We start from the raw sequence: 144,179 nt of genomic DNA on the forward strand, positions 1-144,179 counted from the left end.
TTTAAAAATAGAAGGGACAACCAAGTTGTAAAGTATGAATACATCCAAGTTTTGGAGTCCCCATATTACTTGTTATTGAAACCAACAGAAAAAGGTTACTTGTGTTTATAGAAAGTTTTAATAACGCAGTTTGGTCAAGCATAGGTAAGTGATATAACTGATAACAAATTTAAGAAAAATATTTTCCTATTTGCTTAATTCCCCTGGACACCTCTACATAATATGAGTAAGAGTTCCCTGTCACAGAACTGCTAGTTAGTATTTAGAGATGCTTGTTCTTTCTCTAACCCCCACTCTCCTGCTCTCTTAGGGCCGATCTACACTACAGTTGGGTCAATATAAGGCAGCTTATGCTGACCTAACTCTGTAGTGTCAATACTAAAACACAGCTCCCACCAATGTAATTTGCCCAGTACACCGACTTAACTCCACCTCTGAGAGAGGCATAGCGCTTAGGTCAATGTAGTTAGTTCGACGCAGTGTCAGTGTAGACACTGCAGTACTTACATCAACTGTTGCTGCCTTTCAGAAGCCATCCCACAATGCCTCACGCTGACAGTTAAACTGGTGCAAGCACTCCCGGTGAAGATTTAATTACTCTGGTTGCTGTATGTCAACATAACTTAGGTTGACTTAATTTTGTCGTGTAGACTTGCCTTTCCATACACAATACTGTGCTAGCACAATCCTTCCAATACCAACAGCTTATATTTGACAGGAATATTCTTCTAAATTCTTCCTTTTCTTAGACAAATGGTATCTGCACTCCAAACAATTGGGCTTTGTTTAAAAAATAAAAAATCTGTTTAAGTAGAACTCCCTTTTGATTTCAATGGGAGTTCTGCTAAAAACTGATGGTAAGATATGACCCAAAGTCACGAATCAAGTATCTATCAGTAGTTAAACAATAAGCTATTTTTCTGAAACTATAAGAACTTTTTACATGTTCTTACTTATCCAATTACTTTTTTTAATATGACACTCACTAAAAAGAGAAAAACTTAAAAATATGGAATGGCAAAATGTATGGAGAAGCAGAGGTTCCAAGATATCAACAGTTCAAAGTGCAGCTAATATTCTTCCATAAAAGAAATGACATGAGGAGACAGACACTTAAGTTATTTACATAGCACTTAATTTGCAAAAATATAAGAAGGAAGCAAAATATTTATAGTCAAGATTGAGTCACAAAAACTGGACTGAGACAAGTACTATAACTTATCAGTCACAAGGAAATGCTGTATCAGATTTCTAAGGAGTTTCACAGTTGCTACAAAAGCACTAGTGGAGGCCAGCCAAAAGTCCTAAGAAGCAGCCAACCCATATATATATATATAGATGCCACTGCTGGAGAGGGTGGTGTGGGGTTGGGGGAATGTTCCATAGCTTGGCATCTGAGTCTAGCAGCTGCCAAGCAACATTCATTAATAGCTGGCTCCAGTGTTAGAACACATCCAGGAGGAGAACAAAGCAAACTGAAGACACTTGGAAATTTCAGTCTAAGAGAAGACTGAAATTGTGCACAGATGCCAATTTCCTTTTTAATACCATTGCTAGAAAACAGATGATGTTGACAGAAGCCTGATCTCTAGATTTATGAATGAAAACTAAACTGATGTTTGTAATTAAGATGAGAGTTTTGCTAGAATTTTGTTCTAATAGCACAGTGTTGGCATTGGCAATGGAAAGGAGGAAAGGTCAGATTGTAACTCAAGGCAATAAATAATGTTGTTATTTTCATTCCCACTGCAGATTGCTTTGTTAAACAAATGACATTTCAGGAGGGTTTGGGACGCTATTAAAATGCCCACACAGTTAAAGCTTTCCAAATTCCACTGCATATTATGGGGTGTGTTTGAAGGGGTGATGTCTAGGGGAAAGAAGAGGACTCAAATAGGACCATAAACTAGTCATTGCTGCTGGTTGTAAACAAAAATTTGAGATATGCATAATAATAGAGAACTTGTGTAGAACAATTTTAACAAAAATAATGAACATCTATATTATGTATGCTAAAATGCTGTATACAATATTTACAGTAGCTGGAAAGAAAAGGATCTGAAATTCAGAAGTGAAAAGGTTGGTTATTCAAGCAGTTTGATAATGATCTGCTTAGGAAGAAAAAGTAGACAATTTGTCATGCATTTAATGTTTACAACTAAACTAAATAGCATTTACTGCACCTTTAAGAAAACTCAATCTACCATAAGTAATATGGGCTTGGAGAAGACTGAATGCCAGACTATACAAATGAAATATTAGTTTAGGCATGAGAGACTTTATTTTGGCACTTTAACAAATATTTTATTTTACAGCAGTGGCACAGCATTTGCCTGAAATTTTCTTTTCTTGGCACAGTTATTTCAAACAGTTATTTTATGAATTGAATTTCACTAAATATTGCACAATGAGATATACCTGTTAAATATTTACCCGGTTTTTAATTGGTTAAGACATATGGCTTCAGAAAATCTGCCAGGAAGTATAAGTAGTTAAAAAGCAACTATTATAGTGCAGAATAATTTTAATTTTTCCTAAATGACCACTGAACTTGGGACAGCAGCAAATATAAGTTATGTGATTCTTTTCTCTGGAGATGTATATACAAAGATATATACTTGTGAGAAGTAGTTCAGTTCAATCTTCTGCCCACCTAGTTTTGAAATTAAGAAATCAGAAAAGAAGAAATTAACAGACCTGAGGACGGAGCCTAACGTAGGCAAGCATGCTGTTGTCATCTCCATATGTCTATCTGTTGCAAAGCTACTTGGATCCTAACCAAAAGAGCCTTTTCTCTTCTACTTGGAATATGTCTGTCTTCTCATATAAAAATATTCCACTTCTCAATTCTCCTTCTGGAGTCTGAGTTGAATCAAGCTGAGGTCCTCCAAAGATGGAATAGAAGAATGAATAAAGAAATTATATCCATAATAAATGAAACTCTGTGTAGTCCTTTGAGTTCTACAACCTGAAATTAAATTTGCAGAAAGTATATGTCTGTGCCAATGCTGCCATTGTATATAATGCAAAGATTGAAATCCTCATAATTAACAGGCAAGTTCCAAGCATGTACACAAAGAAACATTGAGTGTGCCACTTCTAAATCTCTGTTCAAAGCATGAGCCTCATCAATAGCTTTTCTTGGTCTTGGTTTCCAAAGAACATCCTCCAAGATTTATTAGACATAATTTGTGATATTAAACATAACCAAGTAGGAATAAGATGAAAAAAAGTACAAAAGTATAGGACTATGAAATTTCAGTATTAGGCCACATGATTTATTCAGTAGTGTTTATGTTCCCAAATTACAATTTATGTCTATCCATGTAAGACTACAAAAGTTACCACTAGAATTGTCTGTGCTTATAAAATACCAACATTTTCTTTTACTGTTATATATTCATTAACACCAGTCTGCGACGAGTTACATAGAATCATAGGCACTTCAAAGGCTTTAAAAGACGTTTACAACTTAAATGTATTTTTAAGAACAAAAATTGATATTTAAACCCTACTTGTAACTTCAAATTGCAAGAAATTAACAAATACAGTGGCCATAGAAATCTGCAGCAACTTCTCAGAATACTGTTAGAGTCTTTGGGTTTGCTTAGGCTTGTAAGTAGCTTACTTCAAATCTTCCTTAAAGATTTGTTTAGTAAGGATATGACTATACAGTTTGTAGTACTAATCCAATTTTACACATTAATTTGCTGTTACAAATTTCACTGAAGCTACAGTTACATTGAGAAACAATGCAAAGTGTAAAATTGATATTCGGACACAAATTTATACAAAGTGGAGATTAAAGTTTACATAGCTGAAAAATTACATTTACACTAAAAGTTACTGTTATCTGAATTATCCGAAGACAAATTGCACCATGACAACTACAAAAAGGCATTTTTTGGAAACAGATAAATTAATGAAATAAAAACTAACTTGTAAGATCAATCTGAGACATGCTGACAAAAATTAAACAACTTTCATTGAGCCATAGGATAAAACAATCATTTTCATTATTTTATATTTATGCATAAAGTTTTAAAAATGATTCAGTGAACATCAATGGTTTTATAAAATAATGCTTTACCACTGTTATTCACAGAACACGGCAAAAGTTAAGTTTTAATTTTACATTTTTTTAAAGGAATACATGAAAAGTTTTAAATACAATGGGATTTTATCATAAAGGTGCCATAACGGCTCTTTAAAGAAAAAAGATCTTCATTATTCTATGCAAAAGCTTTATTTAAAAGAGTTCAGTGATCTCATAAATAGAGACACTAAGTAGGAATTTTATGCATAAAACTCCTTAGTAGGTGCCTTTTGATAGGCAGCACTGGATGGTTTACGTTCACCAAGGTCGTAGCTGCCTTCATCCTTCTTCCTCATGCGATATACCAACAGCAAGATAAGGAAAATTGCGAAGAGAAAGCCAATAACTCCACCTGCAATAACAGCTGCAATAAAATGAACAAACATTCACAATATGCCAAAATAAGACCCATAGCTCCACATTTGTTTTCCGGTACACAAAATATTTACTAGTTATTTGCTATCCTTTTAAAATTTAAAAAACTGGCTCCAATTAAGTGATTATCTTGATTGGCTTTTTTATGAAATCATTGTAAATAGATTTTTAAACAGAAAAACATTTCAATAAAGAGTTTTGTTTAAAAGTCAAAGACACAATATGGCCCATAGTTCTAAAGAAATTAAAAAGTACAGCTCAAAGTAGTAATAGTTTTAGTTAACAAAAAGTTAATAATGCTCCCAGAGCATAATCAACAACACGATCAAATATAACCATAAAATCTTAACTGCTTCTGAACTTACTTTTAACAAAGGGAAGTAACTTTTCTAACATTAAAATTACATATAATTTACTCTTGATTACTATTCTGTTTTACCAAGGAAGAAATTGATTCATGCCACGTCTCCTTCAGTCTGTTACTCCATGACCTAAGCCTTAAATACATATCCTGATGATAAACCTTGTATCCCTTTCATGTAGCCCAAAAAGGAGGACATTTCATTTGTCATGTATTCGCCAGTGCACACAAGCTAACAATTCCAACGACACTTATAAAATCTGAGTATTTCCACTGGATATGCTATGTCAATGCTAGTTTTCTTTTATCCAAACCCCTTGAGCTTCAGGGAAATTCAGATCCAGAATTTTATGGCTTGAGCTCACTTCTACGGCTCAAGCACACTCTTTTGGGATACGCCACAAAAAATAAATGCACTTCCAGAACAGTTTGGATGCCAAATTTCAATGGATAGGAGGATTTCACAGTTATAAATTCCTGGAATCAGTGCCGATTATAAGAAAAACAGTACAGCTATACTAGTGTGACACTATCTGGTTCTGCTCTGCTATAAGCTACACAAAATGAGGGGCCAGCTTGTGTCTCCCTGGTCCACACATGGAGATGACCCTCCATACACAGACATCCCTGCTTCTCCGTGGAAAGAGAGGTTGCAGCTTCCTCCATGACATCATCTCCCCTGTCCCCAAAACAGCACTCAAGAGGGATAGAGACTGCCAGGAAAAGGGACTGAAGGTCAGGCAGGTTGGGCATAGATCTTTGCCCTACAAGTTATTATGGAAATCCAAGTTCAAATGGCAATTCTCCCTTTCTGGGTTGTGAAAACTAAGAATCCCCAGGAGGAAGCACTGAACTTCTGGAAGATGGAATACCTTGCAAATAATCGGCAAAAGGGCAGGCTGTAGATTAAATAACTCTGGATGAAGCCCATCTAATTCTCCACAAAGGAATAGTGGCTGCTCTGCAGAAATGTATAATCCTCAGGGACCCCATAGCAATGTGGAGGGTAACAACCCAGAGGCAATATGAATTTTGATGTTTATATAATTATTCTGCAGGTAACATCTTTGTATTTTCTACATTTTTTCCTATTACCTTGTAAAATAGTCCTGAACTAGCTGCTCCTTACCTGCAAGTACTTCTGTTCTCTGAAAGAGGTTTTCTGAGTGCTTCTCAGTAAATACATCAGCGTCATCACCTGCGTCATTCTTATTTTTGTTAGCGTTAGAGTTAGTGTTCTGAATTTTCTCTGTCTCATCAATTTCTTCAGGTGACTACAATACATTTAAAAAAGCAATGATCACATTACAAAAATATACATTTCTGCACTTTGAATGATACTTCTTTAACCTAGGTAGTCAGAAAATCATATCTAAACATGCACATTCCAACACAAAAACAAAGTAGGGAAGCAGTAGTAAATTTATATAAAACTGATACAGTCATCATGATGTTGAAACATGAAACCTGTACCTATGAGATCTGTGCAATTATATTTTCCACATCTGTAAAAGTGCATTTAGTTAAGTCACAAGATGAAAAGTCCTAAATGTCCATAGAATTACTAAACATAAAAAACTAAAGTCAATGAAAATGCTACATCTGTTCAGTGGCCACGCCACTGTGAGATCAACATTCAGCATCTATATTGCTTTGATTCTCATACATCATTCCCCTGGATAGGTTATCCCGATGAAACCAATCAAAAAAAATATGCAGTTTCACTGATAAGCCAGTTAGGAGGGACAGCTAACCGCAGGGAAAGTCAAGTAAAAATATAGCAGGATTTACAGACAGTACAGAATTTGGCAGAAATCAATACAGTGTGATTTAATAAAGATAGATGAATGTGTTTTACATGGGGAGAGAATATTATGCACATGTATGAAACAAGAGAATGAAGATTAGCACACAAAAAATGATTATATGCTGATAAACAACTCATGGGTGTGTAATTATCAGTCCCCCAGCATAATAATAGTGATAATGTTGTAACAAAATGTATCAAAGATATGCAAGACCAAAGAATCATTAGTCCTCTTTGTAGAACACCTGTGAAGTTACTTCTGACATTCTACAGGCAGTTTTAGGTTCCACTTTACAGTAAAATTTAAAAGAATCCAAAAAAGGCAACAAGTGATGAAAAGTGTAGAAAACAAGATTTATGAAGAGAGAACAGAGTCTGTACAGTTTAGAGAAAAGACCGCGTCTTTATGATAATTCCTCATGTATTACTTAGGCTAGCAAGAAGGAAGTAGTAGTCAAAGCACATTTTTTAAAAAAGCAGCTAAAGTCTAAAATGAAGCAAAAGGGCAGAATAATTAGTAATCGCTATCACAGTGAGGTCAATGAGACCTCATTAAGAAGATTGTGGAGTCACCATTACTGGAGACTGACACAGCAAACAAGATTGTTATATATTTATTACTTGTATTATCATAGCACCTAAGAGCCCTAGTCATGGACCACTGAGCTAATGTGATTCTACAGAAAGCTATGAGTAATATTCTGCAAGGATATAGGGACACAGACTAGATCATTAAAGAGGACCTTGTTTTTGTAGCATTCAAATAATACTAAGCCTCAACTCCTGATAATTAGTGGTACTGTGCTCTCTGCTGCTTTCAGGGTGAGCCATCCTCTTTTCATTGAGTGATAGGGAGCAAATTAATCTTTCCCTCAGATTTAGAAGTCTGACTGCTAGTCTGTCTTTGGAATGGATCTATAACCGGAAAGATCAGCATATAAAGATCAGTCTTCTCTATTCACATTAATACACCAATAAAGGAAGATCAAGCTTCTGGTCCTCTTCTGAGCCCCTTCACAGAGCCATCTCTCCCTTCCCTGCTTTTCTCTATATCACACAGTCTCCACGTCAATATTTTAATACTAAGTGCAATTATCTCTTTCCAAGAGTATTTTCCACATTGCTTTCAATATTTTTTAAATTTTATTATCCATACACAAAATACCAAGCACAGCAATAAGTTATTAAAACATTAGCAAAAATCTTCTCAATGTACAGAAACTAAGTGAACTGGTTATTTTACTGTTTTCCTAAAAGCTGTATATGTGATCAGCTCTTCTTTTTTGAAAGAAACATTCATACTCAAAGCTTCTGCCCCATAGTTTAATAAGCACTGGATTCAGCATGCCCAAGCATACCTATTAAAAATGGCTTTAATTACCTTATTTTTGCATGCCCTTCTTTATATTTTATTTTACGTTTTTCTCCCTCTATACAAAGAATAATAAATATAGTCCTTATGTAAACTGACAGCCCTCACAACCAAAAGGGAAAGCTGCTCAAAAGTGACTAGACATACCTTGAAAAGGGTCTGAATTACAGAGAGCATGTGCTCTGCAAATCAGACCCTTTTCAAGGTATGTCAAGTTAGGCACCCAAGATTCACTAGCCAGTTTGGAAAATATTGACCAAAGCTGACTCTCCAGCAACAGACCAATAGCATGGGCAGTAACAGCACAAACTTCCCCAGAGTACTCGGCCAACAAGTCTCTGACCTAAAAGACCATCTCTAAGCACAAAGGAGCAGTTCTTGTCATAAGCATTCAATCCTGGCATCTCTGGTACTTGTGTCAGCATGTGTCTCACTTATCACAGTATCAGAGGGGTAGCCGTGTTGGCCGCTTTTACAGATCCAGGCTAAGAGTTCTGTGGCACCTTATAGACTAACAAATGTATTGGAGCATGAGCTTTCGTGGGTGAATACCCACTTCATCAGATGACATGCATCTGACGAAGTGGGTATTCACCCATGAAAGCTCATGCTCCAATACGTTTGTTAGTCTATAACGTGCCACAGAACTCTTTGCCACTTATAATAGTGGTTCTGTGATGTGAATACCTGCCAACCATTCTTTTAAACATTGTCATCTACACTGTTTTCTATCTGTGTGCCAATGGAATCGGAGAACAACATAGTAAGCATCGCAAAATACCATGTTAGAATTTTAAGGATGGTATTTTCCTCAAGAGAAACCTGGAGAAAAGCACAAAGCATACCACAAAAACAAACAAAATTATCCTTTTTTATCAGCGAGTGGGGGGAGGCAGCTTAATACGTGGCTTATTTAGCAACCCTTTTGGAGACATAATGAAGGGTTAAGACTATATTGCATGTTCACATATACCTATGCGTTCATGAGATGATGTGCTGTCCTGGGTTCGATACTCTCTTCTTGGAAGTGAAATCTAGAGTTAGTACACTGGTTCTATACTGGGAATTAGAAGCTCTATGGCCAGCTCTACATTTGATTTAACAGAGTGTAGAAATATTAGATAAGGTTTTTATGATTATTATAGGCATAACCATTCATCAAGTATATTTTCAAATAACCTTTTAAGGCATACATAATTATGTTTGATTAAAACCATGTAAAAAGTATTACTGAGCTGCAGTAAAAAGTAACTGCCCACAAACCTTAGTTTGTGCAGGAATCTTGGTCTGTGTTTTCAGTGTAGTTGTCTCAGCTTTAGGTGCATCACTAGTTGACGGTATCTTTGGAAGTGTTCTAGACGTTGCTATCACTGTATTACCTTCATCATCTTCAGCTCCTAAAACAAAACAATGATGTTCAGGAAATTTCTGCATGAAAATCATTCATACGCATTACATTTTAACTGTAGTAGAGTTCCAACCAAAAAATAAATGTTCTGCCCATGATCATTCATAACAACCTTGCTTTGCCACAAAACCTTTGAGATAAACTGCTACAATCCACTGTAGTTACCAAAATGTTTCTGCCATTCTCTGTGTCAGTTACCAGGCTTTTAGAGTTTAAAACCCTCTGAACATTTTTTTTTAAAAGAAGAGAGCTTTCAGAATACAGCTATAGAATACAGGATGTAAAAGTTTGAATGAGAAGATAGGTCATCCCAGAATGACTTCTTGGCAGATAGATGAACTGACTGATAACCTGAAAGTCATCGGGAAGTTTGGATCCCATGACCAAGGACTATTTGGATTCAGCATTGTAAGGAACGGTTTCACACTGTAATTAAGCACAAGGGTACTGGATTCAAGAAAAGCAAAAGTGAAGGAATTAAAAAAAAATCTAACTTGCAATGTAGTATATTAAAATCCACCACTGTGAAAGAATGTTAAGGGAATTCTAAAACACCCTAATTTAGGCATAGACAATTCCTCTGAAAAAGACTGCATGAAATAAGTTGTCAATATGGGGCTTCATGAAGGACTGGTCAAATATTTGAAAACAATATCCTGTAAAGAAAAAGAAGAGGGGAAAAGCATCCAATAAGAAAAGGTATCCACACTTACCTAAAAATTTCCCTGCTTGAAATAATAAGGTCTATAGATACATTACAATGAGTACTTCAGTCTGCTTGCAGCTTGAGGGCAGAATTAGGCCGTAGCTAAATTAATTCCAATTCTACTTACTTAAATTACAGAATGTGATAAATACACTTTGAGAAATACATTCCTATTACAACTATAGTAAATTCCACCTAATGATAACAAACAAATCCTCGGACATCAATTTCCATCTCTATTCTGGATGATCCATTTGTCTCCAGCATGGGCTGGATATGTGGACCTCATTACTAAAAAGAAAGGAATTTTTCAGGTAAGCATTGATGTATTTTCATAATCTTCTTTGTGCTAAGGTCCACAGATCTGTTATGATGGTATTTTCGTAGTAGTGTGCCTCCAGGGTGGGAAGCAGGATCATCCTTTAAATATGGACACCCAAAACAAGGTAGATTATATAAAAATATCTTCTTCCTCTCTCCCTGGTACTAATGCCCGGAGAAGACTTCTGTCCAGAGAAAGACATTGACTAAGATTGGATGGTCAATATGCACAATTTGGTTACCTAGTTGCTGTCTAGCAGATCTCAATACAGGAAACATGACTCTTTTGCCTTGAGACTGTCAGTGCTCCTAAGGAGTGAACTTTCATGCTTAACTGGAGGAATATTTCCTGATTTTACTTATGGAATGAATGCTAGGATACCTGTGAGGACTACTTGTCTGAATTAACAGTACAATACTGGGTCTCATTAGAGAAAGCTCCCAAATTCAACTACCTCTCCCCTCTTCCATCTGATTGGAAATAGCAGTCATCAGAAGGCCTGCTCTAATGGATAGGAAGTGTGACAACACTGTCTGCCTGTGTTTCATCTGAGTAGTGTGCTAATGGAACAGAATGAAGTTGTTCTCTATGGTGTGATAGGAATGGAATAAGGTTGATGCCCTAAGGAACCTGACAGTGGTCCGGGTATGCTCCCCACTCCAGGAGGAATGTATCAATCACCAGAGTCTTGGAGGGGAGAATTAAGGGAATAGTACTCCTTTCCAGTTCAGTGAGGAAAGGGCTTTGGGAGGAACTTGCATAGATACTTCATACAAGATGATGTCCGCTTGGTAGTTCACCAATTTCAGCCAGTTTTACACACAACGTAGATGTAGTCTGGCATGCTGCATGATGAACATACAAGAAGCCACACATCCAAAGAGACTTGAGTGAATTCTCACCAACATGCGTGGTTGATTCGGCAGCTGGCAGATGAGCATGGTCATGTGTTTAAATCTGTCTGGTGACAGGTAAGCTCCAGCTGTTGTGGAGTTTATAAATTCTAATCTATATGTAGGGTTGTGACCATGGTGCCTGGATGGGCCACGCTGAAAATGCCAACTCAGGGCAGACTGCAAGAAATAGGGCAGACAATTCCCAAGACTGGTGATTTATTCTATAATTAGATTTACCAAGCCAGTAACAAAACAGCTTCTGTAATACCACACTGGTTAACCAGAAGCTAATTACAGTCCCCTTTAGGCAATCCAGCCTTTGGAGCCTATCTAAACATCTAAATAAAATACAGTGAGGGGTTAGTAAAAATTTTATTCGCCATACTTAAATTTCTACCAATCCCAAAGGACCAGATACATTGCGCACCAGGTCAATGAATATTTCAGATCTCATCCAAATACATACTTTCAGCCAATCTTTATTAACTAAATTGAAGATTTATTAATAAAAGAAAAAAAAAGAGTTCTATATGGTTAAGAGATCAATATACATACAAATGTGTGTAAAGTCCTTAGGTCAGTTTCACAGCAGAGATGGTGAGGTTGCTGATTTGTAAAAGTCTTTCTGGAATCAATTCTAAAGTTTAGAATCCAATAGGCAGTCCAGGTATAGAGTTTGTTAAAGTTCTTCCATGAGAATTCCGGGGTACACCTGGAGGCCTCAATTTTAAGGTTTAGACTTTCCTCATTAAAGTTTAAGATGACCTGAGATTAAAAAGGATCAGGCCCGAAGTTTCCTTTACAGTTGAAGCAAGCTGGGTGCTCACAGGTAACCACCACATGGGCTTGGATGAAAGTGAACCGACAGTTTGATCTCTATTAAATGGGTTGTTTCTCAAACAATACAGTTAACAATAGCCATTCAAACTATTAAGACAGTTCACAAGTAGTTTACTATGTGGAATTACAAGCTTCCAGGAGCGATTAGGACAATATTCTGACACCACAAGTTCCATATAAATGATAATATCCCCTTTTGATCTCCGAGTCAATAGTCAGAGGTGGTGTCCAAATCGGGGTTGGGGGGGGAGGAGTGAAGGTTCTGTAGACTGGTAGTAGCACAACTCTCAACCAGCCTGACAAAAGGGGTGCTTGGGAATGGTCACTGATGTAGAGGCCTGAGGTCTTCTCCTTTGAAAGCACTGCCATCTCTTTGGAGGCTCGGTGGACCTCTGGTGGTAGAAAGTACTGTGGGATGGTCTCTGCCTAGAACATGCTTCCTTGCTTCCTTCTAGGAGTTGCTGTAAATTCTCCTTGTGAATGCAGAATAGCCTGTGAGTCCTTCAATAAGTGAAGAGAGTCATCCATCTTTCAGTTAAAAAGAGTTCAGAGCCCTCAAAGGGGAGGTCTTCAATCGGCTACCTGATGCCAAGATGTTCTCCTCAGGACAATGAAGGCTGCCATGGACCACAGTGCATATAAAGAGGCTTGCAGACACATTTTAGCTATCTACTGCCCCTCAGAAATCAGGAACTTGAATTCCTCAGGCTCTTGAGGCAGCCTGTCAGCAAACTCAGCTTTTCTGCCAGTTGAGATACTCATACCTTGCAAAGAGGGCTTGATAGCTAGCAATTCTTAATTTGAAACCAGCTGATGGACCGCTCTTGCTGCCAGGACTTTTGGGCTCTTTATCTTTTGGTGTCAACTTTGTTTCCTTCTTGGGCTGCTTCAAGGGAACCTGGCACAGGGTGGGTTTTACAGCTGGTTGGAAAATGCTGAGTTGTTGTAGTGAAATGTGTTGCCAAATCTATTACAGATGCAATGAAAATTTTGCCAAAATACAAGCAGGATATCCACTGGAAGCCTACCCGCATTTCAGGGTCTGCAGCTCCAGCAGGAAGCCTGCTAGCCCTCTGGACCCCAATCTGCAACCAGGGCTCTATGGGAGCAGGAAGCCTGAGGTCTGTCCATTCTCACCTTGTTCACTACCTTTAATGTTCGGGGCACTGGGAGAAATTTATACAAAAATCCTTTCATCCAAGGTAAGAGGAAGGCATCTTCTAGTGTGTGAAGGCCCCTTCACCCCCTTGAACAAAACTTCTTGTTGGTGATGGTGGTGAAGAGGTCCACCTCTGGAATGAATAATGGTAATGTTATGGTAATGGTTGGGGGTGGCTGAATACAGTGGATGCCTGCACAGATGTTGCAAGAATCCTTCTACCAGTTGAGGGAATCTTTCATATGATGAGAGAATGAAACCTGTCTGTCTAGACTGTTTGTTCGATAGACTGTTTTTGGTCACTCATGGAAACAATAAAGGCATAACCTTGCATGTCTTGTTACAAAGCTGCACGCTGTCATGTACCCCAAATGTTGGGAGACATTTTCTCACGAAGATTTGTGGGCTCATTTGAATCCTAAGGTCAGAACCTGATAGTGTCATGAACCTGTCCATGGGAAGGTAGGCCCTGGCTGTTATAGCATCTAGAGATGCCTCTATGGATTCTATTCTCTGCACAGGAGCCAATATAGACTTCTCAATATGGAGCTTGAGACCTAGCCTGAGGAACAGAGTCACGGCTGCCTGTATAGCTGAAAGAACGTTGTCATAACACTGTTCCTTCATCAGTCAATTGTCAAGGTATGTAAAGACTATCACCACAGGACAAAGAGAAGTGGTGACCACTGCCCAAACTCTCGAAAATACTCTCAGAGCAGAGATAAGCCCAAATGGGAAAACCCAGTACTGGAACTGATCCTGGCCTATCACAAAATGAAGGAATCATATCAGAGATGGGTGAATCAAGATATAGAAATACACGTCCTGCAGATAAAGGGCTGAAAACCAAGCCCCTAGCTCCAATGAAGGGACTATAGCTGCAAGAGCGATCATCCTGAACTTCTGTGCTCTCATAAAGTTATTTAGATCTAAAACAGGTCTCCACCCTCCATTCATCTTTGGGACCAGGAAGTACTTGGAGTAAGATCCCTTTCGCTGTGCTGAGCAGGAACTGGTTCTAAGGCTCCTGTGCACAGAAGTGATTTGATTTCCTGTGTCAACAAGTGATCATAAGAGGGATCCCTGAAGAGGGACAGGGAAATGGGTGGAGTGGACGAAGGGAGGTAAAAAGAATGGAGTAGCCTGATTTTATAATCTCCAAGACCTGTTTGTCAGTAGTAATTTGCCCAAGAAGGAAGGTGGAGAACTGTTGCAACTGGAAGCCCAAGAAGTAAAGACAATTCAGACCCTCAGCCAGCCTGTCAAAACTGGTGTTTTGACAATGATGAAGGCTGTGTGGTTAGGCCAGATATAGCGGTGGTTCTCTCTCTCTGGAATCTAGGTTTTTTCTTCCTTGGAGGCTCTGTACATCTTTGAAACACAGGGAACTGGACAAGGTGGGATCTCTGGGCTGTTTGCGATCTACTATATCTCAGTTTATTTATATCTATGTAGATCCCGAGAGGTCGCAAGGTGGTCCTGGAGTCCTTCAAAGTATATAGAGACTTGTCCACAAAGTTTCAAGCCATCAAAGGGAAGGTCCTCAACTGTATTTTTGGATCTCCCTGGGGAACTCAGAGAGCTGGATTTCCTTGCCCACTGCATGACAACTGGCATGGAGATGGAACAAGTGGCAGTGTCAGCAGCATACATGGAAGCCTGTAAGGCCATTCTAGTTAGCAGCTGACATTCTGCTATAATGTACTGAAAATGCTCATGATGCTCAGTTAGAAGGTGTTCAATAAATGACTGAAACTTAGAGTACTTGGTGGATTATACTAGGCCATTAGAGCCTACTAATTAGCAATCGTAAACTGCAGGGTCACTAAGGAGTAGCTCTTACGTCCAAAAAGGTCAAGGCATTTTTGCTCCTTGTCATACAGCATTGACTTAGTGTGATGCTGCCTTCCAAGTTTATTGACAATTTCAATGACCAGTAAGTTAGGAGAAGGGTGGGAAAATAATTCAGAATCCTTGGTTGGGACACAGTATTTTTTATCAGCCCTCTGACAAGTGGGTGATATTGTTGCTGGAATTTGCCAGATAGTCTTGGCAGGATCCAAAAATGCCTCATTAAATGGGCAGGGTAACTTGAGCAGACAATGCTGCCTGTAAAATATCCAGCAGCTTGTGGTACGACTCCTTGACCTCTTCTGGGGGTATCTGCCACCTGTTTCACAAAGTCTTGAATTGCTTAAAGTCATTAGCCAGGAAGAGTGGGAGATTCACGACAGCCTCTTCAGGAGCAGATGAGACGATATCAGTCTGCAGCCTGACCTCATCTGTTCTAGCCTCCTGCTCCTCGAATGTTTCCTTCTACTGTTCAGGTAACTGAAGAGAAAGAGATAGAAAGGGGACTGTCAGTCTCTACAGTTCCAGCAAGCGAGGCTAGACTCTCTAGAGAATCATTGACAGACAGCCTGTCAAGGGTCACAATATGGCCGTTGAGGGGACCACATGGCATAAGGGGTGGCATCCATGGCTGCTCATACACCGAGGAAGGCCTTCATAATGTCTCCCCCGAGCATCATCTCTTTCTTTGTAGATGTCAGAAAGAGGTGAAGAGGAGAACCCTGCTCAGATATTTCAGAGAGGTCATTATCATCATCCATAGGAGGAGCTTCACTAGAAAATGGTGGTGAATCAGGCAGTACCAGAGAAAGGTGCAGTTCTAGTGATTGTGCAGATCTCAGTACCAAAAAGGGCTTGGTATCCATCAATAGGGGAGACTCCACTTCCTTTGACACAGATAGGTCCTCTCAGAGTACCTACATTCCAGTGGTACCAGATGAACTAATGGTATCACAGTGAAAGTCTATTTAGGTAGGTCTCTGGAAGACGAAGCAGATGGTATGCTTTGAGGCAAAAATAGGCTGAGGTGGCCACTTAGCCCTCTACAGTACCAAGGGCCCCACTATTTTGGGTACCAGAGGCTGGAGTATGTCTATCAGTACTGGCTTGCTGAGAGCAGACTGTCTCTCCCTAATGCCTTGATCATATCCTGACAGTACCAAAGATGTTTTAGCTACTGGAGTGTGGCTGGAGCCATGGCTTTTAGAGGAGCCCAGAGACTTGGCTATGTCATCTGTCCCAGAGGAGCCTGAAGACTCAGTGGTACTGGGCTGAGAACCTAAAGGCTCAGAGATGGTCAACTTATGAGGAGACTTCAGTCTTTTTGGTGAGGGTTCTTTATGAGGAGATCCAGAGTTCCTTTTCTTAGAGCCCCTTTCAGAAATCTCTAAAGTTTTTCCTTTAGAAGGTCTAAGGGAATGTTGAGCTGAGGAAGCTGAGGAAAAAAACCTTTGAACCCTGGTGATCCTGGCATACTTCCCCATGAAGTGGGTGGGGACAGAGAATTGAAAGGACAAAAAATCCCCCAAAACAATGCTCTATAAAAACTAACACTAACTATAAAACACTAAACTAATCTAAACTCTAACGCTAACATACTAGCCCAGGTAAGCTTGACCGACAAAAGCGGTTATGCAGAATGCTCCATCTCAGGCCAAGGTGGCTGAAAAGGAACAGAGGGCAATTCACCCATGCAGCCCTATATAGCCTGAATGCAGTGCACAAGGATGTGTAGAGTGCATGCATGGGCTGAACAGGCACTGACACTGAAAATCTCCAATTAAAGGTGCACGGCATGCATACACACCTGAATGGAGTATCCATAGGGCCACTACTCAAAGAACTTTTCAGCACCTTGGATAGCAACAGCAACTCTGGCTCTGTTGTAATCTGCAGATCCCATGGTACTGTGTATGATCTCAGAACAGAGACAGCGTGCTAAAATAAGTGGTGCAGAGGTCAATGGTGCCCAAGTAGTCAACACCAAATGTGATGGTGCTATGGCACATGGTGACAAATGAGATGTTGATAATGGAGGTAGTTATATTCAGTACCCAAGACAATACTGGAAGTCCAGTATTGTGCTCCTTCAGGCCTCCAGTGATACCCATTTCAGTCCTTGAAGTCCACTCTTCTTGGGTTGATCAGCTGAAAGGGATCTGTCCTTGTGGTTTTCATAGGAGCATGCTGCCCTACCAGAATCCATAGGAGGACAGGTTTAGAAGTAGCAATTCAGGAGCTAGCTGATCTGGAGCTCACTGGGTATTTTCTGGACTTGGTCCTCATTGGCCAGGGAAGGGTCCTGCCCATCCAGTGCTGATGTGGGTTGCATAGATCTGTCCTGTAGGAACTTAAGGGAAGCTTTCCCTGATCTTAGTGTCCTTTCTTTTTAGTATCCAAAAGGCCTCAAAACAGATCTCTCAGTCTGTACCTGCAACTTTATAAGAAAAAATTATCACTAGTAGATTTTAGATGTTTAACTCTCTGATCTGCAGGAGCAATCAAATACTTAGACATCTACATTTTATTTATGCACCCAATTATTTCTGTTGCAATCCGATAAGTTATGGCTTTGGATGGCCAATTGTCGGTCCGCAGCCATCTTGTCCTGTTGAGAGGACAGGACTGCCTCCATCTTGGACTAGGTTCTTGTATATAGGAGAGGGCAGAGACTCAATCCTGCCCAGCAACACTGGTTGTGTATGTTCTCCTGTTTTTTGTTTTTTCTCTCTCCTGCTGGGCCATCTAAAGGTCAGGCTAGTTCTGTGTGTGAAGGCCTGATTCTGCCCGGCAACCCGTTTTTTTTTTTGGGGGCCGGTCGTCTGGAGGTCAGGTTAATCCTGCCCAGCAACTCATTTTCCCGCTCTTTTTGGACTCAGTCATCTAAGGGTCAAGCTTGTTTACTTGTCAACTCCAGTGTGCCGTGTGCAAATCCTGCTCACGTGGGGTGGCAACGGCTCGGAGCCTGGAGGGAGGAGGGACCAGGGAGCCAATCAATCAGATACCGACACGAGGGAGTGAGACCTCTCAATAAAACTAGGTTTCCCCCCAAAATGTGTGTGGAGCATCCGCGTGTTAGCTGAAGGACCTGATCAACCTTTCGGCCAGGGTCTCCTCCCGGTAAAGCGCGCTCATGTCGTATCGTTTGGATTCGTTGTCGTTTGGACCCGATCCCTGTCAGCTCGTCATGCTCCCGGTGTCTGTTCTGCTGGTCAGCTGCGCCTGGAGTGCGGTATGTGTTTTTTGATATCTGACAGTTAGCTTATCTAGCCTCTTATTTTTCCCCTCCCTAACTCGGTACCAAGTATCTACTCAGGATATCAGGATTGTATTAATGAGCTCAGAATTGCACAATTGCTTAGCTGGCTTGTATAGTTGTTAGTGAATTGTTAATTGCAAACTGTTTTATGCGTGTGAATCACTGCTCTGTCTTTGTCCGGAGTGCATGAATCTGGGAGCTGTCTCCGCCTGGAGATTAGCAGACCAAGGGGTTCCCGTCCCCGCGGTCCGAATGAGTGGAATCTGCCCAGCTACAGCCGCACCACACTCTGGGTTACCCTTAGTGTGAAAGCAAGGGTGGCTGAGGCAGTGGCCCGTGGGTCTCTGTTCTGTGTTGCACCGGGTACCGCCCTGACGAACCCGATTCCTATCTTGTAAGATTGGTGTGTCTGCCTATTTGGTGTGGTGTGGTGAGCAGTATAAAAGTGTATTATTACTGTGTTTTGGGGTATGTTTGTACTTTTGATACCATTCCAACCAAATTTGCCTACTCCCCCGGCCCAAGTTGTAATTGTCCCCCAAATAAACGCAGCCACTTGGCTTTTCACTGTTATTCTAGTCCTGCCTGTTTTTCCTCACTCAATACCAAGCTTAACGGACCACTATCTATTTCGGACAATTTCTACTTGCAAAAATGGGCAGAAAAGGAGAGGCAGTTTTTAATACTGTCATGAAGATAGTCACACATATTGAAGCAAACACTGAACAAAATTAGACTTCCTAAAATATTCTTTTTTTAAAAAGTTGCCTGTCCTAGCAACCTGTGAGCATGAAAACCAAAGAAAGAAACTGCAGAAATTTCAAGGTCGACTGGCTACTGCAAGTAGCAAGTGTGCATTAAGCAAAGTTCTTCTTTTAGCTGAGTCTGGATCAGGTACAAAGGGTAAACATCCACTTACTGTATCTATGCTCAGTGCTGTCGAGAAGTATGAAAGCATATAACTAGAGTTGACAGTTCACCCTACAACTCACCAGGACAACAGAAAGATGGGGAAGAAAATCCGTGTAAAAAAATCTGATTTTATTTGTACCTTGAATTAGCAATGGATATTCTCCAGGAAAGTTTACTGCCTAACATGGAATCAAAGTACTTACCATGTACTTCCCTCTCTGCACCACGAATGGTAATATAAGCTGCTCTCACATACCACCAGGTTTACTACTGGGCTGGGCCAAAGTCTGTGTGAGGGGATGCTTCTCCCCAGCCATGTAAGCAGTAGAGCTCTTATCCATGCATACACTTTGGAAAGAGTTCAAGAGGACCAGGTTTTCCGTTAGCTTGCTTGCCAACCATGATCAAGCATGGCCATATGCTACTGCAGTGCTTCAGGAAGAGAGGGAAAGCAGGCATTAAGCGGCTCAACCCCCAAAGCAAGGAAAAAATTTTAGTTCAGGTCCAACTAAATTAACAGATAAAATGTACCACAATGTAACATTTAGGTCTTGTTTCAGTGTGAATCCAACACTTTATTTTCTAAAGATCCTAGAAGCTTTGGATCAGGAAGGCCTGTCTATCTCAACTATAGCTTTGGAAACAGAGCAAGACTAGCAGGCTCTTCAGCAGGAGAGGCACAATTCTTGGTCAGTGCTCAACAAGTACGAGTTCTGACCCTAAAATAGCCAACAGGCTAAGACCCTCTGTCGGATTTGTGGATCTTACTGTGCTGAAGAATATAAATGACATGGGTCCCCAAAACTGATCTCCATAGTACCCCACTTGGATCACCACTCTGTTGCTGGCCTTTCAACCAGTCTCCAATTCATGTGATGAAATTTATATACTTGACACTTAAATCAACTTGTAAAGAAATTGGGTGAGTGTCACTATCTAGAACACCTTAACTGAAATCCAAATATAAATATATTCATTGCATTTCTTCTATCCACTAAATTGATGTAATTACATCAGAAAAAGCTATCAGATTTGTTTGGTAATATCTAGACTTCTATTAAAAAGATGTAAGTAGATTTATTAATATTTATCTGAATGTGTGTGTGTACAAGAAAAATAAGACTGGATTAAACTAGTATCCTGCTACAAACATTTAATATCAAAGATTAGGATATACAATTAGAAATCATATCTGTCCATGGGGGAGAGAATACCTGCCCAAATTTCTACTTTCTACACTCTAGAAAGCTCAGCACACTATAGACGAGATGCAGGGAAATTCAGTAAAATGATACAGCTATTGGACAAACTGAGTAGTAAAAGCATAAGAACATGACGTTAATAGATAGGGGGATAAATCTGGAGAGATGCTCAGCACAATGCATGTATAGAGCCAAGTGCCCTGGACTCCTGACTAAAGCAATAATTTCAAGGTGATGAACAGCTTTCAGGTTTAGATAGACATTCTTATACTTACTGAAGAAGAAAAAAGTTACAATGTAATGAAAAAGTGTAGAGAGACATGTCTTACCTGAGCCGGACCCAGAAGAATAATCGTCATCATCAATTGGATATACACCTGATGCTTCTTCAACAGAGCTATTGTCGAGATACAGGTCTTTATCAGAGGTCAATTCTGCTCTCTGGAAAATAAGTAAGACCGAACCATTAAAAAGGTAGCTATTTATATAATGCAATGTTTTCCTCACTTTTATTCTTATTTCCAAAGCTGATGTTGGTACACCAATTGTATATATTCCCAGAATCATAGAAGTGTAGGACTGGAAGGGACTCCTGTACTCAAGGCAGGACTATGTAATAACTAGACCATTCCTGATAGGTGTCTGTCTAACCTGTTCTTAAAAACTTCCAATGATGGACATTCCACAACCTCCCTAGGTTAGAAAGGTTTCCAGTTAGAACGACAGGTTAAAATCAGCAAGATTAATTGCACCTAGAAATACTGAGTAAGACAGTGTTTTCATGGACCATTATGATCTTTGTGGTTAGACAAGAACTGTGCCTACAGAATTATTCTCAGACAAGAGGCTCCGATTCCTGAAGTACCATGTCTTTCTTAAATACTGATTGCCAATTACAAACTGAAATTACACATCACTGTGAATCACTGGAAAGTATTATGCAAAAAAGGCGTAATGCAAACCTAAGTCATGTAGCTTAATTCCAGAGTCTGTTGCTCCAGTCTGCGCCTGAACATTTTCCTTTGGAGTTTATTTTAGGCTAAAAGATAATTATCTAGCCATTTTAATCCAAAAGTACTTGATTGATCCCTCTTGAACTACTGGGTAACAGAAAGCAAAAAGCAGACACACTGCCATGCTTTTCTCTTCTGCTGGAAGCCAAAAATCTTTTAATAGTCTCATACAAATTTTTTTAGGACTGTTTTTGGAAAACTGTGAAGGATACATTTTGGATTTTGTATTTATTTATTTTAAGGTGACTTTTGGCAACTGATTCCCCTTCCAATCTACCAAGCACACTTTTGGCAGAGTTACCTACTTTGTTACAAATTGATCTTCAGTTTGAGCTAAAATATCAAAATCGGCCTCCTAGAGGAAAGTGCAAAGGCCACCCTGACATGGCACAAGGATCCTTTTAGAGTAGGAGGAATCAAAACCTTAGCCTCTGCCCCTACTCTTTCTTGGATGAAAATGGACCTAAGGCCTTGTCTACACTACAAGACTATTTTGAATCTACTTAAGTCGAATTTGTGGATTCGACCTTATGAAGTCGAATTTGTGTATCCACAGTAAATACACTAATTCGAATTTCTGAGTCCACAGTAATGGGGCTGGCGTCGACTTTGGAAGCGGTGCACTGTGGGAAGCTATCCCACAGTTCCCGCAGTCCCCGCTGCCCATTGGAATGCTGGGTAGAGCTCCCAATGCCTCCTGGGGGAAAAATGTGTCGAGGGTGCTTTTGGGTAACTGTTGTCATTGAACCGTCAATCACGCCCTCCCTCCCTGAAAGCTCCGGCGGGAAATCTGTTCACGCCCTTCTCTTGTCGGTTACAGCACGTACGCCACAGCACTGCGAGCATGGAGCCCGCTGCGATCATCGCTGCACTTATGGCCGTTGTCAACTCCTCGCACCTTATCGTCCACCTCTTCCACAGTCAGCTGCTGAGAAATCGGGCGAGGAGGCTCCGGCAGCGCGGTGAGGACAGGAATTCACAGAGTGGCGCAGACCTCTCACAAAGCAGGGTACGCCGCGCAGTGGAGATCATGGTGGCAATGGGTCAAGTTCATGGTGTGGAACGGCGATTCTGGGCCCGGGAAACAAGCACGGACTGGTGGGACCGCATAGTGCTGCAGGTCTGGGATGAATCACAGTGGCTGCAAAACTTCAGGATGCGTAAGGGCACTTTCCTTGAGCTCTGTGACTTGCTGTCCCCTGCCCTGAAGCGCCAGGACACCCGGATGCGAGCAGCCCTGAGTGTGCAGAAGCGAGTGGCCATAGCCCTCTGGAAACTTGCAACGCCAGACAGCTACCGGTCAGTAGCGAACCACTTTGGCGTGGGCAAATCTACCGTGGGGGTTGCTGTGATTGAAGTAGCCCACCCCATCGTTGAGCATCTTCTCTCAAAGGTAGTGACTCTCAGAAACATCCAGGACATCATAGATGGCTTCGCCGCGATGGGATTCCCAAACTGCGGTGGGGCTATAGATGGGACTCACATCCCTATCCTGGCACCCGCCCACCAGGCCAGCGAGTACATTAACCGAAAGGGCTACTTTTCAATGGTGCTGCAAGCACTGGTAGACCATAGGGGACGTTTTACCAACATCTTCGTTGGGTGGGCGGGCAAGGTTCATGACGCGCGTGTGTTCAGGAACTCTGGTCTGTTTAAACGCCTCCAGGCAGGTACTTTCTTCCCGGACCACAAAATAACGGTTGGGGATGTGCAGATGCCTACAGTGATCCTCGGGGACCCAGCCTACCCGCTAATGCCCTGGCTCATGAAGCCCTATACAGGCGCCTTGGACAGAGAGAAGGAACTCTTCAACTACCGGCTGAGCAAGTGCAGAATGGTGGTGGAGTGTGCTTTCGGACGTCTCAAGGGGAGATGGCGGAGCTTACTGACTCGCTCGGACATCAGCGAAAAGAATATCCCCGTAGGTATTGCTGCTTGCTGTGTGCTACACAATCTCTGTGAGAGCAAGGGCGAGACCTTTTTGTCCGGATGGGAGGTTGAGGCAAATCGCCTGGCTGCAGTTTACGCTCAGCCAGACACCCGTGCCGAGAGAATATCCCAGCGGGAAGCGCTGTGTATCCGGGAGGCTTTGAAAGCAAGTTTCCTCGGAGAGCAGGGTAACCTATGACTCTCCACTTGCTTTCAAGAGAAACTGACCCTGGGCCTGTGTCTGTATGTGTCGATTTCGATCTGCGGTTACATACCCCGTTCTCCAAGTTTCCCCCACTTCCAAAGCACGTTTTAAAGCAAATTAATTGTAACACTCATTATTAATAAATCTTTGTTTTACTTTGCATTTCTGTTCAGGTGTTGAAACATGGACGCATACTGTGCTGGGCACGGTGTGCACTGATGTACAGACCGCTTGTTCCATAGAGGAATGACATCCTCCTGCTCCTACATAGGTCTCTGGGGTGGGGGACGGTTGCAAGTGGTTGTGCATGAAGGGGAGGGTTTGCAGGAAGGGGCGAGTGGTGCCTTCTTTGGATAGGGGTTTGGATGACGGCAGTGGGCTGCGGGTTTGGGCGTAGGAAGGGGTGAGGGGTGTGGGGGAAGGGTGAGTATCTGTCCGTGGATGAGGGCTCTTGTTGGGGCTCAGGGCAGCAGAGAGGCTCGTTGCTACGGTGGAAGTGCATGGTAAGGGCAGCGTGCCTTAACATTAAGGGGGTGGCAGGCGCTAGGACCCTGGACAAGCATACACATCACAGAATGACCCGGGGCAGCATACACCACACAGAGTGACCCTGGTGCCTACTGACTGCAGTGTGTGTGTGCCCTGCAATTGATCATGGCCCCAAATCTGTACCCTGGTAATGTAGGCTATACCGTGCAATTATAAATCCCCTCCCCGCCCCATACACAAAAAAATCCTCTGACACGAAAGACGTGACCGAAACAGTGAATAACAGCAAACAGCTTTTAATAATCTAATACACACTGGGGGGATGAAACTTGGATTTGGGACTGGGTGAGCCTGTAAGGGAAGCACTTCTACAAATTTATAGCGTGAGAGGTGTGTGGTACATTAGCGCTATGCAGTGGTGCAGTGACAGTTCTCACGGCCCCTACCGCCCCGCCGTCTTGTACTTTTGGGTGGGGGGGGGCAGGACTTCCTGGCAGGGGAGGGCGGTTGCAGATGCAGTGCAGGGGGGCTCTCTCCTCCTGCCTGCGGTCCTGCAGAACATCAACAAGGCGCCGGAGCGTGTCCGTTTGCTCCCTCATTAGCCCAAGCAGCGTTTGAGTCGCCTGCTGGTCTTCCTGCCGCCACCTGTCCTCCCGTTCGATGTGTGTGCGATGCTGTTGACATAGGGTCTCCCTCCACTGTCTCTGCTCTGCCGCCTCGGCTCTGGAGCAAGCCATCAGTTCCGCGAACATCTCGTCCCTAGTCTTTTTCTTTCGCCGCCTAATCTGCGCCAGCCTCTGCGAGGGGGATGCCGGGGCAGTCCGGGAAAGAGCCGAAGCTGTGTGATGGGAAAAGTAACTGATTTCCTTGAACAGATACATGTTTGCGAACAGTGAACACAGTCTAGTCAGTTTCTCTGAACAAGACCATACAGGGCAACAAGTCTCACGAGATCTCAGGACAAGTTCGAGATTTCGGAATACGCTCTCATTGGCTGCGGCATTGCACAGGAGAGCGGACAAGTGGGGAGAGACAGCTGAATCCGTCTAGCAGACAGTCCTGGTAAGCCTTACAGTACATTCTGCTTATCAGTTAATGGATAGCTGTGCCCTCCCGCTAAAGGCAATCTGGAAATCATATACTCTGACCCTTTTCCAGCCACTCCCGCCAGTGCACGGGAAAGATCAATGTATGCTTTTCCTATGTGGCCTACAACACGTGGCTGTTAAGCGAGGGTCATTGTTATGCAAAGTAAAAGTCAACCATTCACAACAGTAACAATACACTAATTGCCCTAATTAGATGCAGCATTTCATGAACGAGATCATCCCTGATGCGGGTCCCTCGGAGTCACAAAGAGCGGATGCTAAGGGAAGCCCTGCAGAGACCAGGACCATATGCGGCCATGCTTGTGGAGGCGATGATTCCCATCTACATAAGGATGTCCTGGCGCGGAAGAGTGTGCTTCCACGGAGCACCCAACAAGGCACCTCTCCCCAGGAACCTCCTGCGGAGGCTTTTCGAGGACCTAAATGAGACCTTTCTTGAATTGTCCCTGGAGGATTATTGTTCAATCCCTATATGTGTGGACCTACTTTTCATATAGTTTTTCATTGAAAATTTTATATATAGTATTTCTATTTTTTTATACCTGTTTTATAAAAAATAAATGTTTACATGTTTATAGCACTTACCGCCTGATCCTTCCCCTGATTCAGAGTCCGGGTTAACGGCCGGGGAGGGTTGGTAGGGGATCTCTGTGAGGGTGATGAAGAGATCCTGGCTGTCAGGGAAAGCGGTATTGTGTTGGCTGTCGCCTGCGCCGTCCTCCACAGACCCTTCCTCATCTTCCACATCGGCGAACATCGAGGAGGAACTGTCCAGGTTCACTATGCCATCCACTGAGTCCACGGTCACTGGTGGGGCAGTGGTGGCAGACCCACCTAGAATGGCATGCAGTGCCTCGTAGAAGCGGCATGTCTGGGGCAGGGCTCCGGAGCGTCCGTTTGCCGCTCTGACTTTTTGGTAGCCTTGTCTCAGGTCCTTGATTTTCACGCGGCACTGCATTGCATCCCGGCTGTATCCTTTCTCTATCATTGCTTTGGAGACCTTCTCGAAGGTCTTTGCATTCCGCTTGCTGGAGCGCAGCTCCGACAGCACAGACTCCTCGCCCCACACACCGATCAGATCCAGGACTTCCCGGTCTGTCCATGCTGGGGACCTCTTTCTATTCTTGGATTGGCCGGACTCCTCTGCTGGAGAGCTCTGCATCGTTGCAGGTGCTGCGGAGCTCGCCCCGATGTCCAGCCAGGACGTCAGATTCAAAGTGCCCAGACAGGAAAATGAATTCAAATTTTCCCGGGTCATTTCCTGTGTGGCTGGTCAGAGAATCCAAGCTCCGACTGCTGTCCAGAGCGTCAACAGAGTGGTGCACTGTGGGATAGCTCCCGGAGCTACTAAGTTCGATTTGCATCCACACCTAGCCTAATTCGAGCTAGCCATGTCGAATTTAGCGTTACTCCACCTGTCGGGGTGGAGTACCAAATTCGAACTAAAGAGCCCTCTAGTTCGAATTAAATGGCTTCCTGGTGTGGACGGTTGAGCGGTTAGTTCGAATTAACGCTGCTAAATTCGAATTAAAGTCCTAGTGTAGACCAGGCCTAAGATTTGAGAATGTGACTGAATCTAGCTCTTCTCAGGATTCTTTTTACTGAGGTGGGTTTTTTTAGGTAAACTGTCTACATCAGGGAACATATCCTCTGATGAATGTTCAGAGGCACTAGACCTACCTGACACTTCTTCTGGAGGATCTAGGCTAGAAGAGTGCTATCTTTCCTCTCCCCCTTCCTGGAAGAAAAGTGTCGTACTGGGCTCAAACAAGAACCATGGATTGCAACTTTTATCTGTGGAATTTGCAAATTAATAAGTGCTTAAATATGGCTTGTAGAAGACCTATTCTCAGCAGCCCCTTTCATTAAATGGCATTTGCTTAAAGCTGCATTAGCCAAGTGTATAAGGTGGAGGAAACAGATGTCCTACAACCACAAGAGTTCCTTTGTTGCAAGATGTCTCTGGGAAAGTCACCAGCCTGCCATTATCCTAGATGACAAGGTGTGGGGGGAGTAAGAATCAGTTGAAGCTGCATCTCATATAAAGGAATGAGTCTCTGTCACAAGACAAACATTCTGCTACTGATATGATTGCCAAAGAGGAACAGATCTGTTTTCCTATGCCTTTCTTTTTGATGTTTCAGCCATACCATAGTATGAAATACAAAAACGACTCAGCACAATGTAATGAATGACAACATTTGATTGTGTGAGTAGCAGAATGGAGAATGAGAAATAATGGAAGGTTCAACTCATCAAAGCTCCAAAGCATCTTGAAAAACATCAGCATGTCCTGCCTGTTCTGGCTCCTGCTAGAGACAGCTTGAGTGATAATCCAGCTGTCCATAAACAGAAGCCACCATTCTTCGATGTTAGAGAAAAGTGGCAGCGTATTTCAAGAAAAATTGCTGCCAATGACTATGACTAAGACTAAGCAGCAATTAATCCTGCTGCAGAAAATATACACAGTATTTATAAAAAAAATAATCAGAAAGTGTAAAAATCCAACAGCATCAAATTGAGAATACTTAAAGATTCACCTGTAACTTTATTACATGGCAAATGTTGCCATAGAAATCATTTTCTTCTCAAAACAAACAGGTGAGAAACACAAACACAACACTAGAGAGGATGGGAATTGGTTTGTATAAAATAAGAAACAACCCAAACTTGTGTCCAGAACTTTTAATGTTAGAAAAAGCTTGGGTAACAATTTTCATTTTTTATTCCCCACTTCATTTCCTGGTTCTGGCTGAAATCAGAAGCAAAAATAGTTCAATTCTGCAAGAAAAGCTGTTCTGCTGATACTTCTAGCCTCATTGGAGGCAGGAAATACTGAAAGTCAATCACGAAAGCTTATTCTGATGAGATTTCCTGCCCAATTCTGCAGACCCCATCCAATGTTATATAAAACATCCAAACATTTGAGTGCTTTGCCAACCAAATCTTCTAATTACCATATGGCTTCCCCCACCTCCTGGAATGATATTTTGGCTGCCAATATTTTGAGGACTAGTACAGCTAGAAGCTAAAGCTTTATAACATCTGAATGCAGAGAAGATGGAAAAAAGCAAGATAGTATTCAGCAGCAATTTTAACTTCATTATATTTTATTCTGCTAGTGATAGAAATGCCAGTCTAAAGCACCTTATAAATACTCAGCATTGTGATAGAGTATACAAATCCTACACCAGGCCAGAAGGGGTTAAAGACAGAAGTGGGCCCAGGTAGCCCCACCCCTTCAGCCCTGCCGAGCATGCGCCAACTGGGTTGAAAAAGGAGTAGCCATGCTCAGAAGTGGGGCAGCTGGGGAGGAGGACAGACCTGCCCTGAAGGCTCCTGACATGAGCACCAGAGAAGCCTCCCTGAGGGAGTAAGGCAATTTGCCGAGCACGGCTGTGGCTGACAGTTTGGTTACCTTTTCTTTTTCACCTTCACCTTAGCTGGGACTGAAAGCGAGGAGAGAAAAGCAGCAATGGGTAGTGACCCTGGAAGGTAACTCAGAGGGCACCTTCAGCGGCCAGAGAGGTGAACTGGGTGGGCCTGGGCTCCCCTACCTCTGCCCCCATGACAGGAGGGGCTCAAACCACCTATCCACCTCACCGCACTTCTGAATAGAGGACCAGGACTGTAAGATCAACCCACCGGAAGGAGGTACTAAGTACACTAATCACTGGGCCACCTAACTCACCCAGGACTCGAATATCAAGGTGCTTATAACAAAGTATTTGTGGATGAGCACCAATAACTTCACAACAAGTAAGCTTTTGTAAGTACTGGTTCTAGACCAGATCACTCAAAGAAAAAAATGGGTTTCCCACAATACTACTACACACTATATTAGGTTTCAGGGAGTCCCAACTACTTTACATCAAATTCTGTGATGAATAGGCCTGCAACTTGTTTTGAATGAGGAAAGAGATTCTTGATCCAGCCACTGTTACCCATTCAAACAATTCTTCTCTAATATAAAACTTTGGAAGGACATTACCCTAGTGTCAACTCTGGGGCCCTAGGATCTCAAGTCAAGGAACACAGTGCATTAGATTTTCTAAAAGTGGACTGGCTATTTGTAGGACGAGGCTACAGAGCAGGATAGGGGTCACTTACTAGACCACCATAATATAAATGGTTTCCTCTGATCACATGGCTATCTGTATAGTTATATGCATCATGCTCAGAATTCAAACACAGAAAACATTATTTTTAAATTTCAATACCTAGCAAAAAAGCGTAGCCACTAACATCAAGGTTAGACTTAGTGAAAATAGGACAGCTTTAAAGTTAAAATAATTTTTCCAGGGGCCTATATGCCTTAGATACTTCACGTGACCAAAATAAATGTCAAGTGCAGAAGCAGCAATGATCTCACAGGTTTGTTTCATGCAGTGAAGGCCTCTTATTGCAGAGTTGTACTATCCAAATCTCACTAGTCCTTTAAAAGTTTGTCCGTTGTAACTATTTCCTTGGCTAATATTTGAAACAATTGTTGACCCCTGACCTGATCTTGGAGAGTTTGCAATTTTCAGTAAAATATAATCTCTCTGCTTAGCACACTTACAGAAATAATAATGGAAATTATTGATGCTATAACATGTAGAAGAAAAAAATGTATGTATAGGGGGCTGTGACTTAACTTGATCAGATATGATCCCAGATGTATGTGGGTGGAATGGGAAGAGGTGTATAAAAAGGTTGTCAAGACCAGGTGTGACACCGGGATGGTGACACAGAACCACCAGATAGGAAGCCTGGCCCAGCACCATCCTCTTAGGGTGATCTCCTCTTAAATTTTACTTCCATCTTTGTTTCTAGTGGTCTCCATAAAGTGGTAAGTGTGCACAGTAAGTATGAACAATCCAGAAAACCACTTTATTGTACTTATCTGATTCTTATACTTATCTACATTTTTATTATTTCACTTATATTTGTCTGTATTAAGTTGTTACCACCACTTACGTTTACATTCCAAGGATACATGCTACAAAATCCTGTGGTCTAAATAATTAAACACATTACAAACCAATGATCATTGGAGCCCAGTCTGGTTATTGAATAAACTGGAACACATCTAAAACTAGTGACTGTATCATAGATTAACATCATCTATGTACCAGATCAGTGGTGGGCAACCTGTGGCTTACCAGGGTAATCTGCTGGTGGGCCGTGAGACAGTTTGTCTACATCAACCGTCCACAGAGACGGCCGCCCGCAGCACCCAGGGGCTGCGGTTTGCCGTTCCCAGCCAATGGGAGCTGCAGGTGGTCGATGTAAACAAGCTGTCTCGTGGCCCAACAGCGGATTACCCTGACGGGCCGCATGTGGCCCACGGGCTGCAGGCTGCCCACCACTGTACTAGATCTTCTGTTCCAAATACATGTTGAGTTTGTAAATCTGAAAGTCGTTAGTTCATTATAAATCACTACAAATTATTTTATTGGAATGAATAAATAAATAGAAACATATAAATAATTATATATTATTGGAATCAGATTGTGGCAGATAACTATTTGATAAAAAGCCTCTCCCTGTCCCCGATACAAAGAAGAGAAAGTAAAAACAGGGTTTTCTGGTACATTGTTTCTGTTGTAGAATACTCATTTATCAAAATTAGGGCTGTAAAGTTTGGAAAAAAAGCTCTTCAAAGCAATAGAAAGAGGATGAAAGGAGGATAAAGAGTCATTAGAAATGAAAAACATTTCCTACTTATCCTAATAGACATTCACTTCTACAATATTGTTGTTGCAGACAGTTTTCCCCATGTATTGAAGGTAGGCAACAGCTCTGTTTGATTGCTAGTGTCTTAGAACATTTAAAGCACGTTGGACTTTGAGTGCTATGGCAGTGAGCAAGTATGACGCATGGTGGGAAAAACTGTATTATTTACAGATGCACTCAAATTTCTGTTCTCTTTTTTTGGTATAACTACTTGATATAGAATTTGAAGCTTGTAGCAACATTAATTAATGATTTATTGCTGCTCCTCTTCGCAGACTGAAGTGTTTTATATGTAATCCCATATGACCACAGGCAAAACAGATTTAAGAAATGATGGAGTGTCACCATCTCCAAGTCACACACGCTAGAAAGATGCAGGTATTACAGTCATAGTACAGTTAGAAATATGTCACTGTGTGTGAGAAAAAAATTACAATAGACTTTAGGCCATCTGGGTCTGTCCTCTACATGCTTGTATATAATAAGTAATTTTGTGAAACCAATTAAAACTTAGGTACTGTGCATTGTCTGGTATTTGGGAGAGACACAGAGAACATGCTCATCTGAAAACAAGGACCAATACAGAAAAACCCAAAGCAGGGCTGAAGAGAAACCCACAGAAAGGCTGGCAAAAATATAGTGCATAAGAGAAAACTCTTACCTCTCAGACTGCAGGAGAAAAAGACATGGGTCTGTGGCTGCCAAACTGAACAGTGCCTAAATCCTAGGTCCCTTAATTGTGGATCTCAGGGAATTTGTATGGTTTATCCTTCTGCATAGTTTTCCAGAGCTCCCTCCTCACGGCAGTACAGCTAATTCACTGGCCAGGTTTCAGTCCTCCACCCTCAAGAGTGCACTAACCCCAATCTCCTCTAGGAGGAATAAAAGTCATGGTTTTGACAAAACATTGCAGAGAACAGAATTATTAAGGCCAAGTCTACACTACAAAGTTACATCGGTATAACTATGTCACTCAAGGGTGTGAAAAAAAACACACCCCTGAGCAATGCAGTTATACCAACCTAGCCCCTGGTGCAGACAGCGCTACGTCAACAGGAGAGCTTCAGCTGTCACCATAGTCACCACCTCTCACAGAGGGCATAGCAGTGTCTTCACTAAAGCGCTACAGAAGCACAGCTGCACTGGAGCAGTGCACCTTTTTAAGTGTAGACTATGTTTCACCTCAAAGTGTAGAGCAGTGGTTCTCAAATTTTCGTACTGGTGACCCCTTCCACATAGCAAGTGTCTGAGTATGACCCCTCCCCTCCTTATATAAAACACTTTTTCATATATTTAATACCATTATAAATGCTGGAGGTGAAGCACGGTTTGGGGTGGAGGCTGGCAGCTCGCGACCCCCCCATGTAATAACCTTGCGACCCCCGGAGGGGTCCCGACCCCCAGTTTGAGAACCCCTGGTGTAGAGCTTTCCCAAGCATTCCCTCTAGAAGTACCCTCTCCCTGGCTTTGCCCCACCAAAACTTCCCACATTAGGCACTGTTCTCAGAGACAGGCTTCTGCCGGCTCTAGGGTGACAAACTGTCCCTGCACTTTAAGGAGCTCCCCTTAATGCCTAAAGTTCCACAATCCATATCCAATGAGTAGTTACAAAGCAGCTTTTGATTAGAAAAAAAGTGTTTTGTTTACTAGCCGTATTTAGGCAAATGATTTTACCTTGCATTTGGATCAAATGCATGATTTTGAACCATTAATGAGACGATGTCTGTTAAAAGTAACTTTGTTCTGTCCATATAGATGCCTTTATTTCCTTGATATGTTGATGGCACTGTAGCTGGCTCAGGTACAGGGCCGGTGCTACCATTAAGGCGAACCAGGCGGTTGCCTAGGGTGCCAAGATTTGGGGGCGCCAAAAAGCGGTGCCCCCAATTTTTTTTTTTTTTTTTTTACAGCGGGTCCTCCCGGAGCGCAGTCGCTGCTCCACTTCTCCGGCCTCCCAGGCTTGCAGTGCCAATCAGCTGTTTGGTGCCGCAAGCCTGGGAGGGACAGAATTAGAGCGGGGACAGCGTGCTCGGTGAGGACCCGGAGCAGAGGTGAGCTGGGGTGGGGAGGTGCCGCATGGCTGGGGGGGAGGGGGGAGCTACCATGGGGAGGGGAGCTGCCACAGGGCTTGGGGGGGGGCGTGCAAGGTGGAAGTTTCGCCTAGGGCGCGAAACTTCCTTGCATCGGCCCTGCTCAGGCATAAGGGAGAGGAACACTACAGAAAATGATCTTCTCCTAAGATCTTTGCTCCAGACACAGTGAAATTTATTGAGCATTCACTCCCCTCCACATTGTAGGGCAGAGGAAACAAAGGCCCAGGACATCTGTCTGAAAAATGTCTCTTCTAAAGGGGATGAATTGCCCTTAAAAATTTAATTAGAATTCATTTCTTCATCTTCCAAACATTTTGTGTTACCACTTGAACCTAAAGTATTGACAGACTGTAAGATCCTTAAGACAGGGACATCTTTGAATGTATTGCACTGTGCTTAGCACAATGGGGTCTCGCTCCTGACGGGCGGGGAGGAGAGAGAGGGGGGGAAGAGAAGCATCTTTGGGTTTGTATTGCAATATTTTACTAATACGATAAACAAGGTATTTAAGTATGCCATACTGGAGATTCTACTGTTCTCCCTTGGTCAAACTATTCGCCCTCTCTACATAACTGGCCAAGCACTGGAATAGCTACAAGAAGGCCGCTCTGGGGAACTGCCTGCAGCACTGTGGTCATAGTAAGATATTCTTTCTATAGCAGTGAGCCAAAGATTTGAAAGCTACAGGTATAACAGTAATAGAAATTTGCCCATATCATACAGAAGCTTGCATCTGCACTTACTGTACCCCTGCTGCGGTTATTATCCACCAGTTTTACCTAATAAATGCGTTATAAATTGCCTAATAAAACTTCTCAATTAATTTTCTGTGCCAGTGCTACTACATACACCAGACCCTCGCTAGAACGCATGTCTATATAGCGCAAATTCGCATATAACACGGTCACGGCCATAGATACCAAATTTAATTACTTTAATTGCAATTCATTTTAACGAGGTCCCCACGTTAATACAGTACTGCACATGGATCCCAAATCCCGCGTTCTAGTGAGGGTCCGGTGTATTTCTGTGCAAAGAGTGAAACACTGTCCTGTGATAGGAACTAGTACTGAATTTATTAGGCTGTCTCTCAGTTCTTGTGATTAGACAAGAAGTTTTGACTTAACGACAGAGTGAAGAGCTTATTTTAAAAGTGCTTTAAAATGGAGGCTCTTCCTTAGGTAAGCATGAAACAATAACTACTCAGCATTTGTATGTCCATCAGCCCTAGAACAGTAACTCTGGTATTTGCCTGTGGCAATGAGCGCACAGCCTTAGTGCTGAAACAAGTATTTTGGACTAACGGCTTGTTTGGCTCTCTCGTCCAGAGTTACTATATTGTCCAGAAAATATGCCAGAAAGATTATTCACGCTCTAATGTTTCTAATGTAGAACTTCCTGATGCTGTATAAAAACGATAGCTTCAAGCCCTGAATCTCTCACTGCAGATAAAGAAACAGTATGACTGTCTCTGGCTGCTGAAAAAACCATGGAGCCCAAAATAAAGAGAATTACTGAAAGCCAGTTGCACTCCAGGTGGTAAAAGGAAAAGTCAAAGATATAGGAGTCAGATAGGAAATATAAAAGCTGGACCAAATCTCTCAATCCAGTCTGAATGATCACAAGACAGTGTGTAAACTGGTACTTCCATTTTGTTTTGAAGATATACATAGAAAAAACAATAGAACCAGTTGCCAGATTGTTTTTAGCAACTAGAAGTATAGTTGCTAAAGGCAGAATTAATACAGAACAAAACGTTACTGTCACAGAAGTGTTTTCAGTCTGATGGCTCAAATTAAAAACACAGCAACAAAAGCACCTTGGGCACTTAAGGGGAAATTTTTCAAAGGCACAAAGGGCAGTAGGGTCCTTTGTGCCTTTGAAAATCTCCCCCTAATGTATAAGTACTGTATAGTACCTTATATAATGACAGGTCTTAAAGAGACCATATTTATCCATGATTATATGAAAATTGTTCTTCTAATATGAAAGTTCACAGATCCTGAAAGTAGGTTTTTGACCTGTTTTGGGAGCAGAACTAGATCTGCATCGAAGACAGAAAGGGGCATCCCCTCCAACCACTGACAATCTGCCCAGCATGAGGTAACTTCCATTGTTAAAGCTACTGTATTCCACTGCAGCAAGAAACCGAAACAGCTAGAAGTGAAGCTGTGTGTCACTCAGGGCATGGCTACACTTGCAAATGAAGAGCACTGCGAGTTAAACCCGCCTTTGTAAAGCACAGTAGGGAAAGCACTGCAGTCCGTCCATACTGACGGCCGCAAGCGCACTAGCATGGCCACATTTGCAGCACTTGCAGTGGCATTAGGAGCAGTGCATTATGGGCAGCTATCCCAGCATGCAAGTGGCTGCAACATGCTTTTCAAATGGGGGGTGGGGTGGGGTGGGGTAGAGTGTGACAGGGAGTGTGGGGGGGGAGTGGGTTTTTGGGGTGCTGAGAGTGTGTGTCAGCATGCTGTCTTGTAAGTTCAGACCCCCCTCTCCTGCCCCCGCCTCTCTCTCACTCACTCAAAGCAATCAGTAAATGTTTGCTTTTTCCTTGGAGCTGATAAGCAGCCGGCTTCTCCAAAAGGGCATTTCCGCATTCCTGCAGCTGATTTCACAATGACAAGAGTGGCCACTTGACTTAAGGGGATTATGGGATGTTTCCAGAGGTTGATCACAGTGCAGTAACGCAACACCTCGTTCATACTGGTGCCGTAGTGCTCCAGTGGGGGCGCAGCAAACATTATTCCACTTGCCGAGGTGGAGTACCAGCAGCGCTGTAGCTGCGGAGTCAGAGCGCTCTACGTGCCTTGCCAGTGTGGGCAGGGAGTGAGCTAGGGCACCCGGGGCTGCTTTATTGCGCTGTAATTCGCACATGTAGCCAAGGCTTTAGATTTAGGGCATGTCTACACTTGCCATTTAAAGCGGAAAAAGTCTCTTTTTTTTTGCACAAAAACCATGGGCGCTTGTAAGGTTACTCCCTTCTCTTCAAGTGCCAATATATATTTATGCCAGTATCTGTAATTTTCACTCCACGCATCTGAAGAAGTGGGTTTTTTACCCACAAAAGCTTATGCCCAAATGAATCTGTTAGTCTTTAAGGTGCCACCGGACTCCTTGTTACACTTGCCAATGACTTTTTCTGGTAAAACTCAGAAGTTTCACTGCAAAAAGAAAACCACCTCCACGAGAGATGTACAGCTCTTACCAGTGATGCTTTTGCAGTGATGTGCAAGTGAAGACACATTCTTCCTGTTTACACAGCTTTAAGCCTCCAGAGGATATCCCACAGTGCCTAGGTGACCACTCTGGCCAGCAGCTCTGCTGCCAGGTAAACAGACATCCACCCCTCCCCCTGTAAAGCCCCCAGAACTTTGAAACTCTTCTTCCTGTTTTCTTGGCAAGTGCTCACTTATCTGACCAGGTGACAATACCTGTTCCACGGAGCAAGTGACCCCCTGCTTGGGACAATGGTGAGCTACTGGAGCTGATCAGTGTTTGAGGAGAGGAGGCTGTGCAGGGACCCAGGATGCCCCGTGATCACACACACACACCCCCTTCCTACAAGACCCATCATCAAAATGGAGAGAGCAGCACTTTGGGATAGCTGCCTTCAGTGCACTGCTCTCATCGGCAATGGAAGTGCTGCAAATGTGAACATTCTCCGACGTCTGCGGAAGTAAGTGAGTACACAAACCAGCGCCTTTCTTTCACTGGTTCACTATCACCATTGAAACGGTCAGCGTAAAAACTCTGCAAGTGTAGACATAGCCTAAGTTGCTGAAGAGAATGCAAACAGGCTCTCCTTCTGTTGAGGAATCTGATCTCTTGTTCTAAAGCCAATTTGCCCAGGATGGATGAGATCCTAGGGCCTTCCTATTAAAAGGAAGGAAGCAATCAGGTCAGAATGGACAAGTTTTTCTGTTCTCCTGCACAGATCCTAGCAATGGGATTTGTCATCACCATGACTTCAAGAACAGACAGTGTCCTTCTCTAAGGCCATGTCTCCATGGGAATACTCAGGAAATTTAAGGCAAATCAGCTAAAGACGTGAAACCAATGCACCTAAAGATAAAGCATGTTAAACCCCCAAGGGATGCTCTCATTCAGGAATAGAGTGGACTTAATTCTCTGTAACAGATTATACACGGTTTGATGGCTGTTCTCATCTTTGTTCTTTTCTGGCAGTTGCTGAAGATAAGATATTCAATAGCTGATCAAATTTGTCTTTCTGGTGTCTATGCCCAATTTGGTGTTTGCCTAGCTGACAATCACTGACTGGCTGGCCTGAGAACCTGTATATGAATCTGCCTGTGTGTTCCAGAAAATGCTCCATAGACACATTCAATTATGTGGAATTTGCAACAGGAGCAAACCTTTGCCTCCCCATTTTTTCTGTGCTTGTCTGCCATTATTACCCACCACAAAATGCTGTTGCACCTCAGGGAAAGAGGTGCATCTCCCAGCAGGGGAACCTCTAGGAAAAAGTCCCAAAGTCTAGCTACACAACTAGGCAAATAAAAACTGATTGGATTATAGGATTCAGAATATTTTTTAAAATTTTATTATTATTGTAAACAATTACGTTTTTCAACATTCTGCAGTGGGAGATCTTGAAAAGCCTGCATACAGCTAAGGAGGCAGAAATAAATTGATTTGCTTGGGCATGGGGTGTGTGTGTGTCACTTTTTCCCTTTATTAGCTAGGTATATAAACCCACAGGTTAAGGTCAATTAGCCTTCCTAAGCAAAATAAAAATAACCTGTGTGTGCTAGAGGGAAACAGCAATGCAATATAGTAACTGAAACAGATCACGTTGTTGAGCTGTTGATGTAAAATACGTGTTAATGCATTTCTTCATACCTAGAAGTATTCTGCACTGACAGATTTTTTTTTTAAATCACAAACAGAACCTAGAATTGAGTACTATAGCTTAGCTGTCTCCTTTACCTTGGAAATGCCAAGGTTGCTTTTCAGCCAAGCATACAACACAACGATTGTAGCATTCCATGTAAAAGCATAACTTTAACATTAAGTTTCCCTGACAATCCTGGAATTAAAATGCTCAGAGCCCTTGCAGTACTTTCATGCAAAGCCATCATCAATCAGTGTTGAGAAAAGTTTATTCTTCATCTCCGCCTTTGACATGGCTGGAGTATGAGCAGTCGTCTTTGAAGAAGCTAGAGCACGGAAGCTACTTTACAGAGACTAAATGTAATTCAGTTTCCAAAATGTTACTCCAGTCTGAAATTTTAAAGGACAAGTTGCACTCTGAACGGCATTAGCAGCCAGCTACTCAGACGATAATATGCATCAGATTGATTTGCCTTACTTAGCATAGCAATTTTCTGCACATTTTCCAAAAAGTACTGATGAGTTTCACCCAAAAATAGAATGAAACACACCATGCAAATTGTTGTCACAGATCAAAAATGCTAATCAGATTTTAAAATGTAGATCAGCCCTTGTGCACACAGGATAAATCGAAGGTGCAGATGTGACACAGACACTAATTTAATACCTTTTAAAGTACTTAATGTAGATGCTAACATCTCTTTATAGCACCAAGGTGCCCATTGGAAACTGGTGAGAAGGGCAGGCTATATATATATATATAATAATAATATAATAAAAACTCAAATGCACATACCTGCTTTCAGTTAGTGGTTTTGAATGTAATGTACATCAGTTTTTCCACCCTCCTCTGGCTTTGCTGTCCCATTTTATATCATTCAGAAGAACACTTATATTTCCTTACTGCTCTAGAGAATGTGGCTGAATGATTAAAGCTGCTAGGGTAACTCTTTGGCATGCATGCCAATAACTCCTCACCTAATAGCCTTTCCTCTGCCTCACCGCCCTGGTCCACTGGTGATTACTACAATCCTTTGGAGTGGTCAAATTACAAGGCAGCCCCCATGGAAACCTATTTGGAACTGCTGAAGCTCATACCAAAGAATGATGTTTTTAATACAGATTGTTCTTTTTAAAGCCGTACAAAAGCAGCTGTAATCAATCGTACTGGGACACTGCAAAAATCTACCATTTTCAAAGCCCTGTATTGATTCTTTTCCAGTTCATGGTTTTCAAGAAAATAACCCCATGCTAAGAACCACGAATCAATTTTCCAGACTACGCTAACGTGAAACAATCTAAATTAAAAGATATTTTTGTAAACAGAAATAACAGAAAAACCCACATATCAGCTACAAAAATCCCACTTACATCCCTTAATGCAAGTGGGAAAAAAATAAATAAAACCAGAGTAGCTGAATAAATTCACAAATTAAATACTGATTAAATCTCAGTGGTCATTGTAAAAACTATGTATTGTCAAAGGATATGCCAGATTCAGCTTTGAAAGTTTGCATCTCTAATTCTTAATTTGCAGTGCAATAGGAAAATTTGCTCACCTGAAAGTCTCCTTTAAGTAGTAAGATCCACAGATCCATTACAATGGGTACTTAAATCTGCTTGCAGTTTGTGGCAGTATCAGGACTGGCATGCACCAACAACAGGGAAGTCCATTCCCTGAAGTTCCCCTCACTCAAGAAAATGTTCACAACCAGATTAAATTACACTTTCTTTTCCTACATTAAAGTTAGCTAACTCAACCTGTAAAGAAAAAACAGTTTATCCTACTGCAGAGCATGGGATAATTTCCCCTAATTAAATAAAATTGAATCTTTGGATACAACTGGATAGTTGTATTCTTGATGATCCATTTTTCTATAGGGTAGACTGGACCCTGTGGACCTTATTACTCGAATAACCGTCTAAATACAAAAAGACAAAAGTCCCTTGTCTTTTAAGAAAAGCTGCCAATGTGGATAGACATTCTGTAAAGATTTGGTGCACAGCAATGAGGCCAAAGGGGAGGACCACGTATCAGAAATGGTCGTACCCTATGATTACACAAAGATACTTCCCGTGTGATCTTGTCAAAATAAGAAAGTAAGTTTCCTTCAGACTGAGATGAGCAAGCCAATCTAGATAGGAAAGGGAGGGGTAATGGATCCTAGGGTAAACTTCCAGATATACAGCTTCCCCAGATGTAGGACTGGACAAAGACCTCCATCTTTCTTTTGAATTAGGAAACAGCAGGAGCAGAAACCCCAATTTCTGAGTTTTTCTGGAACCTCCTCTTCTACTGCTCTCTCCTTAAGCAGATAATTTATTTCCATTCTGAACACAAACACGTGAAAGGAGACCCTGAATAGGGCAGAAGAGGGAGGTCAGTTTGGAGGGAGGCTTTCAAACTCAGTGGTATATCCATCTTTTATAGTGCCCAAAATCTTTCTGTATGTGGTGATCTTTTGCCACTCTCTGTAAACATAGTAAAAATGATCTTGAATATTACACAGAATTCAAAGTTGGTTTGTTACTCTCAAATGTCACAACAAAACTGAGGCCTAAGTGCTGGTAAAGAAGTAGTGGAAAATGAATTCGTGTGTCTTATCTTGGATGTAAAGGGACATTGTTGCTGAAAAGCAGTGGATTGATGTGGACATTGACATTGCTGCCAGTAGTGTTGTCTGCCTTTGTTGAAATCCGAAGCTAAAGAATAAGGTGGATAATATTGCCATTGATACCTGAAGGGCTGGTATAAGAATTCTCTTCTTAAAAGGCTGCAATCGACCCAAAGATCTAGCTGTTGCTTGTATCTCATTTTCTCTAAGACTTCATCCATTTTAGAACTAAGAAGTCCATCCCCTTCAAAACAGAAGGTCTTCAGTCTTTGACCTTGTTTCAGGGGGAAGAGAGGAGGAGCATAGCCATGCGTGTCTTCTGAGAGTTCTCTCTGCAGCTATCTATCTTGAAGATGCATCAGATACACTTAAGGTGCTCTCACCATGCGCTTAGCAACATTCTGCCCTCTATAATATTTCAAGTCAGAGGTCACTCTGCAGCACCCCTCTTCAGGGCCCTCTAAGAATTCACGGTTCAAAGGTGGTTCAAACAATTTCCACAAGGGGTCCCATTTAATCAGTCCTCTGATACATACTCTGGCCCTCTAGGCCCAAGTAGTTCAGTCTCTCTCTCTTGATTAACCCAAAACTTCACAGAACCCAAACTCAGAGTCTTCATCCCAGCTAGCCTTGACAGTCTCTCCCCTGCTTGGACAGGGTCTCTCCCAAGCCTCCGCACTTGGAGAACTCTCTCCTGCTTCTTCAGTCTTCCCCTCCCCCCCGACCCGGTTAGCTCTGGAAGCTGCAGGAGCTTCTTGCTCCCTTTGGTGTCTACAGACCTGGCTGCAGTTCCCTGCTCTTTTTACACTGGGATCACCTGATTGAACCCAAGTGTAGCTTGTCCTGTAATCAGGGTTAGAATCATAGAACCACAGGGTAAGAAGGAGCCGCAAGGGTCATCCAGTCTAAACCAGTGGATCTCAACCAGGGGTACGTGCATCTCCGAGGGTACACAGAGGTCTTCCAGGGGGTACATCAACTCATAGATATTTGCCTAGTTTTACAAAAGGCTACATAAAAAGCACTAGCAAAGTCAGTACAAACCCAAATTTCATACGACTCATTTATACTGCTCTATATACTATAGTATTTATATTTCAGTGCATATTTATATTCAAATTGATTTATTTTATAATTATATGGTAAAAATGAGAAAGTGAGCAATTTTGCAGTAATAGTGTGCTATGGCATTTTTGTATTTTTATGTCTGATTTTGTAGGCAAGTAGTTTTTAAATGAGGTGTAACTTGAGGGTACGCAAGACAAATCAGACTCTTGAAAGGGGTACAGTAGTCTAAAAAGGTTGAGAGCGACTGGTCTAAACCATCCAAGACAGACGCTATCCAGTCTCTTTTTGAAAATCTCCAGTGAAGGAGCTTCCACAACTTTCCTAGGCAGTTTGTTCTATTGTCCTTTTGTTCTTACGTTATGAAGTTTTTCCTGACATTTAATCTCCAACTGCTATGCTGTAGTCTTAACTCAGTGCCTCTTGTCCTGCCCTCTGTGGCAAAAGAGAACAACTTTTCTCCATTTTTTTTTATGGCAGCCTTTCAAGTATCCGAAGACCAATATCATGTCCCCCCCTTAATCTCCTCTTTCCCAAACTAAACATACCCAGTTCCTCCCAGCCTTTGCTCATATGGTTTGCATTCCATCCCTTTGATCGTCTTCGTCACTCGCCTCTGGATCCTTTCCAGATTCTCTACATTCTTTTTATACAGAGGTGACCATAATTGGACACAGTACTCCAGCTAAGGCCAAACCAGCGCTGAGTAAAGAGGTACTATCACCTCCCATGACTTGCATGCTATGCCTCTGTTAATGCAATCCAAAACTGCATTTGCCTTTTTTTGCAACAGCATCACATTGCTGACTCACGTTGAGGTTGTGATCCACCACAACTCCCAGATCCTTCTCAGCAGTGCTGCCACCAAGCCAGTTTTCCCCTATTCTATATTTGTGCATTTGGTTTTCTTCTCTAAGTGCAGCATTTTACATTTGTCTTTGTTGAATTTCATTTTGTTGTCTATAGCCCAGTTCTCCAATTTATCAAGATACCTCTGAATTTTAGTTCTATCCTCTACACCCCAGCTTTGTGTCATCTCCAAATTCAATCAGTACACGCTCTATTCCTACATCCAGATCATTAATAAAGATGTTAAACAACACCTGACCCAGAACAGATCCCTGTGGAACTCCACTTGAGACCTCCCTCCAATCCGACATTATTCTATTAACAGATACTCTTTGTTTGTGGTTGTTTAACCAGTTATGGTAGTTCTACTGAGCCCACATTTCTCCAGCTTACTTATGAGAATATCATGTGGGATGTGTCAAAAGCCTCACTAAAGTCCAGGTATATTATGTCTACTGCATTCAAACTGGTATCCACCAAACCAGTTGCCTTGTCAAAGAAGGAAATCAAGCTGGTTTGGCATGATTTGTTCTTGGTAAATCCATGCTGGCTGCTAGTGATCCTCCAGCTATTTGCTAACTGAATGTTTTATACACAATGGCTTGCCCTTTGGGCTGGAGAGCCATCATGTAACAGCCTCCTTAATAATGGCATTAATTAGTCTGCCGCGTTGATCAGGAAGATTCTTGGTAGAAAGTGAAATCTTGTCCCACAGGTGGAACTGCCATGAAGTCTAGGTAATTAGCTAGCCTCACATTTAAAGAAGATGAAGAAATTAATTTTCCTCCCCAAAAATCTAATCCTCCCTCCTACCCTTGCCACTGGGAGTAGAACATAAATATTCCAGTCTTGGTTGATGGATTATTACAACCACTATTAGAAAATTAGAGGGAGGAAGTATGTGGACACAAGAAGACTCCTCATATGGAAGCTGATAAAGCTTATCCACCGTTTTAGCCGTTGGTTGACAGGAAGATGGATTATTCCCTCCGATTCTTCTGGCTTCCAGAGACCCTCCCGAACTGGCCAAGAAATGTTAAGGTATTTCCAAGGGTGCCAGAGACAGAATGAGGAGTTTTCTCCAGTGAAACAGAAGGTAGTTTTAAAGTAGAAACTATTCTGCTGAGTAAGTGTATCCTATGGATTGCATCCATGTTTTAATTGGGAGAGAAACCCCCTATGGATTCCTTGTCCTGATGCAAGATGTCTAGTATCAGCACAAGGAACTCATCTTTTGGTATCAGGTCTGTTGGCATAGGAATCTGAGTGCCGCAGATCTACAGAAACAACCCTGCCTCGATGCAGAGCAGAGGTTGTAGCTTTTGAAGGAGGTTGATACGGAAACCTTGGAATTGTCCAGTTTGGCTGCTCTTGCCAATTTTCCTAGACAATGTCAGTTAGGAGGATACGTGTATTTAGGATAGCCCATCTCAAAAGAAAAGCCCTGAGGAAGTTGAGGCTCTGGATAAATGGGTGGATCCAGCTCCTCCTCTGAATGCAGCTCTGAGCTGGGATCTGACAAGGAAATAACTGGGGATACTGCTGAGGTAAGGATCCACAACAGCAACAAGGGGATACAGTTCTCCTAGGGGTCCTGGGAGGTGGAGATAATGTCACCGAGGACTGATGGTGAGGAATCAGCTTCATGTTTCTTTTGCAAGGAAGAGAACATTGTGACAGATCCTTATCCAATCACTTTTTTCTGGTCTTGGTGAAGAACCGAGAAGATTCGAGGGATGCGGTTCCATATGTACTTGGGCGTAACCACATTATATGGTATCTGTGGCAAAAGAATACTGTACTCAGATCTGCCAATTTCTCATGAACCTCCCAGAGTGGATGATCCTCTGATAGTTTTGGGGTAGGGAATTATTTATTTATTTTAAGATCTCTGATCTGCATGTTCACAATTCAAAGGATCTGATGAGTCACCAGAATGGGAAACAATCCCAAGCACCAAAAGATGTTTAGTCTTTGCCTTCTTTTTTTCTTGGGACTGAACGTTCCAGTTCTGCAGAGGCCACAGGCATAGACTGACCTGTTGTCCAAGCTTGTTTCATTTATCATTGGTACCTTCCGGGAACTGGGCCCAAGGGTTTTGCTACTGAATACTCAGTCTTTTTGGATCCGGAGTTCAGTGCCAAGGCCAATAGTTTGGAAGCAGAAGGCTCAGGAACCAGAATGTCCCAGAGCCAATTCAGGCCTTTATCTCTCTCTTTTCAGAAGCCTCAGAAACCTTGCATCTGAAGATTTTAAGTGATGAGACTTCTTGCAGAAGGAGGTCTGGAGTCCAGCAGATAGTGCAACAAGAAGAGGAGTGCTTCTCGCCTAAGAATTTTAGGTGCTAAGCATGGGCATCTGTTGTGGGGTGTATAAACCCCACACTGGAACTGCAGGGGTTAAAGAGCAACTCTGGGTCCAGGTGACACCACCCATCCCCACCTGCAGAGCATTTTCCAGCTGGAGGTGGAGCTTAAAATGGAGCCAGACAGCTCAGAAAAGGGCTGATAGGACAGGGACAGAGACCTAGCCTGAGAGCTGCTGGAGAAGGATGCTGCAAAAGCCTTTCCCCAGGGAGGAAGAGCTTGCCTGCTGAGCCCAGATGGGCTGAAGGTTCAATTACTCTCATTTTCTTTATTACTTTGTGTCGCACTGAGAGACTTTAGCAGGGGAGAGAGTCATAGGAAGTAGCCCAAGGAGGCAGCCTTAAGCGTGCCTGGGTGCTGGACAGTGTTGCCTCTGGACAGTTGCTGCCTGGTGGAGTGGGAGGGCCTGGGCTCCCCTACAAACTGCCCATTACAAAAGAACTCAACCTCCCCCACCCCATTTCCAGACCCCTTGCGCCTGTGGGGAAGTAAGGTGAGGGTAAAGAATTTTTAAACTCCGCAACTGGGACCGGAGACCCACAGATGTCAATAGACGGATAAAAGTTCGGACCTCCTCCCCCCATAGTCCCAATGTGAGGGCAGAAGAGCCAATATCTTCCTTGAGATTCTGTTACCCCAGAAAGGGATAAAGCTAATTGGTGACCTGACTGGAGGGTCAAGTCAACATCCCAAAAAAGCAGACCGCCATGGGGCAGGACAGTGTGCAAGAGAGACAGACGAGGGGAAAGTGCAGCCCTAATGCCCTAACCACTGGATAATACCACCAGCAAACACGGTCCATCACAGCATCCGATGCTGGAAAAACTATGTGACATGACACCGTCTTTTAAAACCATGTTTCTTGATCTTCAGATCCACCATCGCTAACTTACTAATTGTAAAACTCAGCACTAACTCTATTAACAACTAACTATTAAAAGAGTAAGGGTACGTCTACACTACTTGCCGGATTGGTGGGTAGCGATCGATCTATCGGGGATCGATATATCGCATGTAGTGTAGACGCAATAATTCGATCCCCGATCACTCTCCTGTCGACTGCTGAACTCCAGCTCGGTGAGACAGAAGTAACGTCGACGGGGGAGCCGCGGCGTGCTGCGAGGATGCAAAGTACGTAATTTTAAGTTTATCTAAGATACGTCGACTTCAGCTATGCCATTCTCGTAGCTGAAGTTGCGTATCTTAGATCGAGCCCCCCCAGTGTAGACCAGGCCTAAGGCACTTATCTAACTTGATGAGGCTCTTGAATCCAAAGGCAGCTCATATTCATTTGTGGTCAGCAGTTTGAAGGAACTGAGGCAACTGCTGCTGTGCCCCCTTCATAGTCCCGCCCTCAGAATGTGCTTGAATGCTGAAGGAAAGGATGCGGGGGGAGGGGAGAGGTTCCAAGGTGGAGCTCTATAACCTTGTGGGGATGGAATCAGGATAGTTGCCCTATGGAAGCATTCAATGTTGAGATTTGTCCAAGCAAAAAGGTCAAGTCACCCGTAGTATAATGTTCTTGGCATGTTCAAGAAAAGCAAGTTTTGTACGATCTCATAAACTTACATTAGAGCCTTCCTGGAGGAATTCAAGGCTGTGCTTCATTTGTTTAATGTGTTAGTTGAACCTTGGACTTTGCTTCAGCCAGCAGAATTAGTTCTATTTGTTGACTTCTTTCTTGACTCCCTTAGAGTGATAATCACTTCATCCACGTATCTTATTTTGAACCTGTCTAGTGCTGGATGGAAGACTGGTTTTCACAATAGCAGACCTCCTTTGTTAAGTAGAGACACTGAAAGGTCCAGTGCGAGGTGTAACCAGCCCTTGAACTGCAGACGAATCCTAGGCCTATGTTTGACTTCCCTGGCACTATATGCATGTCTTTACCATGAGTCCAAGATACTCCAGGAATCCCATCACTATGCATTCCAGCTTGTGCTCTCTATTCAGAATCCTGATCAGCAGAATTTTCCAGGAGTGAATTTCCATTTTCTTTAAACCCAATATTAATATTACCACAATCCAGGAAGAGTCCCAAAGTGATAGCTGGGGACAACAGGCCACTAGGTGGGGCATAGCAGTCTACAGTGGTAACTGGGGAAACAGCCCAATACTGAGCTTTAAGTATGTCAGGAAATCCCTATTCTTCTATCATGATATCTTCCCAAGAAACATGAGGAGGTTTAAACAGCTATTAGCTTATCTAGGGCCGCTGCAGACCTCCCGAACTTAGTTTCACTCAGCCTGAAAGAGCCTATCCTCTCCTGGTTTTTTGTTTTTGTTTTGTTTTAGTGTTGTGTGAGAGAGCGCAGATACACACACACACACACACACACAAGCCCATGCTGTTGCACGACTGTAATTCATAAAGTCAAAATGGCTGAGAACTTAAAAACTGAATGGTAACAGACCACAAATACCAGTGATAACTGAACCCAGTGAAATTCTAAACAAAGATCTCTCAATCATGCTTGTGGCCATTTCCATCACTTCATGCTAGCTCAACAGACGGTATATGCTTCAGAGTGAGGTCTGGTGTTATTGTGTGTGCTAATTGTGTTGCTGGAGTGTGTTCATTTGTGGGTAGGAAGGGGTGTACTGAGATAGTTGTGTCAATTTGTGCGGATGGCAAATGAGGGTGTGCGCACTGTGGTAAGGGGCTGTGTGTGTTTGGTTACTGTGTATGCCGGTTGTGTTGTTGTAAGGGTGGCTGTATTGATGCGTGTATGGTTGGGTTGTGCAAGGAAATCTATGTTGATTTGTGCAGGTTAGCACATGGGTATAGCAGATGGGCCAAGTAATCTACAATCTGTGCAGTCTTCCTCACACAACTAATGACACTGTTGCATGAAAATTAGCTACAGTGGAATGATGGTGATTGGCTGAGTTACTTCTAATATAACAATGGTCAGAGAGCATAGACACTTGCCTTACTGCAACTGTACATCACACAGGTGTAATTTTGTAAGTCAAAATAGCTAAGAACTTAAAAATTGGACAGTAACAGCCCACAAAATCCAGTGATGATTCAACGCAGTGATATTCTGAACAAAAAGATCCCTCAACCACGCTTTTGGAGCAGTTCCATCACTTCACACTTGCACATAATAGGCTTCAGAGTGACTATCCTGGAATCTTCTTATATCCAGATCCAAGTTATCTGAAAATTCTTCACACAAGGTGTTTCAGCACAGCCAGTCAACGCTAACTGATTGAGGGACTAAATCTTCTTAAAGCCTAGATGTCTACAACCCTCCTGGAGCTGTTACACACTGAGGATTTCACGGCATTATTGACCTGGGCAGCCTTTTTATCCTCAGTAAGTTATTTTAGGCAACTTTCTGTGAGCAAGGAAATCTCTTTGTTAGGCTTTGTCTGGATCACTGCACAAGCCCTGCTTACAATACAACACAAAACAGGTAACTATTAAGTGGCAACAAGAAAGAGGTCTGTCAGCTTTCATTTTTTGCCTACCTCATTTTTTGCCTACTCATTTTCAATCCTTCTCTTCTCTACAGATCATTGCAAAATAGTGCTTAGAAATACGGCTGAATATCAAAGCTACCTATCCTGTCTAACTTCTGTGTGGCTGAATGTTCTGTGTAAACAATAAATTACACAGAATATTCAGTTAGAAATTATATGACTAAATCAACATATTGCCTTCTCTATCGCTCTGCACATTTTTGTCTTTTAGGCAATTCTTACACTGAAGAGAAGCAAAGCATTATCTGGTACTTGCACTACCAGAATGGTAAGAAAAAAATGCACTGTCTCTCACACTTAAAACAATTATTCTTTGTTTTGTTTTAAAATCTTTTATAATATAAGATCTTCAGTTTGAGGAATGTGACTGGTATTAAAAAAAAACAACCCTCACACCCAACATATGTTGCACAGCAACCTTCCTAGATTTGTGTAGCTCCATCATGAAACTAGAGGCAAACTGCTGGTGTATGATTCTAGCCTCAGGTTACTTACAAACTGAGGCCTTGTCTATACTACAAAATTAAGTCAATCTAAGTTAGGTTGACTTACAGCCACTGCAGTAATTACTGCAATAATTCAGGTCCATACTGCCCCCTCTGTCAGTGGTGCGCGTCCCCATTAGGAGTGCTTCCACTGACTTAACTGTGTGAGGCATTGTGGGACCCTGACAGCTGGAGGACAACCCCCCACACTTCCAAGGCCGACAGCCCAAGCTGTCAGCCATGCACAGGGACTCACAGCTGGCACCCTACCCACCCCTGGGCTGACTGCCAAGTTGTGAGCCAGGTGCAGGGCTCAATTTCAGAGGAGGAAGCCTATCAATAGTGAAACTGATTCTTATCAGTTTCATGGGTGCTATTATTTCACATTTGATCTCCAGCTCTGGCTCTCAGGCAGGGCTCACAGCTGGAGTTCTCCCCCACCCACCCAGTGGAGCTGGAGATCAAATGTGAAATAACAGCAGCTGTGAAACTGACAAGAATGTCAATTTCACTGCTGGTAGGCTCCTTGTTGTGAAATTGAGTCCAGTGCTGGGCTTATAGCTGGGGCTGTCAGAACCTGGGGTGGGGGGAGTTCCAGCTGTAAGCCCTGAGGCTGTCAGCCCCGGGGTGTGGGACTCCTGCTGTAAGCCCGGCACCCAGCTGACAGCTTGGGCTGTCAGTGCTGGTGATAGGGAAGGGTTCCAGCTATAGTCCTGGCACCCGACTGACAGTCTGACTCGGGCTATCAGTGCCAGGGGAGAGGGTGGCTGACTGTCAACAGGTGATGTAAGTAATAGAGTGTCTACAAGGCACTGCATCGCCCTAATTACACTACACCTGTCATGGAAGTGGAGTTATTAAGACAATGTAGTGGGCAACTTACATCAATGGGAGCACCATTGTAGTACAGACACTGACAGTTACGTCAACATAAGCTGCTTTACCTGGATCTAGCTCTGTAGTGTAGACCAGGCCTGACAATCAATTAGCTTAGGCCCCTCATTTTGCAGCCTGTAAAAAGTTACATATTTTGTTTTCAGAACAAATACTAAAACTGTACTTTTACTCAGAAAAATAGCTATGTTCAAATGATACCCTCTTACCAAAAAGAGGGTATTAAGTTGCCTCTGTGGAGTAAGAAAAATACCCAATTTTGGTGACAAAAGTAAGTTTATACTACTTGTTACTCTGTTAATAGAGTTAACCTGTATTCTAGTCTGACTTCTGTATCAGACTTGTTAACCAAGCTCTAACTACAAGATCAAATTATGCCTTCAGCTCCACCTGTGCAACTCCCAACAGAATAGGGTTACATAAACGTAACAGAAGGCTGAAATGTCCCTGAAGAATTACTACTACTGGTAATGACCCACAATTCAGAAATAATACATTATCTTCCAGCTTTCCAGGTTAAATCTGCAGCACTTTCAGTCTGGGAGAGAGGGGTAGACGCCATCTCCCTACTCAAACTTCTCAAATTTGATACAATAAGGCACTGAAAGATCAAAAGAACATTTTTGCAGTAATTTTTCAAGGAAAGAACCATGCTTCAACATTGGGCTCTTCAAAACAGAATTGGGACTACTCACTTCAGTGACCCTTTTTGTGATCACTTTATTGATTTTCATAAAGACCGACCATAAAACTTATAAAAAGAATAAACGTAAGTGCTCCTTAGCATACATAAATGTTGCAGAATTAGGTCCTAAATAAATAGTTGCAGGGTTTCCTGTCCATAGGGTTAAAACAAAATAGCAATACTCTTGCCATGTTTGAGAGAGAGAGAGAGACACACACACACACACACACACACACACACACCCCGAGTGTTTTGATTATCCTATGTCCTCTTTTTCTCCCCTAGCTCTGCTTCATAAATCTGGCAGGTAATTTACATTTGTTAGCTTTCAAACAAAGCTTTCAAACAAAACACAGGATTATTTACTGTACTGCTTTTGTCCAAAGCAATTGCAATGCATATTAAAATGCTATCCTTAAATGAATATCAATTAGGAATTTAGCACATAGCATTCCAGAGGGAAAAACAAATTGTACACTGAAGGCATTAGAAAGCTGTTTTATGTCCTGCCTCTATTGCTTGAATAATATGATCATTTACATTTTTCAAAGCGTAACTAGTTGAAATGGAATGAGCAATCACTGTTTCACCAGCCTAAGCATCAAGAATCTAAACTATTAAATAGACCATCACAAACAGAAAACGACAGTTACCTTTTCCGTAACTGGTGTTCTTCGAGACATGTCCATTCCATATTAGGTGTGTGTGCTCGCCACATGCACGGTTGCTGGAAGATTTCCCCTCAGTGGTATCTATAGAGGACCGGCTCTGGCGCCCCCTGGAGAGCGCGCACAGAAGGGGCGCCACCAGCTTCTTCCCCCGCCTCCCCGCCCCCCAGTTCCTTCTTGCCAGAAACTCCAACAGTGGGAAAGGAGGGCGGGTCATGGAATGTACATGAGCAACACATCTAGAAGAATACCAATTACGGAAAAGGTACAATGACACCAGAAGGCACTTCATCCTGTCCGCTGTCGCAATGAAGAGCTGGGTCAATCTTCGGAAGGGCTTGGTATGTGCCAGGTAAAACGCCAAAGCATATCTGACATCTAAGGTGTGCAGCCTTCTTTCCTCCCCAGTGGTGCGCGGCTTAGGACAAAACACCGGGAGGAAGATGTCCTGGTTAACATGGAAGGAAGACACTACCTTCAGCAGAAAGGCTGGATGGGGTCATTGTTGAACTTTATCCTTGTAGAACACCATATACGGTTGGTGTATGCCTGGGATCCTGCGAGAGCAGATCCGGTCGGTCAGGAATGTGCCAGAGAGCAGCCACTGCCAGGTCCAACATGCTGAACCAATGTTGGCACGGTCACGCCGGGGCGACCATGATGATTTGAGCCTTGTCTCTCTTGACCTTTGACAGGGCTCTGCTGATGAGCGGGTTCGGCAGTAATGTGTACATCAGATGCCCCGACCATGACAGGAGGAAAATGTCTGAGAGGGGATCTTTGCCCAGGCCTCGTGGGGAACAGAAGCGATGACATTTCCTGTTCTATCTGGTGATGAACAGGTCCACTTGGAGAGTTCCCCACCTCTGAAAGAGGGTCCAGGCTACCTTCGGATGGAGCAACCACTCGTGGTGAGAGGAAAAGGATCTGCTGAGGCAATCCGACAGCGTGTTTCTGATGCCAGGGAGGTGACGGGCCTTCAGTTGGATCATGTGATCAATGCAGAAATCCCACAGGTGGAGTGCCTCTTGGCAGAGGGCCGACAAGCGTGCTCCCTGTTGATTAGAACATCAAGGCCATATTGTCCGTCAACACACTCTCCACCTTTCCTGCCAAGTTTGGTGGAAAGACTCCGCAGGCCAAACGTACTGCTCTGAGCTCCTTGATGTTTATGCGCAACATCATCTCCTCCAAGGACCACATGCCCTGGGTCTGGAGGCCACCAAGATGCACTCCCCAGCCAAGGTCCAAGGTGTCTGATATCAACTCAATCAAGTGATGAGGGCTGTTGAATGGAACTCTTTCTAGGATCGCCTTGGGATTGGTCTACCATTGTAGCGAGGTAAGTATCATCGGTGGGATAGTAACAACCTTTTCCAGGTGATCTCTGGACTGGGAATAGACCATCGCCAGCCACTGCTAAGCCTGGCATGGCGGACGATGTACGTCCATGCTGCCATGTGGCCCAGTCGGTGCAGCCAAACCCTGGCCATGGTCAAGGGGAATGCGGAAACTCCCGCAATGAGGTCCACTGTCATCTGGAACCTCTCCTGTGGTAGGAATGCTCTGGCACAGGTGGAGTTGAGCACCACTCCGATGAACTTTATCATGTGCACTGGAACTAATGACAACTTTTTGTCTTTTACCATCAAGCCCAAGGATCAGCACATGGCCTGCAGCACCGCAACATCCCGCTGAACTTGGGACCTGGAGTGGCCTTTGACGAGCCATTTGTCAAAGTACCAGTAGATCTGGATACCTCGACATCTGACGTAAGTGGCTACTACCGACATGCACTGAATGAACACTGCTGGCGTTGTCACAAGGCCAAACTGGAGGACTGTAGTCAGGTCCTACCATGAAACACTGGAAGCTTGTGATCTTGAAAGATCGCTACATGGAAATATGCGTCCTTCAAGTTGAGGGCAGCCTACCAGTCTCCCAGATCCAGGGAGGGGATGATGGAGACTAGGGAGATCATGTGGAACTTCAGCTTCTTTAGGTATTTGTTGAGGTCTCACAGGTCCAGGCTGGGCCATAAACTGCCCTTGGCCTTCAGGATTAAAAAGTACTGGGAATAGAACCTCTTGTTCCTGTATTCGCGAGGAACCTTTTCCACCGCACCCAGCTGCAGCAACTCTTCTACCACCTGTGTGAGAAGACTCTCGTGAGAGGGGTCCCTGAAGACGGATGGGGAAGGGGGATGGCAGCGGGGGTAGAAAGAAACTGGAGGGTGTAACCCTGTGCTGCAGTATTGAGAACCCAGCAATCCAAAGATACCGTGGTCCATGCGGGGAGGAAAAAAGAAAGGCAGTTGGAAAACAGTGGGAAAGACGGATCCGGGCTATAGTCTGGTAGGTCGCCCTCAAGCGCACCCTCAAAACGCTCACTTGCCCCTCTGCTTATTGCGGGTCGAGCCCGATTGGGCAGAGGGTGGAGGTGGGTGGCTCGGGCAGCACTTGTAGCCCCTATTCTTCTTATGGGGTGGCTCCTCCCGGGGTTGGCTCCCTTGACCCTGAGATGGCCACGGTTTGAACCACTTACGGGCTGGACCGGCAACATACAGCCCTAGAGTTTTCAGTGCGGGAGTCTTTCAGTCTATGCAACTTACTGTCCATCTGCTCTGCGAACAGGGCCTAGCCGTCGAAGGGGAGGTCCTGCATCGACTGCTGAGCCTCAGTTGACAGACCCGAGAGAAGCAGCCAGGATGCCCTCCGCATGAAAATGGTTGAAATCATTGTGTGAACCATGGCGTCTGCTGCATCCGAAGCGGCCTGGAGGACCACTCTGACCGCTGCCATGCCCTCTTCGAGGATCGCCCGGATCACCACTGTGCCTCAATGTCGACCTGTTTGATCGAGACGAGTCCCTCGCTCGGGCCCTCTGGGATCTTCAGCGATCAGCACTGGTAGACCAGTGATCTATGCCTCACGCTGCTTGACCAGTGCCAGGACCTAGAGCCGGATCGGGAGCCGGAGCGGCCGGTCATCAGGAGGATCTCCCCGACCACGGGGATTTGCGTCTCGGCGACAAGTGCCGGCAGGCAGGTGACCAGTGGCTCCGTTTAACCAATCGGTTGTGTGAGATCGGTGCCGAGGCACTGGAGATATGAAGGATCGGTCTGGAGGCTCATGCCAGGAGGCACATGCCTCCACAGGTCTGCACCAAGGTACCGGCGAGCTTTGCCTCAAATCCCGCTGCTGCTGCCTAGTGTCCGGAGCCTGAAGAGGGCTTCTCTGAACCTGCCTCCCTACTTCTGAGGCATAATGGCTCCATGAGGACAAGACATCCCCCGTGATGGGAAACGGTGCCGCTGAGGCAGGAACGGAACCAGCGGGAAGCAGCGGCCAGTAACTAAAACCCTTAACCAGTTTCTATTTCATTCTTTTAAAATTAGTTTGAGAAAAAAAGAATTATCAGGAAAAACTACGTGAACAATTTATTTGAATCCAAGAATAATGCAACCAAGCTGCAGTACATAACTTTAATTTGTCAACAATCCCATCTGCTCAGAAGCTACTATAAATATTCAAAAGAAAGAACTTGCTCTTTAACTTTTACCCAAATAATTTTTCATTAGATTATTTATATCTTTAAAAGTGAAAGCAACATTCTTAAGTCTAACATTCTTCCCAGCTTGGAATCCAGTATGAAAGTCATTTCAACTTCCAAAATACTGTGCAGCAGTAGGGAAAAGGTTAGATATATTGAATCTCCTATGGAGTCTAATGCAGCAGAAGCCACCTGTCACTCTCACAGCAACTGCTGAGAGAGTGGCACAATGTAATGCACAATAGGCCAGCAGAGTCTAGATCTAAAAATGGAATAGAATGGCAATGGGGTGCTAACCAAGGTATTATGGGCAAGCCACTGACTGACTTTAAAACAAGTATGAACAATTTTCTCTCCACATTAACTCGTCCGATAAAGCTGGTTAAACAAAAACAAACCAAAACACACACACACACACACACACACACACAAAACCACTCAAAATGAAAGTCACATTTGTCATAGAAAGTTTTCCAACCAACTCTACTTTCTATGGAGCACCTACAAATTGGAGGTTAACTTGTCCTAACTCACTCAGTTTCCAATGGCTCTGCAGTAGGAAGAAAAAAAAAAAAAGTCAATTGCTAACCTGTTCCATAACTGTTGTTCAAGATGTGCAGCACATATCCATTCCACTTCGGGTGTGTGCAGGTGCTGTTGCACTGGTCACACATACATCTGAAGTGGAATGGACATGTGCAATCACTCAAAGAAGATATCCCACTTAAAAAAAACCAAACAGATCCTATTTTGCATACTGCATCTGAGCATGGAGATAGAGGACAGAACTATTTAATTTTTGCCTCCTATTACACATGTAAGTCGGTTGAAGTAAAGATGAAATAAATTTCACCTTGCACCCAGCTACAAAATGCTGTCTGTTTCACAATTACACAAGTGCCACCATATTTCTTCAAAGTAGTAAAAACTACTTATGGATCTTTGTGTTGCTTTACAGTTTGTGAGGCAGCAAGAGGATAGAGATTATATGGACTTTGTCAGTATTTGCTCTTGGGAAGAAATATAATCCTCCCCGAGCCAGAAACATGTCCAAAAGCCCAGATCTAAAAGTGATGGGGAATGGGATTTCTCCATCCAGTTCAAAAGTAAATTCCATTCATATTGCTCCCTGCCATTCTGAGACTTCACAGAGGAAAAGGCATTTGCTACCAAGACTAAACTGCATTTTAAAGTTTTTACTACTACTAATATATGAGACTTTACAAATGATTAATTTGAAGTAGAAAAGTAAGTGGCAGTATTCCTATTTAAATGACAGGGAAACTAAGAGCCAAATTCAAATGAGAGTCCACATGACTAAACTGGCATAACTTATACCTTCTTCCAGTTCCCTTTGTGTTAGACTCAGCTTGCTGGGAATTTGAGTCTAAGTGCATGTAATTTATATGCAGAGGTGCCAAAACTGAGCAATATAGCAAGAAAAGCAACACAAAAAACAGTTTATAAATGTACAAATTAAAAGTAGGCTATCCCCTTGTTTAAAACTTACATCCTTTTCTAGCCCTGCAGTGTTGAAAAATCAATATAGACTCCCTTACTGATCTGATCCATAACTAGCACCACCTTGCATATCACCTCTGAACTTGGCCTACAGAGGGAAATGACTTGTCCAACTTCATAAAATGGATCAGTGACAGATCTAGGAGTAGAACTCAAGTCTCCTGACTCATTCCCACACTTAATGTCCTGTGACTACTAGACCAGGCTGCTGGAGGCCGTCATCTTGCTGAAATGGGATATAATTTGTGCCACTATGCAACAGTCGTGTGGGAGCCGAATGATCGAAACCGTACAAGCTGCCTTTCCACCAGTCTAGTAGAAAAGTGTTTAATACTTAAAATAAAATATCTGCAATTGCTGATTTATAACCAGGAAGTATTCAGTCCTAGTGCTGAACTTCCTATTGCTTCCCTGCCAACACCTGGTAAAGTTTCAAGAACATATATTTCTCTTTTTCTGAAGGCTCTTAGCATTACTTAGAGGAAAGTCAAGACAGATGCAATTTTCTCATTTACACTAAGGCTGACACATATCAACTCTTGGGGTCATGTTTTCCAAGCAGGATGAAGTAGTAGATGCACCACAAAACCCCTCATTTATGCAGGCAATAGCCCATGTAACTACCCATTTTGTGCAAAATGACTCAAATGCATACATCTGGGTTTATAAGAATGCTATAGGTACACATTTTTATGGTGCACCATTATGCCATGCTTTGAAAAAGTGATCATTTAGAAGATAGATGAAAATTTGGGAATTATGTTGTGATCTTGTGCTGTCTATGCAATGGTAGTTTTTAGACTTGAAACAGTACCATGAAATGCTATGGCATTTAGAAGCTTCTCCAGACTTCTTACTCAAAGTTGTAATCCCAGAGTCATTACAACTGTCATCTTCTAGATTTAAGGGCTTACTCATTATTTCTCTTTTATTTTGACACTTATACTTGTGAGACACTAACATTTCAACAAAAATGTATCTGCAGTATAGTATGAAATAATTTTTACAGTTTACTCCTGAATAGATACTTACTCTGTGGACTTCCACATCACTGGGCCAAGCAATACAGAGCCAGTTTTCTTTAAATGGGTTAATGCTAAGAAGCAGATGTCAATGTTCTAGTCACGTCATGGGACTCAGCGCTCAGGACAGCTTGCTTCCAAAGGAGCCATGGCACCATATTATGAGAGGTCAGACTCAGCTAAACTTCTGCCAGCTAAACTATAACACTGCGTAAATCATCTTCCCCTTCTATACACGGGATGGGTTCCAGAGCAGAATAATACTAAAACTTTAATAGGTTGTCGACTGTCTACTAGGTATCTGAAGTTATAATATAGTGGTGGCTATGCACTTAGAATCTGATAATGTATTTTGTGAGCAACATATGCAAGAGTCCCCATAACCTAGAGTCCTACTGAAAAAAAAATCAGTGGCAAAGCCACCATTCACTTCAATGTAGCCGGTCCTTAGTGCTAATGTGCAACACGTAAAAATCCAGCCAAAAGGCTTAAGTGAAATCCAGTTTCTATGCTCCTAGGGCTGTTTACAGTTCATATGATGTACTTCCTCCTTTCAGCAGAAGTGGAAAACAGATCTAAGAATGTATTTTAAGACATCGCTGAATAAACATATGATCTACTGCTGAATATCAGCAACTTCCATTTCAATTACACAGTACTGGTTAAAATTTAACCCTGTGGGGAAAGAGGGGGAAATTAGGTCACAGAAACAAAACCCTTGCAGTACTGTTACTATGCTCTTCACCTGACTCATTCTCATTCATTATCCTTGAGAGCGCTCTGAATATCAGGGTCTGCTTAAGGATTTTGTGTTGCTTTTAATATTTAGAAACCTCACTTGGTTTATAATTTTAAAGATAAATTAAACTTAAAAATTAATTAACTTTAAAATTGCAATGAATAACCTCTGCCTGATGTATGAGGAAGGCCTGTAAATGAATGGTGTGGTCACCCTATTGTCTGATCAGCATGGGGACCATTTATCATGGAGACCGACAACACACTATATAGCTGCCCCCAAAATGGCACTTTCCTTGCAACATAACCACACATTCGTGTAAACACTTTATACATATTTTTTACCTGCCATTCTAAACCTGACACTCCAGGCACAGTCTGAGCTTTTACAAACTCCCACCATTAATCCAAATAAAATACTGTATAGTCTTTGCTGAACCTCATGTCTACAGAAGACTAGAACTGTAGGGAATGGCAAACATCACACACACTGCTGGCCTTTTACTACATATGAACCAATGGTTAATGAATTGAATAGTCAGTCAAATTTTAAGCAAAAGAATCAAGTACAGAAATACAGATTAAGATGCTGAGTGAAAACTGTAAAGACAAATTCCGTCAGGTCTCATATGAGGGTTGAAATATTGTGGCATATGTACACTTCAGACATCCAACTACGCTTGACATCTGAAACGGAGCAATTACTGTGGCCACACAAAAGAAATCTCAGCATCCTAGTGCTGACATAAGCTGTACTTTAATAAAAAAAAAAGCTTCAGAATACAGCCCCACATTTTTGTAATTGATGGTTACACAGTAAATGACCCCCGTTCGTCTGTAATGACATATTATATGTAACCAGACTATAGTTGGATCATCACTGAACTTGGAAAGTGGCACTCATTTCTCTGGCAGCTTTTTAAGTATGAAAAGATGTAGTTATGGTATAATTCCTAACTATTACCTTCAAAAACAGAAGGTGGTAACACTTGTGGTTGTGTGAGCACATATGACCATTGCAACTAATTCAGCAATGTAGTGTGCAAGCACTCAGATACCACTGTGATGACTGCATTGCAAGTACTCACACGGAGATGTCCAATTCAATCTGTTAACAATTAGTGGTAAAGCACTGTCCAGAAAAAAGAAGTTTCCTACACCTAAAAACACTTTTTACCTACCACTTTGCTACTTACATACTCTTTGGTGGTTGCATGGTAATGTTCTGAGCAAGTACAATGTACCCTCCAATTGCTATATCCAGTATAGCTATTCAATGAATTACTAAGAATACTACTCTGAGCACACAAAAGAATGCCCCAAACAAATCATTAGGAAGGTCAAGACGTGGCCGCCTAGAGGAAATAAAATTCTCATGCACTGTTTTAAAAGTAAATAAAGAATGCATGCAGGAAGGCAAGAGGAAGTAGCTGCATTATAAAGCCCACACTGCAATTTAATCTACATTAAAATCCACAAGATGCAAGACTATTTAGGTTTATACCAAATAGGAAAGGATGTTATGTTATGTAATCCCTGAGGGCTTTGCTAAACAAATTTAGCATTCTAGTATGTAAAGAGCTTGAAGTATAATCAAAGGATTAAAATTCAACATCCCATTTCTATTATGCAATGAACCACAAACCAGTCAATCATGCAAAATCTGCATGAAAAAAAAATCTCTTTTCCATGGAAATTTCACCTTATTTCAGAGTCAATAAAGCTCTAAATGTGAGTTAAACAACTTCTTCAACATATGGAACATAGTTTACATCAGAAATCTCCCAGATGTGAAATGAGAAACTGAAGGAGTTCGCTGGTGGTCAGAAGAGTCAAACCAAGTTGTGTTACAGGAATCTGCTACAACTGAATGTGCTGATTATCATAATTTTATAGGTCCTACCTACGTGTGTTACTACTTACAAAATCCTTGATGGACAATAAATATGTAAAACTTTGGTAAGATGTGACAGGGCTGTTTTCCCCCTAACAGTACTATCTAATGGTCAGTCCACCTTGCCACCTGGCATGGCTCTTTCAGAGCTGAAAGATCCAATTATAGACACAAAGACTTGGGAGATACTGGGAGAGAGGAAGTGTTCCTGAGGAATAAGCAGGGAGGAAACCCTGGTATGGGGTAAGGAGCCTTGCAGAGAAAGCAGTGCAAAACTCCCCTCTCTCCCAACCAACTGGGGATGAGTTGGGAGAAAGGGAGTGGCATAAATGCGGTCTCCTCCCTCATAGCGGGCCAGATGGCTGCAGCCAATGAAAAGGGTAAGAAGGCTCCTGCGGGGCCCTAGGGAGCAGACACAAGCAGGGGCAGGCTGTCAAACCCCAAGCCCTGAGCCTGAGGACTAACTGGGGCCAGCTGAAGGAGACAAACTGCAGCCCAGCTGCAAGAGAAGAGCTAGGGACTCCTGCCATAAGTCGAAGATACAGAGACCGAGAAGTAGTCTTAAGACAATAAGCATTTGAATTACCCAGCTCCAGGAGACGTGCAGGGGCTCTTGCCATAAAGAGAGGCATAAAGGCTGAGAAGACAACCCTGAGCAGACTGGGAGCAGAGCTTAGAGGACAGGAATGCTGAAAGCCAAAAGCTTTAAAGTCAAGTGTCAGGAGTGCTTAAAATGGAGTCATTGGCTTCCTGAGAAGGGAAACTGAGACAGGGAACATGCACAGTGCCACACTGACTCAGCAGCGGCAATACAGGGGAGGCATGCTCTATGACAGAATAGCATAAAGAATTACACACATATCAATTACAGGAGAACAGAGGGGTTGACTGAATGCCAGCCCTTAAGAGTAAGGTATGTTTGCCCTGTTAGAAATGCTTGAAACTTCTGGTAATTTGATGCCTGCTATTCCACCTACAGACCACAATGGACTTCTCAACATAAGGGAGCTCCAGTCTGGTATTCCTTTCCCTCTCTTCTGAGTTTAATTTGAGTACACAACAGACATGGAGATGCTGTGTGATGATCTAAATGCAGAATACACTGTATGTGACCTTGTGATGAGGGCAACTTATTGTATATTGGGTCAGAGACATTCCTGTATGAATGTCTTGTTCTAGCTCACTACAGGGCTGTACAGAAAAACAAGCAGGGAAGCAATTTCCCAGCAAACATTTAGGAAGCAATTGCAGGGCAATGGAATACTCCTGGGCTGATGTGGCACAGCTAATCTGCTACTGCTGGAAATGAAGAACGCTGAACCGTCAAAAAGCCCTTCTCAGAAGGGGAGGTCAGGTGGGCGCCCAGCTGTCAGAAGCAGCCCAGGAGACAGGCTCATAGAGATACTCCGTGGAGGGAGACTGAAGAAGTTGGGCCTTTACCGATCGAGAGAATGGTAACCCTTAGGGAAAGGCAGGGGAAGGTATAGACTGGTTTATTGTTAAGATCTGTTTTCCCTTTAATGCTTTTGTTCCAAATAAATAACTTCCTTTAAGGAGGCTGTTTGGCAGTGGAATACCCCTGTCATGGCTTCCAGAAGCAACTGAGGGTACTGACCCAAAGTCAGGCCTGCTGAGATGATCACAGGGCCTGGTCTGAGAGTGGTAGAGGCATGTGATTCCACCCAAGAAAGGTGACAGAGACCTGAGATGGGGTGCACTCAAGGATGGGGGAGGGATAGCTCAGTGGTTTGAGCCTTGGCCTGCTAAACCCAGGGTTGTGAATTCAATCCTTGAGAGGGCCACTTAGGGATCTGGGGCAAAAATCAGTACTTGGTCCTGCCTAGTGAAGGCAGGGGGCTGGACTTGATGACCTTTCAAGGTCCCTTCTAGTACTAGGAGATAGGATATCTCCATTAATAATAATAAAGACAAGTAGCAATGCAGTTAGCCCAGTAAGTGAGAGAGTATAACATTTTTTACTATTTTAAGTTGTGTTAGTATGCACACTTTCACGCGAAAGGAAGAGGTGACCTCAGCAAAAGTGGCCTTTTCATTAACCGGATAGAACGGGTATAGGATATCCTCACTTGTCATTAGCTGTGTTTCTTTCATCCTGCTCCATGAATGGAAAATGAATAAAACAATTACAAATTTTGTAATTGGCATTGGCCTCCAAGAATCCCATTAGGCTGAGTTCTCCTCACCTTTTCCAATCACTTAGAAAGCCTTTTACCATTACAAGCAGTGTGATCCCAGCTGTGCTCATGCACCACAGAACTACCTATGCAACACCAGCAGCTACGGGACAATGAGCATACACAGCCTTGTCAGCTTCAAAGTGTTGCTGGAAAGAGGACTCCACTATGTACAGCATACACACAGGCAGAATTGCTTTGCTTGTAAGTGCTGGTCCTTAGCCCCCGAGGAAAGAATCTATGGAGTTAGAGAAGTATGGGGGGAGGGTAGAGAGAAAAACTAGCTAGTTAAAAGACACTCTGCCTACCAGACCTCAGACAAATATGAAAAATTCCTGCAAATGAGTAAATTCCAAGTCAAGGCTGACATGCCATCATATTAAAAAACCCACACACATTATGGTGACTTTTTAAAGAACATTCGTAAACACACGAATTAAGGATATTGTGTCAACCTTTGCTCTAATGTTGAGTAACTCAGGAGTGGCAGGGCAAGTTTTTGAGTAGGTTATGTGGGGTCACTCAATAGGTCCTCAAGAATACTGTCCAAGGTGCTAAAGAAAATACTAAGGACAATCCCCCAAAGGCTTTATATCAAAACTGCCCCCCGCCCCTTTTTAACAGAGAAAATGCATGTAGCCAAATAAAACTTCTACACCAGTAAAGCCTCAAATGATTTGTGCCCCTCACATATATCATGCAAAGCACAATCATATAACTTCTTTTTCCAATGCTCATTTTATGATGACCAATTCTGAAGTTTATCCTGTGTGTTCAATAATTGATTAAATAATTTAAACAGCCATGTGCTTATGAACAATTAAAAGGGACATTGCCAGTATGAAATCTAATCAATTAAAAAAATATATACATAAAATCACTTGACAAGAAGCACTTGTCCGGAGACCCCTTGACAATGCTCAAGAAGAGCTTTGTGCAGCTTGAAAGCTTACCTTCTCACCAACAGAAGTTGGTCCAATAAAAGATATTACCTCACCCACCTTCTCTCTCTAATATCCTGGGACCAATATGGTTACAACACTGTATATTTAGATTATAAATACTTTGGAATGAGATCTAATGTGCTGTGCAAATTAACAGGAATCATTTTCATTTCTACACCTCTACAAACAGGTGGCACTAGAGATATCTACACTAGAGTAGATTATACTACCCAATAATAGCACACAGCGCAATACAACCTTCATATGGGTTGGGACCCATAGGTGCCACTATAATAGAAATAAAATAACAATCCTCTATTGTTTGATTAAAATATACTTTGCATGTATCTAAGTTTATAGAAAATGAATGACTGTTATTTTGTGTTTAAAAACAAAAACAGTATATGACTGTATAATGAAACCCTAAAGCATAAGAAACATACAAAAAAAAGAGGACAGTCAAGGTTTAAAAATGCCATTTCATGATATCTAGGTGCTACACTTTGCAACCTTAACTTTTACAGCAGTTATAAGAGGTCATGGTCACACAAGATGAGATGGTCCCTCAGATAACAATGAGCCAATTCCATGGAAGACTTTGAATCACAGGATCATAGGACTGAAATCTTGAATTTGATCCCCATATTAAACAAGGAACCAGTGAAGAGAGCTAAGTACTGGAGTGAAGTGCTCTCAGTGACTGTTGTAAACCAACTATACTCTTCCAAGTTTGCAGAATTTCATACCTAAGTACAGAGAATTAAAAATAAAATTCAGCCTGCGTATCAGGCACGCACAGGATAAAGATCATCTAGGATACTGGCAATATATAAATGGAGGTCAGAAGAAATTCTTGGTGAGCTTCTGAAGACACTTGGCTCAGGAATGGAAAGTTTAATATAAGGTGGTACCTGGAGAGGTCAGTTGTGCTGAGTAATGATTTTTAACTACTGGCCAGATTATGTTATGCTTTGATAGTGGAGATGGGGTAGGTTTCATTCTTCTAAACAAGGTGCTGATGATCTCAGCTAGTAAATCACAAAACAAACCCTAGCATGATATTTTAAGGTAGAAGCATATTCCAAGGCACTCAAAATTCATAACAAGGCTTGTTGATCCTGGATGCCCTGACTTAGTGTTGGTTGCTGTGGCTGCCAGCAGGGGTTGGGCTCTGCCCCCCTCTGGAGACACCTGGGGCACAATGCTGGAGGAGCAGGAACCCAGTCAGTTCCCCACTTTCCCAGGGGCGGTGAGGCTCAGGCTTTGGGGTTCAGCCCTGGGATGGTGGGGTGGCCACATTTGGGTATGGAAATTGTATGGCAGGCCATGAATGCTCACGAAATTGGGGCTGGGAGTTCAGGAGGGGGTGAGGGTTCTGGCTGGAGGTGCGGGCTCTGGGGTGGGGCTGGGGATGAAGGGTTTCAGGTGCAGGAGGGTGCTCCAGGAAGGGACTGAGGAGTTTGGAGGATGAGAGGGGGAATCAGGGCTGGGGCAGGGGGGTTGGGGCACAGGAGGGGGTCGGGATGCAGGATCTGTGTGGCGCTTACCTCAAGCAGCTCCCGGAAGCAGCAGCATGTCCCCGCTCTGACTCCTACATGGAGGCATGGCCAGGCGCTTCTGCATGCTGCCCCATCCGCAGGCGCTGCCCCTGCAGCTCCCATTGGCCGCAGTTCCCAGCCAATGAGAGCTATGGGGGCAGCGCCTGCGGACGAGGCAGCACATGGAGCCCCCTGGCTGCCCCTAAACATAGGAGTCGGAGGGGGAAATGCTGCTGTTTCTGGTAGCTGCGGCACGAGGAGTGGCCCCCAACCCCACTCCCTGGCTGGAGTGCAGGAGCAGGGCAAGCCCCAGACCCTGCTCCCCAGCAGCAGCTCGAGGGCCAGATTAAATCGGCTGGCAGGCCAGATGTGGCCCGGGGGGCATAGTTTGCCCACCCCTGCCTTAACATATAGACATTAACTCACACTCACACAGCAGGAGTTTGTTAGCATACTACTGTTTCAAGGAGTAGTGTCTCTTTAAGGAGCATTCACAGCACTTAACCAAGACACTTGCTTTAGTAAAAGGTAAATGAGTGTACATCCAAATGTGCTTCACATCCAAGTTATACACCTTTTGGCCCCATCCTGCAAGGTTTCCGGTATCTGACATGCTTCTTAGCAAGCACACCCATTATTCAACACTCTTGAGTGGAAGCAGAAGGTGCTCTGCACCTCACAAGAGGCACCCAGCACCTTGTAGGATCAGCTCCTTTAATTACAGGATCTTTACTACCACGTAAATTCTAATGAATACTGCTTTTAGCAAGCAGGGAAGTGTTATTTTTAAATAGCTTTCCTTTATTTGGCTGGCATCTTTTTAAAAGTTTTTGAAACTGAGCTTTAAAAAAAAAAGTATTCTGATGCATTTTCAGAAAGTAACAAAGCAAACTAACATTTTGTTGCCTAAATCTGTTGCTGATGTAGGCATGAGTACTCTATTTGTGGAAGCATTTAACTGAAGATTATTTTTCTAGGTATACTTGTAATATAGCCCTCCTTGTGGACATCTGAACCATAAGTCACTTACAAAGGGTGTGTGTAAACTTCTCCCTTGTTATCAGCCAGTTTGGGTTGTGAAAAATCTTTTATTGATCAGTGTTTGGGAAAGAAAAGGGGAGAATAAAGTCTCAACAAGTTTTAGGCTTTCTAACATATTCCAGTAAGGTTACAAGGTTAGGCAAAATGTGTTTTCCTAATGCCACAAAACACAACTTTTTCCTAATGTGATCAATGTTAATTGTGGAATTAGAAAATAGTGGGATGCCTTAAATTGCTACGGCATACTGAATTTTAACAGAAGACAAAAATTATAAAAGGAATAAGCTTTAGAAAAATATTAACCACTGTACAGTGAAAATCCATGTTTGTTAAACAATCCAATCAGGAATGTCTAATAATTACCTTATTATGAGGTTTAAAGTAAAACTGAACACCCAGCTCAAGAGTATCTTTGTTTAAAAATTAAACAAGTAAACTGAAGTATAAGCTCTCCTGATTTAAAGACAATATAATGAAATGCTGTAATAAAAAAGTAAAATCATGGTTCCTTCTCCTTATCATTTGTGGTTCCTTTAAAAAGATAAACTATTAGAGCACCTGATCTATTACTAGGGTATGCAGCAATTCCTGCCAAATGCACAAGCTGTTCAGAAGATGACAGAAGCTGATATAACCCAACCTATCTGAACAACTTCCTATTAGCAATATCACTTCCTAAAAGAAAGTCATTAAAGTTACTGAACTCTTAGCTACAGCAAGCATTCATTATGTGGAAGGAACATGAGTTTAAGAGAACATTTTTGGTTTTCGAAAGAATAATCATCTCTAGCTGCTTTTTTTTAAAAATCAGAACAAATTTATGCTACTCACTAGATATTTCTATGACTTTATAGCATATTATGGATTTTGCAAAAGATTTGTTTAAGTAACTAAAATGAAATTGGTTATCAAATTGCTGGGGGGGGCGTATTTTAATGTCTCCATTTATTTCTGGTAACACTATCCCTTTCAACTTTTTTTTTTTAACCTCAACATTCACCTTAAATCTTTTTGTCAAAAACTGTATTTTTACCTTTTCACATCACAGCTTTATAGTTTGTAAAGTTAGAGTATCAAGTTTTAGCAAAGAGCACATAACACTGAGCTCTTAGTATTCACATCTCTTGAAACTCAGATTACCGAGAAAAATGCTCTCCCCTTATTAGCTCTTTATTATGAAATAGCTATTCATAGATTCCTGAAATACCTACAATTCTTTTCATTCAGTACCAAGAAACTCTTATAAGCTTAATGAATTGAAGAAACATTATACCCTAACAAAGACAAGACGCTTCAAGAAACAGGAGGAATTTTCATTCAATATTTCACACAAGTGAAAATCAGTGAGAAAAGTTAAAAACACATTAAAGAAATATATGTAAAGGGTGGAGAAGGTAGGCTGTCCTTACTAAGTTACAGAAATATAGTTAATTTGTGTCAATTATTACTATTGAAAGTTATTGCAATTCTCCTAATTGCACATATTTTCATAACTATTTTATGCACGCTGTGTAAGGCAAGCAAGCCTCTGCAAAGCCTTTTGTGGGAACCCTTTCTAAAGTATGTGTAGTTGCCTGCAGGTGAAGACTTTGCATTTTCGATGAAAAAAATGTGTCTTTTAAACATGGTTCAAAGAAAGTATTATTTGAACTGCTTTTACATTTCTTAAAACAGGCAGTCCATAGGCTGAAACGTCAATTAAAGTCCCCTTACATATTTTAACCTGCTTTTCCAGAAAAGCTGTAAAATATATTTATCACACACACCTACCTATTTAGTGTAGTAACTGTACTAACATCCACCTGGAAATTAGATTTTCAAGACTCATGAAGCACGACCCTCCTTGTTCAGGCTGAAACAATGCTGCTGTTGACATTTTACTCAGATAGAACACAGCTAACAGAAGAAAATCTTTTTGCAGACCATCAAGCCTCCTCCATTTCTTTCAACTCCACGATATCACCACTCTTTCCTTACCAGGGAAGGCACTTTCAGAAGAGAAAAAAAACTTTTTGTAGCAGTTATCAAAATCTCACCCCCCCCCCTTACTGTTCCTCACACCTTCTTGTCAACGGCTGCAAATGGACCATTTTGATTACCACTACAAAACGTTTCTCTCTCTCCTGCTGGTAACAGCTCACCTTAACTGATCACTCTCGTTAGTGTGTGTATGGTAACACCCATTGTTTCACGTTCTCTGTGTATATATATATATATCTTCCTACTGTATTTTCCACTGCATGCATCCGATGAAGTGGGCTGTAGCCCACGAAAGCTTATGCTCAAATAAATGTGTTAGTCTCTAAGGTGCCACAAGTACTCCAGTTCTATCTGTAGAACAGTCTTTCAAAGGGAAGTGGCAGATATCTCACCGCTTTAAGATCTTTGAAATTGGGCTGGATGGGGAAGGGAAAAAAATACACTAGAAAATATATAATAGGGAGCAATCCTCTTTTGCCAAGGAGATGGACTAGATGGCCCAATAGGTCTTTCTGATCTCAAAATTTTACGATAGCAGAAGTAACTTTGCTAATTCTAAGAGGAGAGGCACCAGACTGCGAGCAACTGCTGGAAAAAAATCCTGCAACTGCAGAAAGAAGGTCTTTCACGGCTAATATTGCTGAGAGGATAAATTATGGTGAAAGCCTTATTACATGGAAAGTCAGCCACCTAGGGGGTTCAAACTCTTAGCAGTCAGACCTATTTTTAATCACATTCATCTGCCAGACCTTAAAGCAGAGAGAGAACAATCCAAAGTTCTTTCGCGGATCCTTTGGAATGAGACATAACTTATACTGGCTTAAGGTACAAACTAAGAGTGTGTATCGACAAATCTTTGTCAGTCCTCCATTTCTGGGGTGGAACCCAGAGGTTGGTGAAAAGGGAACAAGAAAGACCATTAATATTGAGCAGGAGAGGCCATTAGCTCCAAGCCCCTTCCACAACTCAGACTGTAAACGGAGCTGCTCTATTCAAGGCAACCAAACAGACGTACAGACTTAGGTCTATCTTAGGGTACCATTGCCCCAGTTATGACCACTGTATTAAGCACTGTGTAACTCAGTAACAAAACAACAGTAAATCCAGGAATTTCTGTTATTCATTGATATATTAATTCATATCCGGCTACAGTTTGTATGGAGAACTGCTGGGGGGAGGAAAAAAAGCAATATTAATAAAAATGTTTTCTTTAAAATGTTCTAACAGCCCTCCTATACAGATCAAATAAACTTTGTGCTTATGTTTTAAACATGAAAGTGCAATTTCACCATATATGAGGGGGACATATCCAGTCAGTGTCACTTTTAGTGCTCTAAGCCCGTAGTTCTCAACCTTTCCAGACTACTAGATCCCTTTCAGGAGTCTGAAGCCCATGCCCCACCACCCAGGACTGAGGTATGTAACTTAGTTTAGCAAGGTCCTATGTGGCATGGAGCCCCAGGCAATTCCCCTGCTTGCCACAACACTAGCCCTGCAGTTGCAACCCCCCTAAATCCATCCCTTGACACCCAGGCTGAGAAATACTGATCTAGATTAGTTGATGTACCCCTTGGAAGACCTCTGTGTACCCCTGGGTGAGAACCACTGTTCTAAGCCACATGTCTGGACCATTATTTGCCTTATTAATTTTATCAGTGGATGTATCAAGAGAGAAATTTATAATCTCTCCTTGACCATTTCATCTCACCACTGATCATGATGTGCTGCAATCTGAATAAGAACTGCAGTGTAGAAAATTCACACCCATTAGTTTACTGAATCTAGGTAGAAGAACTGCTTCCCAGCGAACATCTCTTAAGGTACCTGTCACATGGTTGTTGGCCCCGTTAAGTTGAGTCTGGTCCAGGCTACCAGTGATGAACTAAAGGAGAAGCAGCCAATCTAGGTATTTAATTGAATCATGAGCACCATAGGGCACAGTTAGGGAGGTGCTCACAGAGAGAGAAGCTCAGAGTCCACGGGCCGCAGGGAAGAGCACTGTGCAACTCTTGAGCCCCAGGGGAGAGACTTTAGTTCACATTTATTTATATTCAGTAAATTAGAATCCCAGCAGGGGAGTTTTGTCTTATATGCTTTTTGACTGTGTGTAGTTCTTAAGGGGACCTGAGAGAAGGGAAACTGAGGCAAGGAATGCCTGCAGCACCACACAAGGTGGGGGGGAGGGAGAGGAGAAGAAGAATTACAGGGCAGGCACAGCCTGAGACAATATTCCACAATTTAAAGGTGTTTATTCCATGCCTTGTGATCACAGAAAAGGTTATACTCATTACACTAGCCATATGGCTATGCCCAAGACAACTGCTATAAACTGGATAATCTTCACTGCTCATGCATCCAAGAGAAGAACCTTACACCACTTTTTGATGTGCAGACAAACAGAAGAAATCAGAGCAGTAAAACTGTTAATGATAAGTTATTAACTATTTATTAGTGGTACTCAGCTACCAGCACTTTTTCTGGGCAAAGGATTAAGCCAGTGCTTCCCAAAATGGTGAAGGATTGGCAGTAGGCACAGAATGACCAGCCAAGAGCCACTGGCAAGCTTCTTACTTGGTCTCCAGCACCTCAACTCTTTTTTGTTTGTTTTGTTTGCTTGCTTTCTTTCTGATCTTGTTTAAATCAAGCCTAACTGTTAGGGTTATCAAGAAATCTTTGACAACATGATCAGAGTGTAAACCAGTGCAGCTACGTTGGCTAGAATTTGCAGAAAGCCTGAAACAATAGCTCTGAGGTCTGAGCTACCCAATTCAATTCAGTGGGCGCTAAACACAAGTGCCCGTGAAAATACAAATCCATGATGGGAACTCCTACCTCAATATCCACAACTACATGCAACAATGATTAACAGGTACATTACCTGAAAATTTCTCCTAAAATGGTCTGACTAGTTCACAATGGTCACATTTAAATTGCCATCCTTATGTCAAAGACGTCATGCTAGGTTTAGGTTTTCTTTGACATACTCTACGTAAATATTCTACTATATATGCTAGAAGTCCTGTCCTCTCCCTTGCAACACAGCAGAAAGTTTAAAAATGCCCTAGTTACGCATTAATTTTTCCTCTCTAAAGCCGGTCAGTAATTCATCTCCAACCTACTATAGCAAACACCAGTCTCATCTTTGTTCTTCAGTTATCACTATAGACATGCCAGATCCCAAGCTGGTGAAGTGTAGCTCTATTGAATTCATTGTAGAGGGAACACACATGCAAAAGTCAGTTTATTGCTTCACCTCCTTTTAGGCATATTATTGCCATCTTCAGAAGTGTTACAGTGGGTCATCATCTTTTCATTGGAAGTCGGAAGGATTCCTTCTCTGCTCACATCATTCTTTTCCTAAGTCTTACTGGTCCTTAATTATTTCAACGGGAACACACTTTGTACAGCATGCTGATTGAAATTGGAGGTGAAGCAGCATTGTAATCTCATTCCCTAATTTATTAGTTTTAACACTGACAGTGAAAGCCCATGGCATGTTCAGAATGGCAGAGTTATTACAGGTAGATAAGATGGGGTGATAGATGGCTCCAAGTACAGGAAATAAGATAAACTGCTTTCTGACCCAAGCTAGTGCTAAACAAAAGGGCCAATTAACCACGACCTTAAGTGGCCACAGAATCAACCCTCAGCCATGGAACTGTACTATACTCTAAATTTAAGAACTCTAAAAAAGTGACATTTCTAGCACTTGCAGCTGCAAAGTCTCAAAAACACTAACTGAATGTAAATCAAGAAAGCATGGTCTTCCTGAGCGTGAAACAGCCCAACAGCCTAAAATTGATCCCATTTCTCTCACTAGAATAAGGACTTTGAAGTGTATTGGCAACAAATTTTTTTTCCACCACTTGTGCCATCTGTGATGACTTCTTGTTAGATGGGTAAAAACCTCCTAATTCTAAAGAACTGTTAAAAATATAAATCTGATGGGCATGTCCTCACATTCTCAGCTCATTACTCAAAATATGAATTTTTATTTAGGTATTGGATAATGTTATCATAAAAAACACTATGCACAGTTTTAGGTAGAATACAGAGGATGGTAGGGTTGATCGTGTGTAAGTTAAGCACATCTTTGCACAATGCGGAGTCCCAGTGGGACTATTCACTATAAAGTTAAGCATGTACATTAGTCTCTGGAGGTCAAGGCCCAGGTTTTAATTTTTAAAGGTTCATGATGTTCAAAAGATACCAGGTTCTCTACATTTAATTTAAAAATTATTCTTTGCAATTTAATTCCCTCATATAGTCAAGTAGCCACAGTGTGTATACATTAACTCTTTTTAACCCATGTGCTCTTCTTACTTACAGCACCTAAACTGAACTAAGCTAGATTATAAAGTATCACAGAAAGTGAAAATAAAGTAGTTGTAAGTGGAACACAGAATTCATTTAAGTGTAACATTACTGTGTTCCCCCAGCTTCCCAGGAACCCACATGCTGTATGTTTTTACTACATATTGAACAAGTTGGAAAGCTATGTGTATGTTTTCAATATACTTATACTATGACAAGATTGCACAGAACTCTTAATAGAAGTTGACAGTCAGCCCCCCCACCCCAAAAAAAGTTAAAGGGGGTTAACTGCTACTTGCTGCTGATTTAAGGCAAATACCAATTTGGGCTTCTTTCTAGGCCACTGGTGTTTACATTCTTAAACACTCAATGACTATCACTGAGCATTTCCACACTGTCTGAAGTGGGTACCCAAAGACAAATTTTAAACATCACTGACTCATTCCTCCTTCCTCTTCTTGTGTTATAAAAAGGTTACCTTTTCTTGCCCACTGAATTAGCCTTGCTTTTCTTACTAGTATTGACAAATGAGGAGACACTTACATTAACAGTTAATAAGCTGAACACTTTTCACACCCCTACAGTGTCCATTCAAATTCTGGATCAGTTTCATGCAGTGACAGTAATTAAAAAGTCAACATTTACCCACATCTACCACAGCGTGGAATCCAAGATGCGGCACTTATTTAAGAACATAAGGACTTCCATACTGAGTCAGACCAGCGGTCTATCTAGCCCAGTATTCTGTCTCCAACAGTGGCCAGCACCAGAGCTTCAAAGGGAGCATACAGGACAGTTGGGGTGATTCATCCAGTCTTCAAACCTGATTTCTGGTAGTCAGAGGTTTAGGGTTGCATCCCTGACCATCATGGCTAATAGCCACTGATTGACCTATCCTCTATGAATTTATCTAGTTCTTTTTTGAACCCAGATATATTTTTGGCTACCACAACATCCCATGGTAATGAGTTGACTGTGTGTTGTGTGAAAAAGTACTTCCTCTTCTTTATATTAAACCTAGTGCATATTAATTTCATCGGGTGACCCCTGGTATTTGTATTGTGGGAAAGGGTAAAGAGCACTTCTGTACTCACACCATTCATGATTGTATAGATCTCTATCACAACTCTCCTTGGTTCTTTTTTGTAAGATGAACAGCCCTAATCTCTTCAGTCTGTCCTCGTGTGGAAGCCATTTCATATACCATTCATCATCTTTGTTGCCCTTCTCTTAAACTTCTCCAGTTCCACTGTATCCTCTTTGAGATGGGGCTACCAAAACTGGATACAGTATTCATGGTGTGGGCATACCATGGATTTATACAGTGGCATGATATTTTCCATCTTATTTTCTATCCCTTTCCTAATAGTTCCTGATATTCTGTTAGCCTTTTTGACTGTTGCTGCATACTGAGCTGAAGTTTTCAGAGTGATTCCAAGATCTTTCTTGAATGGTAACAGCTAATTTAGAACCCCTCATTATGTATGTGTAGCTGGGATCACCATATATACTCGCTCATAAGCCGAAATTTTAGTAAAAAAGGGAAGCACCAGAGAAGGGGGTCGGCTTATGAACGGGTATAGAGAGGGAGAGGTGCGACAGCCCCTCCCCACAACAGAAGAAGCAAGGAGAGGCAGCACAGCCAGCAAAGACAGAAGGGAAGAGGTGGGACCAGAGTCTCTGCTTCTGGCCACACTGCTCTCCCCCCAGCCTCCAAAGCAGCTGCAGCTCCGGGTCTGGCAGGCTGCAGCCGCACCACCCGGCCCAGCCCACTGGAACATTCTGCGGCTGCACCAGAGACATCCTTCCCTGGCCCTCCCCAGATAAGGTGGGAAGAGATTGGATGGGGAGAGTGTGGGGGTCCCGGGCTAGGGGTGGGGTCATGTGGGAAGTGGTCACAGGGGTTACTCCCCTGACTCCCAGCTTCTGCTCCCCAAAAAATTTCCCCACCTGTTGCTGTCCCAGCCCGCCAGGGTAAGCAGTTGGCACGCCAGGACACTTTGTTTACTTAGGTTTACCACCGTGCCTGTGGACGCACAATGTAAACAAGCCACCTTGGCCCATCAGCGGCTTATCCTGATGGCCCGGGAGCCAAAGTTTGCTGACCCCTGAATTATAGGGTTGGCTTACGAACAGGTTATAAAAATTTTCCATTTTTACTTATCCATCTTGTGGGGATCGGCTTATAAACAAACCGGCTTATGATCGAGTATATACGGTATGTTTTCCAATGTGCATTAATTTACACTTCTCAACACTGAATTTCATCTAACTTCTTTTGCCCAGTCACCTAGTTTTCCGAGATCCCCAGTAACTCTTTGCAGTCAGCTTTGGACAACTACTTTGAATATTTTTTTTATCTGCAAACTTTCCCACTTCACTGTTTACCTCTTTTTCCAGATCATTTATGAATATGCTGAGCAGCACTGGTCCCAGAACAGATCCCTGGGGGACCCTGATGAGGTACCAGATGATTACTGGATCATTTGATGTTTACCTGTTCTGTTCATTCCCTCTGGGGCACTTGGCATTGGCCACTGTTGGAAGACAAGATACTGGGCTAGATGGACCTTTGGTCTGACCCAGTATGGCCATTCTAATGTACCTCTCTATTGTGAAAACTGACCATTTATCCCTACCCTTTGTTTCCTATCTTTTAACCAGTTACTGATCCATGAGAGGATCTTCCCTCTTATCCCATGTCTGCTTACTTTGCCTTTGGTGAGGGACCTGTCAAAGCCTTTCTGAAAGCCCAAATACACTATATCCACTGGATCACTTTTGTCCACAGGTTTGTGAACCCTCTCAAAGAATTCTAACAGATTGATGAGGCATGATTTCCCTTTTAAAAAGCCAAGCGGACTCCTCCCAACATATTGTGTTCAAATATATCTGATAATTCTGTTCTTTAGTATAATTTCAACCAATTTGCCTGCTACTAAAGTTAGGCTTAATGGCCTGTAATTGCCAGGCTCACCTCTGGAACCTTTTTCTTAAAATCGGTGTTACATTAGCTATCCTTCAGTCATCTGGTACAGAGGCTGATTTCAATGATAATTTACCTATCACTTTTAGTAATTCTGCAATTTCATCTTTGAGTTCCTTCAGACCTCCCAGATGAATACTGTCTGGTCCTGGTGACCTACTTTGTAATTTATCAACTTGTTCTAAAACCTTCTCTATTGACAACTCCTGATTGTCTTTTCTGATTTGGGGTACACAGTTACGCTGAGCCTCTATTATGGTGTTGTTAAATAGACCCCATGCTGCTTTGCAGGCATTTAACCCTTGTGACAGCTCCTTTTAATCTGTCTAACAAGTGTCCTCGTTCTTGTGTAGTTCCCCTTTTCAAAGTTAAGTATTACTCTGGTGTAGTGTTTTGGAATTATCCCCCCACAAGGATTTTAAGTTTAATTACGCCATTGTCACTAGTACCAAGTGGTTCAGCTCTGGTCTACTTAGGACTAAATTAAGAATTGTCTTTCCCATTATAGGTTCCAGGACTGGCTGCTCCAAAAAGCAACAATTTATGGAATCTAGAAATTGTGTCTCTACATCACACCCTGAGGTGATATTTACCCAGTCAATATAACAATAGCTGAAGTCACCCATTATTATTGAGCTTTCTGCTTTTGTAGCCTACCTAACCTACCTGAGCATTTCACAATCTGCACCACCCTGGTCAGGTGGTCAGTAGTATATGCAGTAGAACCTCAGAGTTACGAAAATGTCAGAAATGGAGGTTGTTAATAACTCTGAAATGTTCATAACTCTGAACAAAATCTTAAGGTTATTTCAAAAGTTTACCACTGAATATTGACTTAATACAGCTTTGGAACTTTACTATGCAGAAGAAAAATGCTGATTTATTTCTTTTTAGTAGTTTACATTTAACACAGTACTGTACTATACTTGCCTTTTTTTAAATATTTGTCTCTGCTGCTGCCCGATTGTGTACTTCCGGTTCCAAATGAGGTATGTGGTTGACTGGTTAGTTTGACACTCTGAGGCTCTAGCGTACACTCTTTTTTTAATCAAGTATTCTAAATGGAGATGACACCTGCTGTAACTCTGCTCTCAGGGTGCTCAGATACTATAGCAATGGGTACCGCAGAAATGCTCTGAATAAGGTTAATTAATGCATCTCAGATACAAATGTGTAGTAACAGCGAGTAAAGCTGACTTTTTTAAAGAGGACAGCCCTGTCGGTGACACTTTATGAACATCTTAAATCTTTCTTTCATTGGCGTGAATTTCAAAAGATTTAACAGGTCCATAAATCCGCAAATGCACAAGCCATTAAAAAAAAAAAGTAAGACAATATTTGGATTTTGAAGTGTTGCCCTTCTCCACTGAGAGGCCACTAAAATATACTCCACTGTTCATGCTTGAAATCTATTCCCCGACACCACCATTCATTTCCCCCTTCCCCCGAACAAAAAGCATGAAAATGTAGCCTATGTGAAAATCTATCTAGGAAACTACGCCACAAATCAGCTGCCCTTTGTCACAAATAGATGGAACTACATTAAATTAGAAGCCACAAAAACAAAATTAAAGGATTCTTCTGTTTTTCAGTACAAGTCATCTATTTCTACTGCCTCCAGTGCATTCAGTTGTCAGTTAAAATGCCATTAAATGTTCCTGCAATACAGAGCAGAGCAAAATAGTTTATTCTCCAGTCAAATAGGAGAGAGGTAAAATCTAGTTAAGTGGCAGCAGCTGTCCTGCTCAAATTGTCCTAGTCGGGGAAGAAATAAAAAATGGTACTCACTGAGCTCAAAACTCACTGAGCTGAGGACTCCCTACAGTGTTGCTGTATTTTCTTCATTCATTTAATTTGGGGCTCAAGAAAGGTATCAGGTCAACAACCCTAAAATGAGGTGGTACAGTGCAAATTCCCTTGTACTATTCTGGCTCAAATGGGATCTAAAGGGACCTCTGCTCCTGCCTCTGAGGAGCAGGAAACGCTCGTGCTATGATTAATACATCAAATATTTCTGCCTACAAGGACACCAAATGTTTTTGTAATATGAACACATGAAACTGGACAGCGCTCACCAACTCATACAGATACAGCCCCTGCATGTGGTGACTCTTGGTTATGGAAGAGAATCCAAATAGTTTTAACCTGCCATTAAGAAAGCTCTTGAGCCATTCAAGAGCATCACAATATCAAATTAAACACTGACTAGGAAACAATTCAGGAGGAGTGCAAGGAGGGGGTTATCTTTGTGACTCATTCTCCATTGCAATAGCAGAACTTTTCAAAACTGATTTAAAGTTATTTCAAAAGGTTAGGTGGTGCAACCTCTTATAAAGGAACTATTTTCTCAGTTTGCCTAATCATTAACGCCCTGACCCCGCAACTGACAGTGCCCAGGCAGACTGCTGTGCCCAGGTAGGGCCACACTGACCTCAACAAAGTCCTGCCTGGGCACAGCAGTCTGCCTATGCTTTGTACACTGCAGGATTGGGACCTACTTTGCTTTTTGCTGTATTCCTTGCTGTTAGAAGTTCAAGAGCTTATTTTAGGAGTGTGTGTTAGCTTCTGTCAGAGACACATACATCACACTAGCTCAGTAAGTGCAAGTAATTCAAATGCAAACCATATCTGTGACCTTAACTATATCGGTCCTTTTTCTTATTGGAAAACTGACAAAGCTCTAAGACTTAATAAAATCTGACTGATATTTATTCACGGCGAGAAGTGTCACACACGTAACAGATATGGACAAATTTGCAAGTACCAAAATTACAGCTAGTGATTACTGCAAATCAAAAGGGCGGTAAGAGTCAAAGAAACTGACTAACTTGAATTATAAACTACCCAGCCAGGAAATTATTGAAATAGAAAGTAAACTACATTACAAAATATGCAATAAAGGACAGAAATTTCCAGTAGGATTTTATTTGATTTGAGTTTAAAGACTACTGCAAGGATATACATCTCTTCACCCATTTACTGCACAACATATCCACTACTGCCAAGTTCTTCTATTTCAAGTTTTAAATTTTTTTTTTTAAATAATCAATAAAAAGAAAACCCTAATTACTCAAACTGCAGTAGTTAAGGAAAAATATATAAATGTAGATACCACATATTTCCAAACATTTGTCAACACAAGAGATCAAATGTTTCTTGTATATCTGCAATAGTGAATTATCCACACAAGTAGAGTATTTCCCCAAGTTACAATAAGCAAACCCTAGTGATTCATTGCCGACATTCTAATTTCCTTAATCACTTCACATCTGTGACGTGAATACGAAGTTTAGACAAAGGAAGGACATTTTTTCCGCTCTATGTGCATTAGTGTTTTTGTAACAGAATTCCATGTCAGGATAATTAGGTCACCACTTTTTAAACCTCAAAGGGTGAAAGTGAAACAAAACAAAACAAAAAAACCCACACAATTAAGATTGGTAGGCTTTCTGACATATGCTAAAGGGACACTATTTGACTTGAAACGTAGTCAGCTAAAAAAAAAAACAGACTATTTCATCTGTTTCTTAGGCCCTCCGCCACTTTCTGTAGTTTTACAAGCATGTTCCTGTTTTTATGGTGTTCTTCAAATCAGAAAGGTCTATAGTGAAACAATGAAACGGATTATGTAGAAAACATAGTCAAGTGCCCAAACAGTGGGGGGGGGGGGAAGAGAAAAATACTTGTCAAATGATCATCTTAGGTGTTACTTGCAGCAATAGTAGGGAAGAATTTTTTCAGGCAGAAAAGAGATTTTCAAGATGCTGTTTTTAATAGGAACAGACAAGATTGCTAGCTGATATATTTTATTATTAAAGGGAATACACGTTTTAATTAAACCAGTATGTAAATTAGTCTTAATACACCCTAAAATATATTTACTCACTCTTAAATAGCATCTTATTAAGCAGGACACCATCTAGCCAGTCCTCTTTCCTTGATACAGGGAAGCACTTTAATTTGAGGTTCCAAAACACTAGTGTTAACACAGGGGTTAACTGTGCTGCCTTTACTCACTATTGTAAGCACTCATTCTCTGGAATAGTTCCACTGAAGCAAGCCAATGGGACTACTTTCATGAATAAGTGCTCCCTTACACCTGTAAGGGCTCCTCAATCCAACCTACAGTAGCTTTAAAAAAAAATAAAAAAGACATTTACTCAATTTAAAGTGAGAGGCTGTTTCCCAATCATCGATTAAAACTTGGGGTTTTGTCAAGGAAATATGAAAGCAACATTTTCAGTTAAAGGATTTAACAGCCTACGATTTGGAGCTTTGTCATGATAATAGTATTTTATCCATCAACTTGCATCCGAAGAAGTGGGTATTCACCCACGAAAGCTCATGCTGCAAAACGTCTGTTAGTCTATAAGGTGCCACAGGATTCTTTGCTGCTCATCCATTAATTTGTTACAGACTAGCATACCAGTCACCTGAATTACATTACATATTTTTAAAAGACATATTCTTGTTCTACAAAAACCACGTACTAGATTAGAACATGAAAAGACTTTCTCCTAGAACATATACTGGGATGAATTCTCTCCTTGTATCAACAATGCAACTCCACTGAAGTCACTGAGAATTGCATGGATTTAACTGAGCAGAGAATATGGCTCACTTCCCATAGCAGAGTATTCCCATCCCACAGGCAGAATGAAAAGGAAAGATTTTGTTTGGATCCCGATAGAGAAATATTTTTCACATACATTATTTGCCTTGTGCTGCTCAATTTGTGCGCCCTGTTGGGCATGGCAACCGCAGATTTCTCCTGAGTTGAGCTGCCATTCTTCTAATAAGCCTATCTATTGAAAGGCTAATATCCTCAGGACATTTAGCTCAGGGAAATAAGATGAAGTGTGTTTCTGCATGAGAAGGGGGCTATACCTATGGGTGATTCTTGCTACTTCCTTGCTTGCTAATACAATCACACGTATGAAGCAATGTCTGATCAGTACACGTTTGCAGGAAGTAATTTTTTATTGTTAGAGTACCTATATTTCCAGCTGTTTGGTATGCTCCGTTCTCTCAATTTTCCTTGGGTCAGTTTGTTCCTGACTGTTTCCACTGGTGAATTGTGTGCAGGCTCTCTCCATGTAAAACACCAACCAATATGACAATACTGTCTTCATGCCACTTTCACCTAAGGAGCAGAAGTGTGTGTTGTCGTCCCTCGCCCCAGAAAAAAAAAAGGTGCCTTACATTTAAGAACAGCTGTACAGGACAAGAAACTAAAATAATATTTGCACTTGAGGAGAAAGGATTCCTCAAGGCATATATGACTTTGACTAAATAGAACTGAAAAAAATCAATCCTCTCTCAAACATTTTCATTTCACCCAAGATGAATAAAGCATGAGCCTCCTGCTAGTCCTGATTCAGAATAAGATCTGCAATGAAATTCTGTAATATTCAGAAGAGTTTGACAGTGCCCTTGTCTCACTCAGCCAAGCAAAAAAGCAACACCCCACCCCACCTCCCACCATCTACATGGTTGGCCTATCCAGATCTTGGGTCCAGTTATAATTCAGAGGCTGCCCTGCTCCACAAATAGCCCACTTGCTCACTGGGGGAGTAAGAGTGGATGGAGTCTTAGATCAAACCCCAATCATAGAAGATTAGGGTTGGAAAAGACCTCAGGAAGTCATCTAGTCCAGCTCCCTGCTCAAAGCAGGACCAATCCCCAACTAAATCATCCCAGCCAGGGCTTTGGCAAGCCAGGCCTTAAAAACCTCTAAGGAAGGAGATTCCACCATCTTCCTAGGTAACCCATTCTAGTGCTTCACCACCCTCCTAGTGAAATAGTTTTTCCTAATATCCAATCTAGACCTCCCCCAAGGCAACTTGAGACCATTATTCCTTGTTCTGTCATCTGCCACCACTGAGAATAGCCTAGCCTAGCTCCATTCTCTTTGGACCCCCCTTCAGGTAGTTGAATGTCTGGCCAAAGTAGCTACCCAGATGTGAGATGGGGAAGAGTCAAAATGCACCCATTTAAAGGGCTACAGTAAAGGGGGGGAGGGATAGCTCAGTGGTTTGAGTATTGGCCTGCTAAACCCAGGGTTATGAGTTTAATCCTTGAGCAAGCCACTTAGGTATCTAGGGCAAAGATCAGTACTTGGTCCTACTAGTGAAGGCAGGGGGTTAGACTCAAGGTCCCTTCCAGTTCTAGGAGATTGGCATATCTCCTATTATTATTATAACTCTTTTCCCAGAAATTCCACTATTAAAAAATTAAATAAATAAATAAAGCCATCCCAAACCCCAATATGCAACTACTTTACATCCGAGTTCCAATTAATCTTCACTCACTGTAGAACTTATATCAATTATACAGATGAATCAATTTAAAAAAACAAACATTTTCAGTGTTGTCTTTTTGTTATTTAACAATTTGCCTTTGCTATAATCAAGTTTTATATTTACTTTATCGAACACACTACTAACGGGTACATTTCATGTACATGAAATAGGCATTGGATCCAGTAGACTCCTTCAAATCTAGAAACATTAATGTGTATCCAACAGGGCTGTCAAGTGTTGTGTATTATCCTCAATATACCATCAAAGCATTTGCAATAGGGAAGGACTTATGGGCTATCATTGTGTATGCTATGAATGTGGGTTAACAATAGCATGCATTCCATTTTGTCTATGGTTCTGAATACCAGTTCACAGCATACTCCAAAGCCACAATTACAATATACTATATGCTGCTATAGTACATGGTTAACTACAGTATGAATTATGCATTTTCTATTTTTATTGTGTCCAGATGGTCATGTGCGCTTGAAGACATAAGTCCTGATGTAATCTCTTAGAGCAAAAAAGACTTAAAATAAATGCAAGCCTCAGAGTGAGAAGAATGAATGAATTGTAATGGGTAGCCAATTTTAAACAGGTGGTTTGGTTTAACTATTAACTTTTGCTGTACATAATGCCTCATTCTAAGGACAAACAAAGCTACATATTGATGCAGTTTACAAAACAAATAATATTTGGATGGTGAAAAGTAGTGAGAACTAAGTAAATTATAACTATGTTCTTCAAAATTATTTGTAATGATCAAAGTTTAATAAATATATAATAGTCACCATTAGAAACACAACACCTACAAAACAAATTGTTTAGGAGATAGAAAAGGGAAATAATTGCAATATAGTCGTCTTTTAGATATTGCAAGTGTTGACTTTTTGAAAAATGGTGGCCATTATATAATTAGCACTTTAGTCATTCTATGTAGTTAATTGATTAGAACAACGGTGCTCAAACTCTGGGTTAGGACCCCAAAGTGGGTTGTGACCCTGTTTTAATGGGGTCATCAGGGCTGTCAGACTTCCTGGGGCCCAGGGCCAAAGCCTAAGTCCAAGTCCCAGGACCGAAGTTGGAGCCTGAGGACTTCAGCCCTGGGTGGTGGGGCTCAGATTACAGGCCCCCTGCCTGGTGCTGAAGCCCTTGGCCTTTGGCCTCCCCGCCCAGAGCAGTGGGGCTTGGGCTTTGGCCTTGCCTCCCCACCCCCACCCCACCAGTGGCGGCGGGGCTCAGGCTTTAATCCCCACTCCTGGGGTCATGTAGTAATTTTTGTTGTCAGAAGGGGGTCACCGTACAATGAAGTTTGACAACCCCTGGACTAGAAGAATCTTTAAGTAATAGCTATAAAGATCAAACTGCCCTATACTGTATAGGTTAACCGAATTTGTAGAGATGAAGGGAACCCAAGTTGAATTTCCAGTAACTGAACACTACATCTTGCACAATTCTCTATTTTTTCCCCCTTGAATACGTAACAGTTGTTTCTTGGCTATTTTAAAGAGAGTGGGTTGAGGTGAGAGAATGTTGAGAGAAAGATTTCACTAGGCCAAGTTATTATCCGTACCCTTACATAGAGGGAGTACAACAGAAGGATTGAGCATCCATAAATCCCAATGACTTGCTCTTACACTTCAGGAATGCAATGGAAGCTATGGTGCTCAGGATCAGGATTAGGCTCAGCACAGGAAGTGTTTAAAAGGATACTTCTTTGCATTTTAAATGTGAACTCCAATAACCTGGTTTCATTTTGAAGTGAAATTTATGTTCAAGAAATCTTGTCCCATGCAACCATCCAAGTTACCAGCAAACAGTTGCCTTGAATGAATGAATGAATAAATAAAACCACATTCTTTAAAATGCCAGCAAAACTGTACTGGTAACCTTGGGAATATGCTCACTTAAGACAAGGGGTGCCAGTTAGAGACCAACATTTATACAACTCCTTAAAAAGTCTGGGTGGTTTTGACAACAGTACAACAAAAATTCTCACAAATTCTACTCTTCTCCCTCTCCCAACACCCCACCCCCCAAAAAAAAGTATTCTAGGGTAAAACACATCCATAAGCAAATGCTTTACTAAATGAGACCATACTTTGGTATACATTTTCTATACATTTGTTTCACTGGAAGCTACAAAAACAAAGTAGTTTGGTCTACAGACACTTGCTTCATTCTGCATCCAGAGAACAATAAATAAAGCAAGATAAGGTTTTCCGTATGTGGGTCCTTCCATCTTTTAGTCTTGGGGAAAACGTCTCTCTCAGAAACCATATAATATTTAGTAAGCATTAAGACAACTGAAACCATCAAAAATATCACCACTAACTTAGATAGCACTAATATTAAAATGCTACATATGGCTGGCATATTTTAAGTAGTTCTCACCAATTTCTTTCTTGTGCTTTTACTAGATTAACTAAAAAGAATATCAGTTGATCATAATGTAATTTTGATAGAAAGGATAAGATTACATTCGTGTGTGTGACTAAAGTAAACAATGTCTATTTTTTAAAAGGTTTGCAGAAATTTATCTACTAATGAAGTGATGGCTTACAAAATAAAAGGAGAACCCAGGCGAGATCTTTATTAAACCTCTACTAGAGATCTCTCCCCTGGGTTCTCCTTCCATCAGTGACACCACATTAGCAGATACCACAGTATGTGATGTACCGCTGCCCAAGGAGACTATAAACTGAAGTTCAGTTATCTGTTTTACCTACTTTCAGGCATGATGTTTCCCAAGTATTATATCTGACTGTCAGAGCTTTGAAGTCATTGAAACAGTGTCCTAGACAATCTTATTTTTTTAAGCTCCCACAGCTAAAATTCCTGTTTGCAGCTGTATCACACCAAAATTAAATTATGATCAACTGAACGAATCACTTTTTCAGTTTTGTCAGGTAAAGTAAACATTAGGTTTCCCTCATGAAAAACAGATAAATGCTACCTGTCTGTATGGGGCTTGCTTAGCCTTCAGGTCATCCTGGAAAATGCAATTTGTATGATCAATAAACCCATCCCACTGAGACTAGGTTTAACTAACACCACTGAATATCCAGTTTGCATTACTATCAGATTTTCTTTAATTTAAAGGAATCAATTTCTGAAGAAATACGATTTTTTTAACCTTAAAAAAAAACCCTATAAACAATTAATTCTGAATGTTTAGACTTAAAGCAGATTTCTTTTTTTAAATGAAAAGTTGTTCAGAAATCCAGTTTTAAGCCATATTTTTGTAGCTTATACATTCACGCATTTGAAATCTAGGGAAGAAATTATTTTATCAGTTCAATGGATGATCCATTTCAATCCTCACCGTGAACCAATTGAATTCACATCTGCTAAGAGGATTTGTCCATGAAGAGCTACACAGCTTCTGTCTGCCCGGAGAATACTAGGATACCCACATCTCCATCCAAACTCAAAGTGACAAGCAGGGAAAAGGAGAAATTCCAACCTCAGGCAAAAAGCAGCAGGTGGGAAGTATTTTTCCATTTATGTAAAACTACGCAGGGAGATTCCTTCCTAATTGATGCTGCACCCAGAAGAATCTCATTTACGATGTTATGAAATGTTGATAGCTAATATTTACTATAATAAAGCATTTAGAATAGATAGCCCAAACTATGTCCAAGTCCCTGAAATAGTTAATTATCTCCCTGAAAAGTGCACAGGTGTATAAAAAAAAAATCATAGCTTCATAGTAAGCTCAAGTATATACTGAATACTTCCTGCATGGACACATGCTGAAGCAGTTAATCCCTGTCTGTTTATAATAACAGATACACAGTGGATGAGATAGTATCTTTTATTGGACCAAGATATTACCTCACCAACCTTCTCTCTCTAATATCCTGGGACCAACAAAGCTACATCACCACTCTAATTTCCATCTCTTATTACAGAATTACATTATGTAGAAATATATTCATTGTGGACCTACAATTTGGGCACTTTCATGCCAGTCAGATTTGCTAAATGCTTTAACTTTGCTTTCCCCAACTTAATGATCCAGCACAACCTGTTGCCCTATTCCTCACACTGAAATTAAGCAGTTCTCTCCTACCACCACATAACTCAGGAGTGGGCAAATTACAGCCCGGGGTCCGCATCTGGCCGTGCCTCCGCGTAGGAGCCAGAGAAGGGACATGCCACCGCTTCCGGGAGCCGCTTGAGGTAAGCACCACTCAGAGCCTGCGCCCAAGCCTCTCCTCATGCCCCAACCCTCTGCCCCAGCCCTGATCCCCCTCCCGCTCTCCAAACCACTTGATCCCAGCCCAGAGCACCCTCCTGGGGATGAGGAGCAAACTCCTCATCCCCAGCCCCACCCCAGAGCCTGCACCCCTAGCCCGGAGCCTGCTCCCCTTCCCACACCAGCTCTGATCCCCCTCCCACCCACCAAACCCCTCAGTCCCAGCCCAGAGCACCCCCCTACACCCCAAACTCCTCATCCCCAGCCCCACCAGAGCCCTCACCCCCACATAGAGCCCTCACCCCCTCCCACAGCCCAACCCCAATTTTGTGAGCATTCATAGCCCGCCATACAATTTCTATTCCCAGATGTGGACCTCGGGCCAAAAAGTTTGCCCACCCCATACATAACTGATGAATGTAGTTTCTGATTTGCAAATGTCCTCAACTTGGTTGTGTGACTTAAGTGCCATATCTAGTATACGCCTACATAAATCCAGTATTAACTCTGCACCCATCTTTCACAGTAGTGCGGTTGACCCTATAGTTAAACCTTAGTTACAGCTTCCATTATAAAGCTATTTTTCTAGGATTTTGATGGCTCCGGGGACTGGTAATTTGATCTGAAGCAATTCATCTCCAGTTACTCATCTGAATTAGCTCAGGTCACCACTTCCACTTGGTTTATAGGGACTTGTATGAAGTTGAGGTCTTAGTCCAATTCATAATCATAATCACAAGAAACCCAACATGATCATTAGTTACACCAGCCTACAAATTCTGGGGAAAAAATGGATCAAAATTTAGAGTTATGACAAGATCTTTCACTTTAGGTCAAGCTACTGGCCCTAATCTACCACTCTACCCATTTCCAAGGCCTGTTTCCCACATGGTAAATCCTCACTTTTGCCTAGTTCTCTCTTCTTCCCCCCTTGCCCAACACCACCCAAGTTGCTTGCTGCTCTCCTCTATTCCCATATACTACTAGCACTTAACAGTTGCAGTAGCATGGTCTTTTAGCACCATATAGCAGAGTTTAACTAGTGTTTTCCTCTGACTGGATTTGGGAGATGAGAGGTTTAAAATGCTTGATCAGTTTGGTGTACACCCCCATGTCACAAGTGTGCAATCCAACATGAACCCTGCAATTTTACAGTTGTTGGCGGCAAGAGAGGCCAAGGATAGAAAAGACATGGACATTGAACTGCCCTCTCACCCCCTAGAAATGGTTCCATTAGAATAATGCTGGGTTTCATTGACAGAGCTGTGCTAACTTGCATTGTTGCTACCTGATGTGGACAAAGTATGTTTCAGTTTCCAGGGTGATAGAACTGCAGTGTATTTTAATTTTTTATTTTAAGGTTGCGAAACAGCCCATAAAAAGCAGCCATTGGGAAATGGGTCAGCATGACATCTGTGATCTATCAGAGACCTATAGGATCATAAACACACTAAGGACAGATCAATAGTTGTTTTCAGCATTAGGCTCCTTACCAAAATACATATTTACTTGTTAGACCATGACGCCACCAAGAGAGACATTCCGTTCTTTCGGGAAATACCACCCATTTTACAACTTTCCCAAAAAGTATTTCCTTTTACTTATTGTGGATTTTTTCCAAACTGTCAGTATAAGCAGCATGATATGAACATCAAACATACAAAGAGAGTTTCACAGTAAACCACCACAACAGTTTCTCAATCACAGCATTCTTTCCCTACGCTTTCAAAAAAATATATATATCCTGCTTCCCCAGTATATTTATTTTATTTTTCTCATAGAAGTGGAACTGGAAGAAAGAGAGTCCCTCCACCTCTAGAAAAAATAAAGAGTTAATTCTGGAGCAAACATTTATTATGGGGCAAGCCACCTGTTCATTTTTAGTTCAGACTCAACAAAAACAGCATCGTCTACTAACTATTCAGTATTCAGACTCTTCTGCTACTGCCAATTCCTAAAAACTAACAAAAAAAATTCCAAAGGAAAGAAAAATTCTTATTTAACTCCTCTCCCCTTCATTTCTCTCATGTTTGTTTCTTCCCCCCTTGGAAAAAATTAATACCTCCCAAGAAAAGCCAGCCTCGCAACTGGATGATTTAATCACACTGAAAGTAAACTAAAAGTTTCCAAAGGCAGCAACGTACTGTACTCACATTGTATTATTAGGGATCAAAACACCTCACCATCCATTCCTAGAAAAGCTTAAGATAAATATTTCCTGCTATAAAAGTATCAGTGCTACTTTCACTGTCTTTAAACTGGCTGCCTAATAATCTTCAGAGAATGTTTGTTGATGGCCCACCTGCCTTCTCCAGACTTTAGCAGAGCAGAACTCCTTAGATACAAAAGCTCCGTTTCAGATGTTGCAACTGCTGCACTACTATAGCTCCAGAAACAGCTTCCTCGCTTTCATGGTAGCAGACCTTCTAATCTAGTGTCTCAATCGTTCAGTCTTAGGCACTACTGCAAAAGGCTAAATTGGATGTTTATAACGACTACATGTTTGAAAGCCAGGGAACTTGGAGTTCATAGTCTACTAAGAACTTGACTCTGATCCGGTACCCCTGCACTCTCTCTGCCTAATAGGAATAACATTTCTCAATTCTGAAGTAGCTCTTTGGGAATATTTCACATTCTTGATCACAAATGAAATGAGATGCCATGTGCTCTTTCATGAATTGACTGGGGAAGGGTCTGTGGCCAATATGAGGCAAGGATCTGAAGTCACTAATGGAAATATAGATGGAGTATGGTAGTCATGAGTAAGGAGGATGACAGGGTCAGAGTTAAGGCTCTGCAGAAAAATATGAACCTCAGATTTTTCCTGGTTTTGCAACATGTTTTATAAACTAAACCATTCCATTATTTTAAACTGTTATGTATTTTAAAACAACAATATATTAAGAGTTTGTCTAGAATTCCTTCTTTCTGAAGTATTTTAAACACACTGATGCATGATAATAAAATGCCTTGATTTAAACTTATTACTACAAGCTTCTTGCTCTGACAAGTTTGACTGGCGAAACTTGTTAGGCTAGGAGGGGGAATGGTGCATGGGATGTGACAGGGAACAAATTACATCTTGTGCAGAGTTAGCCAGGCGTTGAGAAAAACAGAGACAGCACTGAAAGAGTTAAATTTGCTGAAAAAATGAATGGGAAGGTGGTGGTGGCTCACCTCCATTCCCTGGCTCTCATGCCTCAGTCCTTCACACACACACACGTTTTCCAGTTTGGCCTTCCTTCCTCTAATTTTCTCTGCCGCTCTTTGCCTGCAATAGACTTTCTAAGGAGAACAGGAGGAAAATCTTCCTTTCTTTGAAGGAAGCTGGAGTTCAACTACCTGTGCTTGCTGTTGCAGTGAGCAGCTGGTGATCAAAAACAGAGTTTACGGCTGCAGCTAGCTTTCTACTCAACTATGGAGTTCCAACTGAAACGTCACAACAAACAGGTTTAGTTCCCAAGGACTTAAAGACACAAGACCAAAGTGTGCACTCATTTAACCATCATCATTAAAGGGGAATTTCCTATTAAGGTAATAATTGGAGATGTACCAATCTCCTAGAACTGGAAGGGACCTTGAAAGGTCATTGAGTCCAGCCCCCTGCCTTCACTAGCAGGACCAATTTTTGCCTGAGATCCCTAAGTGGCCCCCTCAAGGATTGAACTCACAACCCAGGGTTTAGCAGGCCAATGCTCAAACCACTGAGCTATCCCTCCCCCCTAAAGTGATTTGTACAAAAATATAAAGGCATATAGTATGCATTTAAAAAAAAAATCTACTGCATGTATGGGTACCGTAGGCTCAGACATGTAAATATAGCTTAAAAAGTCTATGGACCCTTATAGGATTGTTTCTCAAATAAATGTCCTCTAGAGCAGTGTGTCAATCCTATCATGGATTGCGCCTCTCTGATTTTACCCTTGAATTCCACGAGTGTCTCTTTTTAGGCAGCCAAAGGAAGAAGTGTCACTTAAGGGTAGGTGTAAGTGTCTGTGGGGGGTTCGAGGGTTAATAAGTTGCTCATGATGCAGGGTGTGCATAAGCAAGCTCTCAGACAGCAGCTGCTGAGCTGAGGATAATCCTTCAAGAGTTCTGCTACAGAACCCTTCTTCTTTCTACCCTAGTGAAAATGCTTGGCAGCAAGCCTGTGTTGGTTGGACCGTATGTTCCAGACACATTACGCCAGTGACTGGTGTGGAATTGACTTAGAGAAAGTCAGGATCTTTCTCTTTTTAGATTTGTTCTGTAGTGCACATGCATGTTTATATAGGCTGTCATGGTAGAGTAACTGTCATTTTTTCCTTGCGGTATCCATGGAAAAAAAGATAATCAATGAAAAACTGAAGTAGTAAACTGTACTAACATGCTGCCAATATTGAAGCACTGTGATTAAAATATTTGGCACGGGGTTCTATGTTTGTTTGGGGTTTGTGTTTTGTCTCTCCCTCCCCCCCACCTTGCAATAGTAACATAACTGTGATTAAAGTGAATTTACAATTAGGTTAGTTTCAAATACTAGGCACCCTTAACTTACTATTTCTTGCTTTACTCAATTTTTATTTACATTGTGCCTTCTACCTTGAAATCACAGTTATTGTTTTTATCCTTTACACAGACAAGTGCAGTCAGACTATGTTTCAAAGGGCACCCAATGTGTTGTGCATCATTTGAAAAATGTCATCTCTACCAAAACATTGCCCCTGGTCCCCAAAAAGTCATTATTCAGTAAATCCTAAGATTTGAGATAAACCTAGAGCTGGCTCTGCACACTAATTTTCCAACAGTTTTTTGGGGGAGGGGACGGAGATGAAGGGTTAAAGTGTTCAAATAAGGTTGGGACCCATCTCTGCTTAAACATTTGCTTTACAGGGTTTAACACTATCAAATATCCATGCTTGTCAAGCCGGAAAAGGAGAAAGACTGAAGGCATTCTGAAACAGGGTTAAGGTATCTGGTTGAGCACTGTAAACTCCCTCCTATCGGTCCCATGAATACTGCAGAGCTGGCACAGTAAGGAGCAGCCTTGAATTCTGGTAATGATTAGTTTGGCAGAAGTAGGGAGCAGTTCACAGCTCCCCACAGCCAAACCATAGAGCACTGGCATTTTGTGATTATGGTATCCTAAGGAAGCACATTTTGAAAAAGGGGAGAGCACAGAAACTGGACATGAAGCAGCACCAAAGTGTAAACAGTAATTAAGTATTTATATTGCCTTAATAACTATGAATTATGGGGTTATTGGAATTCCTAAGTCAAGGCAAGGCACCACAATAAAGCTGAGACTATGATGGAAAATTCTGTGATAATTTTCCAACAGCCTGGCAGCTAGACTGCTACTAGCAACAGTACCAACGCTAGCTTAGATGGGGTTTAGGAGTCTGGGATTTTGGTGTTTATTTTGAAACATCTTGTAACAAACACCGGAGCAATGCCAACTCTGGCACTGATTCAATCGTACCATTATTGAAAAGTGGGACAAAATTTTCTAGACTTGGCCTAACTGAGCAATTTTTAGAGACATAATCAAGTCACATCTGTTGTGAATTATTTAGCAAGAAATCAAAAAAATTAAAACATGCAACAAAACTAAGAAAAAGGGACCCTATTCTGCAAATAATTAACATTCCAGAATCTGGTGCTTTATTTCAGTGGAAAATGAAGTGACCATTATTTTAACTACTTGCCATTTTTCAGAGAGACTCATTAAAATAAAGAGCAACATGACAACATTAAAAAACCTCCTCCTCATGCATGTAGTGAGTACCACACTTCAAGTTCAATTTCCATTCACAAAAGTCTCAAGCAAACAAGTCTCTCATAATAAAGGCTAATTGACAACTGCAGAGTACAAAATAAGTGACTGCCTCTACTTAATTGAAGGTCATTCCTGTTAAGCTGTATGCTATATTTAACACTAGCCTTGTAATGGCTGCTTCTATTCAAATTCTGGGCAGCGAGATGTGTGTGTTTAAGACATGAAGAATCTACCATCAAAACCTTTTGCAACAAACTAGCAGGACAAGGCAGGCTTGCTCTTTCCTCAACAAAACTAGGTCAGGATTGCTTTGAATGGGTCCATTTGAAGACTATACCAGACTTCAGATCAAATACTTTTTAGTGGATTAGAACTAACAGTTTAATTATTACTAGTGCTATATATATTGCTGCCTGCTTCTCCACCTGTGGAAAATTAAATGGCCTATATTTCTAAATTCCCCAGAATAAGTCACTGAGTCAAAGAGTCGTATATATTTCAGATTCCAACAACAGGGGGAAAAAAACATAATTCAAGAAGCAGCATTTCATTTAAAAGGGTGAGTGAAAACTGCCACAGAAAAATTGGAAAATTAGTTAAATGCCCTCTGTATATGCGAGAGAAGAATATGTATGTTACATATACTTACATTCTCTAAAAAAAACCAAAAAAAACCCTACACATCAAGATTGCAGTGAACAGTTCAAAGTCAGGAAATGTCAATATTAAAGATACACATGTGATCTTATCTCTGCTCCCTGTGCATGTGCACAGCCTTTAATTATACGATCAAATCCTATTATTTCTGCAGGATCCCTGCTTCACTTACCACACAGTTTGGAAAAGCATCAAGTGAAAAAGACTCATTCAGTGTCAAAATTCTGTTCTGAGTAGTCTTCAAAGATGTCCCCACATAAAGCACACTTCAGTAGCCCAATTTAGATCTGTTCCCCGATATCTAATGCACCAAGTTATATATTACATCATCTTCCCAACTCAGTTTCATCCTTCATGCCAACTACTAGCAAGTATGGACAATAGGCCATATATTCCAATTACCTTGTTCCACTCATGCACCCCATTATGATAAATGCACACATACTTAACCTCATATACACAAGTCGTCCCACAGACCTGTGCACGTACGCAAGAGTTTACAAGATCAGGATCACAGCCATTAGTTTTAACTTTCAAGTGACCGACCTGGGTCTTCATTCCTCCCAATACCCATGCACAGAAATGCACGTCTGCATAGAACAGTTACGGACAGCTTTTGTTAATTCTTTGCCCCAAATATACCAACAACAGTTAATAAATAAATCATACTCTCAGACAGACAAAACAGGTGGGTTTTTAGCAGGGATTACGATTGTAGAAAAAAGTGATTTTAGAGCAAATTATAATTTATATTAGATTTGTATTATAAAAACAATCATTACAAAGTCAAGCTACTCAGAATTAAGATCTAAAATGTCTTAGAATTCTGATGTTTAAAGTATGAAAATTCACAATTAAATTCACCAAGAAAACCTTAGCTATTTCTACACACAAGAGATCTGCCATTGGTTACCCACCATCCTTTGTGTTTGTGTTTGTTTTTGTTTTGTTTTTTTGGCACTCCCCCTAGCACTACTGGCTAACACAGTTGGAGAGGTGTTAGGCTGGGTTCCCAATTCAATTGTGTTAGCTAACTTGATTAAGCTAACTCAGCAGAACTAAAGCTTTTACTTTTTTGGGGGGGTGGGGGGCTGTACAGATTCATAGAGAAATCCTGAGGAAACAAAAACAAACTACTGAAAAACCGTATCTCAGAACAATTTCATCTCAGGGACCACAAAAACTGGAATTTATTACTCTTAATCATACGGTAGTTGTGCCAACTCCAGCCTTCTTTACAGCCATAGTTTACAGAAAGATGTACTTTACAAATTCCTGGTTGAACAAATAGCATTTCCTGAAAGTGGTCATTTCTCACTCTTCTTTGAGATTCCATGTTCCAAATGTCACTACATGCACAGCTAGTATATCAATATATAAAATTCTAACACTTACATGAAAGGGCGAAGGTTGGTATGGTAAAGGACTATCATACTGAACATGGAGTCATTTATGCATGAAATTAGTCCTCTTAGTTTCAATGCTCTTCTTGTAAACTGGAGAAGTACTAAGTTAAGACGTCTCCAAAGTTAGATGTGCACAGCCATAGATTAGGTTCAAAGTGGTTATGGGGAGCTTAAAAAATAAAAAACAAGTGATCATGGGAAGGTGGCAGGGTATGGCCACTGTACCAGCTCAAGATGTTCACAGGCACGAGTGTACTTTAACCTCAGAAAAGATACTTCAACATCTTATAAAGGAGGCATTGAGGGTGTCTGAGTCCACCAACGGCCAGAGTCTGACACACTTGTGTTCATTAACTTAGTCCACTGAATACGCTCACTGAATTGAATGGGACTATTCATGAAATAAGATGCTACTTCGGTAAGCATACAAACATCTGACCCTATGCAGTTATTGCAGCTTCCTGATAAAGTTTGTTATAATGCAAAATTATAATCCAGTTATCCAGCTACAGATATTCATCACCAAAGAAGAAAGATCATGATCTCCTAGCCAGCTGGGAGGGGTGGGGACAGAAGAACAGTATGAGTTATGAGTGGTGTCTGGGAATCCAGCAGCAGCCAAGGATACAAGATTTTCTGCATTTGAACCACAGCAACAAAAGATGGTCATACTCCCAGAGCATCACTGTGGGGGTAAGTGATATTTTCAGCTTGGCAGTAGTGTAAAACAGAGTGATCTCACATATCATTTAGGCCCTGATCCTACAGGCATTCACACAGGCAGAGCTTTGTGTACTTCAGTGGAGACTGGCGTAAGTGCAGGGGTTTGCCCATGAACATGTCAGTACAGGATCTGAGCCTTAGTGCCCACATATGTAAAAGTATCTTACATTGTATTGTGGAAAACAATATTGTCCTTGAAATATGTATTGTCCATGGTCTCAGACAGCCACCAGTAAGACATACTGTATGATTTACCCAGCCCTACTCCACTGGTATAGACCCAGGTCCCGACAGTAACCCTAGTTACACTATTCTTAGGTGATACAGTGCTGTGAATGGAGTACTGTGATGATGGTGTTTACTTTTTAAAATGGTACCCATTGTACGAAACTCCCACTGCTTCTCCTTTAACCTCAATCCCTGCAGAATCTTCAACAGTTCCCAGGAAGGATCCAAATATTATAGAGTAGGTTGGAGACTGCGTCCAGGATGCACATGGTTAGATCAGAGCAATCAGACCTGCACAGTCCAGTTATGCTCTTTCAATCAATCAAGGCAGTGTCAGGTACAGCCATAAGAACCTACACGCTAAACGTGATCCTGAGGTGTTCCGTTAGCCAGAGGTTCACCTATTTACATACCTAGGCATTTATACCACGTTCACCAGTGTGTAATCGAAACACTTATCCTGTCACTACAGCTCAGGAGGGCAGAGGTGATGTTGAAGAAGGGGCAGGTCTAAGGGCAGGTCTACAGTAGAAGCGCTACATTGGTGCAGCTGCACTGCTGTGAAGCGTCTGGTGAAGATGCTCTATGCGGACGGGAAAGCACTCTCCCATCGGCATAGTAACTCCACCTCCGCAAGAGGTGGAAGCTATGTCGGCAGGAGAGCGTCTCCTGCCAACACAGTGCCAGTGTAGATAGTGCTTAGGTTGCTGTAACTTGCATTGATCAGGGGTTGTCTTTTTCACACCCTTGAGCAATGCAAGTTAGATCGACTTAAGCAGTGGTATAGACCTGCCCTAAGAGAAGAAGCAGGAACTAGACAGGACTGGACAACATTTTAAACATGCAATTAAATAGGACTTTTTAATATACATTGTAATTTAATCAAAGCTTTAAAAGTATGTCAAAAAAGATTCTCAAAGATTACCCTCTGTGCATAATGTATTTAGCTTGTGGAATTAAAGGAAAGATGCTGATGCTGTCTCTAACGTCCAGGAGTGCTAGAGGTAAGAGCTATGAAGACCAAATGCAATTTTTCAAAAGCAGTTTTGTTCTATGCCTATTTAACTAGCTGTCTTTCCAATGTTCTGTGGGGGATTTCTGTGGTACTTTAAAGATCTACAACATTTCTAAAAAAACAAAAACAGCTTCCAACTTTGAGCCACGAGTGGGAGTGTAACAAACATAGCTAGTTCAACACTCAACATAAAACACTCTCTGGAATATCTCATGTTTCTGCAGAAACATGGCAGCTTCATTTTAAACCACTCAATGTTACAGTGAAAAAACATAGCTTCATTGCTGAGAAATAACCAAGTAACATGCTGAGGAAATTATAAACAACCCCACTGAAGACCAGAGACTGGAAGCTACATATGGCATTTTAAATACAATAGACAGATATAAAACGTTCATCGAGTTAATAAAGCAGCAGCAACACCCAACCTCATCCTCAACATTCTGTACTAATCTTCCTTGGGACAGACACTGTTTTCTTCTCTTCCCCTCCTCCCCTTTTAAATGTATTCTCCATACATATTATCTGCTGCTACTGCATTTTTGGAGAACTTTTTACCATCAACTTTATGTAAGCAATCTATTCATGTCACTAATTTTTTTATATGCGTACATCCTATTCCTGGACTCCTCCTCCCCTTGCTGCACAAAAATTTACATTGATAAACTTTCACCATTGATACAAGAGACCCATATGTAAGTCTTGTGCATCAATGAGTTGCCAGACCTAATTATATAATAGGAGGTGAATTCCCACTTCAATAAAATCACAGAACATATGTTTGATGTCCCTAATCCACAGGAAATTCACAAAGTGTAATGTACTCCCAGCAATGTTAGCCTGGCCCATTGATGCATACACAGTATTTTGCATTACTGTTTATGATGCTAAATGTGTGCCTCAAAATGCATGTGCAGTGTGGCAGATTTAATATTAGTGTGGGAAGCTTAAACTTTGGATTCCTGACTTATGGTATGTTTACATTACACTGAATTAGTTTTTTCCTATATCTTCTTTGCGGGATTTTTTGTTTTTGTTTTTTAAATACCAGAAAAAACCATCAAACTGATGTATTTACAACTCCATATTTGACTGTGGGATCACACAATATGGAAAAATACCAAAAATGGTTTGACATTAAATGAAAGGGGATGTTTTTGGTTTGGAATCAATTTACGGAACACTCTGAACCAGGGAACTCTCCATCCAAAAGGAGTAGGATTGCTTAACTGAGCAAAAGGAGAATCTGCACTTTGAATGACAGTCCACGGGCCTGCAAGCACTGTCTCGTAATTTGCCTCTACAGTCTCCCATCTAAATACTGATCAAGCCCAACCAAGATCTGCTTTTAAAGTCAGATGAGATAAAGCATATTCAGACCAGCACAAACCTTGACTGAGGTGTTCCATTCAGCCAGAAGTTCACCTATTTATCTAGCTAGGCATTTATACTATGCTCACCACTGTCGAATCTGAACACCTACCCTGTCGCTAAAACTCAGGCAGCAGAAGGAGGCAGGCTGACCTACAAAACAGTTTCCCCATGGAAGGAGAGGAAGATTGAAAAAGACCTCTGGAAAACTGTTCTTACATTGATGAAGGACCCATTTTGTTGACTCATTTGTGGATGCAGGAAAAGTATTCTTCACTTAGGGTGCCGATGCTTGTAAAGCCAGGCTGGTCAAGCATCCAGATGCTCTCTGAAAAGGGCTACAATTCCCATAATTTATGCATTGGCAGTATTTTTTTAAATTACATTAGCCCATTAGCTTAACATTTCTGAATTGTCTTGCAAGTGAGAAGTTAAGGATGGTTATTAGATACACGAAAAGATCTGAAAGACTACAAGCAACCTTCAATCATATACAAACTCCGCCAAAAAAAAAAATACAAACTTGTGAAACTAATGAAATAATAGCAATAAGAAAATGTGATACATCATATAATATTTAAAATACAGATGGTACTAGACTTGTGGTTAAATGATTGGAATGCTAATGGATATTTTGATTCAATTCCTGGCTCTACCACAGAATTTCGGTTTCATTTTGGGCAAATCACTTAATCGTGCTGCATCTTTAGAGAGTACAGAGTGTTTATTTGTCTTCATGCACATAATTCAAACATAGTTTAATGGATTTTATCTAAACTTCCCAAAATAAATTCACCTTTGGGCTGAAACAATTTAGCCTAAAAGGGAAATTTGAGTAAGCTGTTGTGTAGCACTAAAAATAAGGATTTAGAATGAAATGCCCAACTCACACTTGAGTTAAACATTGCTTATGTGGCACTATAATAGCTTATTTACTGACAAGGACAAATTCCACAGATTCATCATTGCACCATTAGTCATTATTTCACTCTAAATGAACCCACTGCTCTAGATCCAGACAAAAATAATTCACTCAGTGTATGTATGTCCTCTAGTACAATAATTTTTCCACTGCTGTTGCAGAGCACACACATTTCAGGTTACTGCCTTTAATATCTAGCATCCTTTTGATATTATCCCTCAGGACCATGCTATTCAAAAAAAAACAAAACCACTCAAAATAGAGATCGTTATTGTTACAGGGTCAGTCATTAATGCACTCTCTTTTGAATAAAGACTTCAAATCATGTTTCAATCTGAACAAGAGAAATCATGTTCTCTGAACAGTCATGAAATGTAATCTATGCATAAATTACCAGGTCTGTAAAGATTACCACTTGTCTTATAAGCATGAACTAAAGACAACTAAACAAAATCTGTTCACAGAACAGCCTAAAGTAGTTCTCCCATACTTGCTACAACAGGAAACCATGTCATGCCACTCCAGTAATGTGACTTGAACCAAGACCAAATTGCTCACTTATTGCTTGCTGCAGTTAAGACAAGAGGCACAGCATAAAAGACATCTTTATGGCTTAGATACAAGCAGTGTCTTACAAAGCAGTGTCTAGAATAAGCTTTCCAGTCTCAAAAAACAACATCTCTCTGTTAAAAAAATATAGTCAGTCAAATCTAATAAGATTACAAAAAGGTGCTTTTCCAGAACTAGACAAGCACTCTTTGTTCAAAGTCTGAGCCTCAATAAAGCTAGTAATTCTCTGCCATAAGGAAAATGTTTGAACTAGTGAATGAATGGAAAAAGTCAATTTGGTAGGATAATCTGATTAATAAATGCCAGCAGCAAAGGCATATGGATATCTTAAGACAATTGGTGATGAAAAGAGAGGCATACAAAAATCCGTTCAATGTATCAGTTAGTTCCTAAGGTCTCCTGCTTGTCCCTTTAAGAGGCTCCTCTGCATGCCCAAGATTCCCTGCTTTACAAGTTACACACAATGTTTAAGGTAGCAATCCTCTTCTGATGAAAGACTGGATCATGGATGTCTTTCAAATCCCACTGATGTCTTTCCTCCTAATTAGCTGGAGGAGTCCTTGCTGATCAGTATAAAGAAATGATCTCTAATCAAGAAGGAATTTGTCAGGAGCCAGGTAGGGCATTCAAAGCCAATGCTATTAGATTTATGTTTAATGGACTGTTAAAAAGGGAGAACAATCCAACATTCAGAGATGCTAAAAAACACAGGAAAATAGGATGCAAAAAACAAGCTGGGGATTTTTAAAAATCCACACCTCTACTATCCAGTCTGGCCTTGTTTGGGTCATCTTGAGTTTTAGTGATAGACATGTATAACTGGGGGGAAAGGCAGGAAGTGTTATATAAATCCATGGGATGCCCACATCTTCAATACTGCATGTAGATGTGGTCATCCCATCTCAGAAAAGATATATTGGAATTGAAAAAGGTTCAGAACAGGGCAACAAAATGATTAGGGGTATGGAACAGCTGTCACATGAGGAGAGATTAATAAGACCGGGACTTTTCAGCTTGGAAATGAGACAACTAAGCAGGGGGATATGATAGAGGTCTATAAAATCATGACAGGTGTGGAGAAAGTAAATAAGGAAGTGTTATTTACTCCTTCTCATAACACAAGAACTAGGGGTCACCAAATGAAATTAATAGGCAACAGGTTTAAAACGAACAAAGGGAAGTATTTCTTCACACAACACACAGTCAACCTGTGGAACGCCTTGCCAGAGGACGTTGTGGGAGCCAGAACTGTAGCAGAGTTCAAAAAAGAACTAGATAAATTCCTGGAGGATAGGTCCATCAATGGCTATTAGCCAGGATGGGCAGGGATGGTGTCCCTAGCCTCTGTTTGCCAGAAGCTGGGAATGGGCGACAGGGAATGGATCACTTGATGATTACCTGTTCTGTTCATTCCCTCTGGGGCACCCTGGCACTGGCCACGGTCAGAAGATAGGATAATGGGCTAGATGGATCTTTGGTCTGATCCAGTATGGCCATCGTTATGAGGTCTAGATCCACCCAAGGCAGATTTGCTCTTCAGTGGTGTGAGGAAGATCCATGCAAGTGAAAGTCCATCTTCATCACATCATCTGAAGCACCCTATCCAGCCCAAACCCACCACAGCAGGCAGCCAAGCCGCACTAACACCTCTGCTTCTATGTCCAAGCATCATCCAATTGTGGGACCAGATCCCAAAACGCCAAGGAGTTCATCTTAATCTGTCCCTGAATATTAGGCTCTCATCTACTTTCTAATAATTATCTATTCAGTGACTACAGTTGACAGAGACATAAAAGACAACGTCTCTGCCCCTAAGGACTTCCAAGTATTAAATGAGATGCATTGCTGGCTTCATGGCTACCATGTTTTAAATGGAAATTGGTTTATGACCAAAGGCCAAATAGTCAACTGGGTTTCAATATTTTAAGTTTAAAAACATGTATTGAACTAGGAAGCCTCAAAGTTTAGCTCAGCCCCAACTATCCTCTGACAAATGAAAATATTTCCAAGTACATGACAGTGCTAAAAATATATTAAAAATACACACCAGCGTAAGTCTGTCGAAGCACAGCCAGTATCAAAGTGGTTCAGTAATTTCAGATGTTTAACAAGGTATTTTAAATATACATGGATGAAGCACTGGGATGGGTCTAGTCAGAAATGTAGCTAAAGTAAGAAGGAGCATCTATGACACACTATGTTAGCGTTGATTCAGAGTAGCAGCTGTGTTAGTCTGTATCCGCAAAAAGAACAGGAGTACTTGTGGCACCTTAAAGACTAACAAATGTATTTGAGCATAAGCTTTCATGGATGTGCCAGATACTTAACAAGACACTATAAGGAAATACCCCACCCTCTGGTTTGGAGTAAATATGGTCCCCTCAATGTGTCTTTACAGTCAATGTATGTACATTGGGAAAAGCAAGATTTAAAAGTAACCTTTGTTTAGAAATGCAGTGAGATACTCAGAGTAGCCCAGCGGATTAAACTAAATTTACTGAAAAATGGACAATCTAGGAGGTAGATAAACCTAACATGACTCATTGCTTCATTTTTCCTCTCACTCAGATATCTGTCTCCAAAGTCCATATCATTATTCCCCCTCAATTCAATACCAAACAGCCCAAAACTCACAGGCAACTAGGACACAACAAGTCAATACAGGAAAAGATTTTAGATTTAAGCTCTTAAGAGGTCAAATATTTTTCAGATGATACTGGATACTGCCCTAATATTTATCCTTTTAATGGCTGAAACACACGGTGTCATAGTCTATGCTGTATTTTTACTTCTCAGCACTCAGACTATAAGAGGGAAAACACACTGCGGAGATTTATTACTAAATTAATGTTGATATGTCATTGTACAGTGTTATTTTGTACTAAAAACAAGAGACCAATCATGTGCATTGTTGGGCTTTTTGTAATAAAGCGCAGCACACAGATTCAAGAGATACTGTTAATTTCTTGTGCAAACAGAATCACTCCTTTTTAAAATTCTGCCTAATTTATCTCCATAAAAATGGAATGCTGGAGGTTCTTGTGTATTCTTGTCTTTTTTTTTTCCCCAGAAAGCTACTACAATCAGACTTACAAACAACTACTTGACAATGCCCCCTGAGAAATGGTAGATTTTTAAACATCCATATTAATTCCTCTTATCTCCAAGATTCCTTCATTTTTATTAATAACAATGTTTATAAAATCCTCCTCTATCTTTTCCTAAAGATAGCTCTAAGAAAACTTAACTAGAGAGGACAGTACATATTTACAGCCAGATACTAGAGACACAGTGAAAGAGCAATTATTCCTCCTTTACTTATAAAATAGTTTCACAACTTTCCTCCAGCTGCAAAGGCACTACACTAAAGGCAAGCAGCCAGCACTGCTCCCCTAGATACTTTATGCTGCACTTCCATTAACCCATAAACCAAGCAGCACTGATACATTCCCACAAACTGGCCTCATGGCTCACAGCGGAAGAAGGCAATAGTCCTAAGGCAAAACATAAAACTTAATACTTTACTAATTGCTGTGGCATTTTAATGGTTACCACACCATCACAGAACTTCACAATTATGGCACTTCTAAAAGCAATTATAGCTGTAAACTTTAAATAGAAAGTATTAAAATATACTGTACCTCACTAAAGACTTGCTATAATTTACTGAGTCGAATTTTTATTTTTCATAATACAAACTCAAATCACTAGTTATGCTGGGTTGTATCTTTTTAGTTATTTAAAAAAATATTAGCCTTAAATGGCTTTCATGAACGACTGGCTCACCACTAAACAGAGATTCTTTATTGTGTTCATATTTAAGTAATATCTAAACCACTTTCAAAAGATACTGCATGTGAGTTAATATTGTTTACCACAGTGGAGCAGTTCATTGTAATTGAATTAAATTGTCAGGGTACTTTAATTTCATATTCAGAAATGTTAAAGACCCTAAAAATACTGAAGCAGCAATGTAGTTTCATGTCACCTTCCCTCAGAGAATTTCAAAGCACTTTACAAGCATTAGTGAAAAAGCCTCAAATGCTAGTAAGGTATTCTTATTCCCATTTTATGGAGAGAGAAAGAAAGACACAGAAGGTAAGTGACTCTTTCCCTACAAGAGATTCAAATCCTTGCAGCTGACTTTATTAACTAGAGGGCCAAAGTTAGTGAAAATACATTTGTCGTTTTTGAAAGCATGCACAGCAACATTATACTAAAGCTTCCCAGAGAAAAACATCTGTAAAATGTTATCAGCGGAAGAGTCATCCTTAAACCTCTCCATGTTTTGAGGAGGCTCCACTTCTATGTTTCTCTCACAGAGGCGCTCTTGTTTTCCCTTACTGTGATTTTAGATACCAGATTGCCTGGAATGTTTCTCAAGGGTAAATACTCAGTCTGCGCCAGGAAGCTCCTTTTTCAAAGTATAAAATAGTCTGACAAGCTCAAATTCTCAATAAGTTTATTAAAAAAACCCTTAAAATGAAAAGAGGCAAGCTGAGATAAACAACGTCACTTTATGTGCTAGAGAAATAAGGGTATAAGACCTCAACTTTGCTGAGCTATTGATTTTTTTCGCTGTAGTTGTGATGCAAGTGTTACACAGAAAGCTGCACAGGGAATACAGAATGCAAGCAAATCCCTCCAGGGAGTCATGTTGACTCCAAATTTCACAAACTCGAGAACATTACTTCTAGCCTCCAAGTAAGGGGGGAGGGAGGAGAGAACACAAAAACACCTTATGGGAGCATTTTTTGTAGTCTTCTTTTACCTCAAAAAGTTATAACTTAATTAGGTCATACGGTAGGTAGTGGAGACACAAAATTCAGCCTTCTGGGGCAAGTAAGTGCTGTAACTAAATCCGTCAACTCACAAGGGCATTTTCAGGAACAGGGATTTGAGTTATTTTGTAAGGCAACAATTCCCTTCACTGCAGAAGAACTGAGGAAAGAATGAGAGGCAGGGCAGTGTATTGGAGAGCAAATCAGAAAATACATATAGTTCCTAAACCAGAGCATAGGAGTCAACTGAATAGCAAACTCCTACTACTTGGGTGGGAGAAGGGGGGAGGAAAAGCAGGAGACAGCAGTGCAACCACTTAAAGACCAAAAGTCTTCCACGGCCCTGAGCACCATTGTTACAGCCCAGAGGAACCCCTGGTGGTTTCTACAGCTGAAAAGCCTATTACTGACTGGAAAACAAGCAGGAAAGAGCACAAGAGAGACATTTTCTACATTCTAACTGTACCACCAAATGCCCCTCTCCACGCCACCAAAATGTATTAACCAGGAGAAGGAAATAATCTTTGCAAGTCGCAAACCTCCGAAAAGATAGGTTCCGACAGAAATTGCTGTCCTAGCATTATACACCGCGAGCTTAACCTAAATGCAATACGATTTTCAAACTTCTTTTTAGTGCAAGGCTGTGTGAATTCTGAGCCCCATCCTATCACGTTCGCCTCCAGTCCACCAACAACTCTGCAGCAGCAGAGCCCGGAAAAACACTAAACTTTATCTTCTAGGGTGCGAGGGTCACACCAAGGAGAGTCAAGTCTCTCACACACACTCTTCCCCCCTGCTCCCCCTCCCCCAACCACGGGCTGGCCTAGGGTTTGTTTTTGTTGTTAAGAAAAGAAGTCTTCAACTACCAACAGATGTCTGTGCGAATCATACTGTACAGCCCCCGCAAAGGGGGAAAACACACCCTTGGATGGATCATCAAAGTGACTTCAGCAGACTCCTGCTCAGCAGATGTAGCAGCAGCTCGTCCTTCCCCCCCAGCAGGGCTAAAGCCCCTTTCCTGAGCCAGTATGGAAGAAGCGCGTTTCTCCCCAAGGCAGCTTTGAGGCTCGTCTGTCTCTTTACACACACCCCCCCCAAAGTCTCCCACCAGAATTGGGGGGGGGGATTACTGCACAATCCCCTTCTCCCCAGGACTTTGCCTAGTCACTGCAAAGACTCAACAGGAGGGAGGAATCTCGGTACATCTGCAGAGTAACTCCTGCCCCTCTCGGAACTACATGGTGCCCGGCTGGGATACAGGCTTGTTTATCTGCAGCTTTCCCAAGAAAGCCACGCAGGGCTGGTGCTGCCACCCGCAGGTCCCCCACTCCCACCCGACTTACCGACTCCCCGGACACGTAGGCCACCAAGCCACAAGTGAGCAGTATCCACGCGCTCCGCATTATTCCCGGGGTGCAGGCGAGGCAGCTGCCGCTTCAGGCAAAACCCAGGCGCCGAGCGATCCCCGGCTGCTTTACCACCACCAGAGCCCGCAGCACCAGCAGCAGGGACCCCGGGCGCTCCGCTCCCTCCCTCCCGCAGCCGCCTCTGGCGCCGCCGCTTCTCACTTGTTGGCTGCCCGCAGGCAGGAATCCCACTAGACACAGGGCGGAGCTGGTTGGTTGGTTGGTCGGTCGGGGGGTGTCTCTCTCCTGCCCGGGGAGGATTTTATTTTTCCTGACACAGTTTCAGCTGCATCAATAAATGAGGGAGCAAAAGTTTGGGAGCGCGGAGGCAGCGGCTGGGAGAGCAGAGCTTTGCAGAGCGCTATCTGCTCCCTTCTCCCTCAGGCCAGAGTCTGCCTCCTCCTCTGCGTGTGAGAGGAGGCAGCAGTGCGACTCCTAGTTAAACCCAGGAGAAATTCCTGCAGGATTACAGCACCGATTGGCAGCTCAGGCAGCCAGTGGGAGGAGGGAGGATTTGCAGCAGCAGCTCTTTTTTCTCCTTCCACACATCCAAGCAACTTTTGTTTTTGGTGTCGTTCCCCCCCTTCTATTTTTTTTTTGCCCCCTTTAATACAAATTAAAACCATTTGCAACGCCGCGGGGCAACTGAGGGGAAAACGTTCCGCATGTTTTTTCTATTAAGTGTGAGAATTGGGCCGATATAAAAGAATAAACTTGGAAAGATTCTTTTTTATGACTCTGCAATCTGATTTTTTTTTATGCTTTCAGATCCTTGTTTGGAGTGGTGATCTCCCTTACCCCATCCCTCATTACATGTTACAATATGTTAACATCATAGCATGCAGTATTGCCAGCCTCAAGCATTCCAACATCATGAGACTGGCTCAAAAACAAAACAAAACACAAGATCGTTGAAGACTAGCATTTTGAGGTCTTTTTATTTGCTCTTTGGGGTTCAGATTGTCAAGCTTTTCTATAAAAGCAGCAAGGAGTTCTGTGACACCTTATAGACTAACAAACGTATTGGAGCATGAGCTTTCATGGGTGAATATCCATTTCGTCAATGCATCCGATACATTTGTTAGTCTATAAGGTGCCACAGAACTCTTTGCCACTTTTACAGATCCAGACTAACACGGCTACCCCTCTGAAGCTTTTCTATATGACTGAGGGCTAGACATTTACTTTAACAAAAATGAAATCTGAGCTTCAGTTGTAATCATACAAAATCCAGGAACTGGGGCTTTGAAAAGGACAAATAGTACAGTGAGCCCTGCGATAAATATTGCAACACCTGGCAACCCTATGAATACATACTTTGAATATACAGTATCCATGATCTGTAATGGACATGGGATGTTTGGATACTAACTGGGAAAGCACACAGTTTCACCCCCTTCTACAAATTGCCCCATGTGACTTAATTCAGGAAAGCTTATGCTCAAATAAATTTGTTCGTCTCTGGTGCCACAAGTACTCCTGTTCTTAATTCAGGAACTAATGGTTGAAATTCTGTGGCCTATATTATGCAGGAGGTCAGATTAGATGATCATAATGGTCCCTTCTGTCTTAAAAATCTCTAAAGACTCAGGATGGTGGAGAAGAAAGCTCAGTGAGGTTCTCCTTGCAGAGTTTTCCACAAATCCTGTGTCTCCTCCCCACACTCTATGGCTTGGACACTGAGGGTATATCTACACTGCAACAAAAACCCTGAAGAATCGAGTCTTGGAGCCTGGTTCAACTGAGTCACTACTCCCTGGTCTCATGGCTTTCCTCGAGCATATCCCCTACCTGCACAAAAGTTCATGCAGTACAAATGTAACCACTGCCCCTTCCCCCACCAAATCCCTATCAACCCTTCCTCACACATAGATTCACAGAGGGGCCCTGTGGCAGGAACTGAGGCAACTGAGTCTCCTCCCTCCATGTGTGGATAGGATACTGAGAGAATATAATAGTAATAATACTCGTCTAAATACTGATTTTCAGAACATATCTTGTCATCACTTTTTACATAGCACTCCCTTCTGAAATCCACTTTGGACTTTTTTTTTTTTACATCTTCAAAGCTTTGTGCTGTACAATCATTAACCAATCAATGGAGAGTTCTGAATAAAAACTGATTGCAAAAATATATCACGTCATCTTCAAAGCACACGGTAAACATTAAGGCCCTGATCTTGTGATGTGATGTGGGTGGGCAGGCCCCTGCAACTGCATGAAGCCAGTGGGTTCTGTACAGATGGAGGGGTCCACTCAGAGTTCTTGGCTGGACTGTGGTATAACTATTAATAATTTCAACAACCCTGTGAGGTAGGTCAGTATTATCCTTCCTTTACAACTGAGGAAAGTGAGGCAGAGGGTTTAAGGCTCCCATCCTGCAAGCTGTTCCACGCAACCAGACCCATGCTCCTAGGCAGAGTTCCATTGACTGTACAGCAAATGTCCATCTGCACAGATCAGCTTCCAGGATCAAGGCCTGAATGACTTGCACAAGGTGAAAGAAGAGCTACAATTAAAACAGAGCAATGTTAGGTATTTTCTCTGGTTCCTTAGCAATGGATGTACATTATGTTTAAATGGTAAAAACAGTGTACAACATTAAAAACAAAAACAACATAGAAGAGGGAAGAGCAAGAAAAAAAAACCCGTGTGCAGGAAGTGCCATAAGGAACCTGAGTATTGTTTTTAAAAAAAACATTACTATGGTGGGTTATTTTAGCCTTCATGTGCATGGGTTTTAAACATTAAAAAATGTCGTTTGCATTTTTGTTCCAATCTTCTTGCTCAGGGATTTACCTACTCTGTTCTAAAATCCACTCCAGACCAAAACAAAGGTTACTGTCGACTAAGGCCTTTATCTCGAAAGGAGCTCCTCATTGCATATCCCTGCAGTCAGTGGGGCTCCTCCTTGGCCCCGAGTGTCTGTCAATAGAGTACAGATTTGGGGCCTAAAACTTAGCATCTGTGGCCCCAAATCTGCAAACATTTATGCACATGCTTAAATTTACACACACGTGTAATCCCATTGAAGTCAAGCATAAAGTTAAACATGTGCATAAGCATTTGCAGGATTGGGGCTCAAGGTTGCAGATATAAAATAATTTTGTAAAAAAAACAAAGGGGGGTAAAAGTGACTGTACATAACAAGAAAAGAAATATTTCTTTTGCTTCACAGGCATAGCAAAATTATGTCCTGAGAGCCACTTGCTGCCTTCTAGCATTCCTAACACTATCCTGCCCAGAGCTCTATCCATAGTGCAACAAAAACATTTACATGTGTGGCCCTATTCCACAACAGCTGTGCTACATAATCATAGCCAATTGTGCCTGCACCTGCTCCTGTTGTCGCCCTGATTTTATAGGGACAGAGGCAAGAGGGAGGCCCAGCACGAAGCAGAAACAAAGTGTTTTTCACCCAAAGGAAGTGTGTAATAAGAACTACAATGGGAGAGTAACCAGAGACAGGCAACATAACAGGGCTGCCAAGAAAAAGCTGCAGGCCTGGGACACTTGTGATCCAAACCTTCAGTCATTAATCACTGTGTTGCTTTGTGTTAAAAACAGTTCACCCACTCCTCTTTTAGACCTCTTAGCATCTGCATTATCACAGCAAGAGCGTTGGGTTTGACCATTACCAGGTTATTATAACATGGTTTGGATGGCTAATAGGGTCAAGGGCAAATCATGTTAAAGACATTTTTTAAATGTGCTTTAGCCCAGGTAGACTAGAGCAAGGTATTTTCAAATCTGACTGTAGACTAGAAATAAGGCCAAACTGGAACCCAAACATACACCAACCCTTAGGAAGATCTAAATTGGAACTTCATTATTTGGGTGGAGGGGGAGGTGTCTCTCTCTCTTTCTCTCTCATAGGGGGAACAAACCCCTGAATTTGGGGAAAGTTTGGCCATGAACCCTGGATTCGTGACTTGGAATCATTCACATTGGCCAGTCAAAATAACTGCAACTGCTAATCTGCCTAAACCAGGCTAAAGTGCAGTTGTTTGATAGTGTAGACATGGGCTTGAAGGACTTTTTCTTTAGGATGTAAAGTGGTTTCTCTTGTATTTCAGTGAATAGTCATGGTTAGAGACAGATGGTATAAAGAGTGGGATTGTGAAAAGACACACAAGGCTTTGGAGGAAATTGGTGAAAGACTTAGATCAATGGTTCCCAAATTGTAACACTTGCTAAGACACTGCAGAGAGCTATCTGGTTACCTGATTCTGGCATAGCTTCAGCTGCTAAATCACATTTAAATATAGGCTTAAAAAGTCACTAAGTACTTTCCTAATATTAATTTTTCATGTGGTCAACTGCTGCAGTTGCCACAGGTGTGTTATACAATTACAAATGGGAGGGGAGGTAATCCATACAAGTCTGAATGGGAAAGGAACTGCCAACAGTACAATCTGTCTATTAAGATGTAGCCAACACTATAAAAAAGCTGGAGAATGCCAGGTTGAAAGCATCTGGAGAAGTATAGAGAGCTGATCTGAAAGCCACATAGTAGCAATAAAATACGTGGTGCAGATTAGTTGGTTGTAGCCAACATTTGTTGTATAAATGATCGGTGGCTTTAATTCCGCTGGGAATGGAAAAGAGTTGGCATCACATTAAAAGTAGTAAGAGGTCATAAGTTCTCCTGGATAACTTATACAAAGAGGAACAAAGTATGAGACAAGAAACAAAGTAGATGATTTTTTTTTAGCAATATGGGTAATTAATTATCTTATGTAAACTGATTAAAAATACCCCTGCTATTATGTGACCCTCGGTAAGTGGAACTGCTCAATACAATCCAAGAATTATTATAACAGAATTCAGTACAACCCAGGAATTAGTTAACATCATGAAATTTACCCAGTCCCATGCTTTTATTATAAGACCACAAAAATAGTCCTTCTCTATGAACATACCAATAATACTAAAGGTGTTCAAGGACCATGATGTTCTTTTGGTTTCCTTATAAGCATGAAACCTAAGTATCAGGAGGAAAAAGACAACAGACGGATACAACAAGCAGATTGGGGGGGATGGGGAGGGGGGGACACAAGGAAACAATCAGACAAAACCTGTCAGCATGGAAAGCAGTGGTGACTTCATACCAGCTGCTAACGACTGTCCATTTTTTTAAAGGTGTCATGGCAAAGGACAGTTTCAAGGAAGACTATGAGGTGGTCTTGTTTTTACAGGGAGTTCCTCATGCTTAGGGGGCAGCATGGGAGAAATCTCAGAGGTGCTCCTTTGAAATTTAACAAATAAACTATGAAGGCCAGCATCAATGGCAGAGCAGAGGCAAGAGTGAACATCTCAGTAGTATACAAGAGAAAAGTAAGGTGGGTTTAAGCTTTGAAGAACCTAAAATGAAGATGAATAGTTTGTGTTTGATGTGGTAGAGAAAGGTGATCCAGTTGCATAAGGCAAAGAGAATTAACATACCAGCCAGTAAATACAACAGAATACACTCATTCCATCCCAGCCCCACAACCCAAAGCCCCATACCCTCAGTCCTCCTCAGACAGATGGTTTTGGCAGCATGCCTTGAAGATCAGCATATTCAGGCTACTTAATAACAAAGATGTTGCTTAAGTGTTTGTCATCATGTGTTTACTTTTAGGTATGTGAATAGCCCTATTGGCTAAAGAAACCACATATGTAAGTGCTTTGTTAGACTGGGGAAAAAGTTGGGGAAGCTAACGCTTCAGGGGATATAACTGAAATTTTGAAATACTGTCCTATACACAGCAGAAGGGTCAGGAATACATATTCTCAGGCCATTAAGAAGATTAGAAAGTTGTTGGGCCTGTGATGAGGGTGACATCAAAACTATTCATTAATCCAGATACAAAGGTCGCACTAAAACCCCTATTTGTACACCATGCTTAATTCCATTATTAAGAAAAACATTTAAATGTATTTAAATTAAGCACATACATAAGTGCTTTGCTGAATCAAGGCCTAAGTGTTCCACAGGAGACTCTAGTAAAATAAAACAGAAATGGTGAAAGAAGTATCCTGGTGGCCATAGTCACCAAAAATCATGAGGCGTAGAAAGTAAACTTTATCTTCCAGACTATGAAACTGGATAGTCAATACCACAGGACTTAAATGCATCAGTTTGGCTTATCTTCCAAACAGGGTAAATTTTATCCATTCTGCCTGGGTATAATCAATGCTATTAGGTTTTAGTTTCTATAACCACAAAACTGTACCCTTAAAATACAAGATAATTCTTTGTGTCTGAACATTTAATTTAGAACCACTGCTCAATATTTGCAAAGAAATTAGCATACCTCCTCATACATGACAATCCCTACAAATGAAACATTGTTGGTTCAGCTTATTATTATGAGAGATTGTATCATGGATATTGTTTGCCTGCAGTACATCAAAGAAAATACAGAAGGGCTTGGCTGAAAGACCTTTTCTTTCAGGTGCACTGCTGAAATTAATGAAAATCAATTAGATCTACATTTGACTGCTGTAGCTAATTCAATAATGGAAGTAATAACAGCGCTATCTATTCATAATTCCTGATGAACACAAGTAATTCCCATTCACTCTTAGAAGTGTAGAATTCACAAATTATAGGTGGAACTGATAAGGCTGCCTGTAGTTAAAGTTGCCAGATAGTTCGCATTAAAAGACCCTATTGTCAGTTGCTTTTAACTTTGCCAAACTTTAACCATTCAGGCTAAAATTCATCAGGCTGATTTCTTTTTCTTCAAAGTTTCAGCTAAAATGGATCCGCTGGGACTAAGAATCAGATTAGGGAAAAATACATTGTTTTGCCCATATTAAAAATAGTCTTCCAATGACTTTCAGAAGTTTTAACACCTTCAGGCTTTGGAGCAGCGCAGGGATTTGAAATTCTGCAGGGAGGGTGGCCCTGGTATTGGGAATGTGCCTTTTGCCCTCCCTGTTAAACTTCATCCTTATTTGGCTAAGTTATAATTCTCAAACAAACAAAAAATGTCACCGCTCACAAATCCTCAGTAAAGACTTGTTAAAATTTGGCAGCTAAATTCTCCAAAGGTTCTAACTACATTGAGCATGCTTCAGTCAAGAGCTGCAGGGATGCAACAGTACTTTAACCTACATCTGCTCCTCTTGGCAGCTAAGGGCTGCTGTGAAGCTGGGCACAGGAACTGAGAGCAGGGAGACTGTCTCTCATCTGATCTCACTGCTCCTACTGATGGTGCCCAGGCAGTGAGAGGAGGAAGAGGTAGTCTGGTTAGAATGCAGGGAGAGGGGGCTTGCAGGTGTCAGAAGGTGGACAGCATCCAGTGGAGGGGCATGGATTGGAGAAGAAGGATGGTAGTTTTACTAATAATAAGTACATAAATAATAATATCACCTCACCCAGGGGTGCTGGAGCAATTTGCATAATGGGGAGCTGGAAGCCATTGAACCAAATTGTAAACCCGGTATATGATGTAAACAACTTCAAGCCAGGGGGTGCTACTGCACTTCCAGCACCTATGACCTCACCTCAGAGAGGGACTATGAAAATAAATACATTCATGTTTGTGAAGCACTCAGATACTCTAGTGATAACAGCCTAAAAATTGCTCATGAGGAAATTTATTAATTTGTATTCAATGCAGGGTTTGCTGGCATAAAGTAAATGAGGCTTGAAGTCCACAGATTGAATGAGGAGGATAAAAACATATATTGAATAACTACCCATTCACTAAATGAAGCAGGAGATCCTGAGGAAAATATAGAATGATCATGTAATTAAAGACTGTGTCAAGCAAAAGGAAGGATTTTCACACAACGCACAGTCAACCTGTGGAATTCCTTGCCAGAGGATGTTGTGAAGGCCAAGACTATAACAGGGTTAAAAAAAGAACTAGATAAGTTCATGGAGAATAGGTCCATCAATGGCTATTAGCCAGTTTGGTCAGGGATGGTGTCCCTAGCCTCTGTTTGCCAGAAGCTGGGAACGGATGACATGTGATGGATCACTTGATGATTACCTGTTCTGTTCATTCCCTCTGGAGCACCTGGCATTGGCCACTGTCGGAAGACAAGATACTGGGCTAGATGGACCTTTGTTCTGACCCAGTATGGCCATTCTTGTGCAAGGATTGGCTGTACCAATCATTTAGCACTATTACAAACTAGTCAGATTAGAGATTTGATGTACTGATTAACACCAAACCCTATTAAGCACTGGGTAGAGATAGAACAAAGTTATTGTTGTGTAATCAAATTCCACATGATCCCCTGGATAAAGAAATCTTAGAGCTCAGCATTAATATAAATCATCCTTTTATGAAAGCAACAATAGAAATTTGGGATAATTTATTCAGAAGGTAAGCCCATACCCAGCACTTCTCAGGTCTACAGTAAAGAATATAGAATTTTTAACCCCACAATAAACCTGAGAGGTTTAGACATTTGGGAAGGTACAGGTTTATCAACATTTGGCCAAACTGTTTAGACACAATGCATTTAGATCACTTCATGGAAGACAACAACTTGCAAAAGACATCAAAATTCCAGGATACTAATACCTACAATTGAAACATTTTTCAAGACACCCCTCAAAAAGGCAAACCTAAGCAGAAAATTGATGTAATTTGAGAAACTACTGAGTATATCCAAAGGCTTACCTGCCACTATACAAAGTAATCTCTAACTGTTACTTAGAGGAAATAATTATGCTCATAAACAGAAAGTTGACATAGGCATAGACTTAAGGAATGGGAAAATATATGGAGCAATGGTCCTCATAAAACATACCTCAATAAAAACATTAATAAAATTACCTTAAGGTTCTTTAACAATGGTTAAAATCAAACAAATTTATGGTACAAGGATGGGCAAATGCTGGAGAGAAGGTAATGAAATAGGAGGAAAGCCAGTGGAGACTCCATAAGGAAAATAACTGGGTGTCAGCTGTCAGATAACCCCTTAGGACTTTTATTAAGATGCTTGAAAACTCTTGTTGTAGGAAAGCCAGAAAGAACTGATCACCAATCTCCTAATTGCTCCTAGAATTATCACAGCAAGGTAGAGGAGAGGAGAGAAGAAGAGAAACTGTTGACTGATATAAAAAAGTTTGGAAAATTCTGGTATTAGAAAAATTAACTCATCAACTCAGAGTTCTATGAGGAGAAGGAAAAAAAGATATCTACTTAGAGATATGGTAGAACTACTTGGAGTTTGCTGGAAAGGGGCATCAATTTCCTGCAAACCTGATAGTTTGAGAAATTTTTTTTAATACTAAGGAGGAGAGAGGACCCTTTCAAAATAGTCAAAGTTAATATCTTAATTCTGAGTTTAAAGTTAGAGAATATCTTAATACTTGTAGAGTTTTGATGGGACAACTAATAAACAGGTTACACATCTAAATCTGAGAAACAGAATTGTAGACCTAAACATGAGATAATGAAAGACTTTAACCAACACTATCAGCAACAAGACAGAAGAGGAAGATAAATAGTAGAAAAGCATCAATGACAAGATGCGATCAAGACCACAAAGTTGAAGAAAGTGACTGATAGCAACTTCCACTCTATACAGGTTTTTTTAAATGAAAGAATGCTGAAAACATTCCAGATACTGACCAATTCTTTACTGACAGTAACATGGGCATCACTGAATTATGTGAAATACACCAAGCAAAGGACAGAGAAAATGAATTCAAGGTATATAATTAAATAGTGATAGAAGTTACAGTCATAATTCTCCTCTCACTGTGTAAACTAGGAGTAGTTCCATTGGAATCAGTATAGTTTACTGGTGTTAAATGGTGTAAGAGGAAAAGCAGGCCCATTGTTCTCAGAAAATCTCAGTGATAAGACTTTAATTGCTAAAAAGAAAATGCCATCAAAAGGATTTTAAGTTCTTTGCAGGATCCAGGAGACAAGCTCATTAAATACCTTATCATACAGGGAATTAGTTCCACATGTGTGAAGGCAAATACTGAAGTATAGCTAAATGGATGATCATTCTGTAAGCCTATATTTCAGAAGGTCCAATTTCTCTGGGGAAAAGGCCCATACACTACATCCAGAGAGACAGAACTAATCACCTAAAATAAATCACCTGAACCTTAGTCCAGCTCATACTGAATCCAAGCCAACCCCATTTTTTATGTTTTGGAAAAGTTTACTTTACTCCTCTTCTTTCCTTTCACATCCCAGATATGACTGGGTCCAAAGAAGAAAAGCCAATTCACCATTAGAACAACTTCTTGGACAGTGTTTCCAACTGAATCAGCAACAGGAAGTACTGGAAATTTTGCAAAAAAAACCCCTGGCATGAAAATGAAATGTTGGTGCCACTGAAGTCCCATTGACTTGTAATGGAGCCAGGATTTCACCCATATTCTTGCAACATTTCCTGCCCAGTTTTGCAGATCCCAGAGGTTTGGATTGGATTCACCAAGCATTTGAAGCTTTGATGCTTATTCAAACCAATGCTAAATAGCCTCTAGAAATTTGATCATCATTAAACCCATCCCCAGGGCATGGAAGGCTGAGTAATGCACAAGAGAGAATATCAGAGAAATCATTGGGGGAGTCAAAGGTGACCATGAAAATTACTCAAAGTTCTGAATATAAAATGGTTTTCCTGGGTCTGGTACTATTCAATACTTTCATTAATGACTTTGATAATGGAGCGGAGAGTATGCTTATAAAATTTGCAGATGATACTAAGTGGGGAGGGGTTAGGGTGACCAGATAGCAAGTGTGAAAAATCGGGACAGGGGATGGGAGGTAATAGGTGCCTATGTAAGAAAAAGCTCCAAAAATCGGGACTGTCCCTATAAAATCAGGACATCTGGTCACTCTAGGAGGAGTTGATAGCATTTTGGCAGACAAGATTAGAATTCAAAACGATCTTGACAAATTGGAGATGGTCTGAAATCAACATGATGAAATTCAATAAAGATGTGCAAAGTACTACACTACGATGAAAAAAAGTCAATGCACAGCTTCAAAATGGGGAATATTTAACTAGGCAGTAGTACTGCTGAAAAGGATCTCAGGGTTATAGTGGATCACAAATTGAACAGGAGTCAACAATGTGATGGAGTGGCAAAACAAGGGTAATATTGTTCTGAGGTGTCATATGTAAGACAGGGGAAGTAATTGTCATGCTCTAGTCAGCACTGGTGAGGCCTCAGCTGCAGTACTGTGTCCAGATCTGATAAGAAAGATGTGGACAAATTAGAGAGGGCCCAGAAAAGAGCAACAACAATTCTAAGAGGTTTGGAAAACCTGACCTAAAGGAAAGGTTAAAACAAAACAAAACAAAACAAAACAAAACCTGGTCACGTTTAGTCTTGAGAAAAAAAGACTGAGGTGGGATCTTATAACAGTCTTCAAATATGTTAAGGGCTGTTATAGAGGGCATGGCTACACTTGCAGATGTAGAGCGCTGTGAGTTAAACCCGCCTTCGTAGAGCGCAATAGGGAAAGCGCTGCAGTCTATCCACACGGACAGCAGCTTGCGCACTGGCATGGCCACATTTGCGGCACTTGCAGTGGCATTGGGAGCGGTGCATTATAGACTCATAGACTCATAGACTTTAAGGTCAGAAGGGACCATTATGATCATCTAGTCTGACCTCCTGCACAATGCAGGCCACAGAATCTCATCCATCCACTTCTATAACAAACCCCTAACCTATGTCTGAGTTACTGAAGTCCTCAGATTGTGGTTTGAAGACCTCAAGCTGCAGAGAATCCTCCAGCAAGTGACCCATGCCCCAGGCTGCAGAGGAAGGCGAAAAATCTCCAGGGCCTCTGCCAATCTGCCCTGGAGGAAAATTCCTTCCTGACCCCAAATATGGCAATCAATTAAACTCTGAGCATGTGGGCAAGACTCACCAGCCAGCACCCAGGAAAGAATTCTCTGTAGTAACTCAGATCCCATCCCATCTAACATCCCATCACAGACCACTGGGCATACTTACCCGCTGATAATCAAAGATAAATTGCCAAATTAATTGCCAAAATTAGGCTATCCCATTATACCATCCCTTCCATAAACTTATCAAGCTTAGTCTTAAAGCCAGATATGTCTTTTGCCCCCAACTACTCCCCTTGGAACGCTGTTCCAGAACTTCACTCCTCTAATGGTTAGAAACCTTCGTCTAATTTCAAGTTTAAACTTCCTAGTGTCCAGTTTATATCCATTTGTTCTTGTGTCCACACTGGTACTAAGCTTAAATAATTCCTCTCCCTCCCTAATATTTATCCCTCTGATATATTTATAAAGAGCAATCATGTCCCCCCTCAACCTTCTTTTGGTTAGGCTAAACAAGCCAAGCTCTTTGAGTCTCCTTTCATAAGACAGGTTTTCCATTCCTCAGATCATCCTAGTAGCCCGTCTCTGAACCTGTTCCAGTTTGAATTCATCCTTCTTAAACATAGGAGACCAGAACTGCACACGGGATTCCAGATGAGGTCTCACTAGTGCCTTTATAACGGTAATAACACCTCCTTATCTAATACCTCGCCTGATGCATCCTAAAACTGCATTAGCTTTTTTAATGGCCATATCACATTGGCGGCTCATAGTCATCCTGTGATCAACCAATACTCCGAGGTCCTTCTCCTCCTCTGTTACTTCCAACTGATGTGTCCCCAATTTATAACTAAAATTCTTGTTATTAATCCCTAAATGCATGACCTTGCACTTTTCAGTATTAAATTTCATCCTATTACTATTACTCCAGTTTACAAGGTCATCCAGATCTTCCTGTATGATATCCTGGTCAGCTATCCCAGCATGCAAGTGACTGCAATGTGCTTTTCAAATCGGGGGTGGGGATGGAGTGTGACAGGGAGTGTGTTGTGTGTATGTGGGGGGAGAGAGAGTGGTTTTTTTGGGGTGCTGAGAGTGTGTCAGCATGCTGTTTTGTAAGTTCAGACCCCCTGCCTCTCTCTCACTCACTCAAAACGAACAGTAAATGTTTGCTTTTTTCTTGGAGCTGATAAGCAGCCGGCTTCTCCGAACCGGAGCTTTGAAAGGGCATTTCTGCATTCCTGCAGCCGATTTCACAACAATGACGAGGCCACTTGATTTAAGGGGATTATGGGACGATTCCGGAGGCTGATCACAGTGCAGTAACGTTCACACTGGCGCCATGGCTCTCCAGCGGAGGCGCAGCGAACGTTATTCCACTCACCAAGGTGGAGTACCAGCAGCGCTGTAGCTGCGGAGTCAGAGCGCTCTACGTACCTTGCCAGTGTGGACGGGGAGTGAGCTAGGGCTCCCAGGGCTGCTTTATTGCACTGTAACTCGCAAGTGTAGCCAAGGCCAAAGAGGATGGTGATCAATTGTTCTCCATGTGCACTGCTGGTAGGACAAGAAGTTATGGGCTTAATCTGCAGCAAGGGAGATTTAGGTTAAATATTAGGGTAGTTAAGTGCTGGAATAGGCTTCCAAGGGAAATTGTGGAATTCCCATCATTGGAGGTTTAAGAACAGGTTAGACAAACACCCGTCAGTGATGGTCTAGATTTACTTGGTCCTACCTCAGTGCAGGGAACTGCACTAGCTGATCTCTCGAGGTCCCTTCCAGCCCTATCTTTCTACGATTCCATGCAGCCTCCTTACAGTCTGAGTTGTCTCCTGCTTGTCCATTGAGCACTCATCCTTTCCTGGCCAAATGTACATCAGTTACAACACTGTTGAGAACCAAAAATAAGGGGCTACAAAGTAGTTGGCTGCAATTCTGGTACCCAGACCACATTAGGGGCTATCTGACAGTAACTGGCTTTCTTACTGGCACTCCAAGCCCAGGAGGGACTGTCCGGAGGCAACCAACTACAATGCTGGCTACCCTGATCCAATTATATAGTCAACCAATTACATGGATAATGTGTTGCTTGTCCACCTCCTCCCTCCCCAACTTTTGAATGTTCTGCTTGTGGTAGCCATTGCAGGAAAATGGGTTCAATGGGAAGAGCTCATCATCTGACTCCTGCTGTTACATGGTGCTGCTTCTGTTCTTATACAAGCGTGGGGAACCACTCAATATTCAGTGCTGTAATTCAGCAAGTCTTGGTGGAGAGGACTTAGACTGTGTTACTAACATTAGTTATTAATGAGCATATGTTGGGTGAATACATGCTGCAGCTGGAGAAACAATTCTCAATGGATTCCTTTGCAGACCAGAAGGAGCAGTGAGACAGTTTCCACCCTGACTGCAGCACAGTAACAAAGTCAGCATGCACCCCCGCATTCCGCCATGCATTCACCATCACTACAGCAACAACACGGCATTCTTACAAACACACAGCAAAAAACCAAACCAGATAGCACAGTGCCTGAATTAGGCCTTCTCATCAGCCTTGTCCTCCCTGCCTCCTCTTCTGCTGATATCTCCAGCTTCAGTTCTTAGCTGATAAGATGACCAATTGGGTCCGTGTTTGAACTGATTGTGAGAACTCAGGCCAGCTCCTTGAAATAGGGACAGGTTTTCTGTTGTTTACCAGAGACCCCATTCACATCTTTCAGCTGATGGTACTGCTGTCTTATGGACATTACTTTCTCCCTGCGCTGCCTGGGATCCTACTTTTAGCAAGGTGGTCCGACATCCATTGATACCCCTCTGCTTCCTGTTAGCCAAATTAAATTGGCCAACCAGCAGGATCTTGTTCTCCCACCAAACCATGTCTTTGCTTCTCCATTGTTCAGATGTGGTTGACTGATGAGTCACCGCTGTCAAGACCTCATCAAGCTATGACATGGGTAGGGGTGCCTGTCCGTACTGTAAAGTAACTGTGTGCCAGATGAGGCTGTTAGCAGAAGTGTCATAGGACTAAGTCACTGGCTGCAAAGTATTAGGTTTTCAGTGTGACAATGAACTGTGCTTTTAGCCAGCTGTACCACTAACCAGTTAGCTGCACAGTAAGAAGTTGCTTTCTGCATGCAGCCTCAGACTACAAGGGATAAATTCTGTCCTTACTTACACCACCATGCATGATCCCACTGAGGACAGTGGGAGTGTATAGGTCAGGGCAGAATTTAGCTCTAAGCAAGTTGGGGAAGGGAACATGTCTTGTTATTTGCTTGCAAATGTATAGGGCATTCTATGTGATTTTTAATAATAAAGTAATAATAAATGAATAGAAATCTTCAAAAGTTTATTTTCATTATGTTTGCAAGGGCATCTTTAAATGGACAATAGGGAGATTAACAGTGGAAAAATTAAAACAGCTGCTAACATCAAAGTCATGGCTGCGCTTTTGCAGTGTCCCGTCACTGGGCATCAGCCAGTCAGCATCATCTCAGTTCCAGTGTTTTATTAAACTACTGAATTGGGAGCATTAATTAAGCATATTCTGACGATGGTTTTAACAGATGCCAGCTGGCCCCCATCCAGTGTCAGAATAGAAATGCTATGCAAACTCATGGCCAATGATGACTTTGATCTTTGAAGAGCTTTGTAGTAGCGGAAGGAAATGGGAGGATAGTAGTGTGGGAAGGGAAAAAAAAGAAAAAGAAAAAAAAGTGACATGTGATGGAGTGGGTAAGGTCTCCTGCACCTTAAAAAATGAAATACTGTGCTTTCTTCCTCCCCCTCTTTCTTCATGTTGGGTGATAAGCGTTGTCATAAATGCCATCACACAAAGCAATGTTTATTGCTAAGGGCCCAATCCTGCAAACACTTACCCATGTGAATAACATTACTCACACAAGGGGTTCCATTGCCATCAATGGGATTGTGCCTGCAAATAATGTTACTTACATGCATAGTTACCTACCAATGCTATATTAAAATGGTGGCATAGACACAGAACAGAGCTGCAGACTGCTTCAACAGAACACAGAGCAAAGTAAACTAAAAAAGTTACAAGCAACATTTTTAAATACCTGAGAAAACCATTAATATTTATATTATCTTGTTTAATCATCATACAATGTGATAGATACTTTATGGACCAGTAAAAATACACTGTCCTGCCCTGTGGAGTTCACAATTAGATAGACATTGTATGAACCCAGGGATGGGAAAGATAGGCAACAAAACCTAGAATGAATAAGCAGTGAAGAACATTGTGTCTTGTTAGTTACAAACATTTTTAATTCACATACTGTAATAGGTTGATTCTTTCCCATGCTAACAATTAGTCATAGGCAGTTGAGGGATTAATTTGTTTTTCTTGTTTAAAAAAAAAATTAAACTGACAGACCACTTTTCTGAGTTCAAGGTGGCATCTCTCCTCTTCTGAGTCAGGAATAAACCAATGGCCCAGCATTTTGCTAGGGGATTCCATGATGTGCTATCTTTCAGGTGGCACTTAAGACTGAGATCCCAACCATTAGTGGTCATTAGTGATTCCACGGGACCCTTCACAATAACAAGTTAGCTTTGCAATAGCAGCCTTGGCACCCTGGCAACAGAACATGAGAGCTGGAATTTTAACATCCCACCTATATATAAATGGCTTCTGTAGCTGCAATTTAATAAATTCTACACATCTCATCCTAATTTCTAACCTAATGTGATTATATGACATGACATTTCCCCCCCATTCTTTTCTGTAAAAAAAGACAAAATGTTTAAAGCATTAGTTTCTGCTTCCAGAAGGAGAAATTGTGCAGAGCAGAACTTTCAGCATGACTCATATAGGTCATTGACTTAAGTGCTTTTAATGGCTTTCAGTGACACCTCTAAATATAGTTTGCCCAAGGAGGTAATTCCTATCTAGGTTATAATTGCTCAGCCTCCATTCTATTGAAAAGCCATGGAAATGGCTCTTGCATACACCTCTACCCCGATATAACGTGACCCCATATAACACGAATTCGGATATAACGTGGTAAAGCAGCACTCGGGGGGGGCGGGGGGGGAGCTGCACACTCCGGTGGATCAAAGCAAGTTCGATATAATGCAGTTTCACTTATAACACGATAAGATTTTTTGGCTCCTGAGGACAGCGTTATATCGAGGTAGAGGTGCATTTGAAAAAGGAGAAAAACTTTTATTTTAGGTTAAGAGAACAAAACAAGAAGATATATATATATATATATATATAGTCTCTATGAGAGTGTCCATGTCTCTTCCAAGATATATATATATAGTCTCTATGAGAGTGCCCATGTCTCTTAATTAAAGTCAGTTTGTAAATCCATCTTTTATATACACCAGTTGTCAATAGACTTAAAGTCAGTTTGTAAATCCATCTTTTATATACACCAATTGTCACAGCTCTGCTTGAGCACCCTCCAGACTGCTGTGAGGGGAAGACAAGCCTATGATCCCTGGGGTTTTAAGCTTCCTGTCTCAGCAAGCTGCAGCATGGTTTCCTCCTTTGGCTTCTCTGGAACATTTCCTAGGCATCAACTCTTAGGCTATGTCTACACTACATTTTCTGTTGGTATAACATATGTCGCTCAGGTGGGTGAATAAACCACCCCCCTGAGCGACATAAGTTACACTGACATAAACAATGGTGTGGACAGCGCTATGTTGGCGGGAGAGCTTCGCCCCCGACATAGCTGCTGCTGCTCGTTGGGGGTGGATTAATTATGCACTGGGAGAGCTCTCTCCTGTCCGCATAGAGTGGCTACACTAGAGAGCTTACAGCAGCACAGCTGTACTGATGCAGCTGTGCCATTGTAAGCTCTCTAGTGTAGACATAGCCCCTCAGCCCATCTGCTTTAGGCTCTGAGATCTAGTAGCTTAAAGACACGCTCTGACAGACTCCCACTGGAGGTGTGAGCTTTCTAGGTGACAGGAGGCATGTGTTAGTTGTAAAGCATATAACACACACAGTCGCTTTGCCCAGTTTAATACATTATTTGCTCTTAATTACATGAGAATTACACAGATCTACACAAATAATAATAAACCCTACACATATTTCTCTTCATGCTGGCTTGCCCTTCTCCTGGCCGTGGTATCTGGGTTCAAGTAGGTAGGCCGGGTCTTACATACTGGGCTGCTTCTTCCTCATCTCCTCTTCAGCTGGAGAAAAATGGCCCCTGAGCAGCTCCTGCCCTTTTATAACTTTCAGTTTCCTTTGTCAGGTGACCTCCTGATCAGCCCCCCAGGTTATCATGGACCTTTGCCAGGTGACTATTGCCAAGGCAACCTCCCCCCTGAATTCAGACTTGACAAACTGGTTTGCCCCGGGGCAGCAGCCACTTCTGTGTCATTAGACAGCTAATCTGCAACATTTAACAATTCTATTGTTAGGCCTTTGCCATTACCCATGCTGGAATTTTAGTCGAAAATGGAGGCAAGGAATAGGCGACCACACAGAGAAGAAAACAAGCTGCACATTCAAAATGGAGTTTGCAGCTTGATGATACATACAGATAATTCGTCCTTTTTGCTGATACAGACTAACATGGCTACCACTCTGAAATAAATTGAACAGATTCCCCAAATCTGTCACGCTGGTGCAAACCTCTGTATGGACACATATAAATCAATTTTTGACTGGCCAATATCGATTTAGTTCAAATCAATCAATATAAGCCATCTGTAAACCAGTTTGTGTGTCCAGACAGTGTTTGCACCATTTAATAAGATGGATTTAAACATCTATTTTAGTGAAACTGGTGCACCTTTTGTGTTTAGACAAAGCCTCTGTCTCCTCTAACAGTCCACCCTGATCTCTGTTAATAAAAACGGCTGCTGAATTCTACCCACACAGATGGTACTTAGAAATGTAAAGGTGTAGTACAGGCATCATCACCGCTTGATAGCTACGCGTACCCATAGGATTACAGTGATGTGGTCTCCAAAGCACATGTTCATAGCAGTCATGTAGTCTTACATGCACTTAATATATTTGTTTCATGAGGTAATTTGAAAATGGCAAATAAGGATTGGTGGCCAGGAGATCAGGGACTGAATAAAGGTCAGAGAAGTTATAGAGGAAGTACAACAGGGAAGCTCTGACTCTCCCTTGGAGGAATCCAGATGCTCAGACATAATCCAGTGGTGTCTGGCTGCTGACTTTTAACAATGGGCAATGAAACACCAGCAAGATGGGTAAAGATTTTTCAATCTTGTGAAAAAAAAATCTAGCTTAATAATTTCTTTGTCAAGAATTATTTTAGATAAACAAGGTCAAAATTCATTGTCTGCAAATGAAGAGCACAACAGACCATTCGGATTGCACTGGACTTTAGCATACTGGGCAAAGACTATTTTACACCAGCCAATTATCGCTTCAGATGAGACTCATAGGAAGCACCTCCACCTAGCGCCTTTTTGTGTTTGTAAACATGTTCTCAGGATATTGACTCTAGTATTGTGCCAACATTGCCCTGCACTGTGTGTTTGCAATATTTTGACCCTCTGGCATTTTTACAGCTGCATATGCTATGAATAGATGCTGTCTCATGCTCTCTCACACACAGTCATACAGTGTGCAGTCTAACATCTAGTACCCAATTTACAGGTCACGGATTAGCCAGGCTTTTTTGTAGTGTTTGCAGCTTTACCAACAGCAGAAACAGTGAATAAATGTTACATCCCATCATAATCTCCTGTCCTGGTTATGATAATAGGGATGCCATCATCACCAATTACAATACATTTTGTTAATGAGCCAATAGCAAGTGTAATTAACATTAACAACAAGACTATGTGCTGCTATACTATTTGGTGGAAACACAAAACCCCAAATAGAGCTTTTCTACTGGAGCAAACTCTAGTTTTATTAGGTAAAACAATATTAAACCCAGAGAATGTCATTAGACTCAAGTTCTCATTGACTGTACATGAAAAGGGGAAAAAGCTTAACTACAGTAATTAATCACAATCATATAAAGACAAATTAACAGAGTATGGGCCAGAGAATCCCTGTCTTTAGCATGGCTAAGCAAGAGAATTGGGTGCAAGATCGCACCTCAGACTGTGCTCCCCAGTGGGTGTTAACACCCCCATTTCACTGGTGTAAGTAACTGCACAAACTGCATTGCAAAGGAGAATTAGGCCTGAGATAGCTAAAAGATTTTTTTTTAAAACTACCTGTTAAAAGTGCCAGAAGGCTTGTTAGGAAGGATGGGCCCATGATTAGGGCACTCACCAAAGTCTTGCTAGTCCAGCGTTCAGTTCCCTGCTCTGCCACAAGCACCCTGGGTAAGTCATGTGGACCAAAACCCTCAAAGGTATTTAAGGTCCTGACTTCCACTGATTTCAATGGCAGTTTAGCACCTCAATACCTTGGATGATCGGGGCTTTAGTCTGTGCCACAGTTCCCCATGTGTAAAATGGGGATAAATAGCACTTCACTGCCTCACACATTTCATTGACGATTGAGTGGTGCTCAGATTCTATGGAATGGGGGCCACGTACGTGCCTAAGATAGTGATGGGGAGTGTGCTGCTTCATCAGGTGAACCCGTGCTGTGAGATTGGTGATTTTGCACCAATTGCAAGAAGTAAAATATTATACCTAGTGGCTCCCTTGTCTGTTGTTGTGGAAGTTAAGACAGTGAGACACAATTACTGCAGGTTTGCCTTTACAGAATGTGCTGTCTTAGCAAGTATTATTTTCTGTACAGTCCATACACAAGGTGATGATCTGCTAGATCAATATCATAGTCAATTCTTTCCTTGAAAACCCAGACACCTAGATTACTGCAGCCCTTACTCTGCTGGGAATGTTTCTCTATCCATGTACATGACTAAAGGGAGCTTCTGAAAGAGAATGTCACATTTTAACATGTTCCTCTGTGACGTTGCACTCTATATGATTTTATGAAAGTATGCTGATGAGTGTGAATATAATGTAACTAAAATATGCTTCATCCAAAAGGTCTCTTGTAAGGTATCATTACATAGCTTATAATCTACTGTGTGTGGTCATCCTATTTGTATAAATGTATCACTCTTGTATCTGAAACTAGAAATATGAAATATAACTCTGAGGGCCTATTGTAATTATGCAAAGTGTGGGCCATTAATGGTGGTTTGGAATCTTAATGGCTCCCATTAACCAGGACAATTGACTGTAAATGGCTCTGTTTTACTTGTAAATCTTCCTGTATACGTGTGTGCTGGCAAGTGGGCAATGAAGTCTTACAGTGACATGTGAGCATGTGACCTGAACCGGAATCCATCTTTAACCTGGTGCATTTCCATTGAGAAGGAGGGGTGGGAACCCAGAGGGACAAAGGATTCCTGCCTTATGCAAAAGATATATAACTGGGTGGAACATAACAAAAAGGGGCGGCCATCATGAGAAATCCCCTAGCTACCACCTGAGCTGGAACAAGGGCTGTACCAGGGGAAAGGATTGTGCCCAGACTAGAATGGTGTCCAGTCTGTGAAAGAAACTCATTGAAACATCTCTGAGGGTGAGATTTTATCTGTATTCAGTTATATTACTGAACTAGGTTTAGACTTGCGTGTTTTGTTTTATTTTATTTTACTTGGTAATTCACTTTGTTCTGTCTGCTATTACTTGGAACCACTTAAATCCTACTTTCTGTATTTAATAAAATCACTTTTTACTTATTAATTAGCCCAGAGTATGTATTAATACCTGTGTGGAGGGGGGGGGAACAGCTGTGCACATATTTCTCTATCAGTCTTATAGAGGGTGAACAATTTATGAGTTTACCCTATGTAAGCTTTATACAGGGTAAAACAGATTTATTTGGGGTTTGGACCCCACTGGGAGTTGGGCATCTGAGTCTTAAAGACAGGAACACTTCTTAAGTTGCTTTCAGTTAAGTCTGCAGCTTTAGGGCACGTGGTTCAGACCCTGGGTCTGGGTTGGAGCAGACTGGCATGTCTGGCTCAACAGGACAGGATGCTGGAGTCCCAAGATGGCAGGGAAAGCTGGGGCAGGCACATCGGTTGGCAGTCCCCAAGGGGGTTTCTGTGATCCAACCCGTTATATTCTCTTTTTTAATTAAGAGCTCAATGGCTTGCAAAAGCTACTCCTCCCTTAATAAGCCTCTCAGGATCCAGCTGTATGTTTTTTCCAGATGCACAATGCATACATGGATCTGCTTGGCACACTCCCAATTCTTTTCAAAGATAAAGTGTGAGATGAGCATCTGGTTCACACTATTACAATCTTTATTAAGACCTAATTTCTTCTCCATAATAGCACCATCTGCCACAGTTCAATCCCTTGTTCGCTCACACAGCCGCTTTTCTAGGAACACTCAACCAAATAAATTATTTCAATTTCCAGAATCTCCCTTCCTGAAGAATTCTAATATTTTTATCTGTTTCAAGAAATCACGCACATTAATTGGACTCTACAAGAGCCCCTATTAAGGATATTCTGAATATTACTTCATATTCCAGGGGATTCATTTTGGTGTTTGTCAAGTCCATCATTATGGAAGGTTGATGTGTTTTGTCTGCTTAAAACACTGAATTTTCTCTTTCTGATGTTAAGCATGGAGGTATGCAGGGACCACCCTTAGCTGTGGAAAGTACTGAGGTTGAGCATGATATAAATACACAGCATTTTAACTACCATCCTCATTCAGTCCCTAGTCTATGATGGCACCACCAAAATGGACAGCAATTATGACTTTTGTGAGATAGATGCATGCTTACTGGAAACTGGACTGATATCACCAGCCCACTTAGATAGGGCACCAAAGGACCAGGTGATAGTGACATTTTGAGTCACCACCAGCCAGGTGAAACATGGAACTCTCTATAGGAGTAGAAGAAGAGCACTGTTTCCAACATACAGTCCAATATCTGCAAAGGTTCTGAATAGCTTTGGCCCTAGGACTGGTTTCTTTTGAGGGGTATTTGGGGATTTACCTCCACTCAACTGGGGAACCAGAGAATCTCAGATCATTGCACTTGACTGGGTTCTCAAGACTCTTATTTTTTCTCATTGCTAAAACATTACAAAATCAAAACAAATATTGACAAGAAATTTAATTTGATTTTCTGCATGTCAGTGTTTTTAGCTGGTGACAATTTAATTCAGTATGTCTATTAATATTACTACTTTGCACCTGTAGAACTTACATCAAACAGCCTCAAAAACACTTTGCAAAAATGGAGAAACATTAATACCCCCATTTTACAGATAGTGGGAATGGAATAGCAAACAGGAGATCACTTTAATCGGTTGCCCACATCAGCATGGCTCCACCTGGTGCCAGGTCAGTGCATTGCAGGGGTCCTCACTACTAACAATCTGTTGATTACTGTTTTAATTCTACTGCGGTCAGCATCTTCCACATTGTAGCCCTCCAGCCTGGTCACCTTTCAGTGAAGTCCCCTTTTGCAGTAACAATGAGTCCAGATGAACACCCAGAGTGACCACATAACAGGCTTTCAGTCCTGGGCTGTGTTCCATAGTCTTTGCCCCTTTCCCTGAGGCTTACACCAGCCTGCTGCAAGGGGACTATAGGACCAGGGTTTTCAACTCACAATAGCAAGAAGGCCACATTTGAGCACTAATAATAAATGTTACATCCCATCGATCTTGTGCTCTGGTTATGATAATATGGATGCCACCATCTCGAGCTCGGTTTAATCCCCAATTAACTGTTTCTCCTCCAGATACCACAGAATGGGGTAACTGGGCCCTCAGACTCACTGTAAATCCATTATTTGCCAGTGTCTAGTATATGCCCCAGTCATTTTATTCAGTGGCGAGTTCATGACTCCAAGCTCCTTGCTTTAAGTTTAACCACTGCTGTGAAGCATAAGGCCGGATTTTGTCTAATTTCAAACACTCAGGTATAGGGGACTTCGAAGTCTTACTCCAAATCAGATATTAATGGGTTTGTATTACACCTTTCCTATGGGGAAAAAAAAAGAGTAAAGCGTGGAGGTAAAGAAAGTGCTAATAAAACAGTAAGTACAATGGACCAGTTCCTCAGTGATGTAGGTTGGCTACCTCAGCCGAGGATCTGATTTGCTATAGATGGCCTTTATATGGGTAGGCCAGACTAGTTGTTGAGAAAGGATTCCCTTATTCTAGAAAACATGGTTGTCTTACAATTGAATCACCAACGAGAAAACAGCATTGCTTTAAAATTACAGGGGGAAAAGTTAGTGAACCCCACTGAGTTTTGTGACCTCCATGCCTCTGACTCCCTCTCTCCCTCCCAAATAAAGTTTAAGAGATTCATAAAACCTCTAACACCATAAGATTTGTCGTTCCCCAAGGAAATTTGTGAACAAACAGGAAAGCCGTCTCTCTTTCTGTAAAGACGGAATGTAACTACATTCTGCGCACTCACATTCACATACTGGCTAGGTATTGTAAAGTGTGTTTGGTTGCCTTTGTTACTGTGCTATTGATATTGTGACAGCCTGTGAATTGCTCTTGCCGGGGTGCATGATAATATGAAAATATGGCCTTTGTGGTTGGGCCTCACGCCATCTGTCTGAAACTGCTATTATGGAATGAATGCTTTCTATGTACTGTGAATGATGTAACACTGCCTGTAAGCTATCACTGATCTGATATGAATTTACAAGTTTTTATGGTCACAATAAAAAAATTAAATAATAAAAAGTGAAAAATTACAAGTCAAGGATATGACTCCCCTGGTGAAACTGCTACAAAGCATTTTGCGTACTATACTTCAAAAGTTATATATTTCAAGACAAGACCTGTTCTTTGAAGAATTAGTAAGATGTACCAGATGGCAAAAACATACCTGATAGGCAGTAGGTCTTTTTAATGGGGTTCTGAGATTAATCCCAAATGGACTGCAAACATTCTAAGAATGCTGGGCAGGAAGGGGGAAAAAGGGGGGCGGAAAAAGAGGTAGAATGGATTATAGGATTTTCATCAAAGTTATGACCTAGTGGGTTGAAGTTCCAGTCTACAGCAGCCTGGTGATAATTATCCCAATAAAATAAGTAATATTTCAGCATATTCCAAGCCCAGAAGGGAATATTGTGATCATCTAGTCCAACCTCCTGTATAACACAGGCCATAGAACTTCCCCTCCCGTCCCGCCCCCCAAATAATTCCTAGAGCATCTCTTAGAAAAACATCCACTCTTGATTTAAAGATGGTCAGTGGGTAAATTGTTCCACCACCGCCCTTGGCAAATTGTGCCAATGGCTAGTTACTCTGGCTCTCAAAAAATGTACCCCCTATTTGCAGCCTCAATTTGTCTAGTTTCAACTTCCAGCCCTTGGATAATGTTACATCTATCTCTAGTAGATTGAAGAGCCCATGATTAAATATTTGTTCCCTATGTAGATATTTATAGACTGTAATCAAGTCATCCCTTAACCTTCTCTTTGATAAGCTAAATAGATTGAGCTCCTTGAGTCTCACTGTGGTTCTTTTGTGAACCCTGTCCAATTGTTCAACATCCTTCTTGAATTGTGAGCACCGGACCTGGACACAGTATTCAAGCAGTGATTGCACCAGTGCCAATTACAGAGGTAAGACAACCACTCAAGATTCCTCTGTTCATACATCCTAGAATCTCATTAGCTCTTTTGGCCACAGCATTACATTAGGGAGCTTAATCACACATGAGCTTGGAGAAGTTGCTCAATAAACTAATAGTCAGGACAGTGGTCTGATAGTAGTACTCAGAGTCAAGAACTCCTGTGGACTTGGCCTGATCCTGGCCCAGACCATCCTCTCCTTGGTAAAGTCTGCTGGAGGGCGCTTGCAGGGAGAGATCTCTGTGAGGATCTCCTGCAATGGATTCCCCATAGCATCCCATTGGAAAAGATGCAGTTTGTCCTTCCATGGAAATGAATGTAGGCCCAACCTACATAAAGGGATTCATAGAAGGCCATGGCCATTGATGAGTAAACCCTCTGCATTCATAGCAGCTCCATAACTAGCAGCCTCAGCTCCTTGGTACCAGGCCCCACACTGTGGTACCAGAGACTTACCATAGCTTTTGCTGCCCTAGGTCCACATTAACTTTTCCAGGGGATTGCTGTGGGGTCAAAGTGGAGATGATGCGTACCCAACCCCAGTTCACCCAATGTCCACCCCCACACTCCAGCACAGATCCCAGACCTGCTGGGGCCAGGGAAAGTGCCATAGAGGTGCTTAACTCCTCTTCCTCCCCTTCCCTTTCAAACAGTGGGGGCGGGGATCCACGTACAGTTCAGGAATGCATATGCCACCATCATTTTAAGCCCACTTTTACACTCTGCTGCTGTTCCTGGTGCTGCTGCCATGCAGGGCTGGTCCCTCTGCTTAGGGCTGGAGCAATCTAAAGGTTGCCACCAGCTATAAATGACCCCAAGGGACCCAAACCACTGCTGCTACAGTTCAGTGGTGTCTGAAGCCAGTCCCTTTCCTCCAGCCATGCCCCCCTTTGTCAGCAGCCTGGAGGGGGAGTGGCATATCTGCCCTTTCAATGGCTCTACATCACTGAAGGAGACCTTGCGTGACCATGCCTGAGCCAGTTACACTGGCTTTAGGGACAGATTCCACTGGCAGTGGAGCACAGAACAAGCTTCACAAGATTCATAAATCTGGCCCTAAATGATAAAAGGAGAGGTTGGGGGTGGGAAATGCGTTTAAGGATGGAGAAGAGTGGACACACTGTGGGAGCACCACTGCTTCGCCAAACATGGCATATTACCATGTTGCCAACTTTCATGAGTCTCATGAGAATTATTGCTGTTTTCCCTAAAGCCCCAGCTCCTGGAGTCACATGGATATGTGATGATTTCACATCTTTCATTTCTTAAAGAAAAAGTTTCTCTAGCTCTTGTGGCTGTGGAGAAAGCTTCAAAATGTGACCCCAGTCCACCCTAAAGGCTCAAAAAGCAGAAGGCAAATACAAAGAACACCAAATCTATTACTTTTACATAATCTTGTGATTTTTAAAGCCAATCCCATGATTGTTGGTGAGCTGGGCTCATGATTTTTGAGCATTTGGGGTTGGCAATGCTGCCTGTAGAGCAGCTCACTCCTCAGCTAGCCACTGCCTCTCCCCTAGCCATTTGCCAACCTTTTCTAATCAGGCAAGGATCACAGCCTCACTCTGTCCCAAGGCTTGTGTCTCAAAACATCTCTAGTCCCAGGCAGTGAGCATAGAATTCCTTCTTCCCCTTCCTGCAGCAACTTTCCGCTACAGACTTTCTGCCTCTATAGTAACCTCCCAGCTCCTTCCCCAGTTAAGTCTAGCCCATCCTCCAGCTGCAGCCAAGTAGCATAAAAGGCCTCTCAGGCCTCCATTTGCCCCCTCAGGGCCTGTGTGGGTTACATACCCTGTCACAGAGGACCATTGGATTGGTTCAACTACAGGAAATTACTGAAGACTGGCTTAACCATTAGCTGTCTTGTCAACTAAAAATCAAGTGTCACACCTGGCCTCGTAGTGCTGTTAAGAAATTGCACTGACAGTTACTTAGGTAGGTTTTTTGCATAAAATGAGGTTATAGGCTGAGGTCTCTGTGTAGCTCTCCAGGTCAAAGTTCAATCCCATGGCACTACTGAAAAAAATAGTCAATTCCTAACCCCAGTAATATGGTCAAGATTCTTTTTCTGGTTATGTCCTCAGTGAGAAAAAAATATAAATGTGTTCTTAACTCAGGTTAACTAACTCAGGATAACAGTGCAGTAAAGACACATCAACTCAGTTTTTAACTGAGGTTAGCAGCTTGAGTTCAACACCAGTTTGAGTAGACACCTTTTTTGGCAGTAAAGACATACCCTCTCAGTAAAACAAGTCAAAACATGTAATAATAGTGCTATTTACCTACACTACAGAGTCACTCTGTTACTGACATCCAATAGATTTGCAAAGCTGTTTGAGATACCTTTCACATTCAAGATGCTATATAAAACCAAAGGTCTTTTGTATTTATTTCTTGGTGGTCATAGAGCTATACTGATGTTACACCCATGTCAAGCAGGTGAGGGAAAATGACACAATGAGATAGGAAATGTACTTACGTAAACAGTACTTTCTACTGGAAATACATTTTCAAAAAACCGTAGGTTTGCCAAACATTTGCACAGACTGATGAAACCAAAAGTGACACACTGTAAATGTGTTCACTGAATAATTTGTGTGAGCTCTTTCCACATACTGAGTCAGGAGATTACAGGAACTTGCTGCACTGTTAATTCCAAAGGGGTATGTGAAGTTTTTATCCTATTGCCTCAGGGTAGTTTGGTCAATCTATTAAACACCTTATAGAGAAGAGATTGATTTAGGACTACGTACAATATGCTTCATGGGAACATCTGGTCATTTAAAAAAATGAAATATTTAATACCCAAGTACCTCTTTTCCATACAATATCTGTTTTTTCCTCATGGGAGATCCAATTTCCTGAGTCTTTTACACATATTCTTCTTCTTGTACCCTAATTAACATGGTTGCTAGAGACCAGTTTCTCAAGGTCCTAAAACTATGCACTCTATATAGCTATTCAGTGCACTTATAAGATGTTCTTGATTTCATAAGCACTTTAAATGAAATGCTATTAATCTAATCAGAAAAGTAAATAATATTTGTATTTAGCTCTTCAATGCATTTGAATCACAAGCCTTTTCCCAAGTGAGAGGATATGGTGGTTTGTAATGCAACTCAAAGCAAACACCAAGATTATAAAATCACACTTGTTCAAACAGGGTTAGGAAATGTGTTTTAGCAGAGTTTCCACCTTCCCAATGGAAAAAAATGCTATTTTCTCTTTGAAATCCTTGGAAAGTATGTGATATGTGGACATTGATTGCACTTTTTCAGATCCCTAAGGTACTACGCAGTCCACATTCATGCTGTTTTTCAGGTCAGACCTGCCATTTACCTTCCACACAATATCCTAGTCTTGTATCATTCACTATAGTTTGTCTTCAGCAATCACTTAAACTTTATTTTCTTATAAAAAGTGGAAACCAACAAGGAAAAAAGTATATTTCTGGCATACAGGGTTTAATGAAAAACGTATTCAGAAGCTCCAGATCCCTTCTGTTCAAGCCCTCCTCACTTGCATTTTTAACAGACATATTGATGAACAAGGGAAAGGTTTCCATAGTCTGAAGTTTGTCTTGAAGCCACACACTAAGATATGGTGCTCCAACCCTTACTTGTGCAAATAATTTACTCAGATGAGTAGTTCCATTAAACTACTGAAGTGGGTTGGATCCCCAGCACCCCCTCCAGCCTAACCCTGAATTCCATCTCTCTTACAAGCCCTCAGTATCCCTCCTGTACCTGTCTCAGGTGCCTTTTTGAGGTCACATTCCTGTGTCTTCATAGTTTCCTGTCCAGCCCCCCTAATCAAAGATCGGGGGGAGCTGTCTTCACTGCAGACAACCTGACTTCAGTCACACTGAAAACAATGGTAGCGGCAGTCATCTTTATTATGGGCAACCTCTGTTCCACATGGAAAGACACCACCAGAACTGCTTTGGACTGGAGGCATGGGATTTATCACTCTGAGTACAATGGAGGTGTTAGAGCTTCTCAGAAAAAGATAGCAAGAGTCTTTTACAAAGAGAAGTGTTAGGCAGCCAAAATAAAGGGATCTCTACCAATTATTATTTTCTAGGTGAAATAATTTGGCTTGTATATAATGCCATGTACTACAACTAGTCTTAATATATTAGTTACTATTTTTGGATCATTCACAAACCGATGCTGATTTTGTTAAAATGTATTTGCTATTCATAAGTATTGACTGAATTGCTTGGACAAATATTTTTCAGATTATAGATTGTACACAAGTTGTTTGAATCATAGAATCATAGACTTTAAGGTCAGAAGGGACCATTATGATTGTCTAGTCTGACCTCCTGCACAACACAGGCCACAGAATTTTACCCACCCACTCCTGTATCAAACCCCTAACCTATGTCTGAGCTATTGAAGTCCTCGAATCATGGTTTAAAGGCTTCAAGGTGCAGAGAATCCTCCAGCAAGTGACTTGTGCCCCATGCTGAATAGGAAGGTGAAAAACTCCCAGGGCCTCTGCCAATCTGCCCTGCAGGAAAATTCCTTCCCGATCCCAAATATGGCAATCAGCTAAATCCTGAGCATGTGGGCAAGACTCACCAGCCAGACACTCAGGAAAGAATTCTCTGTAGTAACTCAGATCCCACCCCATCTAACATCTCATCACAGGCCATTGGGCATATTTACTGTTAATAGTTTACTTCAGCTATCCACTGTTCCTTATTCCTGTTGTGTGGTTTCTGCTCCCTGATTAGATGACTGAAGTATTTTATAAAGAGAAAACCCAGTAGAAGATAGCACAGAGCAACCAATGCACTTCTGTTTCAAAGAAACATTAGTGCTAAAATTCAGAAAACTTTGGACAAGCAGTTGTCCAAATACAGTCCAAACCCAATAATATAATCCCACAGAGATATAGCAAATCAAACTCAGTGCTTTTATTCAAACTAATATTGAAACATCTAGGACTCTTTTACTATTTAGCTACTTTTTGTGAGTGTCTGTAGTAGTTACAAAGACACAGAGAAAATATTAACCTTGTGCAAATACTGTGCTTTTGCTCTGAAAATATATTTTGCAACCTTGTGCATAGTCTGAAAAATGTTTAACATAACCAATGACAGTGTCAATTCACTGAAGGAGCCCTTGATTTACTGCTGTTAACAACCAGTATTTCTAGCCATACCAAGTCAAAGAGCTGCATTTTTATTTCTTGGAGTTTCTTAATGTCTGTGTTCCAGATCAAATAATATTTAGACAGCATGATAGGATCTAATTACTCCTTCTGCCTTAATTCATGACTCTATGGTGCTCTGGAGATCTTAGATAATAAGAGGGAAAATGTATTATCACATTTAAAACCAGACTATTACCATCAACAAAAGCCCTGAAAGTAAATAAGGAATATTTATCCATGCTATATTTCCAGAAAGAGGGATAGTGATACCAGACAATTCAGTTATGGAAGTGCTCAGTGCCACAGTGAAGTACACATTCTCTGAATTATACCTCTTTTTCTGAAAGTCCTGGATTCTTTCCATTAGTATGTTTTCCATTGTTTTTTTCTAGGGCTGTTGATTAATCACAGTTAACTCACGCGATTAACTCAAAAAAAATTAATCACGATTAAAAACATTAATCGCAGTTTTAATTGCACTGTTAAACAATAGAATACCAATTGAAATTTATTAAATATTTGTGCGTTTTTCTGCATTTTCAAATATTTTGATTTTATTACAACACAGAATACAAGTGTTCAGTGCTCACTTTATATTTTTATTACAAATATTTGCACTGTAAAAGTGATAATCAAAAGAAATAGTGTTTTTCAGTTTACCTCATACAAGTACCGTAGTGCAATCTCTTTATCATGAAAGTGCAACATACAAATGATGATTTCTTTTTGTTACATAACTGCACTCAAAAACAATGCAAAACTTTAGAGCCTACAAGTCCACTCAATCCTACTTCTTGTTCAACCAAATGCTAAGACAAACAAGTTAGTTTACATTTATGGGAGAAAATGCTGCCCATTTCTTATTTACAATGTCTCCAGAAAGTGAGAACAGGTGTTCGCATGGCACTTGTGTAGCCGGCATTGCAAGGTATTTACACGCCAGATATGCTAAACATTCGTATGCCCCTTCATGTTTCGGCCACCATTCCAGAGGACATGCTTCCATGCTGATGACGCTCGTTAAAAAAATAATGCATTAATTAAATTTGTGACTGAATTCCTCAGGGGAGAATTGTATGTCTCCTGCTCTGTTTTACCCACATTCTGCCATATATTTCATGTTATAGCAGTCTTGGATGATGACTCAGCACATTGTTCATTTTAAGAACCCTTTCACTGCAGATTTGACAAAACGCAAAGAAGGTACCAACGTGAGATTTCTAAAGATAGTTACAGCACTCGACCCAAGGTTTAAGACTCTGTAGTGCCTTCCAAAATCTGAGAGGGACGAGGTGCGGTGCATGCTTTCAGAAGTCTTAAAAGAGCAACACTCTGATGAGGAAACTACAGAACCCAAACCACCAAAAAACAAACAAACAAAACCACCATCAACCTTGTGCTGATGGCATCTAACTCAGATGATGAAAATGAACATGAATTGGTCCACACTGCTTTAGATTGTTATCGAGCAGAACCCATCACCAGCATGGACACATGTCCTCTAGAATGGTGGTTGAAGCATGAAGGGACATATGAATCTTTAGCACATCTGGCATGTAAATATGTTGCGACGTCAGCTGCACCAGTGCCATGCGAATGCCTGTTCTCACTTTCAGCTGATATTCTGAACAAGAAGCAGGCAGTATTATCTCCTGCAAATGTAAACAAACTTGTTTGGCTGAACAAGAAGTAGGACTGAGTGGACTTGTAGGCTCTAAAATTTGACATTGTTTTATTTTTGAGTGCAGTTATTTTTTGTACATAATTCTACATTTGTAAGTTCAACTTTCATGATAAAGAGATTGTATTAGGTGAATTGAAAAATACTATTTCTTTTGTTCTTTACTGTGCAAATATTTGTAATCAGAAATAAATATAAAGTGAACACTCTACGCTTTGTATCCTGTGTTGTAATTGAAATCGATATATTTGAAAATGTAGAAAAACTTCCAAAAAGAGTTAAATAAATGGCATTCTATTATTGTTGAACAGTGCGATTAATTTTTTTAATCACTTGACAGCCCTAGTTTTTTCTAATCTAGCTCAATTGTCTCAGGTGACAATTGATCCATCACTTTCCTTGTAAGACTTTTCTACTGCAGTCTAATAGACCATTATGAATTAAATAGGCATTTAATATAGGTTAGAACCATCTGACTTCCATCACAATCCATCGCTATATCAACAAGAGCCTTCTAGTAAGGAGGGAATTTTATAATGTCATGGAGACCAGGTCTGCTCTCATTTGCCATTCAGTAACTCTACTGAAGTCAATTGGTTTGCATGGGTATAAGAGAACAGAATTTGTCCCATTCCATTTTTTACAAAGCAGGAAGCACATTCTAATGGTTAATGTCTAGAACTAGGAGTAAGAGTTGGGGGTTATATTACCTCCACTGACAATGATGTGCAGTGTGACCTTAAGCAAGTCACTGAACTGCTTTGTGCCACAGTTTCTCATCCATAAAATGGCAATACTACTACCAGGCAACCTCCTAGAGAGGTCATTAATATTAGTTCATTATTGTTTCTGAAGTGCTTGGAGAGCCTTGCATTGAATGTAAGCATTATTATTCAATATTATAACAGAAGTGAAAACACACTATGGAACTATTGTAAGAGGTAAGTTACGTGTAAAAAGTTTGCAACATGAAATATTAGCTGTGCATTTGATGAATAATGGAATACAGAGGAACATTTAAGCATCAGAAGAACTGTTCTGAACATAAGAAATTCAAATCAACTTATTCATTCTCTGCAATTCCCAAAAATCTAGGTAGTGGCAGTTCCTATTTTTTTGAAAAGCAGTACAGCAGCCCCTCTCTTGGACTGATTTATACACTACTTGCTCATATTATTTTCAGCAGTTTGTTCTATATTTCAATCTCTCTTAGAACTCTTCTCCCAGAGATGCATGTGTAACAACTAAGCATTTTGAACATGCAGCACTTCTGTAAGTCTTCGTGTTAATGAGCCAGATTCTGTCCTCTGTTATACCGTTATAAATTAGGAGTAAATCCATTGCAAGCAATGGTAAAATTGGTGTTTGTGAGAGGAGAATCAGCCCCAGCATCTCTAACATTCATGAAAGTTATGTGCAGTCAAAGATGGAATAGCATCGCAAATATATTGATGCAGTCCCCCTGACTGATTTCTAGTTTGCTTCCCTTTGTAACTTCAGTTTTTTACTTTTTGTTTTTGAATAAGTAAAATGACAACCTGCCCAATGTCAGGAATTCAAGGTTTCCTTTTGCTTGTCTTCTAAACCTCTATGAAATGTATTAGAATTATAGGCCAAGTCTGGCTAATAATCCCAAGCATATAGTTTCAAATCCTCCATGGTCATTTGCTGCATCTTTTCAATCTATGCAATTTTCTTTTTGATAGCAGGGTGGGGGCTATCCAGTTTATTGCACCGAGTGTAGCATGTATGATTACCTGCCCTGTGGGCGGGTGGCGTATGTGTGCAGTCGGTACAAGGAGCTCCTGGCCCTCAGAGACCATGTACGGACTTTGGAGGCCAGGGTGGCGGAACTGGAGGAGCTAAGAGATGCAGAGAGGTATGTTGATGAGGCTTTCCGGGACACTGCAGAATTGTCCCACCTCCGCTCAGACAGCTCTTGTGCTGTTGAGGAGGAAGAAAGGCCCAGGGAAGCAGAGCAGTCAATGGGAGCAGAGGGAAACCTTCCCATAGTTGGGACCCTCCTTCCAGATGGTGCTGGGGTTGCCTCTCGCACTGAGGTTGCCTCTCCGGGGGAGGGAACTCCAGTTTCTAGGAAAAGGCAGGTGTTAGTAATGGGAGATTCGATTATTAGAAATGTAGATAGCTGGGTCTGTGATGACCGGGAGAACCGTATGGTGACTTGCCTGCCTGGTGCGAAAGTTGCGGATCTCTCGAGGCATCTAGATAGACTTATGTGTAGTGCTGGGGAGGAGCCGGTGGTCGTGGTACATGTAGGCACAAATGACATAGGGAAGGGTAGGAGAGATGTCCTGGAAGCCAAATTTAGGCTGCTAGGGAAGAGACTGAAATCCAGGACCTCTATGGTGGCATTTTCAGAAATGCTCCCAGTTCCATGCTCAGGGCCAGGTAGGCAGGCAGAGCTTCAGAGTCTCAATGCGTGGATGAGACGATGGTGTAGAGAGGAGGTTCACGTTCATTAGGAACTGGGGAAACTTCTGGGATGGGAGGAGCCTATACAGGAGAGATGGGCTCCACCTAAACCAAAGTGGAACCAGACTGCTGGCACTAAACATTAAAAAGGTTGTAGAGCAGTTTTTAAACTAGGAGATGGGGGAAAGCCGACTGCTGCAGTGGAGCGTGTGGATCGGACACAGACTTCTCTTAGGGGAGAGTCTGATGATAAAGAATCTCCAGGTTATAGTCAGGAGCAGAGGACTGAAAAGTATAATGTAAGGGCAGGATCAGATGATAAACAGTCACATAAAAAATAATCTGGCACATCAGAAAAAGGCAGGCTAATAAACAGGGACAAGTTTTTAAAGTGCTTGTACACAAATGCCAGAAGTCTAAATAATAAGATGGGTGAACTAGAGTGCCTTGTGATAAAGGAGGATATAGATATAATAGGCATCACAGAAACCTGGTGGACTGAGAGCAACCAATGGGACACAATCATTCCGGGGTACAAAATATATCGGAAGGACAGAACAGGTCGTGCAGGGGGAGGAGTAGCACTATATGTGAAAGAAAGTGTAGATTCAAATGAAGTAAAAATCTTAAGCGAATCCACATGTTCCTTAGAGTCTCTATGGATAGAAATTTCATGCTCTAGTAAAAATATAACATTAGGGATCTATTATTGACCACCTGACCAGGACAGTAACAGTGATGATGAAATGCTAAGGGAAATTAGAGAGGCTATCAAAATTAAGAACACAATAATAGTGGGGGATTTCAATTATCCCCATATTGACTGGGAACATTTCACTTCAGGACGAAATGCAGAGATAAAATTTCTCGATACTTTAAATGACTGCTTCATGGAGCAGCTGGTATGGGAACCCACAAGGGGAGAGGCAACTCTAGATTTAATCCTGAGTGGAGCGCAGGAGCTGGTCCAAGGGGTAACTATAGCGGGACCGCTTGGAAATAGTGACCATAATACAATAGCATTCAACATCCCTGTGGTGGGAAGAACACAACTGCCCAACATTGTGGCATTTAATTTCAAAAGGGGGAACTATACAAAAATGAGGGGGTTAGTTAGACAAAAGTTAAAAGGTACAGTGACTAAAGTGAAATCCCTGCAAGCTGCATGGGCCCTTTTTAAAGACACCATAATAGAGGCCCAACTTCAATGTATACCCCAAATTAAGAAAAACAGTAAAAGAACTAAAAAAGAGCCACCGTGGTTTAACAACCATATAAAAGAAGTAGTGAGAGATAAAAAGACTTCCTTTAAAAAGTGGAAGTCAAATCCTAGTGAGGCAAATAGAAAGGAGCACAAACACTGCCAACTTAAGTGCAAGAGTGTAATAAGAAAAGCCAAAGACGAGTTTGAAGAACGGCTAGCCAAAAACTCCAAAGGTAATAACAAAATGTTTTTTAAGTACATCAGAAGCAGGAAGCCTGCTAAACAACCAGTGGGGCCCCTTGATGATCAAAATACAAAAGGAGCGCTTAAAGACGATAAAGTCATTGCGGAGAAACTAAATGGATTCTTTGCTTCAGTCTTCACGGCTGAGGATGTTAGGGAGATTCCCAAACCTGAGCTGGCTTTTGTAGGTGACAAATCTGAGGAACTGTCACAGATTGAAGTGTCACTAGAGGAGGTTTTGGAATTAATTGATAAACTCAACATTAACAAGTCACCGGGACCAGATGGCATTCACCCAAGAGTTCTGAAAGAACTCAAATGTGAAGTTGCGGAACTATTAACTAAGGTTTGTAACCTGTCCTTTAAATCGGCTTCGGTACCCAATGACTGGAAGTTAGCTAATGTAACACCAATATTTAAAAAGGGCTCTAGGGGTGATCCCGGCAATTACAGACCGGTAAGTCTAACATCGGTACCGGGCAAATTAGTTGAAACAATAGTAAAGAATAAAATTGTCAGACACATAGAAAAACATAAACTCTTGAGCAATAGTCAACATGGTTTCTGTAAAGGGAAATCGTGTCTTACTAATCTATTAGAATTCTTTGAAGGGGTCAACAAACATGTGGACAAGGGGGATCCGGTGGACATAGTGTACTTGGATTTCCAGAAAGCCTTTGACAAGGTCCCTCACCAAAGGCTCTTACGTAAATTAAGCTGTCATGGGATAAAAGGGAAGGTCATTTCATGGATTGAGAACTGGTTAAAGGACAGGGAACAAAGGGTAGGAATTAATGGTAAATTCTCAGAATGGAGAGGGGTAACTAGTGGTGTTCCCCAAGGGTCAGTCCTCGGACCAATCCTATTCAATTTATTCATAAATGATCTGGAGAAAGGGGTAAACAGTGAGGTGGCCAAGTTTGCAGATGATACTAAACTTCTCAAGATAGTTAAGACCAAAGCAGATTGTGAAGAACTTCAAAAAGATCTCACAAAACTAAGTGATTGGGCAACAAAATGGCAAATGAAATTTAATGTGGATAAATGTAAAGTAATGCACATTGGAAAAAATAACCCCAACTATACATACAACATGATGGGGGCTAATTTAGCTACAACGAGTCAGGAAAAAGATCTTGGCGTCATCGTGGATAGTTCTCTGAAGATGTCCACGCAGTGTGCAAAGGCGGTCAAAAAAGCAAACAGGATGTTAGGAATCATTAAAAAGGGGATAGAGAATAAGACTGAGAATATATTATTGCCCTTATATAAATCCATGGTACGCCCACATCTCGAATACTGTGTACAGATGTGGTCTCCTCACCTCAAAAAAGATATTCTAGCACTAGAAAAGGTTCAGAAAAGGGCAACTAAAATGATTAGGGGTTTAGAGAGGGTCCCATACGAGGAAAGAGTAAAGAGGCTAGGACTCTTCAGCTTGGAAAAGAGAAGACTAAGGGGGGACAGGATAGAGGTATATAAAATCATGAGTGATGTTGAGAAAGTGGATAAGGAAAAGTTATTTACTTATTCCCATAATACAAGAACTAGGGGTCACCAAATGAAATTAATAGGCAGCAGGTTTAAAACAAATAAAAGGAAGTTCTTCTTCACGCAGCGCACAGTCAACTTGTGGAACTCCTTACCTGAGGAGGTTGTGAAGGCTAGGACTATAACAATGTTTAAAAGGGGACTGGATAAATTCATGGTGGCTAAGTCCATAAATGGCTATTAGCCAGGATGGGTAAGAATGGTGTCCCTAGCCTCTGTTCGTCAGAGGATGGAGATGGATGGCAGGAGAGAGATCACTTGATCATTGCCTGTTAGATTCACTCCCTCTGGGGCACCTGGCATTGGCCACTGTCGGTAGACAGATACTGGGCTAGATGGACCTTTGGTCTGACCCGGTACGGCCTTTCTTATGTTCTTATGTTCTTAATAAAGTGACCAAAGTTGTACATATGCTGAGCCAGTGCCACAGCTGGTCTAATTCAGCATAGGTCCATTGGTGTCAATGGAACTATATGGCAATTTACTCCAATGAGGATCTAGCTCACAGTATCTCTTCTAGTGCCAGAAATTCTAGTCAAGCCTATATAGTAGAACCTCTTCCCATACATACCTTCAAAACCCTGTTGTTGTTTTTCGATTGCTTGCAAAACTTGGACCAATGGATCTGGTTTTATTCTACCCATAATCACCTTCAGGTTACTTACTGGATTTCTATTGTGCTTACTTCGAGACTAAATTCAATTATTTTATTCTTAGCCTCCATATGCTGGTCTTTACTCTACTAAGTTACATAAATTTTCCTTCTTCTCCAGAGTCTAGCCAAATAATTATAAAAATGCTTGATTAGCTACAATTCTCAGTTCCTGCTTCCCCACAAGTCATGCCAAATCTATTTTTCCACTTTAAAAGTTACACTCTCTTTAGGCAATTCTCCTCCCTACAAGCCAGACATCTCTGAGACTGCATTGTTCTAGTTGTTTACTTAAACATGCCTTGCCACTTGTCCAGAGTTGTTTCACTAATTACATCATATGAAATGGGTGGTGGGTTTTCAGACGCAATGAAGCCTAATTTGACTTTTCAGTGATTTAGAGAGATTCTGTACATTACACAACCATTTTAGCATTGTACTATGAAATTCATATTTTTTTTACTTGAAATGAACACTGTACCTTTCTAGTTTAGTTTGTTTATTGTTAGTGAGCCTCATTTTGAGGTTTCATTTTTCCTTTCCTAGATGATGAGACTAATTTAACCTTAACCCAGCAGAGCAGGCTTGTTGAATATTCTCAAAGCTTTTCATAGAGTGGACTATATCTTGCTAGAGAGATTGCCCAATGGATCACTTTCCCTCTAATTGTCAGTCCAGTAAAATTCCACTAGCAGCTACTGCAATTACTTACACGGAAGAGTAATATTAGGAAATATGTATGTATTTTCAGCTCTCTTCTAATGCAGCGTAGCAACTGGAAACAAGGAGGGAGAAACATGGGACCAGTTCACTAACAAGTTATCTGCAGGCCACAATTGGGAACCCTCTGGTATACCAGTAGCTTCTTCAGAAAACAGACTCTAGTGCTATTTTCTGAATCAGCTGGCAACATAGCATAATGAATTCCCATCAGCCCTTCTTGACCTCACTCTCTTTTTAGTGATCTGTCTACAGCTGCCATGGGATAAGAGGGATGGTCCTCTCATGGATTGGTAACTGGTTAAAAGATAGGAAACAAAGGGTAGGAATAAACGGTCAGTTTTCAGAATGGAGAGAGTAAATAGTGGTGTTCCCCAGAACTATTCAACATATTGATAAATTATCTGGAAAAGGGGGTAAACAGTGAAGTGGCAAAATTTGCATACGATACAAAATTGTTCAAGATAGTTAAGGCCCAGGCAGACTGCAAAGAGCTACAAAAGGATCTCTCAAAACTAAGTGACTGGGCAATAAAATGGGAGATGAAATTCAATGTTGATAAATGCAATGTAATGCACATTGGAAAACATTCCTAATATCTGATTTGTGTCCATTTGTCTACAGCCAAGCACTGAGGTACAACTGCATCTGCTCCAACCCCGCAGACAGAGACCAACACCTACAAAATCTCCACCAAGCATTCTCAAAACTACAATACCCACACAAGGAAATAAGGAAACAGATCAACAGAGCCAGACGTGTACCCAGAAGCCTCCTATTACAAGACAAACCCAAGAAAGAAACCAACAGAACTCCACTGGCCATCACATACAGTCCCCAGCTAAAACCCCTCCAATGCATCATCAGGGATCTACAACCCATCCTGGACAATGATCCCTCACTTTCACAGGCCTTGGGTGGCAGGCCAGTCCTCGCCCACAGACAACCTGCCAACCTGAAGCATATTCTCACCAGTAACTGCACACTGCACCATAGTAACTCTAACTCAGGAACCAATCC

General features: G+C 41.6%; 1 protein-coding gene across 1 annotated transcript; it reads right to left on the reverse strand.

Annotated features, from left to right (window-relative positions):
• Positions 1 to 3,256: 3,256 nt before the first annotated feature.
• On the reverse strand, positions 3,257 to 104,588 carry SDC2 (syndecan 2). Its single transcript, XM_045004051.1, has 5 exons — positions 104,101 to 104,588; positions 20,896 to 21,007; positions 9,275 to 9,408; positions 5,962 to 6,106; positions 3,257 to 4,460 (listed from the first exon to the last, which is right to left on the reverse strand). The coding sequence occupies exons 1-5, from the start codon at positions 104,158 to 104,160 to the stop codon at positions 4,297 to 4,299; spliced, it is 615 nt and encodes a 204-aa protein (XP_044859986.1). The 5' UTR covers positions 104,161 to 104,588; the 3' UTR covers positions 3,257 to 4,296.
• Positions 104,589 to 144,179: the final 39,591 nt, after the last annotated feature.

The sequence above is a fragment of the Mauremys mutica genome, chromosome 2, assembly GCF_020497125.1.
Source record: "Mauremys mutica isolate MM-2020 ecotype Southern chromosome 2, ASM2049712v1, whole genome shotgun sequence".
NCBI classification, from domain to species: domain Eukaryota; kingdom Metazoa; phylum Chordata; order Testudines; family Geoemydidae; genus Mauremys; species Mauremys mutica.

Coding starts and splice junctions, on each gene's coding strand:
- SDC2 (XM_045004051.1), bottom strand. CDS start 104,160: ATGCGGAGCGCGTGGATACTGCTCACTTGTGGCTTGGTGGCCTACGTG. Junction 9,409..20,895: donor TTCTTCTGGGTCCGGCTCAG/GTAAGACATGTC, acceptor GTTTTGTTTTAG/GAGCTGAAGATGATGAAGGT. Junction 4,461..5,961: donor GAGAACAGAAGTACTTGCAG/GTAAGGAGCAGC, acceptor ATTTTATTGCAG/CTGTTATTGCAGGTGGAGTT.